The sequence below is a fragment of the Homalodisca vitripennis genome, chromosome X (assembly GCF_021130785.1).
Source record: "Homalodisca vitripennis isolate AUS2020 chromosome X, UT_GWSS_2.1, whole genome shotgun sequence".
In the NCBI taxonomy this organism is placed as follows: Eukaryota; Metazoa; Arthropoda; class Insecta; order Hemiptera; family Cicadellidae; genus Homalodisca; species Homalodisca vitripennis.
Genome location: NC_060215.1, coordinates 73,173,391 through 73,275,071, shown reverse-complemented (window position 1 = coordinate 73,275,071; position 101,681 = coordinate 73,173,391). Strand labels below are relative to the sequence as shown.

At 33.3% G+C, this 101,681-nt stretch overlaps 1 protein-coding gene across 2 annotated transcripts; it reads left to right on the top strand.

The window, feature by feature from the left end:
• The first annotated feature begins 1,255 nt into the window (after positions 1 to 1,255).
• Positions 1,256 to 91,255, top strand: LOC124369206 (mucin-12-like). Of its 2 annotated transcripts, XM_046827042.1 has the most exons (7): positions 1,256 to 1,379; positions 31,018 to 31,160; positions 38,782 to 39,002; positions 49,533 to 49,768; positions 54,845 to 55,141; positions 76,890 to 82,998; positions 88,906 to 91,255. In XM_046827042.1, the coding sequence occupies exons 1-7, from the start codon at positions 1,284 to 1,286 to the stop codon at positions 90,762 to 90,764; spliced, it is 8,961 nt and encodes a 2,986-aa protein (XP_046682998.1). In that variant the 5' UTR covers positions 1,256 to 1,283; the 3' UTR covers positions 90,765 to 91,255. The 2 variants fall into 2 exon arrangements, with proteins under 2 accessions (XP_046682998.1, XP_046682999.1); XM_046827043.1 differs by lacking the exon at positions 31,018 to 31,160 and having other exon boundaries at positions 1,280 to 1,379.
• The last annotated feature ends 10,426 nt before the right edge of the window (positions 91,256 to 101,681 follow it).

Below are 101,681 nucleotides of genomic sequence, written 5' to 3'. Positions count from 1 at the left end.
CTACGTTGTGTTTGATGTACTCTTGCTCTTCTTCGAATTCTATAGAACAAAGAAAATACTGAAGATTTCTTCAAAGTTTAATGGATGTTTAAAGTGTGTGCAATTGTTTATACAACTTTAGGAATGTTTTGTTTGTCATAATTTAAAGGATGTGATCAATGTATGAAAACAACATGGGACCCCTTAAAAAGTTACGTCATTAAGTATAAAACTAACAACTAAAATGTTATCAAATTTTGCTATTACATACATAAAAAACATAAAAAGGCAAACTTTGGTGTTTTTTTTTATCTTAAATTAAATAATCTTTTAAGGTGTTAATTAGTTGAAAGGAAATAAAAAGTATCAAGTAATTATGATTTTAAACCAAAAGTAAATATTCTCATTTGAACCTAAAAATTGTTGTAATATCTTTTCATTAATATCAGTTATAGTCATAAGGACCATATTAACAAATAAGATGTTTTGTTAAAAAGATGCTTTATGAGTCGTAAGAAAAATAACGATAATGATGATCTCATTCTTAGATCATACGAATGACAAATGAGAAAACTATTTTTTCGACAATTGTTAAAATAAGAGATAAAAATCTGACACTGCCTAATCAATTTTAAAATAAAATAAAAGTATTTCCAAGAATATATATATTTACATATTTAATCATAATTCGATTGCTAATGGATTAGTGCACCAACTGTTATGAAAACATTTTCCCTATGAGTGACATTTTATTTGACAACGGTTTTATTTTCTATTCACAGAAATACAGCCTTTAAATAAAATGCTAAAACTCAGTTTTTAGACACAATGTTCTCTATTGAAGTACTGGTATTAGTAAAACGATCCTTGAATTGTTGGTATATGTATTTTATTTCGGTTATATATAATAATGATTAGAAAAATATATTTAAAAAATACTGTGATATCGCCCTTTTTAACAGTCATATTCAATCGTAGGTTTTAATTAACAGTCCATTCTAGTAACACAAATCTTTCATATATTGTTTATATTTGCCCACACAGTGGTGTTTTAAAAGAATTTATTTTCTGTGTTGAAAAATATTATTTTTAAGATATTCATTAATTATTAAAAATTTTCCATGTTGTTTATTATTATCTAAAGCTTTAGTCACTTTTGAAGTTATATTTCTTGAAGAACGTTCTTGACAGTTTCAGGTAGCCTTTGGTAGCCAGTAAAAATCACAAATAATGGTCCAGCATTTTGCGTGACCGTTACTAGTACTCAGTACTGTACTGGTAGTAGTGGACTAGTGGGGCCAAATATGGCGTTACAGGGAGATTCTTCAGGGCTAAAATTTGTGAATGTGGCTTCTTTATTATCAGTTTTGAAAGGAAATCCTATATATGCAGCATGTGTGGTAACTACTTTTATTAGTTTTAGCGATAAACTGATTAAGATATGCGTATTTGGGTTATTTATTCATTTACTTCGGTCTAGCTCTCGCTTGTTTGTGTTAACAACTTGTCCGCCATGACTCTAAGCCTAAATCTCACAGATGAATACTTTATACTTTATGGAGCTAGTCTTGGATATGTTTATGGACGTTTTATGCTAGTAAGATGTGCTGTTTTGTCTGCTGAATACACTTGAATTAGTACATAATGTAACAATGTAATTTTATTACAAAATATAGAAGTAATCAAAATGGTATAATTAGGTTCAGTGTATACTATTCTATAAGGACTAAAGACATGAATGTCTAGTCAACTTTCCTGTCAGTTTCAAAAACAAAAAGAAATACTCATATAATAACAGTTATGTCAGTTCATCAGTTAGCCAGTCTATCCAAATGTAACTATCATATGCATAACAGTATGAGTGATTCACATTATGTCTTGTTTCTATCTATAGCCTACCCATGTTTTATTTTTTATATGTGATAACATTTTATTCATGTAAATACTTATATTAGTTAAACCTGATTATGATAGAACCTGTAATTAATCCTTGGGTACTCAATATAGAATATAACTTGTTTCCCAAAAGTGCTGAATTTTTACGAAAATGTCAATAATGGTTAGCTCTAATTGAAGATTTTATAGTGATTTAATGAAACAGTTGTAATATTTTTATTAAACAGTTGGGTTTATTATTCTTTGAATTGGTTTGGTTCCTTAGCCTCCCGACTTATTTTAAATATAAAAAACTAATTTTGCACTTTCTAACAAATTTCTTAGTTTTTATTAGCTAAGTTTTGGCAGTTTAAAAATGAATCCTTATCCAATTTAAATTTGTGTATGTCGAGATATGTCACTCGACTGGATTATAAATAACAGCATAGTGTGTTTGAACCCTTTCGATTTCGACTATTTTTTACAATATAGGCTAGGCTATCTTTCAAAAATTCCGACAACTTACTGCAAAATTTACTAAACATTCCAGCACTATTTTGTCCATGTTGAAGGCTGTTGTAAAACTGTTATAATATTACAAAATTAAGTATTAAGTTATCAGTAAATATTCCTTTACCGTCTTTAGAAATGGACATAATTCATACATACAAAATAGATAAAGTATAACTAAAACATCAATATACCTAATATTACACGTATATACACTGTATTAGAACATTAGAACACACTTAGATCTATGTATCTCTGATACTTGTCTTGCAGACCATTGAGAATTCTTTCTTCGGTTACAATGTACCCAGGTCTGCTAAACAGCCATTCAGCTGATACAGATTAGTGGCAATTATATATTGATATTTCATATGCTATTGGTATCGAAAATAGTATTTCAATAATTTAGAATAAGGGAATATATTTTTCCTATAAATCAAAAGTTCTACAAGTGACATATTAAATTTTCTACAAGATAATGTTTTTATTGTTAAGGTACTTTTAATGTATTCTTAATTAGTATATTAAGTCCTTTTTTCATATTTTATTCAAAGCATTTTCTTATACACATGTCTCAGGAAGCATAATAATCCTCTTGCTAAACTTCTTCTTAAAGTCTGTTCAAACTTCATAATCCAAGTTAGTTGTCAGATTTGCAATCCGAATGTCTTGAAGGAATTTGGGAACATGGGAATTATGGTCTACTGGTTCATTTTAGAACAACTCTCTTATATCACTAGATTAATCTAACTAATTCTTATCGATTTCAAATACATACAATGTTGATAACATTCAACCTATAAAATAAATAAAACTTGCTAAAATACAAACTGACACACCTAACCTAGGCCTACATAGATTACGAACTTGAGTTATTTTTAAACAAAACACTATTTGTTTGTTTCACTATTACCCCCATGAAAGAGAAATACTTTTCAAAACATTTTTATACCACTTGACTAAATAATAACTTCAAATAATATTACATACTTTCAACAAGAAGCATAAACAACAAAATTACCAATACGTAAACAAACAGTAAAGAATTACAAGAATGAAAATTAAGTACAATATTCTGCTTCTCTCCATCTTTTATCAAAGATTGTAAAGTACTGAACTTCACACTAATTGATACATTTATCGAATGCTACTATTACTTTTCCAAAAAAGCATTATAGTTACTTTATAAAATGGTTTTTTCGCGGTGATGTTTGACCCTCGCTGCAGCGATCATTACCAGTACCTGGGTTAATCTATGTGGTATATTGCTGTATACAGGTATAATACCACAGTAATTAAATGATATCAATGCTTATATAATACTTCAATATATGTTAACACAATGAAAATCTTTCCTCCAAAATTTGATCATAGTTAAAAGTTGTAAGAAAGAAAATAGCAGTGGTAAAAGTCCCTAAGACTATCCGGACGTACCTTTTCAGTTGAAAGGTTACTTATTGTTGATAATTTCAATCTAAGGCATAAGATGACTGTGTTCCAATCCTTGTTTGCTCAAATACTAAAAATACCCTATTTTTTGGGTATTTAATTATGACCATTGGAAAAATATCCATGTAAATACCTAATTTAATTTACCTTCTTATTGGGTATTTACCTGGCTCACATCACTGATAATATTAAGATAAGGATATCAAAATTAAATACTGCCAGTAAATAGTGTACATACTGTCTTTAGAAGTGGACTAAATTTATACTACATTTGAAATCAATCAGTATTACTAAAACATGAATATGCCTAATATATATAATGTAATAATACGCATACACAAACTAAATGAATTAAAATCTGTTACGGCTAAACATTTGGCCAAACCAAGATGTGCTAAGTGAGCTAGCTGTGGACCAATAACTATCAATAGTTGGTTTTTTTATAATTTACATATTCAGTAAACGCTTTTGTGATAAATTGTGTGTGTGAGTGTGTATGTGTCTTCTAATATAATCTGAAGCTTACTTATTTGTCATATTTAGTCACTAAGTAAACAGGTCAATAGTAATAAATAAATTATAGTATACTATTAGAGGTGAATCATATGAAGGACAGTGTTTTGGGCCACATACTTCCATAAAACACAAATAATGAGGAAAGTTATCATTATTTTCATCAACTTCAAGCCAGTCTGAAGGAATACTATTGCTAGGATCACCATCAGATATGTAATTAATGGGTGGGTTTGTTGCAACTTGATCAATAACAGCATCTGCAGTACTAACACAACTAATAGCTTGTAAATAAACAATTGCAACAACAAGCAAACTCTGAGGAAAACATAGAAGAAATTCGCCAAGTGAACGTCATGACAACAATCCATAGAGTATAAATATTTTTGTTTTCAATCTCTCTGTTGTCTAGATACGGTATGCAAAATTTGATTGCCTTTGGCCGAAAATTATAATCACGCAATAAGAAAAACCTTACGTGCTCTTGGAGTGCACATCGGCACGGTTAGAGTAACTTCGTACCATGCGCTTGTGGCATATGTCAGCATTTTTCAAATAAACAAGGACGTGAGGGTTAAGTACTGTCTAGCCAAATAATTCAATGTTGGGTACACTTGTTAGTAGTCTTCCCACAACTGCAATGAATTTTTTTTGGTTATCTATGACAGAAGTCGAAAGATACATAGAAAATTCTGTACCAAAGTTCAGGGAGGGAGGTAGAGGTTTAACTATCTTTGTTTGACTGGATAACGAGACGTGTGGAGTGACAATATAAATCCATGAGGTCAACAGCTTTAGGTCCACCCGGGTCAGTACCTGTGACGTTGATTCTTTGTCTGAAGGCACTGCAACAAGTCTTTATTTATTGTAAAGCTCTTGCAGATGCAAATGGTCCATGAAGTGGATGTCCAACCTAGGATATTAGAAAGCCAATGGGCATGTTCCCTATCTATGAATCTGTTTACAAATTCTTTCAAAAGAGATCCACAAGATTTTGAGTACAAATCTGACATCTAATTTGGGCAATGAATATTTAACAGACTATAGGAAGCAAAACTACTAAACAGCTATATCATGCTTGCTGTGATGTGTGTAAACAAAAATGCTTCGAATCGAAAGTAAAGAAGTACTTAAAACCATTAATGAAAAAAAGCATTAAAAGTACCTTAGCTACTACTGTATTGGGAAAATTTAATTTAATATTGTAAAGAATAAAAAATAATTAATACTTAATTAATACTTGTTGAACTTTTGATATTATCAAAATAAAGTTTTTTTTACCATTATATCAATATATGTTAACCAAAATATCTATATTTTGAAAATATCGATATGTTATTGCCATCACTAGTTGGAATCGAAAGAGTCAATCATTGGAAAGACTAATCTGTTTTAGAAATTATATTTGCTATGAGTTCTGAACTCTCTATTATAAGTGCGAACAATGGTCTTAAAAAATCACCCAGCAGGGATCACTTCTGGCTGGTTTATACTTTTCATTTGAACCTACCACTGGGTACAGCAAAAACTGATGTGTCACTTAAAATCTGGGCAACCTTATGGATGTCCAGGAGTGGCTCATAACTAACCACAATGTCGAGATTCTGGGGTGCAAGAGTAAGAGTGGTTGATAGGTCTAGTCTACTGCGGGAGATGACTGTTGGAGTTTGGTGGGGTTTGTTCCCTAACTATCAGAGGTTCTTGCTAGCCTCAACAAGGGTGTACCGCCCCCTGCCTGCTTTGACTGGAGAGGCTGATTCAGAGCTGGCCTTTCCTTCCTCCGGGGGGACATGACTTTGAGATTATTGTCCTAATTCTTCCTTATGGATCTCGATAGGAGGCGGTCCCTACCCCTTAACCTTACCCATCCTGATTATCCTTTTACTCCGGAAGCAGCGCTAAGGTACTTATAGGACTAAGTGCAATTTATAAGCTTCTTGTCCTAAGAGAAAAAAATGGTCTTATAAAACGTGAATGTGTATCCATTACCTTAAAGGCACTATCGTGATAATTATTTTTTGTTTTAAACTCCAGTATTGCGGGGATACTGGGGTATTCCACCGTAAGCTATTTGTATTATTTTAATTTCATATTACGGATAAATGTATCTAGTCACGTATGCTTCTGGCCAGTGGTCGAGGCTGTGGCACCACCTTATGGTAGGTTACTGCCCCTGCACTGCTGGCGACAAATATAAAAACTTCCCTCAAGGTCTTCAAAAATGTAGTAACAGATAAATATTCCAGAAAGTAAATCATGAATGCCAGTAGTGAATGGTGATGGCCTGCCAGTAGTGCGGGCTATGGCAACACCATCTACCCAGTGACTCATATTTAAAAGCAGACCAAACGGCCAGATTACATGTGGCTTTGACATTGCCAATTAGCGTGCAATGTTGCTATATATAGCTGCTTGAATTGTTCTATAAATTGGCTTTCCAGCTCTTAACTTTCTGCGGTCGGATACGGTTTTGTTGGTTATTACCAGGAGTTTTTTGTTTAAATTGTCTTCTCATCCTGGCACTCATATATACATATGTGTCAGCTTGTACATATTTATTCATCTGCTTGTTCCCCTGATGTCGGATTTCCTTCATAGGTGGGCGTTCAAAATTGTTTAACCCTCCGAAAAAAAACCAATGGGGTAAATTCCAAAAATAAAAGTTAAAATCTTTTTGTTTTATGTTAGGCTGACTAAATGTTCTTAAATTTAATGTTTCAACACAAATGCAAAATAGCCATTTTGTTTAAAATTTAATTCTGAACAAAATATGTACAGTTTATATGTATTATTCATAAAAACAACACACTAGTTGCTGATCGAAACTTTTATGTACATGTTTTTTACTGCATTTTAGTCAGTATCAGAGCAACCTCATTCTTCCTGGTTTGAGAGGCCTCCAGTAATGTTCCAAGTAAGGGGAAACACTCCCTATGAACCCCAAAATTACAAGCTGGGCACCAGAAGTGACTTTTGCCCTCTTTTTTGGTGTGTCCACACACTGTACAAATTTTGTTAAATGAGTAATCCGGTGAGGAAGATCTTCACTTGGTCCAGGAGGTAGTACAGTAGGTGGATGAACCGTTTGTAAGGGCTCCATTAGTGCCAGCATATCTGAATACTATATCAAATTAAAGTTTGGAATCTGGTCTTTCTAACCATACCTATTATATAGCGTTTAACTCGCGGCATAACATCGGAAATACCGGATCAAAAGAGGCATGCGTTAATAGACGCTAGAGCGTCTCTGCCACTCGCAAACGAGATTTAATAGAAACTGCAGTGTCTTTCACCACTCGGAGGGTTAAATTGTATTTTGTGGTTGCTGGGAAAACACGAGGAAATTGAACTTCTAACAGTTATTACAATATAGTTCGAGGGCAAAGTGTTAACATGTTTAGTTAACATTCCTTCTTTTGTGAATAATATAGGTACCTCAGTTTGAAAAGTTTTGAAAGTGACATTATGCTACACTTTTACAGTACCAGAAACTTAAATGATAAGTGTTTTTTTACTACTTTTAAGTGATCCCGAGCTTAAATGAATACCTTAAACTATTGTGTACAGCATCAGGTGCACAACTGCTTAATTTTTAAGGTAAATAAATTTTGTAGGTAAATACAAAATTACCTACACAAAAAAGATTATTATTTTTTGTTAATATGATAGGCCTACACAAAAAAGAGATTGAAAAAACTTATTGTAATACATTTTTTTGTGTCAAAATACGAAGCCAACATACATTTCTTGTTACACTAGGATGGTTTTTTTGTCATTATTAGTGAGAAATTCAACACCAAATAAAAAAAGTCCGGAAGTAAGCCGTCGTCATGAACGTGTTAACATAAAGTAACAAATCAACACATCAGGTTATTAAGTCCTTCATGCTTTTAATAGTATATAAATGATATGGTTTTTTAACTATATGATTATTCATAAGTGACAAAAGCAAGCGATACAATTCCACAGAATATTCATTGATACTTGTTGAGACATGCCACAAACATTAGAAGATGCATTGAGTGCCAGTTTAAGAATTAAATCTTGTAACAAGGTCAAAATAGTAGGATTGGACTCAAATAAAGACAGTCCTATCTCAGCTATTCTTCTCTTAAAGGTGTATGTACTTGATATTGGATACCAAGCACTTTTACAATCTAAAGCATGAAAACATTTAGTAAAAGAAGCAAAATGTTTTCAGCCCAATCTTATTTAGCCTTTATAACATTTTTATTTTGCTTAATTCAGACAGATTTCTTTAGAGAGCTTAGACATTGATTAGGGATTATCTATTGATATTTGTGGTAAAAGTTAAAACATTTGCCAGATTTTAATGAAAACTCACTACAATCTCTTGAAATGAATATAAATTTGTGTTTATTTTGTAATCATTAAAATTATGTCCACTAATTTCTTCTGGTTTGTCAGGATTTTTACTAGTCTATCTGAACTAATACTGCCTTGATTTGTAACTTTATTGTTTGTGATCATTATTTTATTTCAAGCCTCTTTCGAAAAGAGTGACAATGTTCTTGAACATGATAATAATACAACATAGATTATTTTTATTTTTTGTTATTTATCATGGCTGGAAAAGTTGGTTTAGTACATGTTATAAAATGAGCCCACCAGGACTACTTGTTTTGTGTTAGCTCATGTTGTTGCCCGAGTTCATGGCAATTTAATTTAAATTAGCTACTCTGTAGATATTAGCAGATGTATCCGTAGAACTTAATATGTGTTCATCAGTGTGTGGCAGATGTAGTATATTTAAAAGTCATAGGACTAGGGGCTGATCCGTGGGCTTCAATGTTTTTCCCTACCCTACGAGGGGTCCACTATGAGGGCCTATTGGTCAGCCTTGACGATTTTTGTCTAAAAGACCTCACATAAAATCTAGAAATCAGCCAATTTGGTCTCTGCAATTGAACCTTGAATCCATAAAATTTAGTGTATTAATAAGATTATATGTATAAAAAAAATCCTTAAAGATCTCTGAAATATAAATCACTAAACATTTAAATTTCATTATTACTAGTTACATACCCAATTAAAATACAAACATTGTTTGTATGTTTGGCTGTTCCTCTGTTCAGCTGTTTAGTGATAGAGCTTTCAATTGGGTAACTGCATAGTTAATCATTATATCATTGTTACTTGTGAATTAATGTATGATTATCAACGACTAACAGTGGTTTGTGAATGTGTTCATTATTTCAAATTATGAAAATTTACACTCACATGGATAGGGAGCTACACTCATAAATCTCAGACTACATTTTTCTCAAGACTAATATATCTGCCCTTGAAAGGATATGTTTTAGTACTGATATGGCAAGTTGAGGTATATGTGGAGAAAGTAAAATATGGATAGGATAGATTAATATACATGAGGAACAATTATGGTTAGGTAAGTTTTTGTTACATATAACATAAATATAAATAAGAAAAGAAAGGGTTGATTCTTGCGAATTTTGAGTTCAGCTTAATTTCACCTTCCATTTAATACAGCTTCTGAAATCTGACACTGTCACAGAATTGACTCCTGGAATCTGGAGTCCACGTCCATCTGAAGGACCCAAAAAAGTTGGCAACAAAGAATCTCAAAACGAACTGCAACATTTCAACATCAGAAACACCTAGATATCAAGTGTAATCTAGATGAAGTAGTGTTCTTATTGTCTCATCAGGTGCTCAATTGAGTGGACAACAATATCATAGGCACAGCTATCCCAGCATTTTAGTCATCATTCCAAAGCACGGCAGAGCAATATCGTAATATGCTGTAATATTCTACATTAAAATTTTTAGTTGTAATGCTTGACCCTTTGATCAATACATTTTTTATCTCTAAAATTGAAACAATTTTTTATACATGGGCGATCCTTAAATTAATTGGCTACATTAGCATTTTTGTGGTATTTTACTAAAAACTTTGTAGCTTTATTAAATAATAACATGGACAGTTTAATAACATGAATCTTAAATTACTTTTGAGATCTTGTTCTTTAGATCTTGAAATGTCCTATTAGGAAAAATATAAAGTGTTACTTTTTTGTTACCAATAAACTAGTAACTCTTATTGACATTTTTTATGGGCAGTAATTTATTTTAATCATATTTGTCAACAAATCTAGGAAATTTGAGGCATATAAGGTAAAAATGCTCAACTTATTGGTGAGTAAAAATTTACTTACAATGGGAGGAATGTGTTAAATAACGATTGTTGTTATTTTGTTATTGTTATTATTTTTATTTTAATGCGAATATATTTCTCTTTTATGTTATTTATTAACTCTATATTATATGGTTATCTTTATATTAGTACCAAAAATAGGCAACTAAAACTCTTTTTAAAACATTTTATTTGATACATGTTTCAGCATTAAGCATTTCTTTATTAATTTACATGTAACAAGATTTATTTGGTAAAATAATAATGCTGTACTAAAAATGTATTATGCAACAATATATTGTTGCATATAAATTTTTGGCTAATTCACTATGTTGCATATCAGTCAAAGGGTTAAAGAGTGTGTTACAAAATAAAAGGTAATCTGTTTTTTAAGACAAGGATGAAGAAATAAATGTTCTTAACAATTAGGTGGAGAGTAATATATGTTCTATGTTTAAAACAGTATTGTACATTGTAATTTTGGCAGCATCACCAGTATGGATTTGTTTAAAATAATGCAGAAGTATTAATGTCTACTTATGAGAAGTTAAAATTATTGATACTTTTGTTATGTTTGTAATCGTATTTGAAATTTGATTTTTACTTATTGTTTTATAACTTATAATAAAGGTACACTGTATTGTAACAAGAATTCTCTCTATAGACATGTTTTTTCCTATTTTGTCACATAATATTAAAAAGATGTTGAAAAGACATGTGGTTTGTGTGAATCTGTTTTTCCATTTTTGTTGTTATAATTTATTAAATGTTTAGTGTGGCATAGAATGTAAATGGCATGTACAAGTTATATACATAAAATAAAAAATAATACCATTAATGATAAAACATCTAACTCTTTCATAGTTAAAGTTTTTTTTTTTTTTTTTGAACTTAGCGCTTAGAATACTGGATACAAATTTTTGTATTCCCTCTAGCATGCATTAAGGTTTGAAAAAACTAAAATGAATCGGCTTAAAGTTATCTTTGAATTAAGATTTCTGAAGTTATTATACGAAGTAAAAATATTGAGTTTTTAAATACATCTCAAATATGTTTAGATTTGTTACAAATAAATATGTGTAAGAAAAGAAAAATATAATTGCTAAATTCACAAAGAACTGAAAAAATATAATAATAAAAAAAACTAAATGGAAGCCCTAATTGCCATCCTAAGGTTACTGTCAACCATATTCAGGTGTAACATCTAATTTGCAATTTGATATTGGAACAGAGCATGTGTGCAGATCTCAAGAATTGCACTGTCATCCTCACCACACAGAAAAAGCTGTTAAACACGCTAGAACAGTGCCAAACAGTGTTCAGTTACTAAGACAACTAGTTTCGGATTGATAACAGGCGACCAAGAACAATGAATAGAGTGCACCTGTTGTCTCGCATTCAGTTTACACTTGTAACAGATTTTATCATGAGTTTTATGATCTATTGTTCGTGATTGAAGGCAAAAACTTAAATAGGAGATTTGTCATCATGTGTATGTGGAGTCATCTTTACTGTGTGTATATTTCTGCGGTCCATTTTTTCTGTAAACCTTTTGTCATATTTTTGACCCCTGTTTGACCTATGGTAAAATTAATTTTAATTAAAGTAAATGATAATATGCCATTTATATGGTGTATTTTGAATTTATGTCTTATACCATTACACACACAAACCATTACCTGGTCCTTCTGTGTTTAGGGAGTGAAACAGAAGGACCAGGTCAAATCTACAGACCAAAGAAAGAAATAGACTGGGTATAGGTGTGTGGCAAGTAAAACACGGAAGTCAGGGATACAGAATGTAAAACAACCACCCAAAATTTCTCCAGAACACTTTGGAGTGGTGAATTTTTCTCTTTACAACAGAAGCTACTACATATATATATATATATATATATATATATATATATATATATACATAACCATAGTACATATATATATGGCATCTACTGTAATTAGTTAGGCCAACTAATTAAATTTGAAAGTTAAACAAATATTTCAATAACATTTATTTATTGGTATCTTAAAAAAGACAATCATTAACTTAACACAGTGTTACCTAAAATACTAGAAGAAATAGAAGTACTAATACGAGGGTCATCTGGAAAGTAAAGTCCGATTTCTTATAAAAAAATAAATAACAAACCAAGATGTTTAAAAAAAAAAACTTGTTTTATTTGATTCATGACATCTTTCTTTTTTTCACTTATGGTTGGAAATTCCAGTGCTAATGATAAATGATGAATCCCCGACCTTTTTACGAATATTTTAATCAGCGACATTGACCAAACCTTCCGTGATTACTGATGGCCAGCCAGATCGCGATTCATCATAGCCATTTTTCTGTCTATCTTTGAAAGCCTTCATCCACTCCTGTCACTTTGCTGTCACTCATCACATTAGGGCCGTACACTACACTTATCTGTCAATGAATATCCGCTACTGGAACGTTCCTTGCTGTCAAAAACCAGATAACTGATTGTATTTCATAGTTGGCGGGTTGATCAATTGTTTTGAACTTTTTAAATTTGCACAGTAAACAGCACTCTACAATGATTTTACTGCAAATGTTGTCATTTTGTATGCAAGGCATGCTGGGAGTTGGCATGCATTGCTCTGTTCGCTCATAGCTCGAATAGTTACAGTGAAACGGACCTTACTTTCCGGATGATCTTGTACTAAAACAAAAATACTACTAAAATATTAATATTAAAATTAAAAGTTAAGGCAGCTATGTTTTTTGAGTTATAAGTACAATAATTTAAGTTATAAAATACTATTACAGATAAATAAAAATTATATTGCAAAAACTTATACAGTAATCTTTATTTATTTTAGGAAAATATCAATTGATAATGATTACAGTTTTATAAAATGATGTTTAAAATTATATAAATCTACGTTGTACCAAAATAAATATTTGTGATAGATCAATTAATTACAAGGGCTATTCAGAAAGCACTAACCACAATGTCCTCTGAGCACTACCGATCATTGCGTGTTCTCTTGTGTTTCCTTACTGCAGCAATCACATAAAATAAAAAAAGTAGAATGAAAAGCTTACTGGATATCTGGGTGGATTATTAAATCATTATTAGACATACAACCTTAGGGGAAAAGTAAATTACGAGGCACAAGCAGAAAGTAAGTGTACTTAATGTATGTAGGTTCAAAAAAAATGTATTATAACAAAAACATACCTGCTTACACTTGTACATATGTAAGTTATTTTTCGACATAGTCACTATCCCTCTTGATGCAGCTGCGGGATCAATTTTTTTATGACTGAATCGAAGTAGTCTCCCGCCAGCTCTTTCGCTCACTTCTCCACCTCCCCCTTTACCTCCTCATCCATTGAAAACTTGTTTCCACTCATGTGCACCTTCAGGGAAGTAAAGAGATGGAAATCTGAACAGGCCAGGTCAGGGGAATACTGGGGGTGGTTCAAAACGTCTCGTCCAAAAGAGTCCAGGAGTTGCTTTGTGGCATTGGCTTGTGTGAGGTCTGGCATTGTCTTGCAGCAGGCAGACTCCCTTCGTCAGCATGCCCTTCCTTTTTTTTATGAATTGCCCTTTTAAATTTTTTTAGCGTCTCAGTGTTTTGCCGCGTTGATGGTCTCCCCGTGAGGCAGATATTAAATCAAAATTATGCCTTTATGGTCCCAAAACACGGATATCATGATTTTTTTGACCGAAATTATGGTTTTGAATTTCTTGGCGGAGGGTCACAAGGTGTGACACCATTGCTGAGACTGCCTCTTAGTTTCAGGCGTGTAGTGGGCAACCCAAGTTTCGTTTCCAGTAATAATAGAGTAGAGAAAATCATCACCTTCGAGTTCGTAGCGTTCCAAAAACTCTTTGGAGCTCTGCACTCGATTCAACTTGTGCTGTTCTGTCAGCTGTTTTGGGACCCACCTCGCAGACAATTTCCGATATCCGAGAGTTTATGTCATTGTTTCATTTTCAACACACTAACCTCGGATTGGTCTTGTTTTGAAGAGAAGGGTTCAGGCTACGCGGCAGTGTTGCCAACATGTCGAAAAAGTATTCCCTACAGTTGTGAGAGTACCAGTACACTTACTTTCTGGACGTGCCTCGTAATACATATCCCAGAGCTGACAGCTGACTTGAGAAGACAATTTAAACTAAACACTCCGTGATGGTATAGCAGTGCTGGCCATCCGAGTGCACTGGGTTAAACAAGTAAAATGTAATTGTTGTGATTGACAAGCAAACAAAATTGTTGCCATGTTTGTGTATATAAGTATAAAAATAAATACTATTTGTACTTTTGGAAGAGAAAATTTATTTACATATGTCACAAAATTTCATATTTTTTATAATAAAATTACATAATAGCAAATTAATTCAACATGTTGTTTCCAATCATATTTTGGCAGAAATACAATATACAGAGTGTCCCACGAAGAGGTTTAAACGTTTGATTTTATATTACTTGTTCATTTATGCACTGACAATCTTCAAACTCTACACCCACCAATACATACACACTAATGAAGTTTGTCAAGGAATCTCTGAAAATATTGTATTCCTGAGGCTTGAACATTGGCTACCATTGAGCCAAAAATGTTCTCCATTTAATAGCTTTACAATTTATACAATTTAACTGATAAAAAAAAGAAATCAATCTAGAAAATATGAAATTTGTTAGTTTGGATTTTGTTACATTGGTGTTGCAAAATTTTGTCATCAAGGTTCCATGTTGGTCTAGATGTGTTTACAGGACTGTGCTAAAGGGTTTTGAAAATTAAATATTTTCACTGACACTATATTATACTGTGGAGAAAGGGGCGTTGAGCTGGGGGTAGTATAATTATAAATTAGGACTGACTTTGAGTGTCAATGTAACAATTATTTGCTACAGATTGACTATAATAGATGTCACCACCACAATCTGTTTTCACTTTTTATTTTAAGTTTCTTTGTTTATATTTTAAAGTTTTCAATATTATGATCAACTCAGTTCAGTTGTATTCTATTCTATTTTATTCAAAAGTGGTGGACCATACATCCTATGTTTGTATCCTTCAGGTTTTTTGCACTCTATAATCAGTAAAAGAGAGGTTTCAGTAAATTCCAGCCTTTTCAAGAAGCTTAACGAAGTGCTGTAACTTAATGAGCTTAATGAGCTTCCTATGAGGTAGCATAAGGTCTTAAACCAGTGTTCCAAATGCATCCTCACTCTCAAGCTCACTGCAGTAGAAAATCAATGCTCAGAAGTCTCCTCATGCTGTTCACACGGAGTCTCAATCAAAGATTCCTATCCCGGAAGGTACTTTTCCAGACTATGTTCTCTAACATGTCCAATCATCAGACATGCAAACTAAATCTCCAACTGTAGTGCCTCATAGGGAACTTCTCTGGAAGGTGAGTTTAAATAAGCTTACTAATCCTAGCTTTGGAGTTTTGGCCATACTTGATGCTTATCCTTTGCCCAGGAATTGGATTACCTGACAGTTGTATCTTCTGGTTAAACCACAGAATGGTTTTGGTCTCTTAAACTTCATTGATGATGCAATATTGCCAATTCATCAGTGGTTTTATTACCTGTAATTTCAGTGTAACCTGAGACCCAATAGAAAGTAAAGTTGTTGAGTATACCCAGCTTGGTGAATGCAATATAACTGTTTCAAACATTCCTTGACGTGAAGTCAAGATATGACAGTGCTCTCAGATTGCCTGTCTGTCTGTGAAAATGCACATTTTCGTTCCCTTACAACTGGTTCTCAGGTTCTTACAGGTGCACTCCACAACAGTTGTAATTCTGTATGGAATACAGAGCAGTACTCACCATCAGGGTGGTAGTTACCATCAGAGTGCTGAATCTAAATCCCCATACCACTGTACCACAACAGGTCACATTGGGGAAGAGATTTCTGTCCATTGGCCAATCCTCTCATGAAGGAAAGGGCTTTTCAAATTTTCTACTTAATTAATACATAATTGTCCTAAGGTCTGATGGCATATTAAAAGCTCAATTGCCATGTACCTCTTGAGTAACTCATTGGAGATGATATGTGTTCTCTTTCTGGCCACCATATGAATGCGCATTTATATTGATCGAAGGTCTAACAGACATTCCAGGACAGCTCCAGGACAACCTGTGATGGAGAGACATAAAAGGTTTTACAGAGTGGTGAGTCCATGACTTGCCAGGCTAATTTCTACCATAGCATTAGCTTACGCCCCCCCCCCCCCCAGGAAGCGCCCTTAAGACACCTAAAAATGAGCAGAACTAATTTTCTATGGTCTAACCTTGATGAAATGTTAAACTTGAAGTCTGATCCAAACTAACCTTAGGTACCTGTGGTTGTAGAAGAAGGTGTGGGTCCTATATCTTCCATATTGTGGTTTTAACTGTATGTCCATTGTAGTTTTAACTGTATGATTAGCAGGAACCTTTACATTCATCTTAACCTGTTCCCAACCATCGCTAAAGTCTGTGATAGTCATTATAATAAATCACTGTTTGAACACCCTAACTTTACCCACAACACCAGGTCAGGTCTCATAGGTTCGAATACGGATATTATCGAGCACAATTACATTAAAAAACTCATTAGCTTATCTACTTTGCTCTTGTGGGACACTAATGATAATTTTAATGTTTTAAAAATTATGAATGTGATTAAAATTGTCTTTATAGATTAAAAAGCTTTGTAGTTTTTTGTAAATTCTGGTTAGACTGCAAAATTTAAAAAACAGCTTCTTAGCGAGCACCTAAGACGTAAGCCGAATGTGTTTACAAAGTTCCATGTAAATCGGTTCTGTAGTTTTATGAGTCAGTCAGTGGTATTTGGCTTTATGTATTTATATTCAATCTTACGTAATTCCTATTTATCATTTACATACAAAACACTTAGCTGCAAAAATCTAGATTACACCTTTGGATGTCAAGAAATAGTTAACCAATTTCTTTTATATTGACAAACATGCAGACATTAACATCTATGTTATACATTTTACAATACTTTGCAATTGAATTCATTGCCAATGGGCTCTTTTCTTCTTGTATTAATCTAATATTCTGCTTGTTGTAAAGCATTTGTTGTTTTAACAATAAATGGTATTTAGCTTTATTTAGATCTTTTTATTTCTATCCATGCTTTATTGGTGTGTTATTCTTTCCCCTCTCTTCACAAAAATAACACAGATTTCATTTGTTATTTTCCTCTTAATTTATAAATTTAGTAACATTGAAAATAAAGTTGTGGCACTCAAAATATTGTAGCTAGTAACTGAAGCATTTGGACTTAACTTTTGAATAGACTTTTTTCAATTGCTGTAAATTATAAAGATTGCACTTGATTACATGGGACACAGTTCTACGTTGTGATCTAGAAGTCAAAATAACTAAGAACACCTTTTGTTCTGTATCAATGTTTCCAAAAATGCGCCCTAATAGAGTTGGTTAGCTTGAACTAAATGTTTTTTTAATAGTTGTCAAACTGATGAAAAGTTGTACTTAATTGAGGTTCTATGTATTTCCATGTTAAAGTTTTAATGTAGAATCAAATCGGAATTCAAGTTTTCCCTTTTCTCTTCATTTGTAGAGTTTGCTTGTAATTCCTGACTAGGAATAATATGTTATGTTTAGTTTAAGAAAATTATTTTTTGTAATTAAAATAAAATGTAATGAACCAATTATCTTCACCTTCAGCAACCATACGGAATGTCATAGATTGCCTCATAACAAATATATTAATACATGGCATGAAAGTAATCACTAGAATTTGATTCATTGCATTCTCCACATACAATTGGTCTGATAAATGTAATTAAGGATAGCTTCTTCTACACATAATTAGATATTGTTATCCCTCTATAGCTTGAATATTTTTTTCCTCTACTGTAACCCTTTGTAAAATGGTTCTTACTTGGTGCTTTGTCAATCATGAGGTTGCTGACAGTAATCTTTATTTCTTGAAAAGATGGCCAATTGTCTTTCACTTGACTGATGGTCTTGGATGTTATGCCACTTAGATCTACAAAAGTTTCAAGCTTCTATACAATTCCTTTTTTTTAACATCTTTTAATTTAATGTTGAAAGGCTTAAACCCTTTGGCTAACAAGGGCTAATTTATTTGGCTGAATAAAGCTATTTATAAATTGCCAACATCTAAATTTATCTTAATCTCTTTCTTTTTTCTTGTTGTGCATCTATTAGGATGACTTTTTTGTAAAGAACTCCAAATTGAAACTTAAATGTTTTTATATTTCATAAAACATGAACTGTTCCAAAAAACCTGTTTTATATAATGAGCTATATCTAATAGCAACACAGTTGGACCTGTTACCAACATTTGTCTGATAGAACAGCTGCCATAGTAGTTATTTGTTTATTGGTTGAGATTATCTTTATAAACAATGTTATCAGTTGGAAGGGTTTGCTACCTGATCTATACTTGTTTAGTAGATTCTATCTAAACAGGATATAGCATAAATTGATATTGGCACCTACGTTTGAGCACCCGAGTTAGCATCCAGGAGCGATATGGCATGTTACTACAAGCAAATTTTGAAGTACTGAGATAAAGGAATGGTTCAATAGATAGTTCTAGTTAATTACAGTTGTAGGGCTTAATGTTCTGTGAGTGCAAAAGCCTTTAGGAAGTCTAGCATAAGGTAGACATTCTAGCATGCCCTTTTTTTGAAGGCTTAGGCCAAGTGTACCTCTGCCTCTAGTGAAGCTCTTTTGCGGAATATTGACATAAGCCAGCCCCAATTCCTCCTCTCCCACCTATTCTAAATGTCTTGTTGCTCCATAGACTGCACAGAGGATCTTTTATGTTTAACATTTTCTTAGGCTCTAGGGGATAAAAGAAGTTATTACTTATGAGAAAACTAAAGCGGTTCAGTGTTTCTAATCATCCTAAGAGGTATTAAAAAACTCATTTAAAGTAGTTTTGCTGTTACAATGCTTCTTCAAACATGCCTGTGATGTATGCTTTACTGTTGTTATATTTAAAAACAACATTTTTTACACAAAAGTGTAGGTTAATATACAAGGTGTGGTAGAAGAGTAATGAAACTGAGTTTTTATTTGATCTATGTTAATTATTTTTTACACATATTTTTGGTCACCTTCAAAGAAGTTTCCCTGGGCAGCTATTCAGCGGTGGAGGCGTTGTTCCCACTCTCCATAACAATGCTGGAAGGCTTCAACTGATAACGTCTTTAGTTCCTCGGTTACGCTGAAGTTGGATGTTTTTAATAGTACAAAGACAACACCCTTTCAAGTGTTTTTTTATCTTAGGGAAAGAAGTCACCCCTGTGACTGAGATCAGTAAATAGGGAGCCTGGTGAATCACAGGACTACCATTATTGGTCAAACACTGGTCGATAGAGATTGCCATGTGACACGGGGCATTGTCATGATGGAGCATACAACGGTCTGAAATATCCGATTTGACACTCAGTACCCTTTTCCGGAGCCATTCAAGGACTTCTTTATGAAAGACTTGGTCAACAGGTTGTCCTGGAGGCACAAATTCTGTATGAACGACTCCCCTGCTATAAAAATAACAAATAAGCATGGTCTTGATTTTTAATTTGCTCATGCAAGCCTTTCTTGACTGAGGAGTGTGCCACTCTTCATTTTGTTGTTTTGTCTCCGGATCATAATCGAAAACCAGTGATCGTATGACTGAAAAAATGTGAGCCATTTTCAATACTGTCAAGAACATCAAGGCACACATTATTGTGATTGTCTTTTTGTTCAGTTGTCAGGTTTTTTGGTACCATCTTTGCATACACCTTTCTCATGCCCAAATCTTGTGTCAGAATCTGATGAAGAATGAAACGATTCAAACTCAATTCTATACTCATTAGTCTTAGTCTAAGTCGACGGTCTGACATCACCAGAGCCCACTTGTTTATGTTCTCGTCAGTTTTCGATGTTGAAGGCCTGCCAGAACGAGCTTCATCTTGAATTAACTCTTGGCCCTCTAAAAATGCCTTATGCCGCATAACAAATTGTGTTCTTGATAATGAATTTCCTCCCTGTAAGTTTTTTTGCAACTTTTCAAAAGTCTAAAGTCACAGATTCACCCAGCCTAAGACAAAATTTAATTTACACTGTTAACAGCAACAAACGACTGATAAATCTAAACTCTGACATGTGTTACATGACTTGTGCAACTGTATTTTTAACCCTACTGCTGGCATGAAAAGAATTTTCGTTGACAGAGGTCCGACTGATTTGGCAACAACGAATATTTGTCACCAAAGTAGACATGTACAGTTGTTTACATTTTAGACATTTATGAAACTATCGCCGGTAGTTGTTATGAAACAAGTGCCGGGTTTTGAGTTTGGAGGTACAAATCAATAGTATTTGTGGAAAAATATATTTCATAATGTTTTAGTGTTGTTATTACTGTGGTTTAGTTTTCTTAGGTTATAATTTTAGTTGTTCATTATGGGTTAAAACTTAAGAGACTGATCATGTGATCTCAGAGAGCTTGTTTTGGATCATCCTATTTCTAGTGATGCTAAAATTTATTCTGACAGACCATGGTTGCTGAAATTGTTTCCTAGTAAGTGTTCTCTCACAAATTTAGAATTTACTTTATTTTTGTTTCAACTGCCATGCTTACATATGTATAAATGCAGTCATAAGATTATTTTTCTTATCCATGAAAGATATTATTTCTTTAGAGATCAACCTACTCTCAACAAACAGTAACTAGGGTGCGCTTTTTCATACAAAGACATGTAATACATACATTTTGAGGTTAAAGTTAAGATAACTATACATTTTGGAATTAACTCAAAATTTAGAATAAGTTATACATTTACAGTTTTGTTGTAAAACGTATTGCTAAGCAGTTCCACAACAAAATATTTACAAAAACAAACAAAAATAATATTTTTTTGGATTTTGTTAAAGATAATTATTTACATGGAAACTAACAATAAGATATTGTAATATTTTCTAAATATTTTTGAATGAATTGTCATATAACTGCTTACATTTTTACTCGTAGTTATTAAGTAGGATACATTATAAAAAACATCTGTGTGGTTATGTACATAGAGCCTCCAGTACAGAGTGATACCGTTGCCAGTTCTAGGGTCAAATTGGTCGTGCTCGTTTATGCTTTGACGGATTTCTTTGAAACAAGTACCATTAGAAACAAATATTTGGTATCTAATACATTTTTTATAACTATACTTTTTTTTGTTATTTTACTTTTGTTATATTTTCAACAGACACCATTTTGTTAATATTAAAGAAAACAACACTGGTTAATAAATATAATTTCTCTTGTCTGTTCAAACCTATGTACCAAATTGGGTTTCTTTAGCTTAACTAGTTTTAGAGACAATAATTTTTTTATATAAAAATACGAAATGGCAGCTAGTGGCTAAACAAGAAATTTCTCGGTCTATATTTATATGACATTTTTGTTTTAAATGATGAATACTATCATGCATAGAAGTTTGTGACATCCTTTTGTGAACAGTCTGTACTGTTTAAGTTATTAAACTTAGAACCGGCTTTAGTGAAATAACCTTGAGTTTTACCACATAAAAAGTATTGTTAAATTTCAACACTCTAGCACCCTTATTTTTGGTTATAGGATTATGGGAGTTGTCTCATTTTTTAAATGTGAGTAATTTCCATCCAAACTTTTAACAGTTTTGTAAAGTTTACATTCCAGAATGTTATGTTTTTTAATATTTCTCTATAAAACCTTATTTTAAAATATATTTGTGTACAGTTAAATTTAAATGAGTTTTTTTATTAACATGTTAATAGAGGGAAATACAACTATATGGTCTTGCATTTAGAATAATTAACAAAACACAAAATGCAAAATTTCAAGATTTTCCTCCTAGGACTTGTATTTTTTGAAAGGATGAAGTAGCCAACTTTCAATAACCTACTGTATCTGTGCATATTTTCCTATTTATTATTAACTGTCAGGTGATTCTAGCGTTCAACAACTGTTCTTTTCAAAAAGAAGTCCTTTTTCACATAAACAATTGTCAACAAACACTGATAAGAATAAGAATGTTTTATTGTCGTTCAGGCTTACAAAAGCATTGACAAAGTTATTTATATTGAGCAGTATTGCCACGTCACTAACCTACTTAAATAAATAATATAAGGATATTTAAAGTTACAACAAATAAGTCAATAAATAAAAAACAGTTAAAAAATGTATTACTTAATAAAATCTTAACAACTTAATCTCTATGAAAACTAGAGATCAAAATAACAATAGAAACAATATAAGTTATACATACATAAACAAAACATAAATTTATTTATTAATAAAATTAGACAAACACTTATTATAAAACGTTAATAAATAATTAAGTACAGTTGCACAGTATAAAAATAAATTCTAAGTTTAAAAATTTATCACAGACAGTAAAAAAAAATTCATTTAAAGAATAAAAGGGATTGTTGAGTAACCACTTATAAAATTTGTGTTTAAATATCTTCACTGAATTTTCATTTATAAGGTGAATAACCTTATTGTACACTTTAATAGACAATACAATGTGACTAGATAAAGATTTGCTTAGTCTGTGATACTCAATTACTGCCTTATTCTTGTTACGAGTATTGTGGTCATGAATTTCATTTGTAAATTTTAACAAGTCATGATTCTTCAAAATGAAAGTAATCAAATCAAATATATATAAGTTTATGATTGTTTGCACTTCTAATTGAGTGAACAAAGGTCTACAGTGAGCTTTTGTTTCTGATTTTGTTATTACTCTAATTGCTTTTTTTTTGAAGAATTAAAATTTCATCGATCCTAGAACAGTTGCCAAATAAAATTAAACCATATCGAAAAACTGATTGAAAATAAGCATAATAAGCTGTTTTCAGATAGTGACTTGGTACACAACGTGTTAATTGTTTTAAAAGATATATAACTCTTGATAATTTTGAGGATATATAATCTATATGAGCCTGCCAACTTAACTTATTATCCATGTAGATTCCTAAAAATTTAGTCCTGGAAACCCTATCCTTGTCAATATTATTGCTGTCCATAGTTCTTAATGTAAATAACATCTTTTGAGTTTTATTTTCATTGAGCAAAAATCCATTTGTTCTGAACCAAGAACCAGCATCTGTTATAGTGGCTTGAGATAGTAAATTAAGTTCATTCACATTATTGACAGTATTTAGGAATGTAGTATCATCAGCATATAAAAATGATTTTGTGTTTAATGAGTTTGGCAAATCATTAATGCTAATTAAAAATAAGAGTGGTCCCAACACAGATCCTTGAGGTACTCCCCATTCAACAAAATCATCCTTGGATGTTTCACCATTAACTGAAACTGACTGTAAACGGTTCTTAAGATAAGATTCAAAAAATTTTAGAGGTGTACCAGAAATACCATAATATTTCAACTTCAATAAAAGGTCATCATGATTTACACAATCAAAAGCCTTAATCAAGTCACAAAAAGTAACCAGAGCAAAGGCTTTATTTTCAAATGTCAAAAGAATTTCTCTTACCAGCCTGTCCACAGCATCAATTGTCGATCTTCCCTTTCTAAATCCAAAATGAGAAAATTGTTGGTAGTTATATTTTCAAAGAAGAAGCTAACCTGATCATATACTATCAGTTCAAACAGCTTGGCTAATATAGGGATTAATGATACTGGACGATAACTCTCGGGTTCATCCCGCTCCCCTTTTTTTAAAAATCGGACATATTTTTGATTTTTTAAATTTGTTTGGAAAGACACCTTCCATTAAACACTGGTTGAAACTAAACGACAGAGGTTCAGCAATAGTGTGTATTATATTTTTTAATAAATTATTAGAGATGTTGTATATATCTTTACTATCTGTATTGTTAAGCCTTTTTGTTGCATGTATAACATCATCCGCTGAAATTAATTTCCATTCAAAATGTCTACGACCAATATTAACCTTATTTACTAATTCATTAACACTTATACTTGGTTTACTTATGCTTTGTTTAACTTCCTTAACACAATTGATAAAATAATCATTAAAAGTATCTGGTGGTAATTTAAATTTGTGATGTCTGGAGCTATTACTATTATTATTTATTATTTTCCATGCGGCCTTGCATTTATTATTACTTTTTTCAATTGTATTTGCATTGTACTTAAGCTTGGCTTCACTAATTGCATATTTATATTGCTTTTTCAACACTGTCAACTGTGCTACAGAGTTATGTGTTCTCAGTTGACCTAAAAACAATAACTTTTCCTTCATTTTTGCAAGGTCAGTGGTATACCACTTGTTATTTACTTGTCTGGAAGAACTGGTTCCAGCTCGTTTTAGGACTATAAAAAATTGTAAGAACCTCAAAATTACTTCTAATATCATTTCAAAAATCTGGTTTGCATCTTTATATGTAAACTTGAGATAAAGACTATGCCAGTCAAATGAGACAAGGCTGTCTATTAAATCTAACACAGCAGAGTTAGGTAATACAAACTTAAGATAATCTGTTTGCATACAAGTTAAATTATTAATACTTAAATCTATACAATTAATACAAAGTAACAAACCAACATGATCCGAGTATGGAAAATCAAAAAAGTTACAAAACTCTAACTGATGTCTAGCACAGTTAATAAAAATATTATCCAAGCAATTCTTACCCCGTGTTGCAGCTGAATTTAGGTAATAAAAATTGTTTTGTCTCAGTACATTAAGCAATTGTTTCACTGTTTTTGTACAGTTATTTATATTACATTTATTGTTTACGTCTCCACCGGCTACCACTGTATAATTGGGATATTGAGTTAAAAGTGACAGCATTTTATCCAGGTTATCAAGAAAAATATCTGCATCTCCTGATGGGGAATGGTATAAACAAACCACTATCAATTTTAAATTGTCAATAATTACTGCAGAAGCTTCAAAATGTACCTCCACACCAATGTTTCCCAGATCAAGGGACCTTGCCTGAACATAATCTTTGTATAGATGTGAAATAATCTATACATTCAACAGTCTTATTCAGTTATTATTTCTGGTTTTAGTTGTTTTGTGTGGTTCCTATATTCAAAATGGCATTTCATGATTAAAACTATTAAAATACTTTTATATAACTTTCATAAAAAATATTTTTTTTCTATTTTGTCTATTACTTGTTTTCTATACCCCTACTCTTATGAAAACAAAGTAAAAGTGAATATTACTTTCCAGAACATCATTACTCACCAAAGGGTTACACAACAAAGAAGGAAAACAATGGAAGTTTTTCCAAATAACCTATACAAAAATTGAATAAACTATAAAGTGTTAGGATGTGTATTATTCGTATCCTTAAAATGAAACGCTCCACGATTCTATGACCAATAGTAAAGTAATTAAAGTGCTAAAGATTTAACATGGTTCTTGTGGTGGTAAATTCAAGATGGTCGCGAATACACTCGACTCAAGTACAAATGGGATACTATTACCTGAGTTCTTTCTGTAAGATAAATACAAATCAATTTAAGTGTTATTTTTTGTTTTTTGATTTAGTATTGGAACAAGAGGGTTATATTGTAATAAATTATTGAGAACATTATAACCTTCTTAATTTTCTTCAAATTTTTGTGTGGATGTTTAAATGTTGTGACCTATACTTATGTTGTAGCAAATAGATCTATGCATGGCATAAGTAATTGTCCATTTAATGCTGGCATTTTTGTGCAGTTGAGTTTTCTTTATATCGGCTCTAACCACAAAACCGTTTTGAATTAAAAATTCACTTTAAAAATAACAAAATAAAAAGTTGTTTCTCATAAGAATTTTTGATGCTACTCTTTAGCAAAGAAACTGTAGGAGATAGATAATATTTCATAAATATTCATTTTCCTAAAATTTCTTCAAATTTCAATAAAACTAGTTTTTATACACTTATAAATTCACTATAAAACCAAAATGCCCTTATACTTATATGCACCTCCTCTCTAAAACTAAGTTAAGGCTGCCCTTCATCACAAGTGTCTAGCATAACATATTTTCAGTACTTAGAAGATATGCGTCAAAAGAATTTAGTTTAATGGTGTTGATTAATTTGCAACCACACATTTTACTTAAAAGATTCATTCTAATTATTAGGGGTTTGAAATGTGTATCATACGCATTTTAAAATATGTCTTATATAATGGTGTTTTAGCAACATTTTATTCCATCTGTAAAATTTGCAACATACTATACTTGTGGCCAATATTGTACTGAATTCATATACCAGGGCTATCCAGAGAGTAGGTTAAATTTTGCCCTGTAGCCGTTAGGAGCGGTACTATTATGGCCATTTCAATGTCAGGGCGTTACTATGTTCAGTGGCTTTCCAGCCATGCTAGTGAGAGGTTACTATTGCTCCTTGTTTTAAGATAGCTTAAAATGTGTGATGCAGTTGAAAATCCCATGAGTTGTGAAGTGCAGTCAGTAATATGGTTTTTGTTGGCTAAACACAATAAGCCAATTGAGAAATCACCAGCTATATGAAGTTTATTGCAAAAATGTTATTACTGAAGGTGGAGTGCGTCAGTGGTGCATTAGGTTTGAAGATGGCCGAACTAACATGCATGACGACGAACGAAGTGGACGGCCAAACATTGTCACCGATGAAATTGTCTCTTAAAGTCGATGAAAAGATAAAAAAACACCGCACATTCACAATAACAGAACTCTCACTTAGTTTTCCTAAAATTTAAAGGAGATTGTTACACGAAATTGTAATGCAGAAGTTAGGTTTCCATGAATGTTGTTTAAGATGGTTACTGAAAATCTTAACAGAAACCCATACAAAATCAGTGTATGGCTGCTTCATTGACATTTTTGTACACTTACAAAAATATGGTGACTTGCTGCTCAATTTAATCATCATTACAGAAGACAAAACACAGGCTATGGAGTGGGCACACACACACTCCCCCAAAAAACCAAGGAAATACTTGCAAACATTATTGGCATAGAAGATTATGGTAACTGCTTTTTGGGACAGAAAAGGAGTTCTTCATGTTGATTTCTAAGAACTTGGCACAACCATAAATACTGTGAGATATTGTGAAACCTTGCAAAAGTTAAGAAGAACAATACAAAACAAGCACAGAGGAAAGTTAAGTTCGAAAATTTTGTTTTTGCACGACAACGCCTGACCACAAACAGCAAATTGGACTCTAGAAGTCCTGGATGCTTTTAAGTAGGAAGTGTTTCAACATCCACCTTTCAGTCTGGACATTGCACCCTGCGACTACCACCTATTTCCAGCAATGAGACTTGGCTTCCTATGCAGTGCTTTGATGATAACGTGGAACTGCGGGAGGGTGTGACTACCTGGTTGAAGTCTCAGGTGGCAGAACTTTATAACGCTGGAATTTCAAAACTAGTTCACCGCTATAAGTGCCTCTAAACTTTTATGGTGTCTATGTTGCAAAATAGGATTTTAGTGTCACTTTCAAATGTATATGATGCCATTTTTTTTCTTGTACTTTGTTTTATGTTTACATCAAAACATAATGTACTTTTTGGCAAGCCCTTGTATTACCAAGCAGAGTTAGAGCTAAGATGCCCTCTCAAACGTTTAATCTGGGGACCAGTGACTTTAAGGTGACTTATGAACCACCACTAATGGTGTAGTAGGCAGGTTGTGTGCGAAAACAGGATCGCTCAGTGGTCACCCATCCAAGCGGCAGCCATGCTTGATGTTGCTTTATTTGGTTATTTCATATTAATCACCATACACGCTAGACTATGCCATTAACAACTTCGATTTAATTACAAGGTCATGACCAAACTTCTACAGCAAATATCTTAATGGTTTTGTTATTTTTTATATTTCTGTAAGTTTCTTTTAATTATGTTGACCTAATATTAGCAGTAAAAATTATAAGAAAAATATAATTTGTATAACTATTGTTTTTGGATGCTTTTAGTAATTTTTTATTGTAATATTTGAAAATCACATCTTTATGTAATATGTTCAAGAATGTAAATAAATTTCACACAAATTTACAATTTAGGTTTTAATTTTCTTTCATACATTATTATATTTTAAATATTTCATATAACTATATTTTCCCCTCAGATTCGATTACAGAATTAACTTTGAATTACAATTATAGAACCTTTTTTTATCTAATTTGGACTAATATGGAAAATGCATTATTTTAATGATATTTTGATATGGTAATTTATGGTAATAATCAGTTGAATTTTAGCCAGCTTTTCTCATTAGTTAACTCGATTCCCACCAGTCCCTCAAACTTTTCTACAACTATTAGCTGACTCGGATTACCACCATTTTCTCACATGTTTGACTATTATTATTTGGTATTATTTTATATTTAAAGTACCTATGTCCCATGTCAACAACATTAGTACCGATGACACCACAGTGGCGTCATAGTACTTTTTATGTAAAAGGTAACAATTCATCTACAAAAATAATGTTATTTAGCAATGTTATTACTATATACCGCCTGTATGTATTATATTTATGAATGTATGAATTTCTTATATTATACTTATGTATGAATTTCAACACAAGTATTTGATCAGTGTGACATGTGTCCACGCCGTTAGTACTAATGATATCACAGTTGCGTCATAGCATTTTATTTATGTAAAAAATTTGTTTTTTCATGAAAGTGATTATATTCCATAATTATAATGCTAAATGAATATCATAGGCTAAAAACTAAATTTGGGATTTCGGATACTATACTCATAAATAGGTCTGGACTTGATCTTGTTAAGCTGATATGAAATTCATGCTATCTAAGAATATTAAAGCTCATTTAAGATCTATTATAGAAATATTAATAGTTAAGTTTAATGAAAATTCTAAGGACTATTCATTAAATTTGATGTGTGGTCTACAGGTCACGTGAGTTACTATTTATTATGCTACTAATACCTGTATTTGTTGGTGTAATATTTGGGGTTTTAACAGTTTTTATAATATAATAATATAATAGTTTATAGGTCATTTAAAAAAAAAGGTTGAATTTTTATTTAACTCAAGTAAATCAACAATTTCTTTAAAAACTTTTGAATATTGAATTGTTGATAGTTTTTAACAATTGTTCTTCTATTTTTGTTCGTTTTCATCATAACTTTTAAATTTATATTTGGGATTTACTCCTCTACTGTACAGCCTCGTTAACTGAATTCATTCTCATTCATCCATATTTCTAGGTTATCAGGATAGATTTTGCAGAGAGGAGAGACTCAGACAATATTTGTCGAATTTCCATCATTATTTGTTTTTCCATTAATACGTGTTGGGTGTTCAGAACAATGTGTATAATATTTTGACAAATAGACAATGTTGTAGTAGCCCTACGATAGGTTTATAATTATAAATTTGGAAAATTGGCTTCATATTAATAGTAGCATCAACGGTTTCAGCGATGATCGGTGTAAAGAAAAATTGTTTCATCAGCTTTTTCTCCATTTGTAAAGGAGGATAGTGAAAGCTAGACAGCTAGACTGACCATTGATTTATTTTTGACGTAAGTTTGAAACATTGCCGGCGGAAATGTATTTCCTTGAACATATACGTGATCATACTTCTCAGAAATAGTGTATCAAAGTTAAGCAAAAGAGACTGATTAAGTTCTTTTATGAAACTGTATACTTATTTTACTATTTTTTATAGCAAAAGAATAAATTTGCTCTCTTTTACTGTTTGATTGTTTAACTAATTGATACTTCCCAAAAATGTAGTGTAGTAGATTAACACAAACCTAGTAGGTAGTATACATTACATACTATGCCAAGAGGGTTATTTAGGTTTTCAGACAACTCTTTGAATAATTTAGGAGTACATGTGGCATTATGCAGACTCAGCATTATATGCAAAAGCACTTTTGTCACAACTTTTGTCCTGAATGGCTTTTGTGAGGCTCTTATTTAAGATTTCACAGCAAATACTGAGTTTGTTGTAATGCCTTCTTTCATGAAATTGATAAGGAATGTTCAAAATAGTAATGCTGATTACTCTTGAACAATATCTTGGTTTCTGGGAATCAGTTAGAAACTTTGGCACCCATCTTGGACAAAAGTTGTAATAACCGTGACCAGCAGCCACAATTTATGTTAAAATTTATATAAGGGTACAAGTTATTATAGTAAGCTGGATTTTCAATAGTAGCATTAATTTTGTTTGACAATAACAGTGCAAGAAACAGTTGATTGGCACTGTTATTGTTCCCTTCGTTCCCTTCTGTGCATTGCGAGACTTATACTGATTGCGTATAGATCATGTCGTTGGTAATCCTTCTTTGTGTACCAGATAAAATTAAAGTTTACTTTTCAAATACTCTTTTGTGTATGTGTTTGATTAATTGTGATCGTGATTTATGTATGCATGTACATATACATATACTGTGTGCTTGTACCATATATATATGGTTTAAAATAATAGGTTTTAACGATTTATTATGGCAGACTTTGCTTTTTTACAACTTAGACTAACATAGTAATTAAGATCCTAAAATTCAATTGAAGCTTAGGGTTTTCTTTTATTTTTTGTTTTAGAGATTGGAAGCAACAATAAACGACAAGAAAAAAATTTATATAGACAAAGTAGAGGCCTTGATGTACGTTCTTCAAAGTTTGTCTGATTACTTATCCCAACAATCATCCGAGCATACTTTGCTACTGTTTGAATATCTCCACAGGTATGATTTCACTTTTATTTGATTTATCTATTTTTTATATATTATATAGTCAAGAACCCCGATTATTTTGAAATAAATTACAAATGGATTTGAAATAAAATGTTATATTTGCTGATGTAGTGTATTTTTATTTTCTCATTTTAATACATAATTTTAAATTGTAAAGTAACTTTTAAAACTATGAATAATATAAAATTAAACATTCTATTCTTATTTTGTACAGAAAAAGGTTGGGTTTTTATCAACTTGTATTATAAATATGCTGGAATGCATATTTTAGTTCTAAATGCAATAAAAACATATTATTTTAGTACAGTTTGGCAACCATTAATTAATTTTTTGTCACTTGTTTGTTTCAATGTTGAAAATATTCTGCAGTTTACTTTAGTTTAAAAATAAAATTCCCAATTGATCAACCTGTAAAATGTTTATAACTTTTATTTAAATTATGTCGTGTAATTTGTCAGGACAAATTTGTTTTAGAAAAGTAAAAAATTCCATTCATTCACATAAAATACTAATAATATTAACAAGCAAGAATAGAAAAATCTTTCAAACGAGAGTCAAAAAGATTTGTAATATTTGTTACAAGGACTTACACACTATATCCCATGTTACATTAAATAAATAAATAAATACATCTTTATTGTTACAAATGTTTCACATAACAGCATAGCTATAAAACAGATGCCATTGACAATAATAGACTACAATACATTACAATTTTGTATGATTGAAAAGCATTTCTAAGAGACCAACTAAGGATGTATAAAATATAACAGAGTATTAAATTGACTTTGGAATTCACATCATGGGAAAAAATTATGTCAGAACAAATAAAACTTACAGACGTATTAAAACATAAAAATAAATATTTCTAAACAGTAATACTGTCCTTATAACTTAGAAAACTATTTAATAACTCATTTACTTTATAATATGTTTAAGTAGCAGATCTTTAATGTTATCTCTGAATGCACTTGCATATATTGATTCCTTAAATCTTGAATTTAATTTATTTAAACGTTTTTCTCCCATGTAGGATGGTGTTTTGTCCACCACTTTCAGATGATGTCTATAACCTTGTGAACTTTGCTTTTTAATTAAATCAACCGGTAAGAAACAACTCCCAGGAGGGTTCACTTTTGGCTGACTTACACCTTCCATGTGAATGTTGAGTTTAGCTCCAGTTCACTTTCCTCTTAGTGCATCGTCTGGAATCACACACGAAGACACTCTCACAGATTTGACTCCTGGAATCTGGAGTCATGTTTGAAGAGATCCAAAAGATGCTGCACTAAGAGAAAGGTTAACTGCTAAACTCAACATTCATATTGAATCAACCCTTCACACGATGGCTACGTTATGTGTATATCTTCCAGTTGATATTACACTGGGTATAACAAAACCAGATATGTCACTTATATCTGTATGTAACATGTAATATCATGGATGTAATCACTAACTGCAAATATCGAGGTATTTGGGTTAAAGTGTTGATTGATAGGTCCAATATTTTGCGGAAGATGACTATTGGAATGAGTACAGCTTCCTTAGTGTTAAAGGGTGTAGCTAGCCAATACATGAAGGAGTTCTGTCCCCTGTCCACTTTGACTGGAAGAGCCTGGAACAGAACTAGTCTTCCTCTCTTCCAAGGTGTCGTTCATTTCAGTTGAAATAGGCCTTGACGATTTTAGCAAACAAAAATTAAAATAGTGGTGTTGGAAGTGTTACAGCTATTTTGCAATTAAAAATGTATTACTCCGTTAAATGAGATAATGCTTTAGAAGGTGCTTGAAATATATAAAGAGACGTTGTAATATTTATACAAATATTTCTCACTGTTTAAATTATTTTTGTGATTATACACAGTTGGTATCAAGATGTTCGGAGCCTTGAAATTTAGCCTCTGTCGTATCTGTAACACTTGAAACATCTGGTGAAGTAAACATTTAATTTTTACACATAATTACATTCCATTTAACAGCAGTAGTAAAATATTGCTCTATGATAAGTTTTCAAATTATTGATTAATAATAACATGTATATGAGTTGAAAACAATGCTTTATGGTTAATTTTGATTGCTTCTTGTTTTGGTTATTTATTGTATTTTTATGTTGGCAATTTTTATTTGTGTTTTTTAGGTCTGGTTATTATAAAAAAGTTGTTAACACGTTCGCTGCTAAAAATCCCTATATAGAATTCCGTATATGCTGAAATTTTTAAATATATTTTTACTTACTTTTGGATGAAATCTGATGGAAATATATGAAAATTACTCATTAGTCACAAAAATTAGCACACTCTACCATTTTGGGAATGTGGTAACTGTGGTTACTGCTAGCTCCTGAGGATAGTCTTCCTTGCCTGCTGGTAACTCTAGTTACCGCTCACAACTAGGGAACACTCTTTTATGGCAGTGGGAATATTCCAAATGAATACATCGTAGCTAAGTGAGCTGTATTTTATTCATTTAGACAAACATAAACAATATTTATACGTAAATGTGTAAACCAAAATGAATGTAAAAGTTAATAAAAATGTGAAAAAGTTTATATACATATCCGCTAACTCACTAAAATTCAGCTATTATTTACAAATATGTGGTGAGTAATTGTAACAAAATATATTTAAATGTTTACTTGAAATGATCGTAGTTTACAACAAACATGAGGTGTGTTCAAAAAGTATCGCAAATTTTAATTTTCATGGGTTACGTATATTCGAATTTCGATTTTTTTTTTGTGGCGTTATGTTGGTACATATGTCTCTCACTTATGTTAACAATTTCGGCCATTTTGAATGTTGTTGACAGCTGCTTTGCTTGCACGTGTTTTGGTTCGTCTTCGATTTTTACCTATTAAAAAAAATGGAACAAAGAACCTGTATCAAATTTTGTGTGAAAAACGGAATTAAGTGCGCGGATGCATTCCGAATGTTGACTGTGGCATACGGAGAAGCTACTTTGGACAAAAGCAATGTTTATCGGTGGTAAAAAATGTTTTCAGAAGGCCGAGAAGATGTGAACGACGAAGAGCGTGCCGGACGCCCGAGCACTTCAACAACTGATGAAGTGAAGAAAATGGTATTAGCCAATCGTCGAATCACCGTTAGACAGGGTGTCCAGCAGCCTAGAAAATCGGGAAGAGCGGGAATTATGCTTGAATTTTACCTGCCTTGAATAGGGCGGGAATTATGCTTGTATTTTGTAGAAAATCGGGAGTTTTGATTTTTTTAACGCCGCTGCCGTTACTAATGCAAGGCGCCCACTGCGGGCGGCCCGGCCCGGCCTTTTTGTGAAGTCGAAATACACGCAATCAAAGGGACACCCACCCACTGCGGCCGGCCCGGCACAGCCCGGGAAAACGGGGCCCACACGGCACCCGAAGAGCCGACCGAGGCCGGGCCGGTCGCAGTTGGTGGGTGTCCATTTGATTGCGTGTATTTCGACTTCACAAAAAGGCCGGGCCGGCCGCAGTGGGCGGTGCTAGGCTGGAGTGAACCCGGCCCGGCCGCAGTCGGCGGTGCTAGGCCGGAGTGAACCCGGCCCGGCCTTTTTGTGAAATCGAAATACACGCAATCAAATGAACACCCACCAACTGCGACCGGCCCGGTCCAGCCCAGCCCAGACCGGTCGCAGTTGGCGGGTTTTCATTTGATCATATGCATTTTGACAGAGTATAGAAGTCCGGGCTGGGCTGGACCGGGCCGGTTGCAGTGGACGCCGTGCTTAACACGAATGAAGATATTGAAGCAACAGTTCGATTATGTTCACATCGATGTGAAATTGACATAATACAAAGGAAATTTGGAAGTAACTCGCTCTTGTTGCAGTCGCCAAAAATGGCGTTGTAGTAGGTTTGATGAGAGATGGCATTTATATATGCTTCATGTTAAAGTAATTTGAAGAGTGGCTAAATAACCTACGCGACTATATATTGTATTTATAATATTCGCATGTTGAAGAGGTTGCCAATTCTTTGAAACATAGTGATGAATATTAAATGTTTCAATTTAAGGTAATCGAAAAACGTGATCATGTGATCAATTATGGTGTACAATTGGATGCCTATAGGATTTATTTTCAATTTTTTTTTTTAGATATATAATTAATACAACACTTTTTTAGTAATCTAGGTGATTATTTACCCTTGCTATACTATTAATGGTTGTTATCATTTAACTTATTGTCAATAGCCTTATTTGCTTAAATTAATTTGTGCAATGAGTAAAGGTGCAATACATCGTTAGTAATTCAATTGTTAAAATTTTATAACTTTCACATATGGTTTCTAAAGAGAGTAAAACTTTTTCTGTGACAAATTTATTTTTTAACACAAAATAAATTGTAAAAAGGGTTCAACATTTGAATAGCCCATGTTTTGGACGTTTGAGTTTAATCCTTTTTTACAAAATGAATATTAATATATTTTTATTTATTTTAACAGTTACTTTGATTTTATGAAACTTAATTCACCTAAAACTAACACCCTCAACTGGTTTAGAATAGTATTGGGTTTGATGTTGAAAGTGTAAGTGAAACTTCTTTAACTTAAAAGTAAAACTGTTTCTTTACTATCCTGTGTTTTTGAGAATTTGTTTTCAGACTTCAAATAAAAAAAATAAAAAATCGAAATCATTTACCTATTTGGATATTAAAATGTATTTGTAACAAACTGTTACAATATAAACATTAAATTAGGCTTTGATACTTTATCATAATTTTTTATAGGCCTACAACTTTTTTTACAATTTTTTTAAATAGTAAAATTATACTGAAATTCATTTTAAACTAAATTAAATGCCAAATTAAGCATAGTATTGTTTAAATAATTAAATTAACATATTTTATAGGTACGATTACAGTTCAAAGTTTTTGAACACAAGGAAGTTCAATTATAAGTTATAGGTTATGAAAAAAACCTCATTTACTATAGATTTTTCAAAAACGAATTTTAAGATGTTGTTAATAATGTATAAGGACATTAGTAATTTAAACAGAGGGCCTACTATCTTTGAGCATTGTCTAAAATAAAGGTATCTATTCTTTTAAGCAGTTATTTTAAAATATCACAATGCTGTTATTAGGCCTTAAATATTTGAGAAATCTTTATTGTTACATGGAAAGTAAACACTATTTCGTGACTTGATTTTAGCTTGTAAAATTTTTAGTTACCGATAAAGAGCCAAAAGTAAACCGCGACTATAGCCTTGAATTTTATAATGTTGAGCCTTGAAAACCTTGAAATGTGCTTGAATTTTAGATTTGGTCATTACTGGACACTTTGTTAGAGAAATTGCTGAGGACCTAGGCATATCGATTGGCTCGTGCCATTCGATTTTAATCGATAATTTGGGCATGAGACGGGTCGCCGCAAAATTCGTACCACAATTGCTCAATTTCGATCAAAAACAGCATCGCATGAACATTGCTAATGAGATGTTGGAATCTGTCCGCGACGACCCGAATTTACTCCAGAGGGTCATAACTGGTGAAGAATCGTGGGTTTGGTTATGACGTGGAAACCAAAGCTCAATCATCTCAATGGAAGCTGCCACACAAACCAAGACTGAAAAAAGCACGCCAAGTTCGGTCGAATGTGAAAGTTTTGCTTACAGTTTTCTTTGATTGCAGGGGCGTGGTGCATCATGAGTTCTTGCCACAAGGTAAAACGGTGAATAAGGAATATTACCTCCAAGTTATGCGCAATTTGCGTGAAGCAATCCGCCAGAAACGCCCGAATATGTGGAAGAACAAAAATTGGCTTTTGCACCATGATAACGCCCCTGCTCACACATCGCTGCTTGTACGCGACTTCTTGGCCAAAAACAACACACTAATGATACCGCAGCTACCGTATTCCCCAGATCTGGCCCCCTGTGACTTTTTCTTGTTCTCGAAACTGAAGATGCCCATGAAAGGACGACGCTACGCCAAGATTGACGAGATAGAGACAGCATCAAAGGAGGAGCTGAACAAGATACAAAAAAATGATTTTTTGAAGTGCTTCGAAAATTGGAAAAAACGTTGGCACAAGTGTATTATATCCCAGCGGGAAGGGGACAAAATAGATATTCACGAATTAATAAATAATTTTTGAAAATACAAAAAATTCACGATACTTTTTGAACACACCTCGTACTGTAGTACATAAGTTTATAAAAATGTAAGAAAAAAGAAGAAATAAGTTTACTAAAATAGAATATTGATACAAATGTGTATATACATCTTAACCAATGCACCCAAAAGTTGTTTATTATTTACAAATACGCCTAGAACTTAGTTTTTGTACACCACTTGGTCTCGGGGGAAGATCCATTGTGTTGCACAATCACGTACTACTAAAAAAACTTTTAAAAATAATCAAAAAGTCTAATGTGAAAACAAAGTGCATAAAAATGCGGGAAAAGTACCTTCCGAGGAGCGAGAAATACGGCGTAGTGATAGCTCGAGTGCTGGGCGCACACTGACCTCATTTCAAAGCAAAGGCTCTGTGGTAACCATAGTTACCGCCAGCTCCTAGCGCAGCGTAACAGTGGTAACCAGAGTTACCGCCCGCAGCGAACGTGTTAAATACCCGTCTTCAATTAATCCACAAAGAACAGGGTTGCTTTAGGGAAATGTGGAAATTTGCAGTTATATTTTATGGTGTTAAAACTTATGTAGATAATAAATTAGTCTAGTAGATTAGTATATACCCTGTATGATATGTGTTTACAAACTAACAAGGATACTTAATTAAATGTACTTTCAAAAGTTTGTTTCTGATTTTATTGAATTGGATAGTAAGTGAAGGAATTTTTTTAAAACCATTATATTTAAAACCATAAAAATATTTAAAAAAATAATGCAACCCATTGCTTCCCTTTCTTTCCTTCAGTGTATTAGTATGTTTTATATTTCATTGTTAAAAACTAGAGTAAAAAAAATATTTTAAGGAAACTATTATTACTGTAAGAAAGTATACATATTTTCACACAAATACAGAAAAACTCATGTGAATACATTCAGAAATAAAGTTTAGGCAATATTTGTCCAAGAAACGTATTTTTTTGATACGTTACTGCGAACTACGTCTTTGTACAGAACCAAAAAATGTGAAAAAACCTTTATAGTAATTATATTAATATGAGGATTATAGTAATTATATTAATATGAGGATTATAGTAATTATATTAATATGAGGATTATAGTAATTATATTAATATGAGGATATCTATTAATGTTTTGCTTGACATGTTACAAACTAAAAATAAAAAAAGTAAGAGAATAACGTAATAAAATTAAGGGTGCAAATATGTCAGCGCAATGCGGTTTTGAAACTGCTTTTGTGGTGTTAAGATCTTGACTCATGGCCATTTTGGAGATATAATTGCTGAGCCAGTATATCGGCCTGTGGCCGTCAAAACGTTGAATAAATTTAATGCCAAAACTACCAGGGTTATAGAACCTATATATTGAGGTAAAACGTGACATATATGTAGATTTTAAAATTTTACAAAACCGACTCCTATTTCCCGTAACGTCATTTTGGAGCATGTAACCGAGTTCAACATAATTTCTCTGAGTTCTTGGGTGTCTAATATGTGGGTTGTTATTGAAAATTGGTTTTTTTTCAGACACACTTTGAATCTGGTACTACATGGTGACTGGGGGAAAAACAACGCCGCCAAGCAGCATATGACATTTGTATTCAAGAGATTCGAAACAATAGCACTAAAGAAAAATCTCCCTTCAGTCACAGAACATATTGGAACTCTGTTAGAGCTACTCACAGACCCCTGGGGAAATATCACTCTCTCCAAAATACTAAATGGGGACAGATGCACTGAAGAAGAAGGTTAGTGCTCTTAATAATAGATTGTTGCCTAAAGTTTTTAATCTAAAGGATATGTAAGAGTGAAAAAATGTAATACATCATTGTATTATCAAACATGAAATATTTTTGTATCACAAAATAAGACTCTAAAATCATAACAGGAATTTTTGTTATTTGCCATTATTATGTGTTACCAAAAACTAAAACACTAATTTTTTATAACTGGTATTTATCATCTTTTTCAAATTTCAACAATAAAACATTAATTCAAATTCAAATAATTTTAGTTTTGTTTTATTATTAGAAATATTGACGAATTAACAATGTAGCTGTAACAATATTACTGAAAATCTACGAGAGTAATTCGGAAAGTAAGTTGCCAAGTCAGTTGATAGCAAAATTGGTGAGGATGCTGGTGCAATCTAAGTGAGGCTGTGTTCAGTATGCATATGGAGTGACACAGTGAATTTCGCTATGCCATTCTAAACACTCTAAACTGGTGTTCAAAATGGATGTCACAATCAAATCTCTTGCTGACAGTGAAGTACATTACACCATTAGATTTCTTTTGGTAAAGAAAATGCAACTGCTGGAATTAATCTCATCATGAATTGTGTTCAGTGTGTGGAGAAGACTGTAGAAGAAGTCTGTAGAAGGCTACATAGCCAAATCTTACTTTTTCAGTGAGTGTCAAACTGATTTTTATGTTTTAATATAGCAATTATAAATTTATATTGAGATTTATTGTGACGCTATTCTTGTAATCTGTTACATGGCTGAATAAAGAAATTTTGAATTTGAATTTGAAGACATTAAGGATAATGTAACTCAGTGGCTATTTACTACAGTTTAGTTGTTTTTGAAAAGCAACTAATGTTCATGACAAAATGCGAAATGGCCAGTTGCCTATGGATACCAATGACCTTGCCAAACAAATTAATTGTAACATTTAATTTACACTGAGAGGAAAATCATTTTTTCACAATCATAGATCTTGTGTATGATATTGTGATGAGAAACTTGAAATCAAAAATCTTGTGCCCACTGGATATGCAAACTCCTGTGATGAGCTTAAAACAAATAGAATGAGACTGACCAGCTCTAAGGTTACATATCCGGTACCATGAAGAAAGTGACGAATTTCTTTATCATATAGTCACTGGTGATGACACATGGGTTTCTTCTTATGTCAATGTTGAACAAATAAGACAATCAATGCAGTGGGTCAAATCTTGTAGCCACGAAAACAGCCGTGATGGTTAGGTGTAGAGGCAGTAGGATTTTATTCAGTTGGTATTGAGAAGTTTGTACCTAGATATGATAAGCGCCTAATTGTAAATGTACAAAATTTTTACAACAAAGTTACTTGTAATTTTTCATTTGTTAAGCAACTTACTTTCCGACGCTCGTAATAAATGTAAATTAAATATTACCAAATCAGACAGGGAGCAGATGCAAATTGGTGAGGGTTGCCAAAACCTATTAATTCAAATTCAACATTACTTTGTTTGAACAATTCTTCATTCTTCAATAAATTTCTGTTATCAAGTATGTTCATTATTTTGTTTTTGTTGATTTGTTATCCTCAAAATGACTCCTGCACTGGCAGAGTTAGCTCCGGTGTTGGAGAACTTTCTTCAGCCGTTTTAGGCTTTTTATAAACTTAAAGATCACTGAAACTTCAACTAATTTATGTCTACACACCCACACCCACACCACTTACATAATTTTTTTCTAGAAGGCTTCTGCAAAAGGCTCCTATTAAAAAAAAGTTCAAAAGAAACATAAATATTTAGTGCTTGGTCTTTTAACCCATTGCGGATCGTATTGTTTTGGCGCGCGGGCACCAGCGGGCACGAATTAATTTACGGTCAACCGCCGCACAAACAGCAATGGTGCGCCACAGTATCGCTCGCTATCGTATACTAGAAAATTCAGCTGTGAAGGTATTCGTTCAGATGGAACATGGGCCTGCTAGGGTATCTGTGATTTACTAACGATAACACTCGAGCAAGGTTCCAGGGTGGCAGGGATGATGTCTGAATCATAGTCTAAATAAAGCGGCTCAGGCGAAGCGATTACAACATCCGGGCCATTGTCTAGACTAAACCCGCCAACATGTACGTCTGCGTCTTTTCGTTGTGTCACTAACCTCAAAAGTATTATAATAACAACTGAGGAATACACCCAATCAGAAGTGCTAAAAAGCAGAGAGTAAACTCATATGAATGATTTTTCAACTTCGACATACAACTGCGATCTGTAGGATATTTATAAAACTTTTGAAAACTATAAACGTAGACCATTGTTAAATACTCTTAGTTGACAAGTGAAGACGATCGCCCGATCTATCAGACATTAAAAGAACTATTTGGAGGGAAATTTAAAAGCAGACCGCTTTTGCGACCTGAGCTCGTCATCGTGCCGTTAGGCCCGGCCGCTGTGTGACGAGCCAGCTCGTCAGTGATCCGCAATGGTTTAAACCATTATATAACAAATGTCTAGTTTTACATTTAGAACGAGAGTAAGAGTTCATAGTTAAGTCTTCTGTTAGTGAAAATGCGTTACTAAACTATCTGCTTTTGAGTGGTATTTGTGTTGACAATGATGATCTCAGTGATGGATTTGTCTGCCTTGTGTAAATAATGTTTTGCATTTTAACTTTCATGACTAGCTGATAATAAATTGCTCAATGTTTGGCCAAGAGATATCTCCTATCAAGATGACTAGTTCTTTTTTTTAAATATTGGTTCTCTCAATTTAAAGTTATTACAAATATTTTTTATGATTAAAATGTGTATACAAGTGGTTTATATCTGATACTTTTCGATATTTGAGAAAGTCGCCTTATCTCATCAATAAACCCGGCAGACCTATACTTTTTGAATTCCTATACTAACAGTAAGTGTAAAATATCGTAGGTAGCTGATATCCTAGTGGACGAAAATACTAATAGACAACTGCCTCCAATCTAGTAGACACAACATTTTTATCATTGATCCAGTAATTTTTTGTATTTTTCTATGGATACTTTGGTACAAACTTAATACAATGCAATGTTTTATTCAAACATGTTCAAATTCACATTATCTGCTATTAGATACGCTATTAAGTAATTAAATTAACTAAATACAGAATATATTCTGTGATTGAAGTATGTATAAGTCTGTAGCATCCCAGTATAAGTACAAACTACATTCATACAATTTTATGTATGTATATATTTCTACCATATCTTAGTTAATATTTGTCATGTTACTAATGTTAAATTTTTGTGTGGAAAACATTAAGCTGTTTTTTTAGCTTTTTGTATAAGAGTTTTACATCACCGAAACTAAATTTAAATCAATTGTGGAGACATCAAAACGAACAGCAGATGCAAACAGTGAAATAGTTTGTCCAGTTGGCTGGTCACAGTCATATGCTGGAAGGCATTTGTTCTGGCCTATAATGAGGAATAATGTTAAAAGAATCCAGTAGAAACTGTTTTCCAGCATGAAGCAGATTATTCTTTGGTCGACTGATGCTCATTTTGGAAACCAAAATATCCTAATAATATAAGATAAAATATCCTAATAATATAAGATAAAATAAAAATATGCTATAAAAATATACATAGAATAAAAAAATTGCGATTTGGAGTTTAAATGTTGTGTAAAATTTATGGAAACACTGTAATATTTTTTAAACTAAAGCAGTTAACATCTACAAACTTTGCCCAATGTTATCCGGTTGTATTAACTACTTTTTTATGCATCAACCATCATTTGCCTAAATTGGCTAGATCATCCTGTGGGATGTTTTCAAGGAAATCTTAAATGCAAGACCAGGTCAATACACATTTTAAAGGTCTTTATTATAGGATCATAACAGTGAAGACATTTCATAAACTTTATTCATTACAAATTGGTGGCTTTTGTAAAAAAGGTTAATAACAATCCTTTAAACAGCAGCCATTTTATATAGAATAAATATTTTAAGAATCACTATCAGAAAATAGAGAACGTTGAGTACTTACACAGTTTTATCCTCATTTGTATAGTGACATACCTTTATCCATGTTATATTGAAATTTCTGGTCAATCCAAATTTTTTCTTGTATTCTCGTAATGAAAAATAATACAATATTTAATATTGAGTGATTTTGTAAACCTTTAAATTGTGAAAGTCAATTCACAGATGGTTTAACCCTCCAACTGATGATTGACGGCACAGCTGTCGGTTAACTTTCCGCTATTATTACGCAAAAACCGTTTTAGCTATAAAGACATAACTTGCACCAGTCGAATCCTCTATTCATAATTACTAATTCAAAATATATTTTATGTTCGTAATATTACTCAATGTCAGCTGATATTGATCTAAAAGCCACACAGCATACAGCTGATGAAAGACTACAGCGCGGTTCGCGCCTCGCTTGGCTTTGGCGTTCTTTGTTGCTACTGTTGCTAGGTTCTAATTGATTGTTTTGTTGTTAAATGGGCGAACCTGGTTATTCAATGATATACATGAACTATTGGATGATGACCATATTAGTTCTGATGAAGAAAGTGACATATCAGCAAATGAAGTGCCAATATTTCTTTGTCAGTTTTCTTGTAGGGTAGTCTGGATGACTATGAACTGGTGGTGGAATGTGAGTTGCATTGTGAACAAATCGATAGTGACAGTGACAATTCATTATCTGATATTCCTCTTGACCAAAGAATTCACCAAGTACCAACATGGATAAGCGTACTGCCGCCTGAACCAAAACTGAATATCAAGGCTGAATTTTCCCTAAGAAATCCAGGAATAAGAAACTGTCATCCCAGAAATTCAAGTCCTATCTCTTACTTTTACATATACTTTACCAGTATTATATGAAAATTACTGGTAAAAGAAAGCAATATGTATTGTAAAGGCAAATTACAGGGAAAAAGAGATTCCAACAATTTAAAAACATTTTTTAGAATACAAAGATGGAAAGACATCATAGTCAATGAAATTAAAACATTAATAGCTATTGTCTCGAACATGGGTTTAATTAGAGAATAAATAATCAAAATTATTGGAGCAAAAAAGCAATAGGTACATTCCATTTTTTCAAACACAATGCCTATAAATAAATAGGCAGCTCATAAACTCATAAAATAGTAATTTTATCATTTTTTAATTTTCCTATGTTTCACATAAGTTATAAAAAAGTTGCTCACCGCAATGATACAAATTATGATCCATGGAATAAAATTAGAGCATTTTATGATTAGATAAATAAAAAAATAAAAGAATTTTTTGTATTCTACCAAAATGTATTAGTTGATGAATCCCTTATCGGAATGAAAAATATATATGTGTTTATAAACTACATGCCAAAAAAAACATGTTATATTTGGGGGAAAAAAATTTGAACTATGTGATAGTGAAACTAACTATGTTCTGAATGTTGCTTTATACAGTAGGAAGGATTTTATAGCTGAAGGTAATGATCCCTTCACTGAGATGGTGGTACTTGATCAGTTTTCTTCTTGCAATCATCTCAATAAAGGATACCACATTTTCACATAACATTTTTATACGAAGTTGCCTCTTTCTGATAATTTCTGCGGTATGAAAACATTTCTTACAGGGACAGTGAATGAGAACACCAAAGGTCTATCAAAAGAGGTTATTCAGGCAAAACTAGGTGCACAGGCAAGTATATATTACATGAAAAACAAAACATTACTGGTTGGGTATAAATAAAAAGCTCACAGAAAACCTGTTTACCTACTTACAACAGCTTATCATGCTGATGACATCAATGTTAGGAATAGAAAGGGACAATGTGCAGTAAAACCCGTTGTAATCAAATATTATAACTTGAAGATGGGAGGAGTAGATTGTAGTGATAAAAGCATCTACCACCTCTCTTGTGCTCGAACTACAATATTTCTCGCCTCCTTCTGTATATCTCCTTGACATTTCTGTATTTGATGCATATTTATTGTACTACAGAAATACTGATTCTCCTATGTCTAGAGAAGACTTGTAGAAGATGTAGACTTGTGTCAGCCAGGAAGATGCAACAAACAAACCAAATGCTAATGGTAATCATTTACTTGCACATTTACCTGGAAAAAAATAAAACAATTTATGTAGTTTGCGCTGTAACGCAAGGGTAAAAAGAAAGAAAAGTGTTTTTTGGTGTCCCAGTTGTAACTACGGGATCCATTCTACATGTTACCATAAGTTAGAGCACTACCCTAGGCCTACACATTCAGAAAAGAGGACGAGAACCGACTCCAGTCGTGATTAATAAAAAAAGAAGTACATACTTTACATTTTTATCACAAAAATTTCTTGTATTGTAAATAAGTGTATATATATATATATAAAATAGTATTTTTGTTCACTACAAAACTGTGCATATTGTTTACATTTACAGTATCTTAGTATCTCAAGTCATGTGAAAGCTACATGGAGTGAAACTTAGAAAACAAAAAATTATCAGTACAAATTTTTTTTTATTTATGTACAAATAAAAGAAACAACACTTGGGTAAGTACGTAATTTTATTATTTTTAATTTTCGTCTGTTTCCTAACAAAAAAACAAAAACGATATATAACACTTATTACTTACCATTATGTTGGACTTAATTATTGTGCAAGTACCAAATGGGTCAATCAACAACCTTTTCAGAATTTAAATACAATATTACAAATACAACATTCTTTTTGGATCTATTTAAAACGTTTTAGAACATGTCTCAAGGGAAAAGCTTAAAATGCAAATAATCATACAATATTGCACTATTTTGAAATATTTTCCCAACAAAATGGTTTGTTAGAAAGATAGTGGTAGAGGTTATAGTATATGAATCTGATGTAGTTCACGAATAAGATTGCCTAGCAAATAAACTTGAAGTAAAAGCTAAAAGGGATACATTAGAAGAAGAGTTAAAGGATATTAAAACTAAACGTTACACTATAAATATTTAACGTTAATTTCCTACTATGAGTATTTTAGCCTCTTTTTTTAACAAAGTATGTCACAAACTACTTGTGTTATGCCAAAGAATCTGCCAAAGAATGTTTATATTATCAATACCAAAAATGTGAACTAAAATTATTGCTATAGAAGTATCAATAAGTTACTCATTAAATAAAACATCACCTTTTGTTTGTTTTTATTATTGTACAACAGATTGTAAAATATAGTTGGTATAATAATTTCTTGGATTTATAATTTTTTGCTATAATGTAGTTCTATGCATAAAGAAGATATGTGTATATACATTTCTGTCAAACTCGGATATTGAATTAATTTGGTAACAAATTTATCTATTGCTGTAAAAGAAATACTGTATACAATTCTTTAATAATTTACTTTATCAAGTAATTTTTTGACAATAATTGAAGTTTTAAAAAGAATTAAAATTTTGCTGTAAAGGAAATACACACTCTTCCAACAATTTTCAGCATCGAAGATACCACTGTATAAACAGTATAACAGTATAAAGGTTTTTACAATTTAAAAACAATTATCAGCTGAATAAAACTTAATAAAAGATTTGTATCATTAAAAGTGTAATAAGTATATAAATAAAAGTTTGGGTCAAAAAGAATTTAGTTATGTATTAAAGGAGGTAAATTAAAAAGTATTGGGAACTTGTTGATTTCTTTTACAGCAATAGTTTTATTCCAATAAGAGCTCCTCATTCAATGAAATTTATCTACATCCATATAGTTGTAAAATACTGTCTTTATGAATGAGTATTGTTGAGATTATGAATTATTTTTATTATTACGCTATATTTTTATTATACGCTAGGCTATAATTACGTTTTAAAGGTTTATTACAGCTATATAAAATTATGAAATTTAAATTAAATATTATAAGTACACAACTTTTTTGTTCAAAATACTTGTTATATTTGTTTGTGCCTTGTGATTCAAATACAGAAAATGTAATATTATAATATTTACATTATTAATATTATGTTATTATTTATATTTGTTGTGTTTTTAAACGTTGTCTTGCAGTTATATACAATATAAAACACAAGGGATTGGCAGGATAACATCTAAGTTTTCTGGTTCACACCATGTGAAATACATCAGTCTGAAGATGACCCTCCATATAATGGTATTAAAATTGAATATAAATTTATATAAATATAATCTAGATCAATTTATAAATTGATGAAAGATCCTTGCAAAAGAAAGAATATTATTAACATTTTAAACAAATGGTTTCTATAACTCAAAACTTAAATTCCACCCTAGTCGATATTAACTCAATAATAATCTGAAGACTTCTTTCAATACAACAAACATAGATTCCTCTCAGGACACAGGAAGCCTCGAGTTGAATCAGTAATCTTAATTTTTATAAAAATTAAGATTACTGATAATCTCTGATAATCTGCTGGGGGGTTTATATATAAACCCCCTCTTCTGTCTTATCTGCCTGGTTGAATCAGTTTTAACTACAAGCTAAACAAGTTTAGAAACCTTGTTTAATGTTACGAGTAATGATAGACAGAATCATCAGACAAGATCTATCTGGCCGGCTTCTCTAATACTGCCTATTACACACTAACCACTTCATATTCACCTAAAATCATAGTTATCTTATATATACATTTTTCTAATTTAAATTTTATTATTTAAAAAAATAAAACTTGTATTGTTTCATTGTTAAACATTGCTACAGTATCTAAACCAACATATAAAAAAAGCAGCTAACTTGCACATTTTTCTAAATAGGAGAATGTTGCTATTATATATTGTCAAGAAATAATATGAAACAACATTACATTTACATTTGTCTTCTGTGGGAGTACAGATTCCTTTGTGAAGGCCTTTTTGACAGTCTAGGTGGAATTTCAATCAAGCTATTACGAGACTTAAATACAAGATTTAAAGAAGATTTATTCTTCATAATTAAGTTATGTTGACTGATTCACTTAACTGTTTTAAGCTATTGCCAAGATGTGCATACCTAAGAGTTCATGAAGATATGCTAAGGACTTGTACAATGATTTCACTACTAGTGGCGATTCAAATGCGACTGATCTTTTGTTAAACTCACTCAAATATACCAAGAAAGAGAAGTAGGTGGAACAAGTACAAATTTTGGATTTCACACACAATAGTCGTAAGGCTTGGTCACTTTTGAGGATATTTTGGACAGGTATGGCCTTTGCAAAAATTCTCTATACATCCCTATTCTTGTGATATAACCAGAGGAATTGTTGCGTAATCGAAATAAAAAGTCATCTGTCAAAGCTAATATTGTACAAAATTGAATGAATTAAAGAAATGTCTATAGGTTTCTATGAAAACACTACCTAACCGTTTTACTTGACATGGCTCTCTTTATAATGCCAACAATTGAGAATGGTAGTGGTATTTACGTTGTATAATTTTCACAGAATGTATCAAGTATGTAGGCTGTAAAAAGACTGTAACTAATTAATATTTTCAACAGCATTCTCTCAAAAGGTTTATTTCCCAAAATATTATAAAATATCAAAAGTAATTCCTTTTTTGAAGTCTGACAACTGGCAATCCAGCAAATTTTCATGGATAGTTATCTCACAATAGTCTTTTTATGTGTGTGTTATGAATTGGTTCAGAGAGACTCATTTACAATTGGATTTCACTCGTTACTTCCTAAACAAGTTAGTTTCAGACTTGGCTGTAATTGTTGTTTATCAGGTCATAGACCTAAAATCTTTCATCAAGGCTGGCTACTAAAAGGAACTAACACCAGTTGCCTTTGTGGATCTTTGACAAGCTTAAGTTATGGTACGGAGAAACAACCTTCTAGAAAAGCATTTATATGCAGTCCTCTTCTTTCATAGCTTGTTTACTTTATGTGTAATGACTGATGTTTGGTTCAAATTTATTTTAAATTCTGAAATGACATGAATACTCATGTTTAATCTCCTATCACAGTTTGATTTACCAGTTTGGAGATACAATTTTCCTTGATGATACGAGTCTAAAAAGATCATAGAACACTCCACTTTTCTGTGATCTTCTGTTGGGAGTTTAGATGCTTTACGAGAGCTTTGTTTTTAAAGTTGAGATTTCAGAAATAGTCTTTTAAAGTGATCTTCAATAAAGTAAATTAGAATTAGCAACTTAGGTAATTCAAAAAGAATTATAGGCCCTTTTAACATAAAAATAATTACAGCATCATTACAAAGAATGTTGCAGATAAGATTGCATTATAAAAGATTGATATTTAAACCCTAGTTACTTAAGTTGTAAGGCTTTTTTATTATTCACATTTAAAAAACAGTCAACTATGAATGTTTTTATAGTTCATTCTCATTTCAATTAAAGATTACTCTTTCTTATCTCTTCATGTGCGTCTATTCAAAAACTTTAGCACTTTTTCTTCGTAGGATATAAAAATCTGACTTCAAAATTTGTCTTACATATACAATATAAATCTTAACATCAGTATATGTATGATGATTTCTTCTAAATAGTATAAAGGTTTTTAATACTTTCATAACATAAATAAATATATTTATGGTTTACAATATTGTGTATGGGACATAATATTGTTTCAGTGTTAAACCTGATCAAGACAGAAATGGGTCTGGTGTTAATTGTCCGGCTGGAAATCATGGCGGAGGCACGCCTAGACATCCAGGCGCTTCGACTTATTGAGGTCTGTCTACAGTGTGTCACCAACATCAGCAGCAGCCATCTTTTCCAGTCCTACACTGATGAAATCATATATATTAGAGACATTTATTTGATTCTACTGGTTAGAACAAAGAATAGTGCCAAAGTTTTGAACGAGGTAAGAAGGAATGAGTTTTCAAAAATCTTCTATACACTTTTTTCAAGTTATTCTAAACATATTAAATTAGCCAAATAAAATGAAATAAAATGGGATGTACACTGTGTCTAGCACATGATTAATTCAGATTTATTGCTTGCCTAAAACCCATTGCATATATTTTATCCGACTTTGTGTCACTGTAACAGCTATAGTATACTTTTTCTACTTATTAAAAAAACTATTGCATCTGGTGGAGATGAAGCTCAAAATATGGAAATGAGTTTATATTCGCTTGATAATAGAGATTATATTGAGACATGGTATTTTTATTTTACAAATAAAAATACTTTTAAAACAGATCAACCTATAACATGTTACTTGGTCCACTTAAAAGCAAATAATAATTAACCATTCGATAAAGTTTCAACCTTGAAGGTAATAAACTTTATAAATTATTTGAGAGTTACTGAGAGTATTTAAATCTCAGTCACTTAAAGAGGCAAATGTCAAATACTGTCATTTAAATCCAAGTAAGAGTGATGTACATGATTATGCGTGCACCAAGTGGTGACGCAGAACACAGCCGGGCACTATGCGTGGCCCGGTGAGCTGCGAGGACAACCACCTGAGACTAAAATATCTGAACTGAGCAAGAGATGAGTTTTGGCTACATTTGAAGCCTCCCAATCTTAAAGGGTTAAGCCGGGTCTTCTGGTGATATGATTATTTCATCATAGTGTATTATTTTTAATCTTGCCTCTGTTGTTTTTATTAGGCAACCTAGTATGTAAGAACTATCCACATTTAGTCTTAAACTTTTGAAATTGCTATAAAGCTCCATCTGATTACAGTAATATATTCAAGTTGAACAAATACCCTGTAGAGTTTACAATACAGGGTATTTATAAGTGAAAATTGGAGTGTTAATGTTTAGTACAGTAGTATTTATTATATGCAACTTAAAATTATAATTACTTGAAATTAAGGAGCAACTCAAATAGTTATACCTGCAATCTTACAAGTGTTCAATGTGAGCTCCATTCATCACACTGGATACATCAAGTTGATAACCCAGTTCTTTCCAAACTTTGATCAATGTGTCTGGAGTGATTGTTGCAACAACTACATCAATACTGTCCTTAAGTTGGGTAGGTCAGTTGGTAGCGGAGGTACATACACACAACCCTTTATGAATCCCCAAAGGCAGAAATCACATGGCGTTAGGTCGGGTAAACATGGAGGCCATAGGACACAACCTCTGTCATTAGGCTCCTTGCGGCCAATTCAGCAGTCTGGTTCAGTGAAGTTCAACCAATCGTGTACTGAGTTATGCCACTGAAGCGGTGCACCATCTTGCTGCTAATTGAAGTTCTGTGGTTCATCTTCTTTCAATTGAAGGAATTGCCATAGTTCTAGAGCATAAAGATAAGAAATACCAGTTACTGATCTTTTTCCAAAAAAAAGGCCCATCAACCTTCCGCCTAGATATGACGCACAAAACATTAAATTTAGGGGACTCTCGCTGCAATTGTACCATCTGTGAGGATTTTCTGATCCCCAGATATGCACATTGTGAGTGTTCACATGTCCACTGAGGTGAAATGTTGATTCATCTCTGAAAATGACGTGATCCAGAAAATCTTCATTGTGCAATAACATTTAGTTTGCAAAATAGGCACATAGTCTGCAGGCCTTAGAGCCTGTAACAACTTCAAACAATAAGGATGTAGTTGTAAGCATTTCCATAAAATTTTCTAAACAGTTGTCACTGGAATTGCTAATCCAAGACTAGCCTTTCAAACTGATTTCTGTGGGCTGCGCATGAAAGTCTCTCTCACTCACTCAGCACTCTCTTCACTAACCGTTTTTTCGTCTCGTACTCTTCCCTTTGCAAAGGCAGCTAGTATCTTGAAACTGATGATACTATCTACGGATGTTGTTATCACTTGGAAAATCAAAACCGAACTTTATACGGACTACATGTTGCACAATTACTACAGATTCGGTCTTTGCAAACGGCAGAACACAAGTCTTCTGTTCACGAGTCACCATATTTGCTACTATCGCTTTCCAACAGATGTCAGAGGAAACATTGCGTTTGCATGTGCACAGGTGACAACAAGCAAAGCTGTTTGAGTTGCTCTTTTATTTGATCTATGAATTATAATTTTAAGTTTTATGTAAAAAAAAGTAGAGTGTTAAAACCCCAATATTCATTTACATACAGTGGAAGCGGATATCATCCACTGGGTAGCATTAGCTTTAGTTTAGGTTATTTTCTTCAGCCATATATGAACATACAAGTATAATAATTATTTTTGTTTACTTTAAAGTATTGAAAGGTCGTGTAATGTGCTCTTTGCGATGCACCATCTCTGCTTAGCAATCATATCATAACAAAAACTATTTTCTTACCTTATGAGGCATAATCAATCGACAATTGGCTGAATTTTTTTCATCTTTAAACTTTGGATGATCGTTATTTGAATATGTATCAATGTTCATTCACAGGTTGTTAATAACAGAAGTACTGATTAGACTTTAGAAGTACTTGAGGAAGAAAGAAGACAATAATACCAGCAGATAACAGATTCAAGAGTCAATGACATGTTTGTGTACAATGCAAGATCAGAAAAGAGCAGGGCTGTAGTAGACGGTGCATGGTGGGAGTCATGGAACAGTATGTTCCCTCTCCTCGCCTCTTTCCATAACCCATAATATGGGGCGAGTGGCCATGATGTTTGGTAGTCAATAGACAAAGATATCTCAGTCACCTTATTCATCAAACACAATGATTTGATCTTCAATTTCACCGAAAAGTCACAAGGATTGTTTCTGTGTTGTCAGCACTTACTCGATTCTTGACTGCAAATGTAAATATACCTATAGTATTGGACGGGGTCAAAAACCAAAACTTGGCGTTAAAGCCTATTACATGTATGATCATGTACAACTCTTGAAAATGTCACCTAACTTTTAAGATTTATTAAGCCATCTCGGTTAACTCGCATTATGTTTGATCCACCCAAATTGATCAGGAATTGGATGTATTTCAATTTTTCTATTTCACCTCTATTTTCCAATAAATACAGGTAACATTTTAAATCTCAAGTGTAGATATAAGTATATACTTTTTCTTTTTTTGATGTATTTTGAAAAATTTAAATATTTTTGCTGTTATAATTTTGTATAGATTCCTCTAGTTAACGAATTTATAAGAAAGGCTGATTAATGTTGTCAATGTTTGTTTGTTATTTTTTCCTCATTATTTAGGATCTATTTCCTACATATATTAAAATATAAATTGTAATTAACTGATATTTCCTTGTGTACCGGTATATTGATTGCTCAAATGTATATACATTACTTTGTTAACTCTTTTGGTGCAAATGTCCTGTTTTTAAAATGTTACATATGAAACATCTGAAAGTGAGATGAATAATTTTGTGTTTTTCATCAACTGAGAACACATTATTTGTAATGTTCATTCAATAAACACATTACTGATAGTGATGAAGTAGAACAAAAACGCTTTGGTAATCAGTGCTGTAGTTGCGTATAGGCCTGACAATATCTTTGTTATTGGAAGAATGTGATTTTGTGCAGTATCTTTCTTCTTAAAATTATCTTAATGTATTTATGCAATATTATATTACAGATGGAATTTGTGTTTAGGAAGGCCTACAATTAAAAATGTGGACAAAATTGAAAAAAAAAAGGCCATTAGAACAGTGTTTAATTAGTATGACACCCATGAAATATTTATTTGCTGATTTCTAAGTATTAATAGTGTATGGTCTATATATTTATGAATCTATTATATGTATATATCACAAACAGTGTTAGAAAATTTCCAGTGCACAATTAAATATTTATATGATATTAGGAGGAAAAATTATTTAGTTTTATTACATCACTACTTAGAATTTATTAAAAAGAAAAATTCTAACGTGAGGTTAAAATTTTATAATGAAATTCAAATTTTATTAAATATTAATGACAGCAAGAAATTTTTATATATTAGTTAAAAGGCTTTCTGACAGATCATGCTCTTTACACATTTAAGAATTGTATGAGCTAACCAGCATAACCTTAGATCGCTTAGTTATGTACTAGTATATATATCTTAGTATGTGTTAGTTTTAAGGATTTGCAATACGGTGTGACCCTATTCCTTATATTAACTGAATAAAGGTATGGTAATTGATTGGTAGAACTAATGATGGCCTTGCAAACGGTGTCATGCCGCCGCAATGTTGCGCATTCCCACTTTAAAAAAAAAACAAACCTGGTATCTTCAGCATAATTTTGTACGTGCTTCCCTAAAGGTTATTAAATTTTTTTAACAACCTCGGTTAAATCCGGGAGCTGAAGCCCCCAATAACAGAAGAATTTCAATTATATATCCAAATATCTGGAACTCAGATTACTTCTACTATGGTGATTTATTCAAATAGTGTTGAACATATAAAAATATCTTCTTCCTGGTGAATCCTAAATGTTGAGATGCAGAGGAACAGAAGTTACACCGTATTTGCTAACAAGATTTGCCATACTCCAGAACATAGAGAACTGTTTGTTGTATCTCATTTTTTTACTCGCAACTGATAACACATTGGTGATTGGCATGAAGTGGCAGCGCCAATACTACCAGTCAATTATAATTAAATTCAGTCTATAGTTTCATCACAAATCCATAGACATGATTCAACTGAAGTTAAATATTTAACCTTTTTTATATACAATTCAGAAAATATATTATAATATGCTTAAAATATAATAATATGACACAGACATTTTTTAAAAGTTCTGCTATATTTTTCTTAAATAATTTTATAAAATCTATTTACGAGTGCAAATTTATAAAAATTCTGCTATATTTTTCTTAAATAATTTTATAAAATTTATTTACAAGTACAAATTTATGAAATCGCTTACAATTCCTGAATATACCAGCTAGAAACTGTTAAAGTAAACCTTTTAAAATTATTTAGTAAAATAGAGAGTGTTTATGTGGGTTGTTTGGAAATTGCAATATATTTATCTTTTATAATTTATTTTTACTATGAAATCTATTCTTAATTTAATTTGTAGGTAAACCAAATGAGTTTAGTGGAGGGGTTGAAGTTAGTTCGACGCTGTACGAAAGGTGATCGACTGGCACGTCTGCGCAAAAGTCGTATCAAGATGGCTGATGTGGTTGCAAACATGGCTCTAGTCTCAGCTATGATCCATCCTATCACTGAAGAAGCTGTACTCCATGACATGATTGAGGAATGGTACAATCTCCATCCAGATACCCAAGTGCTATTCCGTCTGTTGAAAAACATGATGATAAATGCAGTATCTTCACAACACATCTACCTTCTTGGTCAATTACTTGTGGAAAAGGTAGGTAACTTTGGTATAATTTATTAAAAATTTGGAAATCAAGTAGTGCAATACAAGGCCAATTTTCAAGTGCTTGGTTATATTAACTGTATTATGTACTTATCAGGTTGAGAGAAAGGGATACAAATAATTGAAGTATTAGCAATTTTAAAACGTTGTATATGTCATTAAGTAGCATTTAAGTTCAACATATTTCACTGATTCCCAGTGGCATTCTTATCTCACTCCTATTATTAGATCCAATGAATTCAACCATTCAGGCCAGGAAAAAAACTATTATCTAAGTTTCCCAGTTTGCAAATGGTACTGTGAACCTTAATATACAATTACCAACATTCTTTATTGACAAGATTCTTGAGAGCAGTACATATTGTCAATGATTCCAAAATTATGAGAAATACTGTATTAGAGTTGAGTTTAAAATTCTCCTAATGATCTTTTGCTGAAAATCTGTTATCTCTTTTGATGTTTGGATTGGTTTGAAAGACATTGTTGATGACACATGAGTAATTGTAGTGGGTGCTTGATCCATCCTCTGAATATCAAAAAAGTGAGAAGGCGCTCTAGTTTGGTATGGGTGTATACAGTAGTTGCAGTGCGATTTAAAACAGAACTGGTCTAGTTGCTCCGTTCGCTCCCCCTCCACTAATAGACAACTGAACCCACTGTGGACATACCGTGTTATGGCATTTAACGTGCACTCTGTCCGTTTTATAAGCTTTTTATCATTTAAAACAAATAAACCATACTAATTTACTTCCCATTTTTACTATACTTACTATTTCGCTTTGTTTGTAAACCAAAATTACAATTATTTCCAGGATTAACCCTTTGTACGCGTTAAGCGATATAATTTGCGGTATCTCTTAACAACGTATTATATACATTTAAGTTCCACAAAATGCCGTCAGAATGTGCATGAGTGCTTCTCTTGTCTTCTATTGTGATATTGGTGGAGCGTGACACATCAGAACAGCTGCCGTCAGACGCAACATCTGGATTTTGTTGTCCGTGACCGCCTGCGCGCGCACTCGGCCTGCCGTCTCTATGCTCGGAGCGGGTAAACTCGCTCGTGAAAACAACAGCTGAACATGCATTGTTTGTTTAGTAACCTAACATACTGCAACGTCTATTGTAGTTAGTGATTATTTGCTTTGGTTTTGTGGGTGTACCCCAGTTCGTCTTTGTTACCAAAGTGATATAGTTGTATTTTGTGAATTATTATATTATTTTTTATTCATTTTTTAGAAGTATGGCGAATCCTGATGATTCTGACTTTGATGATTTTGTGCTAGGTGCTATGGATATAACAGTTTCAAGTGCGATTAATGAAAACGTCCTAGATTCTAATTTAGAGAACAGTTTATTGCGCAATGAAAGTGGAGAGGATGAAGACAGTAGTGGTGAAGAAGATGGTTCAGAAGTACAGGAAAACATTGCAGGTAGGCCTAACCAATGGAATGATGTTTCGAACAATGATCCTGGCTCATCAAACTCTATACCAATTTACAACATCAACAAAGGGCCTAATTTGCTTCAGCTATAGATGTAGATTCATTACCTATCGATTATTTTGAGTTATATTTTAACGGCAGTCTCATTGAACTAATTTGCAGTGAAACTAATTACCAGGCAAACATAAGGAAATCACACAGTTGTTCACCACATTCACGTATGAACAAGTGGAATGATTTGACTCCTATTGACTTGAAAGCCTTTATAGGTACTGTAATAAATATGGGTACAATGCCACTTCCCTGTATTGAAACGTATTTTACAAATAAATGGGATAGTAGAGTACAATTTTATAGGGATGTTTTTTCCAAAGATGAATTCCTCAATAATTTTTGGACCATTCACTTCAATCATGACCATGGCCAAGACGATAATAATGGTAAAGATTTCCTTATAAAACCCATAGTTGATCATGTAAGGAATAAAACAAAGTTGTTTTATAATCCCAGCGAAAAAATCGCTGTAGATGAGTGTACCATTTCTTTTAAGGGAAGTGTAAGCTTCCGAGTGTATAACCTTCAAAAGCCAACCAAGTTTGGTTTGAAACGTTTTGTAGTGTCTGACTGCCACAATGAGTATATTTATGACTTCATTCCTTATTTTGGGAAACAAGATATTATACCGGGTTCTGGGTTGCTAAAAACAACTCAAATAGTAAAGTCACTTTGCGAGTCAGTGATCATGAAAGACCCCTCAGCACCCACAACTGGACTTCATGTTTACACCGATAGATATTATACAAGTCCCGAATTGGCCAATGAATTGTTGAACATGAAGACATATTTGACAGGTACAGTAATGCCAACACAGAAACAAATGCCACCTAATCTAAAAGCGAACACTAAAAAGTTAAAAAAAGGTGGTATTATCTCCCAAAGAGAAGGAAATATCTTAGCGCTGTCATGTAAAGACAAAAGAGTGGTACACATGCTTAGTACTCATGGGAATGGTAGCAAGTCAGATGTCACTGAAGTGGCAAGCAAATGGCCTAATAATCCACCAGTTTCAAAGGCCACAAAACACATGGGAGCTGTAGATCGCAGTGACCATTTCATATCGTCATATGAGTTTATGAGACAAACCAAAAAATGGTACCGCAAAATTTTTTTTGGCTCTTAGAGGTATCCATTATAGATGCCTATTTACTGTACAAAGAAGTACAAATTGAAAATTACAAAAAACCAATGAGCCACTTAGTTTCAGAAAGAGCTTGATAAGATCCTTAGTAGCTGAGAAGATGAGAATTCAGCCAAAAAGAAGACGTGGACAGCCTTCCCAAGGACCTCATGACACAAGATTGGATGGAAAGACTCACTTTATGAAAAAAGGGAAAAAGGAACAACTAGGTCCGTCGTGTGTTTGAAGAGAGGACTGAGGAAAGAAACCATTTATCTTTGCAAGACATGCGATGCCAAGCCTGCTCTCCATCCGGATGACTGTTTTGAAGTCTCCACACTCAAGCTCAATTCTAACTGTGCAATTTTCTAACCGTTTTGTGCCTTCTAATTTAATTTTTAACAGTGTACCAAAGCCAAATTATTTTGTTTTAGACTAATATGTATCAAGTCTTCAAAAAATTAAATTAAAAAAAATTGAAATTACTTGAAAACTTTTATTATGTATTTATGTAAATAATAAAAATAATTTTTTAACATAACATGTGTTTTTATATATTATTTAACCAATATATTCAATAAAAAAATAAACTTTAGAAAAAAAAATTAAATTAAATTAAGTGTAACAGTAGCTTTTCCTACTGATTATTTAGCGTACCAAGGGTTAATATTGGAACAGTTATGACTTAATTGGATCTCAGGATAACTTTTAATAATTTTTAATGGGAAATATAACATCACATTTATTTATTTAATTGAAAATGAAAAATATAACGTAAAATATTGTAATGTAGGGATTAAAAAAAAATTTATTAGCAGGTTAATGTTACACACATTTATAAAAACTATAAACTTACTGTCTTTTGATTACCTATACATTTCTAAACAAAACAAATTTATTTAGTGTTTGGTGGATGCCAAGACTGGCAAATACAGCTTCTAAAGATTTTTCTTCAGCCACATGAAAATAAACTGTTTGGAAATATAAATTGGCAATTAGATTTACTAACATCAATTCCAGAAAATCTTCATTATAATCATAACAACATGAATGGTTTTTAAGTACATTTTCAGTCAGTGTTATACAGGCTAATATTGTCATACGTTTGTTATTCAGTTCATTTTTTTGTTTTTCACATGTCAGCATAGTGTACAGAAGTTTTTCAATTTTTAAAACATCAGAAGAGACTCTAATTAATTTTCCCACAAGGAAGTTACAACATTCTTGAGGAAATCTGTAAGGATTTCTACATCATCAGAACAAATTAGGCTACGTAATATATTAAAAAATTGAACATTAGCAACAAAGATATTTGTCAAACAATTAATTTAATGAACCCAACAGTAAAATTAAATTAGAATTCTTTGTCTGAAAATGAGTTAAACTAGACTTCCTTTTAGAAATGTAAAATTTAATAGCTCCTGATTTGTAAAGTTAGTTCATGTTAAGAAGAATTCAATATATAAATTTCTAAGAGGTTGTAACAGTGCTAATAATATTACCTATTTCTTGAGTTCAGGTAGTTATCAAACTAAACATGTTTGATATATTTATAATTATATACAGAGTGGTCACCCGGCGGGGAAACCGGGAATTTAACGGACCGGGAATAAGCTGTGAATTTTTCTGAGAACCGGGAAAATTTCAAAAATAATTTTTCCGTCTCCAAGAACTTATAAAATCAAGACATGATTTGACAGCTTCTTGAATCAAGAACTGATTTAGCTCGAAACGTATTTTACGCGACGTGGTTCGTGAAATTGTGAATGAAGATACCTCCACTAGTGTAGTGAGTTTATTTTGGTTAATTTTACTCCTGTGCCATGGCAAGCCTCACCCCCCCCCCCAAAAAAAAAATGTAACAATGCATTGGACATTTAAAATCGGTCGACCGATCGTTTCTGATTTCGGTTTTTTTTTTTTTTTCTTTTCTTTTTCTTGGGGCGGCCTACTGCCATGCACTTAAGCCTCAAGGGCTTTTTGCGCACCCCGGAAACACCATGAGGCCTACCAGTCTACAACTTCAGCAGTTCAACGAACCGCCGAAGACAACCTATCAAGTCCTCCTGGGAAAATTCACCACCCCTGTCCAAGCTACCAAAGATGGCATACCGCTCTCTTGCTATTGCAGGGCAATCAAAGAGCAGGTGCTCAGCAGTCTCCTCCTGCTCATTACACCTTCCACAGAGCGGATCCTCCTGGAGGATGCCAACTCTGTGTAGATGTTTCTTCAGGTGACCATGCCCCGTAATGAGACCAATGACCTTAGAGGACATTGATCTGTTTAATGAGAGAAGGTCCGAAGCCACCTTGGAGGAAGGTGACTGTAATACCATTCTGCTCACTCTCAAACCCGGATGCAACCTCCACCTTCTCTCATGCTCCGCGCGAATCCATTTTCAGACAACCCTAGAGGATTCACACCTTGGAACACCGCAGAACGGTTGAGGGCCCGTCATGATTGTTGCTGAGCCCTGGTTGGCCGGGGCATCAGCTCTTTCGTTCCCAAGAATCCCCTCATGACCAGGAACCCAACAAACGGTTACATTGTTGATTCTGGCAAGGGAGGAAACGGTCTGATAGCAATCCCAAACCAGTTTGGATTTGATTGCGCAAGAATCCAGCGCCATCAGCGCTGCCTGACTGTCCGTGAAAATGTTAATCGTCTTGCCCCTATATCGCAGACGAAGATTCTCACGAGCACATTCCATAATGGCTGCGACCTCCGCTTGAAAGACTGTCGGATACGGACCCGTAGGAACCACCAGCTCCCTACATGGTCTCACTCCCAGAATTCCAGCGCCTGTGCCGCTTTTTGTTTTGGAGCCGTCTGTGTACCACTCGAGCTCCGCTGGTGGGAGAGGTTTCTTCCCCTCTGACCAGTCATCCCTTGAGGGTAAAATAATCCTAAAGGGTTTGTCAAAGGAAAACTTTTGTGGCATCTGATCAGAGATCATGTGCAAAACATCCTCCTGTATCAGAGTGCCAATTCTGCAGTGCCCACAGCTGCAGCCCGACCAGAGTCCCGTCTGCTGAAGACAGTAGGCACTCCTCCTGGCCATAGCTCGAATGACAATGTCCAGGGGGGCGAGATTAAGACAGCAGTCCAGAGCCGCGCCTGGCGCACTAGGAAAAGCCCCAGTGATAGCAAGACAGGCCATCCTTTGGATACCCGCCAGACGTGCTACCACCGTCTTGGCTTCCGCTTTTGGCCACCATACGACAGCACCGTACATTAGTGCAGGTCTGACCACGGAAATATAAAGCCAGTACAAGAGCCTCGGCTTCAGTCCCCAGGGCCCACCTATCACACGTCTGCATTGCATTAGAGACCACTTACCCCTGGCAATGACCCTTTCTAGATGAGGTCCCCAGTTTAGAACCCTATCTAGGATCACGCCCAGGTACTTGACCTCAGGCTTCAGCTCAACGGGTGAGCCTTTAAATAGAAAGGGACCAATGCCCTCCATCTGTCGCCTCCTGGTAAAGGCAACCACGGCAGCCTTGGTGGGGTTGACAGTGAGGCCAACCTTATCACACCAGTTTCCCACCATGTTCAGAGAAGCATTGGTCAGTTCCGTGATTGTTGTGTTGAACTTGCCACTCACAAGAATCACAATATCATCTGCGTACCCTTGTGCAAAGACACCGCTGCTATTCAAAGAATTTAGCAGGTCATCCACAAGAGGAGAGAGGACGCCGCCTTGCGGACAGCCCCTCGTAGCCTTTACACTAACACTTGCTCCCATAAGGGTTGTAACGACAACCCTGTCCGTGAGCAAGACCTTGGTAGATCTTATGAGGTCTTTGTAGTCCCCAGAGATCACCCCTATTCCCCCAGGGCCACCGATCCCCAGCCCCGGAGCCAGACCCCGCAGCCAATCCCTGGTCTCGTCACTGCCACATAGCATGACGAGACCCCCCTTTCCGGGAAACACCTCTTGAACTGTAGGCACACACCCCCTGCTGAGAGTACCTCGTCGAGAATGCGCCCCCGAAGCTCCATAGCCTCCTCCTCTGAGAGGCGCCTCTCAGGAAAGTTCGCAGGGACCAAGACTAGCTTATGTCCCGTCAGAACCTCCCTGAATGTTTCTCCCAATCCCTCCTCCGTTGAGGGATTGGTACTCGTCGCATGCGCTGCTTGCTCAGGAGGTGCGGTCGGGCGCCTCTTCGGCAGGGATTTTTCCGCAGAAGAACCGCTCGAGCGCCCTCTTTTCCCACTAGGAGTAGAGAGCGCACCTGCAGTTGCCTCCGGTGCTGCCTCCCTCTGCTTCCTCAACTTCCTTCTTTCATTGGCCGACATCTTGCCCGTATGCCTCCTCCATTGACTGTCCGGAAGCCAGGTGCCGTCGGCCTTCTTCTGCTCTATCGCCCAACGCTTGCGCAGTTTAAAGGGGAGCTTAAGGTTGTAGTCCATTACACATGCTCCAGTGTCTGTGTCCATGGACTCAACCCTTCCGCTAGCATCATCGAGTACTACATCGTCGTCGATGGTGGTAGCGCTAGAAGAACAGGCAGATACATCCAAGGCCTGGGTGCCGGATGCAACTGCCCGTTGCAGTTCCTCCAGATCTAAATCTGTTGGTGTTTTTGTGTTTTTGTTGAAAGAATCCATAAAAGGTCCCACGAGTACCGAGGAAATAACGGTCTACCCAGCCAGAGCCCCGCATGACCAGGTAAGGCTATTTACGCTTGGGGGGGGCCCAACCCCCAAGGGCTCCGTTTACGACGCACAACCCCTGCGCCATGCATCCCTTAGGCACGGGTCGCCTCACACCGTAGGATTGGGGTGCCCTCAGTCAAAAACAAGTTTTTGTGTGTGGTGCAATTCCAGGCGGACCCGGACTGGTACCACTACTGCGCGGCGCCGAGGGCCGTCACCGCGCAGAGTGCACAATCGAGGCACTACTCTAGATCCTGGGGTTTTGTTGACAGCAGGGCCACCTCACGCAGGACGCTAAATAGCGTTTATCCGAGCCCAACCATTGGATTTCGGCATTAAACGAGTGGTATGCTTCAAGCGGTAACACGGCAGAGCGGTAGTAACCGCCATACAAACGGGTCTTTTGAACTTAAGTGTTATTCAGTCGCCGAAGGGGTGCCTCTGGACGAAGTTGTCCAACTCTTATTTTTTTAGAGAAAATAGTGTTTTGGAAAGACGTGTGTTAGATAGATAGCACAGGCCTAAAATGTACAGTGCTATAAACAGGCTTCAGAGTTCGGTTCGTTGAATAATATAATGTTTGACAGTTTGATAAGAGGTGCAGCCCGGGTTTTTGAGTACACCAGAATGTCAGTTGGATATACACAAAGCTTAATAAGATACCTTTTGGAGAAGAAAGTAGTGGGTTAGTTACAAGTAATGTCGAGAAGGGGGCGTTTGCGTTCTGTTGAACAGCAATGGCAGACTGAGCTGAGGTTTGAACGGCAGGAGAAACATTTAATGTGTAGAAGAAGCCCCATCGTGTGGTACTGCCCTGCTGCTCATGTCTGCCAAGGTTAGTGTTGGGTGTTCCTCATAAGTAGAACACAAACATTAAACTTTTAAGTCCCCACCTAATCTAGCGCTCACCGCCCACCGCTAACCACTCGTGTCACGCCCGAAGCCTCGTTTGGTCTATGAACGATTGCTTCTCACATACGCTCCGATTGTCATCAAATTATATAGGTTAAAACAAATGAAATGATGTTATGTTTTGATATCATGGTCACATCCAAATCCCGACTGAACTGCGTATACACAGGCAAAAAATGGCGCAAGTTTTGTATTCAACTAAACATCGCTAGTCTAAACGGGCGCAATAGCTCTCGCGAACACTGCCGCAACCAGTGTCGGACAGTTGGTAACAAGAACTAAAGAACAGTGTCAGCTATTAAAATTAAAATTATAAACAATGCCGAGCATCACTGTCGTGTGTGAACAGACTTTTAGATTTAGATTCAGATTTTATTCACCGTTACATAATATCTCGTATTACAATAGGTTTTGTTATTGGTACATAAAAGTACTAAAACTAGGTTAAAATATCTAAACAATCAGAAATTAAAAATTCATCAGTAGTGTAAAAGGCTTTACAGATAAGCTACTTAGAAATAAAAATTTTAAACCTATTAATTGGTAACTTGTTAAACATCTTTAACTGTTGGTAGCTAAAGCTCTTATGGCTTTTATTGTCTTATTCTAGGTAAGACCAAGTTAGATTTATACCTAGTGTCATATTCATGTATTGAACTCTGACTGTCAAATTTATTTATATTTTCTCTAACATGAATTAAATTGTAATAAATATATAGGGAAGCAAGGATCATAATATTCAAGTTTGTAAAACAAACTCGACAGGAATCATTGTAACCAAGTCCAGCTATAATTCTTTCTGCTTTTTTCTGCCATAGAAAGAGTTTTTTTGCAGAACTTGAATTACCCCATAGTCTTATTCCATAAATTAAATGAGTATTAAAAAGGCCAAAATATGTCATTAACAGTACATCTAGACTAACTCACTAATCCTGTCATTATTCATTAGACGTTTATCACGAGAAGGCCTATCATTATCTTTTATATTATTTAAAGTAGGCTTACTATTACAAGATGTGGTTAAAAAATCCACCCACATGCCAGCATGGTCAGAAATAATATCCTGACCTAATAAGAAACATTTCGTCCACCCTTTATTAACATTTGTGAAAACATTATCCAGGCATGCCTGATTACGTGTAGGTTTTATATTTACAGAGTACAGATCCAAAGATCTAAGAATATTTAAGAAATAATTAACTTCTGGATTTTCTAATTTAGATAGTTCAATATTGAAGTCACCTGAAAGCCCAAAGTATTTAAAAGGCCTAGATAAGAGATGGATAAGTAATTTTTCTAAGCAGTCAATAAAATTATTAAAATCTGTGTTGTGTGTGCGATACACACTTAAGACAATAAAACTATAATCTACTAATATTACTGCTGATGCCTCACAAATATAGTCTACACAGTAACTATTAATATTTAATAATTCAAAAGAAATGCCAGTTCTGACTAAAACTAAAGTATTGCCATGCACCCGAGGAGGCTGTCGGCAGTAGCTCGCACCAACGATAAATCCCTCCGGAACATACAATGATACTTCATTATCCGCAAGCCAATGTTCCGTAAGACATATAACATGGGTTTGACTGTCTTTTAAGATTAACTCCAGATGATCAACTTTATTTCTTAATGATTGAATATTTATTGAGAAAACTGTAAGTGGGCCTAGGCCTAGTCCCTCATTATGTTTACTATAATTAGGTTTATGGGAAGCTACAGTATCACTTCTATGAGTTGAGGGTTGGAGTTTAAAACTTCCTTGTGGGAGTTTGTTTCTCTTGGTCACAAATTTAGACACAAACACTGTACTCCAGGGCCAAATGTCAGGTGAAAAAATATATTTAAAACAACTTGCAGGTACACCTACCTTGAAGGAGGCATATAGCTCTGGGCGCTTTGCATTTAGACTTTCCACTATGTAATTACCATTAATTTTCGTGTTTAGGTAAGACTTTAGTTCTTCACAGGTAGTATTAGGACTCAATCGGGACACAAATAAAAACACTTTGTTTTCAGCAATAGTAAGGTTATGAGTTTTGGTCGATTTACCAGTAATGAATTTAGGCCTAAACGTTTTAGATGGATGGGGTCTCTTGTTATCATTATTGTTATGATTCTTTCGGAAATTATAATCCTGCCTTCTGTGTCTTCTTGTTTTAACTTCCGTAAAGTTAGATCCACTACCATCGTCTTCATCACCTACAACATTCTTGTGATACTGTTGGTCGATCATATTCATGTTCTACTGGTCCGCATCAGAATATTGATCCAGATCCGGTTCACAGACTGACACTGGTAATGGGGAACTGGTACGTTCCTCTCTGGAATGCTTGTTGGAACGTTCCTCCTGTACATTGGAATGAAGAATTGGTGTATTGGAATAACTTGATGTAGATCTTGTTACTCTCAACGATTGTCGAGTCACATCTTTAGGAGAACCGGCTATTGCCGAGGTCAAATGTTGATTGTTAAAAACAGAACTTGTAAGATTATTACTTACAATAACACCATCCATTTCTTAGAAATGTCGTTTTTATTACTATTTTTAACTTTATTAGCATAGGAAACAATTCCCTTGTCATTTACTTAAAGGTTCTCAATGGCTTTAGTATGGTTAGCCACAGAAAATTTTACACTTCCTATTTCATTTTTCAAAATATCATACAACTCACTTAACTGTCTTAAACTATTTGTTAATTCAAAAACTTGGTCAGTCAAAATTTTAACATGTTCAGAGCAGTTTAGTTCGTTATTTTCTTCTAATAAATCAGTTTGAATGGCTGTAGAACTCACGTTAACCTCCAAATGTCGGCACTTGTTGCACTTCCAAAATGCTTTGTTACCTAAGTCTTGGAAACACTTGTATTCTTGATTAGTTATACCGACACAATCCGAATGGTACCATAAATGGCATTTGCCTTCACATAGAATAGCTTTACAGTTTTTTGGGACATTTTATCCACATGTACCACACTTGAACTTAACTACCAGACGCCATCTTCAAACCGGGCCAGGCATTACTTGACTTACATTACAAGACTTTGTCTTGGCTCCCGAAACAACCAGTGATACAACTGTAGCAAGTACTTGCGACAGTTCTCGCAAGTAAAATTGCTTATATTGTTCACAATATGCTATTGTAGTTGTGCAAATACTCTCGCAACTTTACTTGCCAGTGTAAACGCAACGTAATGTTGTTGCCAGTCTACAAGCAGCAGACGGCCAGCCGATCGAATCAGCCACACTCATCAGTTTTCGTTGTCTGAGCAGCATTAATTGGATGACGGCTGGAAATCAAATCAGTTCTGCCGTCAACTATTTACCGGAACGACTTCTACGCACACGTGATGATCGTTCGGACGATTCGAGCTGTTCAAACCAAATAGTCTAACGTGCATGAGGATCTCTGTCTTGTTCTATCATAGTCCTTGGCTGTAATCTAACTGACTGAGTCTGCACTGTCTATTTGTGGACAAAAACTATCGGCAGTACTCAAATTACCGATTGGTGAAACATGATTTTGTAGTTCTCTGTGTATGAAACTATTTATAAATATGTAGCAACAGAATTACGTGATTTATAAATAATATTTTAATTGAAGTTTGTTTTTGTGTCTACATTTTTCAAAGCTTGCATGTCTGCTGGTTCTATGCACGGACTTTAGCTCCTCGATAGTAAACAGACGATCGCTAATTCGTATTTTATCTGTATGTCCTACTTTGCGTAGTTGTAAATAAATATATTCTCTATAAATATAAATCTATACATTTTTACGTAAATGTAGTATATTCTGGAAGCTCATTTTATAACCTACCATTTCTATTACTTAAAAAGGAAAAATGACTGGAATTTTAAACATATTCATTTCTCTGCATCTCTGCAAATTCCTTTGAAGTGACGTGGTATTCTTAGACTTCTCCCTCCCCCATAAAAGATCAATTAATTAAGTATAGATCAGATGAAAGTATTTGGTTTATTTGTTGATTGTACTGAACCGACCTTGTGTACCAGCGAAATCATTCTCTCGTACTGCAAGTTTGTCCACCGCTAGACCTCTGACCCCCTAAATACTAGGCTGCAGTCTGCCCCACGGTAGCGCTGTATTGGTATTTATTTGTTGTCTTTGTATTTCCGAATTGGATACATGTATTTTCTAAACATCACAGAAAGGAAAGTTATTAGGTTTACACAATGTTATGTCGACAGGTCAAAAGACAGATAAAAACTAAGGAGCTTAACCCTTTCCGCTTGGATGGGCAGCAGTGCTGACCAAATATGGCTTCTCGTAGGCTCGTATTATTTTGGAGCGTACTGTCCACTCAGATCGGATGGGCAGCGGTGCTGTCCACTATGGCGCCTGCGTGCACACACCAGCCATGTCATTGTTGCGTTCCCACCAGCTCGGATTTATTTTCAGCGCATCATTGATACTGTGCCTTTTAAAAAGTTAAATGGATTTAAAGGTCCAAAGGTAAATAATAATGTAGTCGAAAAGTATTACAATGGAAATGTTATATTTCTATAAAATAACATGAGTTACAATGAGTATTAATAATGTCACAGTAAATAATTATAACATGATAAAAAATAAAATTGAACTGTTTATTATTGTTCCGAATATAAATTTAACTGCAGGCTAGTTGTCATCTTGTTGTTGAAATATCTGAGATGAATGGTACTTTTCAAAACAAACACCGATGTGAAGACCAGGCTTATTTTCACAAGTTTTGCAATAAAACTTCACTCTTTTCTTGGTGCCGCCGCCTTGTGCTCTGCTGCTACACACGACGCAATCCTTCACTTTTCTACCTTCAAGAGGTCTTCCACATAGATTTTTTCCTTAAAGGAGTTACTTTCATTATCTTTTCTTGGGCGTAACGATTAGTTTCTTTTACAATCTCAGTTAATAACTCATCTGTAAAGAAAAATTGGAAGAATTGCAAAGGGGTTGTTGGTTTTACACCTGTTGGAGGTTTAAAATCACTATTGAGTGCCCAATTGAATTTTAAAAACATTTCCTCACCTTCATTCCATTCTCTCCAACCATTACAATCTTCATTTTCAGCTTCCTCATCTAGTCCATGTTGACTTTCAGTACTATTATCTTCATATTGACTTTCAGTACTATTATTTTCATGTTGACTTTCAGTACTATTATCTTCATTGTTCATTTCGTCTGCCACATCTTCGTCTACATTACTTGAGTGTACTGAACTATCACTATCTCCACCATTTAGAATGTCCCTAACATTGTCTGTACTACAGTCAACAAACCTATATTCATTCATTGTTATCACTTAAAAAACACAAAATACAGGTATTAATACTGATATATTTACACTTTTATTTATAGTTATATTTACACTGATATCTACAATACTTCATTTACACAAATATTTAATAAAATTGCACAATACTAAGAATAATAAACAATCCGTTCTAATAATGCGTGTAGTTTAACTCACTAGTGACAATGTGGTTAAAAGCGCGCTAAAACGAAAGCCTAGAATGCAATATTGACCAGATGATCAATTTCCAAGCTTTGTAATGAAACAGCTGATTGATCTTAATGCGTTGTATTATAAAAAAATACGTCAGAATAAATAAAAAGAGTTTATAACTTGTGGTCAACTCTGCTGTCCATCCGAGCGCTAGTAGGATTATTCAACGGACAGCACAGCTGACCTTCCGATCTCTGAGGACGGCAACTCTAAAAATAAATGCGCGCGCTAGAGGAGCCATAATGGCGGTGGCCAACATTACTGCCCATCCGATCTCTGTGAACATTCTAACATTACCGCTCCGAGGAAAACGGGTTAACGTAGGTTATAGCGATAAATCGTCACCAAATTTCTCGCATATCGCTAGCGACGACACTTATTTTCAAAAATTGAAAAGGTAATTAAATCCTTAAGTAGTTCAGACTGTATATTTAGTATTACTTGTAAAATGATATTTTACAATTTTTGTTTTCTCTTGGTAACATTGTAAGTAGAACAACTCAAAACCACTATTTAAAGATAAACAGAAACATTAGCAAATGCAAATTTATTCAGTGAAACACTTCAGTGAAAGTGCACAAACAGAGTAGTGTTTACACAGTGGGTTTGTGCGCTTTCTTGCCTCTCCATGGTAAGGGAAGGCAATGGCCTGCGGGCCGTTTCCGTGCCTTCAGTCAGTAGTCCGGTTCTGTTTATTGATGGTTGCAGGTTATCAACATTAATGTCGCATTTGTATAATTCTTTTATTATTTTGGAGAGCTTTATCCAGCTCACCTGACAAAATGTCAATTGCATGATCAAGATTGGACCTTCACTCCTAGTGTTTACAATTTCCTTTTTAAGTATTATTTCTACGTTGTGGAGATAACTTCTGTGTCCTCTTCACATATCCCTAGAAGATTCACATGTCATTCTCGATCTTGTTTTCCATATCTTGCAACGCCTTCGTTAATGTGCCTGTTCCTTGTAAAGTTTCAATGAGCGAATAGTTTTCTAATTTATAGGGTGCTTATTAACAGTTTCACTGCCACCTCCTAATTTTGACAACTGTCTTACACTGCCGTCCGTTTTCATAATTTTTTAAAATAAATATAATTTTCTAACCAATTATTAAAAAAACCATGAGACTTACATTTTTTAAAGCTGAGTTCTACCTCTTTCTACACAAATGCTAATGCATAAATATTTTCAAACAGAAAATTTTGTTTTAAAACTTAAAACATAATGTTTTTTATACAAAATAAAAAGTTGACCAAAAACATGACCATGTACTAGTCTATAACATATATATTTCTCATTATTATTTGCTGTATTCAGTATTTTCATTGCTGTCACTATAGCTACAAATATTTACAATTGAAACCCAATTGTGTTTAAATACTTTTTTAGTGTGGGGTCTAGTCCACTTGTTCCAGGGCCATCTTTGATGATCTTCATAACAAGCTGAAAATAATTTATAAACTGTTAAATTTTGTAATAACCCAATTATTTATAAAACACAAGAATAAAAGTTTTACTTACTATTTTGCTTATATTTGTTTTTTTAGTAAAAAAGCAATGTCAACAAGTTCATCGGTAATAAAATCACGATCATTATCTGTGTTATATTGGAATAAATCATTACTTTTACTGTCACTTGAAAATCTGAGTAACTCTTCTAGTACTTGATTGCCTTCAACACTGTCACGATTCATTGTATTTACTCACAAACCAGTCATTGTAAACTAAAGTAATATTAAACAAAACGATAGCAGAATGACAACAAACACCCGCCCAGCCGCCGGAACGCAATGACGAAAAATTCGTAAAAAACAACTTTTTTTTCATTATCCAGATGACTGCCAATAACATTTCATATATTAATAATGGCTATCAATGCCGAAGTCGCAATAAGTTTAAATGTATTTTTATTATTGTAAAAGTCGGCGCTGTAAAAAGACGTTGTCGGCAGTCTATAGAAGTCCATGCGCAACATCAAATGACATTGTCGGCAGTGAAAGTGTTAAAGCTATGGTCTATTAATTTTACAATGTCTGTGTTGCTGCTGCAAGGAAAATATTCATTATCTTTTTAAGCCTTTTACCCATGTAGTAAACTTAAGTAAAGCGTGATTCAAAAAGAGCTCCGGTTTTGATATATCAAATTAAGAGATTTATTTTAATGAAAATCTGAAATCAAATACATAAATATGTTCATCTAACCTTCCGATTTCATGTATGAAAAATAATGTCATGCATATGTCCTCCTCTGCTACGCTGGCACACAACAACTCTGTCCATGGAATTAGCCATGACTGCACGACAAATTCCCACTTCAATTTGGCTGACAACCCGTTGAATTTCCTCCTTCAACTCATTGATGGTTCGGGGTTTATTGGCATAAACTAATGACTTTAGATAACCCCAAAGATGAAAGTCACAAGGTGTTAAGTCACACGACCTTGGTGGCCATTGATGGTCGGAATTACGAGATATGACGCGATCCTGAAAGCGGTCACGGAGCAACACAATCGTTTCACGGGCAGCGTGGCAGGTGGCACCATCCTGCTGAAACCACAACTGGTCAATGTCTATGTTATCCAAATGAGGCCACAAAAACTCCCTAATCATCGTACGGTATCGGTCTCCATTCACTGTCACAGCTTGCCCTTCCTGATCTTCAAAAAAATAAGGGCCGATGACGCCGCCTGACCAAAAGCCGCACCAAACTGTCACTCTTTGTGGATACATTTCCCTTTTGTTAATCATGTGAGGGTTTTCTGAACCCCAGATATGGATTTATTAACAAATCCGTTCAATTGGAAGTGCGCTTCATCACTGAAGATGATATTCATTGCGAAGTTTTCTTCCTCCTGCGAATTTCTCAATACCCAATCAACAAACTGTCGTCTCTTCTGGTGATCTGCGACTTTCAATTGTTGCGTCAGATGAATTTTATAGGGGTGATATTTGAGATCGTACCGAAGAATTCTCTGTACAGAAGAACATCTTAAACCCAATTGTTGAGAACGGCGATGTACTGGTTTCGCTGGGCTAACAGCCACACTGTGACGAACCACCTCAATGTTCTGTTCAGTTCGGGCACAACGACGACGTCCAGAACTTTTGAGGTCGACTGTTGAACCCATTTCTTGAAACTTTTTCATGAGTCTGTGAACTGTTGATTCATTCCGTGCTTCATTACGTCCTAGAGTACCGCGAAGTCGCCTAACAGTAGGCGCATAACTCTCTCCACTCTGATAAAACGTTTTCACTATTAACACTCGTTGCGCACAAGTAAACTTCTCCATTGTTAGACACAGAATGCACTAATGAGAGAAATATCAGCTGCGTCAACAATTGGAATGTAGTCTGAAATAGAATCAAGGTCAAACATTGTTGCCAACCGACAAAAAAAATTTACCGGTCTTTTCAAAACCGGCGCTCTTTTTGAATCACCCATTATAATAACAAGCGTTTTCCGAGTATCTTAAAATTGCAAAAGTTTTATAACTCCATTATAGAAAGCCAACAACTTCTGAAATAAAAGTAATTAATTGACCAATTTCTTTACTAACTGGTTTATATATTTTTTTGTTAATTGTCGCCAAATCAAAAGAAATTATTACAATGATCCCATTCAAAATTTAATACAGTTGATTAATTGTTTTTCTTTATTAGCTTAAACAATTGAATGAACAGCAAATCCCATGATCTATTATTAACGTACTGATTCTTTCAGTTAATAATCTTATAATTACTCATCTTTTTCCTTTATTGAATTTTAAACACACTGCAGACTTTCGTTTTACATGTTAATTTTTATGTAACTCAGGCCTACACACAGGCTTTTGCCAATGTCTGTGTATTTCTAGCTTTTATTTTAAATATTTTTTTATGTACTAATAAAAAAGCATTGGGCTAAAGTTTTATAATCTATTTTATATTTATATATTTAGCTTTTTTTAATTATATAAAGTCAATAATATTGTAACCATATTTTTATCTGGAAATGAATTTAATTTTCATTTATTCGTTCATTGCTTAATAAGTAGGATATTAATATGATAAGCCTCATGCTGGCCTAATAAATTAATAAACAAACTTCCAAATGTTATATGGGCAATAAAAAACTATATGCGTATAAAACTGCTTAAAAGTGGGATTGGTTTGTGATTTAAAAGTTTTGTTTTTGTTAAATTATAATTTTTATTAAATTCTTGTAGAACCAATTCAGTGGCATGCACAAATATTTCCTTTTCCAAAATTGTTCACTTGAAATATGTATGTTTATGTCATATATGTAAAACAAGGTACTTTGCATTACTTTACTAACAATTTATAAATCAAGTTACTCCAATGGAAACTTAACATATTTGGTGTCAAAACTTTCAGTTTCTTTTTGGCTACAACCCTATTTGTGAGAAATAAAAATAACATCATAAGTGCATTTCAATAAAGTTAAATGTTAAAAAAAGTAAAATAATTTTTAAAGTATTGTAAACAATAATATTTACTTAATAAACTAAAAATAATTGTACTGTAAGAATTGTTTGTTAATAAAACTAAATAATGTAGTAAGCACAAATATAAGCTTTGAAAACATTTCTGCAAAAAGTTTCCTTAAAAAACTTTATTTGTCGAGTAAAAACTTGCAAATTACTGAAGATTCCACTAGAATATGTCTGTCAACTGGTTTAACAAAGCAGGGTGTCTATACAAAGTCATACCGGTGTCTTACCGGCCACAGAAATCACGTAAAAGTCACGGATTTTAATGAGCTGTCACCATATACTTGTATATGTTAGTGGATCGCTGCAAGTCTGGGACAAGTCTTGGACAACAGCTGATTGGCATTGTGCAAATTACCATTCGCGAAAACGTAATTTTATTGGAACTTTTTGTATGAAAACACGTCACGTAGGTAGATAACTAATAAACAAATTATCCTAGTTCAATACTAAATATATAAATGCTTATTCGCTTGCAGTTCTGTATTTATGCATTCATTGCCACTACTCCTGTGTGTATTTTTGGACAACAGCTGATACGTGAGTTACCAATTGCTAAAACGTGTTTATTGTTGTACTTTGGACATAAAACCTGAAGATACATAATCTAATAAAGAAATTATCTTAGTTTTGCAAACAACAATTTGCTTGCAGTTATTATTTTTGTGTATTATTGCGAAGTCTGCCTCATTTATTCACGGACGCCAACTGATGGGCATTACGCAAATTACTGATAGCAAAAACGTGATTTTGTTAATCGGTAGATATCAGAATCAGAATCTGTTTATTAATATCAACATGGAGAACACTTATGCGTCAGAATATACATATGATACAGTTAATAATACATGATTGTCATTTATAGTTGATCGAGTTGTAGTCTAAAGTCTGGCTGATCTCTTCAGTGAATTCTTGAACAGTGTAGATAGGATGTTCCAATAGCTACGAATCGAGTTTCCTTCATTGCCTTTCCAGTTAGTTGTTTGAAGGAAGCTGGGAGCTGATTGTTAAGTCGTGCTCCCATTGTTGAGGGTTTCTTGTCATGAAGGGCAGTTTGATGTCTGACTGGCGGGATCAGAGATGCATTCCGGGTATTGTAGCAATGTGGTCATGTTATCTTGGGAAGTCCAAGCTTTTCCACATGTGGAATGAGTTCTTGGATATATATCACTGTGACTGTCTTAATTTTTAGTTGTTTGAATGCTGGTCTACAGCTGTCCCTGGAATCTAGATTGGCTAGAGATCTTACAGCAGATTTTTGTATTTTCATGACTCGCTTTAGGTTTGCTGTTGAAGTGCTGCCCTATACAATGACTCCATACCTCAAGTGGGTGCATGGTATGCGATTTTCACTGTTTCCCAACTGCTTACACTTTTTATTACATAGATGGCAGTGTTTAGCTTCGTGCAGAGGCTGTCAATATGTGGATTCCAGGTTAGTTTATCGTCCAACATTAGACCCAGAAGCTTGGTTTCCTCTTCTTTACTTTTGTCAGGCAGCACTGGAACTTGTCCCACCCCTTCTTCCAAAGTTAATCTGCTTTGTCTTGGATGGATTTGCGGCTAGGTCATTTGAAGAGCAGTAGTCATAGATCATATTTAAAGCTACATAAGCTTTTATGCTGAGATCTTCGGCGGTTTCGCTTTGGAGCAGGAGAGTTGTGTCATTTACAAACAACTACCGAGCTGAAGTTTTTTATATAGTCAGGGAAGTTATTGGTCAAGAATATAAACAAGACAGGGCCAAGCACAGATTCCCTTAGTCATTCGTTGCTATTGTATCTTTAACTTCTTGTTCGTTTGTCAGTGAGAAAGTCAGATTTTGTTGTAATGAGGATGGTGTACTAGTTATTACTTTACTTTTGATGTTCTGTTTGTTTGATTTTAATTTTTTTCAGCTCTACTAGCAAAATATTTATTAAATTCCTCTGCAATTTCATTAGGTTTGTATAGTACTTTGCCTGCAGTTACAAGTTTCATGGGCTGGACTTGCCTCGGTTTGCTGTTCTTTCTTGGTTTATTATCTCTCAGAGTGCTTTAGACTTGTCCGATTGGAGAATTTTTTGGGTTGCTTCAGCTTGTTTAGCAAGCTTCAGGTTGAGGTCATAACACTTCTTCCCCTTGGCCATGATGGTTTTATCCTCTGTCCGCCCGGTTAGCTCATACCAATGAAGAGAGTTGAAATAATCTTGCTTTAACTGTATCGATCTTCTGTCTGTGAACTGTTGCACTCTGTTTGTTCCTCTTTGCTTAATTTTCTTTACAGGGCATGCTGCGTTAAGTTCAATTGTCAGGATGTGTAAATAAACGTTACAGGATTCGTCCATTATCTCTGAAGCGTAAATCAGTCATGGTTTGATAGATGTATTTTTTTTTTGTCAATACTATTTTACTTTCAGTTTTTACTTTTCTTGATTTTATCATTAAAAATTATCCTTATTTTTTAGAAGTATTAAAATTGCTTGGGCTGCCGAACTCACAGTAAGGTAACATAAAAGATAATTGTTGTGAAAAATGTTCTTTCAATCTATGCATATATTTTAAAGTTTAATTAGCGAATTATGACCTAAAATATTGATTTGTAAAAATGTAGCTTTTAGTAAATTACTTTTGTAGTAGTTGTCAAAAACTCTGTTAAAGGTCACCGATTTTTTGCATCAAATGTCACTGTGTCACCAAAAGTTACTCCTCGGTAATAGACATCCTGTTTAGTAATCATTAAATTTTTATATTATATTAGAATATTCAGAAGATGCAAGCACAGATTCTGGAAGTTTTGTAAACATTCTGGAACTTTCTGGGGTTGAGTGGTAAATTCCAAACATCCCAATATACTGCACATACAGGTCTGTCATTATTTTAACTTAACTGATCTAACTTTGAGCAAGTAAATTTTAACTTCTTACTAACTTTTTAAAATTACAATTGTATTTTGAATAGTATTTTGATAGTCACATTATTTATAAACAACTGTTAAAACTAACTTTTAAAAGCCATTTGTTCTATCAGAAATACAATATGGAAAATTATTTTGTTTGTTTGGAGAAGTCAGGGAATTTCTTCAAGCCAGTTTGCTAGGCACCTTGATAAAGATTTTCTTATAATAAAAAAATTTTCAAAACACTTACAAATGACTAATCCTAACTAAACTAATTATTTATTGGAGGAATATAAAGAAATTTTTGATAAGATTTCCCACTTTAATAGAAACATAGCTGTATTTATTTAAAAATGACATGTAAACCAGAAATTTTATTCTAGAATTGCACTATCATAGTCATTATTTAATGTTAATTAACCTAACAGATTTAATAATATGAAACAAAATCTTAGCAGGATCAAAATCATCATGAGTAAGATGGGATGCCACACAATGATATATCATAATTGGCTGATAGACTAAGGACCAAGATTTCAGTTATAATAACTTTTCAGAGGATGATTTTTAAATTTGCATGTGTATCTTTTATTTGTTAGTCATGTTAAAAAACTTTTAGTTTGATCATCTGAAAGTCTCTATTCATGGATTGATTTTTTTTGTTACAGTATGGTGAAACCGAGAAATTGCAGTGTGTGGAACTGTACATACGAGCTCTCACTGTCAACTTAAATGAATTAGAAAAGTATAAATCAAACAGTGATCAAGAAAAAGTAAAGGAATCAGAAGTAAGACTATCAAAAGGGTTTTTATTGTTAGCAGATTATCTGAAAGATGACATCATAACTTGTCGTGAGTGTGTGTTGACGGCATTCTCACTGAATCCAACTATTATTTGCTATGAGAAACTCAAAGAATTAGCAATAGCAAGTGGAAAGCTAAATTTCCAGCGTGTACAGGGTCGTGATGATGATTGTGAAAACAATCAGTCGTCCATAAACTGTGAAAAACGCACAATTGAATGCCATCAAGACCAAGGTATAAAAATTGATACGGGTCAGTTGAATGGGACAGAACTAACAGAGGATGTAATGCCTGACATTGGACTAAGTTCAAGATACAAAGTTTTGCCATCTCCTATTCAAATATCTGACGCACAAAAAATAGGAATACCTCAGACAATGTGTGATGATCTCTCAACAGTTATCAGTAGTGCTCGATATCAAGTACTAAACTGGCATCTTGATTGGGCAGAGTTGAGTTCAAGATGTGAATCATACATATTATCAGGCAAAGAAGTGAGGAGCACAGAAAAAGAACTCAAGTACCTAAATATTGACTATAATCAGTTCAAGGATTGGCCTAATGACAGAGAGTATGACACTGGCATTGAGAAAGGATTTGAAGAATTCATTGAAAGTGAATCAGATGAAGGGTTTGACACATCATCTGGATCTTCAAAAAGAAAACACTCCAAACTCAGCAATGATGAAACAAGAGACTCATTGGAATATTCTTATCAGGTTCAAGCCAAAATTGATGAAACTTATGTATCAAATTCGTCTGAGTCAGAATTTGACTATAAAGGTAATAAAAAGCCGAAAATCAAAGCAAAAAGAAAAGCTTTATTGTCAATATCTGATTCAGATACTGGGACCCAGGACAGTCGGCCAGACAGTCTAGGAAGCAACAACAACTTCCTAAATAGAATAAATAACAAGAAAAAAGCCAAGACTGTAACAGAGAAAAACAAGAACAATACTTCTAATCTATTACTGCCCAATAACTGGCCATTAAAACCAGGAACACCACTCAAATTTTCACAGTTTCCACAGTCAGCCGATGTCATTGATATTATTAGTATTGAAGAAGATGCAGAAGATAACATGAGTCCTGTAACATATGATTTTCCAGAAAAAGCTAATAATTTAAAGCCTGTTATGTCAGGTTTGCCAAAGAATTCTGGCAAAGCAAGTCCGGAACTTGCAGATTTATCAAGAAAAAGTCGAAATGTAAGTCCAGTTACTGATAGTGTTGTAAATATTGCAAATAATATCTCTCCTGTTGCCAGACCAGCACCATCGACGGGAACAAATGTAGAAAAGCCTAATTATTGTATTGCTGAAAATGACCTTTCACTGTCGACATCATTGTCTCCTTTCAATAGTCCATCTAAGTTTAGTGATCCAACAGTATTAAAATCACTACGCATGTATCGTGCTAGAAAGCCTGCCACAGTTAGTATTTCCAATGTACCTGATAAAGAAAAAGAAAAAGTGCTTGATAAGTTCACTCCCATGTTGAGCACCATTGATCTTAATCCAAGAATATTGAACCGGTCCAAAAGTGTGGTCAAGCCTGCTGACATCATAACTATTGATGTCGAAAGTGAGCCTGAAATCATAGATTTAGTTGATTCTGATGATGAGGTGTCAGCAGATTTCAGCAAAAAACTCCCTTATGATATTTCAAGTAAAATGAAATTAAATTTTGACAATGTCTTGCAGAACAATGCTTGGAATAGGAAAAGTGCATTTTCCAAGCCAAACCCAATAAGTGATTTTGCTAGAAATCTAGGTTTGAAGTCATTAGACATGATAAGACCTGCTACATCTGAAACAACTGTACAAGTAGTTCAGTTTTCCAACTCCGCTCGTCCTCTCGTAACTTCAACCAGCAACACAACTCCAATCACAAGCCCGATGTATACAATGTCACAACAAAATATCTCAGCTTCCCTTGGTCAAGTATCCTGCAGTAGTGTAGGCACTACTACCACGCTAATATATACAATGCCTCAACAAACAACATCTGTAACTCATGCTCAAGGATCAAATAATAATTTGGCTCCTAACACAACAGTTATATGTACAATGCCTCAACAAACATCATCTCTTGCTCAAGTACGAAGCACAACATCAGGAAACAATGAAAGTTCCAAATTGGCTGTAACAAGTACTTCATCTTTACCTAATCGAGTACTCAGTGGAAGTGGCTCTCAAAATGTAGCAAGTATACCTTCTTCATCAAACTTATTATATCCTGTAAGGAACTTTTTCTCTTCACATCCACGACAAATGTATCCTCAATCACAAGGAGTTTACTTATCTAGGCAGAGTCCTGAGCGAGCATTACTGAGCCCATCTTTGAGTACTTCAACTTCCACAGCAAATGTTCGTAGTAGAACTCCTCCTCATGAATTGATTGTGACCAGCTCAGAAAATTCCAATGTGTCTATTGGAGTAATTAGACTAGAACGTATATCTCTTGCTCCATCTACTGAACCAAATCAGCCAGTGCCAAACCTTTCTCCAATAAAGAGTCCTGTTAGTATAAGGCCTCAGGTTGCCTGCTCAAGTAGGCAATTATACGTACGAAGTGGAGTAGCTAGAACACTAACAGCCGTATCAACACAATCTCAATCAGTTGTGACATCATCTGCAAGACTAGTGACAACAACATCCACAACCACGAGTTCTAGTGGTAGAAGCATGCCAGTGACTGCTCATATTCAGAGAGTTGGATATCCTAGAGAATCTTCCCCCAGTCAAAATAGTGCTGGAATTCAGCTGAAGTATGTGTTTAAAGAGGGAATTTTAAGTGCAACTGAAGAAAAACAAAATATTGAGAATGACACTGAATCTCAAAATGTTTCCATGGTTTTAAGTCCAGAACAGATTCAACAGTTATTACCTAAAAGCACCTCACGTGTAGATAAATCACCAGCAATTGATCAAGATGATCATCGTTCTCAGGGAGCCAGTTTACCGAAATTTCAACAGGCTTTTGGAAGACAAATGTACCAAAACAGCTCCACTGCTACCAGCAGTACTACTCTAACAGGAAGCAATGAACCACCATTAAATTTCACACAGCACATGCAGTCTTCCGGCGTGACTACTGATTCTGCAACCTCTGCTTCTATGTGCACGGTTTTGTCCAAAGCAGTACAAACTATGAATAAAGATTCTGAAATAGCTAATAAGAGTACTACTCAATCAAACATTAAGAGTGAACAGTCTGACCATATTAAAATGACAGTTCCTGGAAGTACATCAACCTCTACCATACAAGCTGCAACTGTAAGTACTTCCACTAATCAGGTTGAAACACAGTTGACAAATTCAACATCACCTATTAAAAGCAGAATTAATGATAGAGCAGCATCCTTGACCCAGACACCAGTTAAGTTCTTTTGTAAGGTTCCAGTGACAATTGCAAGTTCAAATTTACTTCAAGGAAAATCTGTTGCAATACTGAAGACCGCTGTATCCCCTGAAAAATTAACACAAACACAAGCCAAGTATGAAGTAGAAAATAGGTCCAAAGAGACAGTGATTCGCAGCAATATGAGTGCTTTATTAGCAGCTGCTCTACAAGCTCAACCACAACTAAGGCCAGTCTCTTCTGGTATTTCTACAACAGGAATGACTAGTACTCAAAATCAGTTGAAATCTTCAACAGAAGTTGAAAAGAAAAAACCAGATCAAAACCATCCTCAAAAAACTGTTGTATCAAAAAATTATAGGAAACTTTCTGTCATGCAACAACAACCTGTTACGCGATATTCAAAGCCAGTCTTGCAAGTATCTGCTGCTAGTAATAGTCAAAATACAGTTACCTCAACACCTGTTGTGACAATTCCAATTCGCACAGTTCTGGCTGCAGGGCAACAGACTTCAACAACATCAAGAATTAGCAATGATAGAATTGAAGTACGTTCTGAGCCCTTAGTCAGTCCTTCACCACCAGACGATCCTTCTAGCAGCTCTTTATTAGATCAACAGCTAAAAGAATTTGAATCTGTATTCAATAAAGTTAAGAAAACATCACAAATGAAAGAAAGAACAAATTCAACAACTACTGTTCAAATTCAACCTCATTTGAATTTGGGACAACAGATACTTTTAACTCAGCCTTCAAGTTCTACTAATGTAGAATTTACTACGACAAGTACCAATCAAACTGCTCTTTTTCAGTCTACTTCAACAAACACAATTCACGATTTACAAGGAGAAAGAGTTAGTCTAACTTTTATCAGTCAACCAACTTCAGGAGCAACAAACACATTAATTGCTGGTACCAATCAAAAGATAACAACAGCTACACCCGTAGTTGTTGTTCAAAGTTGTAGCAAGCCAGTTGCCTCTCCTGCCTTAAGTGTTACTTCCCAGAGCTCTTCCAGTCCTGCACCTCCGTCTACTCCTGGCAGCTCATCAGGAAAAATCACAACCTCAGCAGTAGTCAAGCAAAACAAATCAAACAAGTCAAAAACAGCAACTAAAGCTGCACCAACTACCACATTAAAAGTTTCAACTCTTCCCAAGCCTCAACAAAAACCCCAGGAAGATGAACAAACAACTCAGAGAATATATGCCATTTTAGATAAATATGCTGAACAATTGCGTAATTCTCCAGAGCTAAAAAATAAACCTGCCCCAAGGAGAAGATCAAACCCACCAACTAACCCCAGTCAAAACTCAAAACGTAAGAAATCAACTCAAACCAAATCAAAGTTACCATCACAACAAGCATCATGCTCTTCTTCAGGAATGGAAATGAGTCCAGGATCAGAAGATTTACGTACTATCGGAAGTGAAGATAGCTCTAATGGTGTTAGTCAACTTTCGCAAACATTAAATTCACCTCAAAGCAGACAGGATGATCCTTCAACACCTACAGGAGGTGATGTTTCCTCTGAAACTTCTGAATCTCATGATTCTAGAGATGCTCGTGTCCAATCGAGAATGGTTTTGACTGAAACTTCTCCAGGTAGAGCAGTCCTAGTACAAGATAATGTTCCTACTCAAGTACTGAATGTAGACGCATCAAAACTCCTAGCTGGAAAACCATTAGTAGTAGGTTCTCAGACTATTGTTCCTCAGTTGGTTTTACCAAATGTTCCAGGAATGCAGAAAATGCAACTTTTTCCTGTTCCTTCTGATGGGCGTCCTTTGGTTGTTACCAAAGTTCCAAAAATGTACAGAGTCCATCAAGTAACAATGCCAAGAGGGTCAACTTCTCTTCTTGGGCCAGGTTCTGTTGTTTTAAGACATATGTGTGGTACACCCACAGTGAAACAGGTCAAGCCAACTACTATCAGTGGAATTTCTGCCCAAAACCTCAGCAGTGTAATACACTCTCCCAATTTAACAGTAACACATAACTCTGCCCTGGAATCTGGAGAAGCTATTAATATCAATCTTGACAACACTATACTCTTGAACTCAACATCCCCTAAATCAATAAGTTTTGTACACCGTAGTATCCCTTCTTCATCTTACCACAGCCAAGAGCCACCGACTTCTGGGTCATCTGTCACAACTATTACCACTTCTGCAACTTCAGCTCAGAAAACCACTGTAGCGTATTCCGCTGCTGACTTAAATGTCAGTTATATTAAGGATCAAGGAAATACTTTGACAATGCGCACTCAAATAAATGTAATACCAGTCTCATCACCCCAAGATACCAAAACAGTTTGTCGGACAGGAACAGCAACCTCAACTAATCTATCATGCATTGAGCTTGATGATGATATTAGTTATACTGCTAATGATCCCAGACCTACAGTTAAATCAGATTCTAGTCACCTGTGTAGTACCCAGAGTAACAGCAATGATGCAGGCAGATGGGTATCAACAGACTCCACAAAATCATCAACTGCTGATACAACAAAAAAAGAAGATATTTCTGAAGATTTTAGTAACTTTCAAACTTCAGTCAGCACACTGATGAGTCACAGAAGTTCAAATTCCACCTTTCTGCCTAAACAAGGTATGTTGAAATATAGGAGTATTTATTTTGTTATTTATATTACTCATAGTAGTAGTAGAGTCATCATATTATTGAGTTAAGTTAAGTGTAATTAAGTTTCTATTTTGTTGAGATACCTTGCATATGTTATCAATATACGGTGAGTTTATACAATTATTGTCCTTGGAGGGGTTTTATTTTCTGTTTTAACCTATTTATTTCTTATTTTCTATTGTTACATTTTATTGAAGGTAATCAATAAAATTTATCAACTGTTACAGCTTCAGTGTCGAACTGTGTGAGTGATTAGAGTTACTAGAACGGCTGTAATTTAACTTGTGGATTGCAAAAGGTTATTGCTGAGACAGTTTAAATAATTTAGTCTGGTTTTCTTAAATAGTTTTTCTACGATTAATATGAATTTTGTGTAAACAGCATACTAGTTGCAACCTGGGATCCTGTATCAATTTATCATTAAATAATTGTTCATATATTATTATGTAATAACTATTAAAAAGGTCTACAAGCCACTATGGATGAGGTTTATGTTTTTGGACCCAAATCAATTCAAAATTGTTGATTTAATTGAAAAATAACTACTTAATTTATAAAAACTAAATAACTACTATTATATTATTTACAATTCTGTTGTACATAACTGTTCAGATTTAAGCAAGAGCCTGCTTGTAAGCTAATTAGTAGAACATATGCTCATGCAGCTAGGTGTTCAATCCTCTCTCAAATAGCTGTTTATGTCTTCTTCAGCTCTATAGGAAGAACATTCCATACTAAAACTTCAGTGTCGACAATGGTCAGCAACATAGTAGTCTTCAGCATTTCTGGTGTTGTAACTATGGTATATAATGCTCCTTAGAATAAAGAACGAAGTTCATTGATCTTTTTGGTTCCATTTAGATTTTTTATTTAGATGGCTGTTTTCTGTTGAGGTTTAGGAAGAAAAGCACATTGACCCATTAACTATAAAAGCGCTACAAGTCATGATCGTGATGCTTTAGCAAGAATCGTCATGGCTCTGTCAATTGATATGTTTAGCATACCAAGAAAAAGAGTTGTTTTACTAATATATATATATATATATATATATACTAGCTGACTCGGCAGACTTCGTACTGCCTCAATTGATAAATAAAAAAGCTAAACTTTTGTAGAAAATTAACTTCATACAAACAAAAGGAATTCGTAGTTAATAAAAAATGCTCGATATGAATGAGGTTTTATTTTTATTTTCAATTCATTACACATGATGTTGCTTGAAAAATTGTCATGTCACAAGTATTAGGAGCTTATAAAATAAAGTTTGAAGTGTAAAAGTTTTAATCTGAAACTTGCTTATATTATAATGAATGTAATATCTGTATTTACCTACATTAAAAACAACACTCAATCAAGTTTTATTATGTTTTCAATTACACAGGAATCATGAAGTTGCATAATAAATTTTCATTTCACAATGGTTAAGTCCTTACAAAATAAAGTTTGCAAAACCATTTAGTATAAATTGGCTATACCATAAATTTTAATTTGAAACTCGTTTAGATTTAAACTAGATTAAATACAACACAGATAAAATATAGGTGGTCAAGTTTTATTATTATGATGTTCCTTATAATAGTTTACAAATATTTAAAAGCTACAAAATAGTTTTAAAATAGTTTCCACTTGATGTTACTCAAAAATAGTCAAGTCACAACAATTAGATACTTACAAAACAAAGTTTGCCTAAAATACTGGCTGTTTATAAGATTTCAATTTGATATTGACAGACACACACGGTAACGATACACTCTGTTACTCAATTGAAAGCTTTCTGACCTAACTATATTTTTTGTTTTGTGGTGCGTAAATAAATAAAGATATAATTGTCCACCCACGAAACAGGGATACTCCCAAGTTGATTCCGCAAACTTCCATCGACTGGCCCTGTGATTTATTTATGGTCATGGCAAAGGGCAGACGCACGGGAAAGTGTAGACGTTTAAAATCGAATGGTAAATCCGTTGGAATCATCGGTATATGCTGGATCAAGACATCCTCTCCTTTGTATTTTCCCTTTATGAGTGTTGTTTCCCTCAATGATGTTATTCATTATCTTTTTCACAGCCAGTCTTGTTCCATTGTACAGTCGAGGTTGATTACGCAGCATGATGACAACTGATCCTACTTTTAACTGCAAATTGTGAGGTAGTAGTCCAGGCAATTCCAGTGAATTTAAAAACTCCGTGGGATAGTTGACTACGTCATCTTAGTTTATAACGGTGTCGACTGATTTTTTGAAGGAAACCAACTGTCCCGGAAGAAAATTTTAAATGGTTGCATTGAGATCATCGACAACTTTATTTTTCACTGCCAATATTTCTTGGTCACCCAGCTAATTTTGGTTATTGCACTGTTGCACTATATCTGAAAAAACACACTGAATAAGCTCGTCTTTTAAGTCCGTGATGTGACAGAAATCTGTGGGTAATACGATGAATCTGGTCGAGGTATCCACTGTGACTTTACTATTTCCAATGTCTAACAACTGCTTAGAAAACACATTGCAGTTTCATCTTGTTGCAAAAATACTTGCATGTTAGTTGTTAATTGGATTGGTACGCCAACTTCAAGGGTCTGCGAACTTATATGGGTGCCACCACAAATTTGATGATTTTAGTTCATCAGCAACAGTTGATCGGAGAATAACTGGAAGAGTCTGACGAAATTCACCTGACAACAGAATCATGGCCCCACCAAAACTATTTTGGTTGTCACGAAGATATTTCAATGATCTGTTCAGTGACCTCTTATGGACCATTGTGCATTCGTCCCAAACATTCAATTTGCATACTTGTAGGATCTTGGCCATTGCACTATTTTTGGCGGTTGCAAATTGGTCTTTCGTTGATTTGCATGTATATTGGTGATTTTAAGGCAGAATGTGAAGTTCCCCCTCCTTCTAGCAAAGTCCCCACTATTCCAGATGAAGCCAACGCTAGAGCTACATCATTTTGCGATCTGATCCTTGCCAAAAGCAATGAAATTAAGAACGTTTCGATTAATGAAATTAATTAAGTGTCATTTGCAATTCTTTGTTGTTGATTTAATTGAGGAACATTTGTACAAACTTTCGGCCATGGCTTCACTATCGTACTGTTGTTCTCTTTGCAACTCGTGGTTTAATGCATCGTGCATATGGTGATTGGGTGCTGTCATTCCCAAACACAACAATACTTAATTTGCCATCAATATCTTCTATCATGATCAATGTCTCATTGTAAATTTCTGCAGTCATTTGTAGTATAGGATTGAAAGTTAGATGGCACACATGATGCAAAACATCCTCAGACATGTCATTACTATACTTAACCCACAAATCTTTTGGATTCAAATTGTTGTTTTTATTTAATTCCTAGCATTTTTATCATATTTATTCACCTTTTAAACCTTCCCTGGACTTCCACAAATAATTCAAGACCAAAATTAGCCAAATTGGTCCAACCTTTCTCAAGTTTTAGCAAGACCAACGAACAGCAATTCATTTATATATATACACTTATATACTTACTTATATATATATATAGGCTTGTTTTTCCCTAAAAGTTAAAAGTAGAGTTCACATGAAAGTATTTGGTTTATTTGTTGTTTGTACAGAACCGACCTAGTGTACCGGCAAAATCATTGTCTCATACCGAAAGTTCATGCACCACAGACCTCTGACCCACATTACTGAACTGTAGTCTGCCCCATGTTAGCACTGTGTTGGTAATTGTTTGTTCTCTTTAATTTTCCAAATTTGATACATGTATTTTCTAAACATCACAGAAAGAAAAGTTATTAGGTGTACACAATATCTTTTCCACACATTGAAAGACACTAAGGAGCTTAAAATAAGTGTAAGTGTTAAATTGTTACCGAATTTCTTGCATATCGCTACCAACAAAATTTGCTAGGCCACTGCAGCTCGAGGCATTTCCTACAATTACATCTGGTGACGATAAACCTTTACCTTTCAACTCAGCGTAAGGGTTAAATACAGTATTATAGTTTTTATTTATTTGGTTTGAAAATGGGCTAGAGAATCTGGCATTTTCTACTGGATAAATCTGAGAAAAACCATTAATTTGAAAAGAGGTTTTGATTGGCCACCCTGTTTCTTGTGTTTCTAAAATTTTGTTATGTTGTAAATCCAGCAAAACTTTATGACATACGGTAGCAATATGAAAAAATTCTGTGTGTACATAGTGAATTATATGTTAGTAAAGGCCCTATATATTTATTTATTTTTTGTTCTGTATGAAATTGTGTATATTTTTAATACTGGCAATTTACAGCAATCAGCAAATTTCCTGGAGGCAAAGATGCCAGAGGACATTCTAGTGCAGATTTTGTCCATATGAGTGCCCCAAGTCAAATCTTTGTCAATTTTAGTTCTTAGAAATTTAATATTGCTGACTTCTTCATTAATAGTGTAATTCACTATAACACACAGACTGCAAATCTGAATTGCCCTGCACTCTTTAAAATAAATGTAATTTTATTTGGAGTCATTTGCTTGCAGATTAATTTCTGAGAAGAATTGTAAGTATGAATTTGATTTTCCAAAATATTGTATATCCAAAGACGCCTTGCACTTGTCTAGGAAACAAAGGGTAGTATCATCTACGTATTGAATCGTCACATTCGGTCAGATGATATAGATAACCTTTGGTCATTGACATAAACTAAAAAAAAAACTAGACAGCGCTGAAACAGTCATTTAAAATTCTATTTTATAGATAGTAAAACAATCAAAATACTTATGTTGGGTGGGTTACAGACTTGGGCCAAACATTTATACCCGTCTACAAGTTTTAAAATCACTTAGTGCATATAGTATGTGAGTTTTTAAAATTTTGAACAAATTATTAATACCATTAAAGTGGTTACTTAAAACGTTGATACATAATTATTTTCTGAGTAGTTCAAATGTAATTGTTTGGGGTTCTTTGGCAACATCTCTCACTTTCTCATTCATAAAAAGTTATTCATCATTTTTCTAATTCTATCAATTATTTTACTGTGTTATAACTGTTAATACCATAGAAGCTGTGTACATTTATGCAATTTTAGCTAATATTACATTTAAAAAAATGCCACTTGTTTAAAAAAGTGGAAATGCAGTAAAATATTGTATGACGAAATCTTGTGTTTTGTTGAAAATTTTGTTTGCGTGTTACTAGTTTGAGTTATAATGACCTATTTCTACTCCAAGATGTAAGTCTACTAATATAAATTGTTAATATTTTAATTATTTCTTACGTAAATATTGACAATAAAGAGATAAGAAATAAAGTCTGAAGAGAAATCTGCATGTGAAATTATAAATTATAAAATTCTGCTCTGCTTCTTCTGCATACTTTGCTTGAATACATTTAGGAAGAATTAGGATTAGCAGCAAATAATATTTTTACTGATAACCTAATTTGTATTAATATTTATCACGAATATATTATTGTTTTGCGATTAATAATGACCAATATCCGTAATTAACTTAAATATTTGTTTATTTGCCTTAGGGACACTAATCATTTTTTATAACATTTTATTTTTGTCCTCAACTGTATAATATAATTACTATTATTTCATGACAAAATAAAAAGTTCTTCAATACAATGAAAGTATAAGTTACAATGCAAAAATTGTTACAAATTAAAATATGAAATATATATGGATTCATAATTCTGTTGTATTGTATTTGGGGTTTTATTGAAATAATAATATATTGCATGAATACAATAACTACAAATATTATCTAATGAACTGGATCCTGGTCCTTTAAAACTTTAAAATTTTAAAATTTGGAAGTGATGGATTAAAACCTAAACTTTGAAATAGTTAAACTATTATATTAGATTTAAAACATGTGTAATACTGACATTAATTTTCCAGATATATCGGAAGGAAGTGTGGTGATGGACAATGATCACAATCTTCAATTAAAAGAAGAAGTCAAGCCAGAAAGACCTTTACAAGAACCAGAACTATGTGACGAAGAGAGTGTCTCAAGTGACAGTGCAGGAAGTGGTCGTGTCAAAAATAGAAGTGAAGAGAAATCTCACTTAATGCCAGAAACTAGTCAAGATACAGGTTCTCCCTGGCCTTATAATGTTACCAAAATTGAATGTCTAGAGAAATCGGAATCCCCTTGTGCATCAGCAAAACAAGAGGATGCTGAGTCTCACTCAATAACTCTAACTCATTCTCAAGGAAGAGACTACAAAAAGAAAGTAAATAACGTAGAAAATACAATTTATCAAATGGCTTTTAAAAGGTCAGATCGAACCAAAATAACAACTAAAGAGATGGAAAGAAATGCAGCGGTCCTGGAAAGAGATTTAAGACTTCAAAAAAGTTTATCTGAAGAGTGTGAAGATCTTGGTGTTGATGAACCCAGCACAAGTGATTTGTTTCCAGAAGCTGAACTTTTATTGGACCCAGACCACTCCAGTCGTGATAGCCAAATAGATTTGCCGAGTGAAACATTTTCCCAGACACTTAATTCTTCATCCAGTTGTGACTCAAATGCTATGAGTCCTATGTTTCCTCTCAGTAAACGACCGACAACCTACAGAAGTATTCAAAAGTCCCTGTCCACTATCAGTAGAAGTAATAGGTTTTTACCTATTTTCAACAACCCCATTTATCAGTACACTGAAGAAAGTACAAGTGGGACTGTATCAAGTACAAGAGTTGATAGTCCTGAATGCCATGTTGTTGGATATAAATTTAAAAGCAACAAATTTAGCTCCAATTCAGACAGTAATTCACCTTATATGAACAAATCTTTAAACACAAAAGGAACTGACAGTCCAGTACATCAGAAATTATCTGTGGGTGATCAACACAAGTCTAGTTCATCAGGAACAAGTACTCCAGTGAATGGTGGAGAATCAACAGCATCGCCCAACCATGATGAAATGCCTAATAGTTGTACATCAGAGGAAACACAGTGTGCTCAGAAAATCAGTGATGATAACTGCAAAGATACAGAGGTTGACACAACTACAGATTCTGATTCAAATATTGATGTTCTCAACGCTTCTTCTAGTCATGATAGCCCTGCAGAAACAAAAAGTTCTTTTATTCCAATTCCAAATCCTGCTGCAACTGCACCATTCACTTATGGTGGAAACAGAAGTAATCTCAAGTTTACCAGTAGAAAAGTTCCAATGAAACATGAAATCTGGAAAAACATTCTCAAAGGAAATGATAATAAAGAAGATTTAGATTCTGACATGTCCGATCCAGATCAAGTAAGAACCAGTGACAAAAGGAGCACATCAACAGAAGAAGACCTGCAATCAGAAGGTGAAGCTCGGGCAAAAAATGGTCTAGGAACTGAAAGTGAAGATCTGCAATCAACAAGTGATAGAATTATGAGGTCAACAAAAAAGTTAAAAAAAAGGCAAGGACCTCTCATTAAATGTTCTGCATCCAAAAATAAAGTACCACGAAAAACAGAGTCTCACTGTGTAGAGGAACTGTTAGCGGATATTCCAAGTTCAACTGAGATTTGTAAGAATGCTGCAAGTCATCACGACATGTCCAGACGTTCTTCACTTCGAGGTCACATAAAGAAGAACTGTCCTTGCTGTAATGGTTCACCAGATAAAAAATCTACAAGAACAGAAAAATATCAGACCGTTACTTGCCCTACTCCAACAGCATTTATTGTAGGAGTGACAAATAAAAAGAAACCAAACTGTAAAAGTGTTGTAAAGAGCAGCCATATCACAAAAAAAAGATAGTCATGTTTTCATTTTGTCATAAAGTAATATTGTAATTATGTATTTATGTAAGATTTGAATTTAGAGGTATCAAATGTAAGTGTGTAAGAAATTGTTAGTTTTCTTTTATACTTTATTTAGCTTTATATAGCTCGATTATTCTAATTATAAGACTTGGTATAACCAGCCTATTGGTCTAATGTAAAATTTTGTACATTCATAAAAAAGTATTTTCTATTAACTTGGTACGATACCAAAGATCTCTACCTTGTGTTCTATCACCAAGGTATAACATTAGTATTAGAGTATAAACAATATTGTTTTGTGTTATTTCAAAATATTTAATCTATACTGTATCAGAATTTTTTGTAGTAGATAGAATAATCATTATTTGTACATTTGTTAAAGTCTTCACAATTTTTTATACAATAGAATTCGTAAATTAGGATAAGAAAATTATATAAAAATGTATGTACTTTTGTTACTTTTTTGGATCAAAACTTTTTTGTTAATTGACTTTATTTTATTTTGAAAATTTGAAGTATCATGCACAAACAATATTGTTTGGCACTTGGGACCCAATCTTATTAACTGCTGTGCCATGGTAATGAGTGCTAACTTTGTGGATTTTGGTTGAAAGCTTAGTTATCTATTGAAAGAGTAGTATAATGAACCACCTTCGAAATTTATCACGGAAAACCTTTTACTGCACAATATATCGATGTTACATTTTTAAATTAACAAGATTAACATGTTAAAGTTTATTACATTTCACATTTTGAAAATTCACAAAATAATACTATGAACCTAAAATTCGTAATTTGGGAGAAATTTTGTTAATTGTCTTTAGGTAATTTAGCTAATTGGCTGATAGTGCTTTACCTTACAACAGCCTTAAGCTGTATTAAAAAAACTGTATCAATTCTTTTATTGTTTAGTGTTAATACTACTTATGTAAATGCATAATTTATCATTTTTAGTCAAATGATAGTCATTTTGAAGGTGGGGGGAAGTAAATAGGTTGAAGTCTGGACCGTTGAAATGATCAATATAAACCAGTGAGTGACAGCTATTTTAGTCTGTGATAAAGCTTGTGTCCCAAGTATACCAAATTATACTAGAAGAGTTATCAAACAAAGTAAAGTTTGCTACAGTTTCAACTCTGCTGACATTTTATGGAAAAATAAGCAATATTGTCATGGGCTATTTAATTCAAGAATTAAAGGCTAAACAGTGCAATAGCGATTTACATCTACAGAGTACTTTTAGTAAGTTTGATTAAAAATAAGTTATTGTAATTTAAAAAGATCATGTTACACCTTGTTTAATATTTTAAGTTTCTAATGTTATTCAATCAATATTTTTGAATAATTCGTTTCATATACAGGGTGTCCCATGAAGAAACGGAGAAACTGTCAGGACTTGTTCTTACGGTGAAAATAACGAAAAAAGTTCATATATACATAGGTCCAGAAACGCTTAGTTAGCGAGCTATACAGGGTGAAAGATTTCGCCCAGATTTCAGTGCCGCCGTTAAAAGGGAGCCCTATTAAATTATTTTGGGCGCTACCCAGGAAGTAAAATTTAATGTATATTATGCAAATTGAACTGAAAAATTGAATAAAATTGGTACCAGACCTCTAGCTGCAGTAGTTTTTAAGATATCTGAAGAAATACGCAAAATTCTGTGTCCAAAAAAAAAGTTTCATTTAGGTTTCAAGTAGATTAACTTTGTTAAATGTGTAACAAACACGTAAAATTCTTTAACAAAACTTGTAAAGAATTAATTTCTTAAGATAATGATGTAAAATAAGCCAATAAAAATTATATGTTAACTAAGCGTTTCTGGACCTATGTGTATATGAACTTTTTTCACCCTTTATACTTATTTTTATCCTTTATGCATAAAAAATTCTATTCCAAAATAACTCACGATGGATTTTATTTTTTGATTTGTAATTTTTATTCTGGTATTTGAACTTTGCAATTGTGGAGTAAAAGTCAAATTTTTCATTTAGATGTACAAATCATATACTTCAAAAGTTAAACAACATATAAATATTTAATGTATGTAAGATATCATGAAGTTTAGTCACATACAGTGTCGCCAAAAAGTTTAGGGACAGGTACCAAAAAAGACACTTTTTCACAAAAACATCAGATTTATTCATTCAAAACTAGAGTTAACATTTAAACTTTGTGGTTTAGGTTACATCATACCTTTTAATGATCTATAGGACACCCTTTAGCCCTAACACACTCCAACATTCATTTAGGCATAGAGTCAATCAATTTAATGCACTCCTCTTTGGTGATATTGTGCCATACGTGGGACAGGAACAACTTCAAATCATTCTTGTTTGAAGGTTTTTCCTTGGCAAGTCTATATTGCAAAATTTCAATGTCCTGTTGACTAAACCAGTTCATGGTAAAGCGTGATTTGTGACTAAAGTATCCTATGTTTAAAAACTTTTTATTATTAATAAACATTTTAAAATAATTTGATATATACAATTTGATATGTATGTAAAATCATTAAAGCCTTAGACCTCTGCTTTATACATAAATAATTCAAACCCCTTAGATTCCCTAATTATTTTGTCTCTATAGTACCTTGAAGGCTCTCATTTTCTGGAAGCTACTAAAAATGTTTTGCAGTCTCAGTTGTTTACTTTTAATTTTTTTAATTGCTAAAGATTAAAAATGTAGTAGTTTACATAAAAATGTTTAGATAAATCACTTGCAGAAAGATGTTGTATTAAAAATATTCCTGAATGCCTAAATTGCAGCAATATCAAAACATTGCTGATGAACTCCTAAAATAAATTTACATGTGATTTCAGCACCATCAATGATAAACAATTTTACTAGTTGAGAGAGAAGTAGACCCTTAGTTTTAATATGCAAGATACCAGATTATATGCAGATCACAAGATTTCTCTCTCTAATATTTTATACATAACAGTTTCATATCTTGGGAAAAGGTACCCACAGCTTCTATGCCTCCTATAACATGTCTAGTAGGTATGAGGTTAAGTGGAAGAGAGAACTTTATAGTCCTAACTTTGCCTGTAATAAAGCCACATATAATTACATTTTATGTAACTTAATAAAGTCTTCCACCAGATTATGTGTAAAACAGTTCATAACAGAATATTTGTGTGCTTGATACAATACCTCTATATTTATGAATGACTAGATTGTAAACTCAAGCTTGTGTTGAACTGGTGAGACAACTCAATTAAGTTTAGATTTTATGTTTAGTAAGTTTTACTTTTATCAAAAAACATATCACAGCTGGCAAACTAAGGGCCTGCTTTATTATTTTTTATTGTTACTTTTACTTAAAGTTTATGATAAATCCTCTACTTAATCATGTTTTTTGTAAAACTTAAGTTAGTATATATATTTCTGAGAAAAATTTAAATAATGCAGTTCAGAATGCAACAAAAGAAGTGCTACCGAGTTCCATATTTATGTTACCTTATAAAGGATTGAAGTTTGAACAATTGTGGGTTTTTGAAATCAATATATTTTTATTATGTATAATATAATTATTTTTAATTCTATGCATGAAAAGAGTTTATCAATTCCTGTTATGACTGTCATTTAAGTATAAAGATCAACTATGTTAGCTTGTATATTGTTATATCACAAAATAAATAATGAAATCCAATGACTGACATTTAAGTATAAAGATCAACTATGTTAGCTTATATATTGTTATATAACAAAATAAATAATGAAATCCATATAATTATCACAAAATAAGATTCTGATAGACTTGTTTGATAAATAACATACATTCCAAAAATTAGGTGTTAATTTTTTTCCGATAAGTTAATGTTAAAAGTCAGTGTATGTAACATGAGGATATCAACCATTTTATTTTATTTTAATTTTTATATGCAGAACTGCAGTATGTTTTAAATATTGTAATATTCCTACTGTTACAATATATCAAACTTAAGATCTTATATAGATAAATCAGTTTATTTTTATTTTACTTATAATTTGTTTACTTCCTGTGTTTCTTATTCTAAATAAATATATTTGTTACTTCACTTTTGTTTGTTTTATTTTGTTTGGTTTATTTTCTTCTGTTTTACTACTAGTTAATTAAGTCATAGATATTTTTCTATGGACATGTCCTATGGTCTACAACAAAACTTTGGCTCTAACAGTGATGTACAAAGGTTGGAGAGTTTGTTATTGTAAAGATCATCTTATAAGACTTGTTGACACAAGTTATTTGATGAAAAGTAAGCATCTGAATAAATACTCAATGGGACACTTGGTTCTCACAAACTTGGGTGAAAGTGGTCTGCCAGTTGAGTACAATACATGGTTTCAATTAAAATTAAAATTGGATCCAGTTTTCAATCTAAATATGTGCATTCTGGTCTCACCTTGGCAATGTAATAGTAATAAGTACAAGATTATCGGAACTTTATGAGAATAACACTTTTTTTAGATAACTAACTGAGAACAAATAAATGGTAGATTAGAGTGGATATAAGGATTATTATTGGCATTTGTCATTGAAACATCACAAAAACTAAAGATCTACATAGACCTGCAATCTGATTTCTTCAGGTCAATGAATGAATAACATAATGTATAAAATGACAAACAAGCTAATATAGACAAATCATACATAAGTACTGTGCAAAAAACTAAAGTCACACAGTTTTACAAAATTTAACAGAATTTTCAAGAGTGTTTTAATCAAAATCACTTGAGATTTGATTCCTACATAATTTACTAGGTTTTGTTATAGCCTTAAATTAAATAATAAAAAGGTTGTTATTTAAATTGTCAAAAACTAGACAAAAATCTGATAGTTCATATTATCTTAGTTATGGTTTCAATTACATTTACCCAAACTTAAAACTTTGTATGAACACTTTTAAGTAATAGACCTTTTGATACATATATTTAAAAAAATTATTTAGCATTTATTGGACCAGTTACAGTGAAAATGTGATCAAAAGTATTAAAGTTTTAAGAAAATGAGTACACTAAAACATTTTTTTTGTAAACATTCTTAAAAATAAAATTTGCAATTTCGATTGCTTTTAAATTGCAATACTTTATCCTAGACACTAAATGTGGGAAAAGAAATTTTACAATATACCACAGAAAAGGTATGTTATTAAAAAATCAAATTCTAATACGACAAGTATTTTGCAATTTGTATTTTTTTATATTCAGACATAAACTATTTAAACTCGTCTACTGAAGAAAAAGTTAGAGAGAGAGGTAGTTTACATAGGTGAGAGATCAGACCAAGCGTCAATAACACTTTTCATCACATAAATAAACTTTGTCTTTCCACAGTTTTTCTTTGTCATCAAATTAGTACTGTATATTTTTTTAATGCTGTCATCATTAATAAATTAGTGTGTGTCTGAAGCCAATTGTGTGGAATTGGCTTCTAAGCTGTTCTGTATTGTCATTTTCATTGCATTATTGTTCCCATAGAAAGGTATTGAATGGACCGATGTGATATATAGATTTATATACACATTGAACCATATGAATTTTAATTGATGATTACATCTAAGAATTTTCTGTTGCAATGTGCATTGTCTTTACGGTGTAACATTTATAAAGAAGTGAATTTTTGTTACCATCTGAAAAGTATTTTCATGCCAAACAAGTATAAAGTAAATCAAGCCCGATTTTTATATATTGTTTTGTCTAAAGGAACATAAAAAAATAATTGTTATGAAGATTTGAGATAATGCTATCCCTATAACAGCCTTATGTTGTAATAATGAAACCTTATGGTGAGGTTTTTTATTCAATTGGTATGTATTGTTTTATATATTTGTAAAACAGCATTTTTCTTCACTAAACCTATTACTGTATCACATGATTTTTTACCATCAAATAGGAAGTGTTTGTGTGTGTATGGTTGTGTATTATATAAAAATGTTATAAGTAGACAAATAGGAAAATTGGTTTTATGAACAAAAACTTCAAATTGAGCACTTTATAAAATAAATTATTGTTTAATCCTATATTGTAAAAAGGTTCGGGAATGTATTTGCCTAGCCTACACTAAAATATGGGATTTTATTAATAGGTAATACTAAATATAAGAGTTGAACAAAAAACCTAAAGTAGTATGGCCAAAAAAAAATTTAAAAAATTTTAGAATATACTAAAATGGTTTTGTTGCAGTTGAGAAATAAGTTCTTCTAAGAGAGTTTTCATAAGTAGAATTTCAAATTCAGTTCTTTCATTTGTTAGTATATTTTAATTTACAACAGTATTTCACAATGAATTGCTAATTTTAAAAATATCTGAGTAAGGCATAATCAGATATCTCTTGTCTGTTCTAGGGTTAATGCTCTGCACCTTAGTTAGCTATTTTTTCTCAATTCCTTATCCCCTTATTTTATTTATATACATTAATCTATTCTCGTTCATTAGCCTATTAAATGTGTGATAAAATAACTAGGTCAGGTTTGCCCCCCCATGTTGCATTAAAATTTATTAATTTCATAATCCTCAATATAAAGATGTGGACATTTTTGCACTAGATATAAATAATTTAGAATGACAACAATTCAGCTTCTAAGTTCAAAAATGAATTGTGTAAATAACCTGTACATTCAGTAGGAAAGGATTAAAAAATGGGTTTATTCAATATATTAACATTTCATAATAATTAACTGATCTTATGACATATATTCAGTTATTTATTTTATTCTTCTAAGAAGCTAAGGCCAGGGAAAATAGATTATCTTGTAGGTTTGTGTGATGTAATCGTACTGAAAATTATTTTAAGTGGAATAATTTACCACTTTACAAAGACTACAAAAAAAATCACAAACTTGCGCTGTTTAAAAAGTTTCTGAATCTATGATTAGTTTTGATACTGCTCCCTTTTTCCTACATTGCAAAGTTTGGGACTTAAGCAAATATTCTTTTTGTACCATAATTTTGTTGGATTTTGCCTGTAATAGAAATAACAATATAATAAAGAGGAAACTATATCAGTGACAGTGCCAAAACTTTGTAACCCCTGCTAAACTGTGGAGGGTATTCCCAAATTATAAATAACCAAACGTGAACTTTATAATTGTTGTTCCTAACCTGGTGAGTTGAGGTATGGCATTATAACTCACTTGAGGGAGTATGTTAATGTCTCTGTCTATATGGAAATGTCTAAAAAAGCAAAATAATCAGACCCTTAAAGTGATACTTTCCTTAGTAAAGGATACAATGAAAACTTTTTGTTCAATCAAAGTTTACTAGTTATTTTGAAATTATGCTCTCTAATTAGAATGTTTTGTTTGGTTCCCCATGAATAAAAAGCTCAGAACCTGTAGTGTATTATAATTATATTAAAACTTCTCAAGGAATATTAGGTGTTGTGGAAGAAAGCTTAATTGATGAATGCATAGATTTTGACTCGTAGATCAAACATCATATACAAAGTTTACAGCAATGTTAGTGTAAACTATATAGAAATGGGGTGTACACAAAGCCTCGAAGTGCAGTTAGATTGACATCATTATGATGAAATCGGTGTACAAACTAAGCTTTTAATTGCAAACATTAATTAATTGGGCTTAAGACTCTGAATATGACTCTTGTCTGTATATTAGTAGTATTATTTTATACATAGTAGGCACATAATACTGTATGAAGAATAGTAAATTTTAACCAATCTCACGGAAATGTACACATGAAGGAGCATTCTTTTTTGTTTGAATGAAAAGTATTTTAAATATTTCAAATTTTATCATTACATAGAGTATTCAAACGTGGTAAGGGTTAATAGATACATTTATTTATTGTGGTTATGGGCCTTGATTACTCAACATTAAACTCATTATCAGTGACCAAAAGGCTCAGCGTTTTTACACTGGACAAATGTATGATGTGAGATTCATATAGCAATGTATATATATATATGTAATATTAATTATATTTTAAGTCATAAAAACATAAAAATGTTGTATTTTATAGTGTAAAGTAATCTTGATATTCAAATTTGTTGTATTTTTTAATGGTTGAAAATATTAACCCCTTAGGTAAAATTTAAGACATTCTTAAAGACCTATTCGATTGGAACTAAGAAGTAACTTAGGTTTTTATAGGAATTGCCTCTTAGTTTCAATCTGCCCAGTGTATAGTAAGTTAAATGAATTGAGCATTAGAAGCGATATGAAAGTTAATCTGACTTCTTTACTAAATATATAACAAATTGATTTTTTTACGGTAGAACTCCTGAATTTCCTTTACTGAATTTACTTTTTCTATTTTGTTTGTAAAATAGAAATCTATGAAATACAAATAGTTTATTTTGGTGTCTTCAAAAAAATTAATACGGAAATGAATTTTTACTATTCCCAAATATAAATAAACACTTGTAATTATATAAACAAATTGTACAGCAATACAACAATCCTTTATATTGAAATTTGACATTTTCCCCAATTATGCTTGTCGGGTTAAACGTTCTCAAAACTACATGTTACCAAATAAAATCAATTGTACAATGAAATTAATTTTGTCATACTATCTTTGTATAAAGATATAGTGAATTTCAGGTAGTATGTATGTGCATGTAAATATGACATAAGTATTAAATAACTGTAATCTTTTAATTTAAATGAGTACATTTGTACTTAAATTATGAAGTGTTTTAAACTTTTGTACTATGGGTTTTTTGTAAGCTTAATTTAATAATTTAAAAATGTTCTGTTCTATCAAATATTTAAACAATTGCATTAGTATTAAAATGCAATTGTACATGTATTAAAGTGGTCCCTGATTTATTTCTGAGCTATCATGTACAGATGACGTCAGTGCTAGACGCATATGGATTGTACCTTTATTGTAGTTATTTTGTACATTTTGTATTAATACTGTGAACTTAGAAAATGCAAACTGTAAAATTATAAATGCAAAGTTGTTTCATTTAGTAAACATTTTTTAAACAAGTATGTTTTTTCTTTCTGCCAAAGTTTGGATAATGTATGGTCAAACGTCTTTAAGACCCAGTGTAAAGTTTTAAAATTTCTAGAATTTTAACCAATAGAGTTTTTAATTTCTCAGAAAGTTTTTGAAAAACAGGCCTGATGGACAGTCAAGTACCCCAATTGTTTATCCCAATAGCCTGAGTTGTGGTTCTCATTTGATCCAAGATTGGAATTAAGCCTCCCAACAAAGATTTATAGTACAGGGTAAGACAGCATTTAGATATCCACTGCTGTGCCAATTGCAATGTATTAGAAAAGTACTCCACATTTAATACAAAGCTTTCACTGGACAAACAGTTGTGGCATTAAGGCTCATGATGGTGAATAAAACATGGTGGCAGATTTGTTGTATGTTGACAGAACTTAGGTTCAAGAGATGTGATTCCATACTAATGAGGAATGCCTCAAATCAAATTTGGTTTGAAAAAGAAGTTATAAGCTGTGTTTTTACCTTGTGAGTGGTGTACCTCCAATGAGTGGTGTACAGATCTCAAACATAACCATATATCTGGATAACTAGTAATTGAAGCCCTCAGTCTGAAAAGTACAATTTTTATACAAATACATTAACAAAATCCTTTTGACACAGCTCAAAATCGGAACACAGAGTTCGTGATAAGATGTTTCTGGCTGCTTAGAGTAATTATTACTGAATTCTTTGAGATAGCCAAATGAGTTTTTGTTGATGCTACAAGGACTGGAGCTGTTTGTAGCACATAGTTTGTCCACCTATCTTGTGAGTGGGAATTATGTAAATAATAGATTCTGCATAACTTGTATTTTGGGGCACATTTCCCATCAATCCTTTTCACTTCTGTATCCTTCCCTTTCTCCATTAGTTTTCTATTAACCAGTGTATAACAAAAGACAAATGGTTTCCAAGGTAAATCTCGGTTCACCTACAAACAATTTATTTACGAATGTCGCATATGAATAATGAATTATCAGAAGTGTTTTATGTGCAGGAAGAAATATAAGCTTTGTAACAGTACGATATATGTTCTCAGTGTTGTTTTTGATAAGGTATTCTACCAAAAACCCAAGATTTTGTGTGTATTTTTGAACTAGGAACACGAAAATTATTAATAATGTAACATTATTTCTTTGTTTAAAAAGTTTTAGGTTTTAATAACAAGTAAAGGGTTTGAATTGTAATTCAAAGGGGTTTATATTACTTAGTCTCTTAGGATGGAGCTATCTCAAAACTGATTTCATTGGTGTTTGTCTAGTATAAATTTAAATTGCTGAAAACCAATCCGATAACAAAGCCAGTGTTTGCACAATTTGTTTACTGTGGTAAGTAAAAATTCAATTTAAGAAAAGTTTACATTATAACTATATAGCTTATTTGCTAGATGAAGACAGTGGATTATAGATGATGGATAATGGCCCTTAATTGAATCCAAGATATTCTTCTTCCTGAACCAAATCTAATTAAGTTTATGTTCTTTTCACTTGTATTTTCTACACAGAAGATACAAGAGATGTGATTTCTAATAACTAGAGTTATTGGTAGAATTAAATTTAAAACTGAATGAACTGTGCGCGAAGTTGTAGCAAGCTCATAACAACCCTAAACTGGCTACTGACAGTGTCAAGCCACTGTCGCTGCTGTGTGGATGGCCTTAATCACATATTTCTTTACCGACTCTGAAGCAATACCAGTGGAAGAATACATATTGCAATTGATTCACACTGTGGCAAATTTTCAGGTTTTCTTTATTAGCGATCAAATTATTTAGTAAGGGATTCAAGGAATAAATAACTACTTGAGGGTCTAAATATAACCAGCAAGAGTGTGTCTAAATTTGCTTTTCTTTGGAACTGTTAGAATGATACTCGTACTTGGCTCAGAGGTAAGACAAGAAAAATATGTTCAGAAAAAAGAAGGGGGCCTTACTCAAGGAGTAAGTTGATAGCACTTAAGCCTTCTTAA

What these genes read in the sequence shown, in the direction of transcription:
- LOC124369206 (XM_046827042.1), top strand. Translation starts at nt 1,284, where the DNA reads ATGGCGTTACAGGGAGATTCTTCAGGGCTAAAATTTGTGAATGTGGCT. An exon ending in CAGATGCACTGAAGAAGAAG is followed by an intron (nt 39,003 to 49,532) that starts GTTAGTGCTCTT and finishes ATATTGTTTCAG; the next exon opens with TGTTAAACCTGATCAAGACA. An exon ending in GTGCCAAAGTTTTGAACGAG is followed by an intron (nt 49,769 to 54,844) that starts GTAAGAAGGAAT and finishes TTTAATTTGTAG; the next exon opens with GTAAACCAAATGAGTTTAGT.